The sequence below is a fragment of the Wolffia australiana genome, chromosome 11 (assembly GCF_029677425.1).
Source record: "Wolffia australiana isolate 7733 chromosome 11, ASM2967742v1".
NCBI classification, from domain to species: Eukaryota; Viridiplantae; Streptophyta; class Magnoliopsida; order Alismatales; family Araceae; genus Wolffia; species Wolffia australiana.
In genome coordinates, this window is record NC_135845.1 from 4,416,376 (window position 1) to 4,560,554 (window position 144,179).

A 144,179-nucleotide genomic window follows, 5' to 3' on the forward strand; every position below is an offset into this window, starting at 1 on the left:
ACTAACTCCCCATTGGGGAGTTTCATCTTAGTCAAATACAGAGAATGGGCCCGTCGCGAGTTAGATATTCGGGGCCCGAAGCGATGGTGGACATGGCAGCGCCATTGGCTTGAGATGACTCAAGTCACACGTTGGCACGTCGGACGAGGAGACATGAGCGCGTGGTACGATACTTGGCATGCTGATGAGCCACTCGCTTGCCACCCCCAGTTCGTTCCACACTGTGTGCGACTCACTGTGTCGCAGTTGCTTAGAGGCAACACGCCACACCTATGGGAGCAACATGGCCTCCCCTTAGACACCCTACCTGAGGTCCAGCTTACGCCCCTCGCCTCTAGTCCTGATAGTGCTAGCTGGACACCCACACCTCATGGAGCCTACACATGTCGTTCTTCTTGGGAGCATTTCCGTGTGAAATCTCCTCCCCAACCCTGGGGTCGGCGCATCTGGCATCAGAAGATCCATACGCGAGTCTCATTCTTCCTTTGGAAACTCATACACCGAGGCCTCCCGACTGACGACCGAGTGACTCGGATCAGCTATTCTCTTAGTTCACTCTGCCATTGTTGTCCCAATCTCCCGCACACGGAGACGATCGACCACCTCTTCTTCCACAGCGAGACAACAGTGGACTGCTGGCACCTCATCACCGACTATCTTCGCCCTCTTACCCCGGCTGAGTGTTTTGGCAAATTTATCATCTCGCCAACTCGCTCCGCCTGGAGCCCCATCCTCCCCATCACCATAGCTTATCTTCTATGGGAGATTTGGAAGGGGCGAAATTCTTCTCATTTTGCAGGTACACCCATGCGCGCAGTGGACATCATGCGTCAAGTTCAGCTGTGGCTTTGGTGCATCCATCCTCTACTCCCCTCTCGAGTCGGCCGATCAGCACTCGCGTGCGCCCTCCTCCGCTCTATTGGCATCCCGGTGACCCCGCTGCCACCCGCATCCAGTATCGAGTTGTTTATTGACTCCTGCCACCAATAGGCTATCTCAAACTGAATGTGGATGGGGCGGCGAAAGGGAATCCGGGCCAGCAGGGGGAGGAGGTATCCTCAGAGACCACACAGGGAGTTTACTTTTTGCCTTTTCTTCTTTTTATGGCATACAAACTAACACACGATGGCGAGGCCATGGCGTCTGCGACGGTCTACTCCTCTGTGAGGAACGAAACCTTCACAATATCGTCGTGGAATCGGACTCACAAATATTGGTTGATATGCTTCATTCAGGCACATGCTCCCAGTGGCGGCTACATCACGTGTGGAAAGACATCGTGCGGTGTCGCTCGCACATAGCGTGCTATCGTCACCAGCTGCGAGAGGGCAACCAGACAGCCGATGCCCTTGCCAACCACGCGGTACATGTCCGCACCCCCTCCTCTCTTTTCCATTCTTGGCAGGTGTCCCGACCACGGCCCGAGGATGCCATCGGCTCGATCCTCTTGGCATGCCCTCCCTCCGCACACGCCGCCTCCTCGCGAAGCCAAACCCGCGAGATTGGAGGATTGCGTGGAGTGCTGGCATTCGAGGCGTGGACAGTGGTCGCCTCGGCTAGAGCGTCACTGGGCACTACCTTGAGCACACTTGACGACGGAGAAGACACACCCCGAATGGAGCGTCACCAGCTACTACATCGACATCGCGGAGCAGCTCTGGAGGGACGGAGGCGCACACACTTCCTCGCGCGACTGCGAGGTATCACTCATGTATCTTTTCTTTCCCTTAAATATGGGCGTGGACGAGTGGGATCCGAGTGTAATTGGGATATATATACTCATTCCACGCCTATAAACATTGAAAAACACTACATCTTATAAATAAAAACCTCCTGGGTGGCGTCCAGGGCACGGCTGGATCGGACTACGGGCACAGCCCTTGGGTTGGCCGTACCCAGCACTGTGTTTTTTGCCAAAAAAAAAAATATTGAGAGTGCAACAAAAAAATCCAAATCATATAGAATTTGAATGATGAAAAAAACAAACTAAGTTTGAAAAACTTCAAAGAACTAGCATTGTAAATTCGCATAGAAGGCCAGATGTGATGCTTGTTCTTTGTAGTGAGATTTTTTACCGAGAGAGAGAGAGAAAGAGAAGAGGTGATTCGAGTTCAGGGTTATTTCTGCCTTTATGCACTTCAAAAATGAAAGGCCAATTCTGATATCTTCGTAATCAATTAGTATGTGTTTTAATTTCGAATAGGTATAATCACGTATTTGTCATTCACTTCATAACCCATAAAACACGAGACCAATAGTTTCATTTCATTGATGAATATAAAATAAAAAATTCCTACAACTTTTTTATATATATCTGAAATCATCATCTTCAAAACTTTAAAAATATATGTTTTCATTCATTTATATTTAAGCTCTTCTAAGAATGATTCATTAATTTACGTATCGATATATAAGGAATACAGAGAAATCGACGATAGCCATCACGTTTCTCTAGGAAAATGGTGTCTGATTAATATGCATGATTCCTTGGTGGCGACTCTGTCAATGCACCAACCTCGGACGCGCCACCAACGTCATCTGACATGCCTCGCATGCAGACTCGTCATCGACATCAACTAAAGAACCGCCAGAATGACGAGCAAATCAGCACACCGACGACGAACACACCATCTTCGGATGTGCCACCATCGCCTCCCGAGATGTCCCGCATCATGACACGTCGCCTACGATAGATCCAGAACTGCTCTTTGACGTGACATGATTACACGTCGTCCACTTTTATTTTATGTCATTTCTTGTATTTTCTCTTTCCTCCAATGCCTATATGAAGGCCAATGTTGCAAGAAACACTTAGCGAGTTTATTTCAAGAATTGAAGTTTTTCTTCTTAGAAGACTCGCCCCATCCTCCCCGTCCCATTCTGGTCATCGCCGCCGCTGATCGCTGCCGCGCATTGCGCCCTAGGCCACCGCCCTGCGCCCCAGCCGCCCACGCCCATCACTCTGGCCTTGGCGCCCCTGTTCCTTGGCCGCGTGTGCCCTTGGCCACTGCCCCACGCCCAAGCCGCCGCGTGCCCTAGGTCGCTACCCAGCGCCAGCCAGCCGTACGCATGTTGCCGCCGCAGCGCCGTCCACAAAGCATTGGCCTGCGCAGGACGCCGCGCCACGCGCCAGGCGCCAGCGCCGCCCGCGCGCCGCGACCGCCTGTGCCCGCTGCTCACCCGGCCGCCCACGCCGACCGTGCCTCGTTTGCTTGTGCCCGCCGTGCCCTCGGACGCCCTCGCCGCCACAGGTCGCCGCACATACCATTTAGGTGTCAAGGGGGCGACTCCCCCCTTGACCCCTCGCCAACTGACCGCGCAGTTGGATCCGCGACACCCTGTCGAAGCGCACGTCAATCGTCCCCCAAACGACGCCTCAAGAATTCCCCGCAACCTCTTCACGCACTATTAAGTGCTGAGGTACTCCTACACTCTTTGGTGCCGTGTTCTTCGTCCAGTATTCTTCGAGTGTTCATCCGCCGCCATCGGATTAGATTTGGATTTTGAGTCTTCTATGCGAATCGCCCGTTCGAAGTTATTGATTTTGGTGCTTTGCATCACCACGGTGGTTGTAAGACAGTACTTCCGGCCTCAACGAGGAAAGGGGCTGCACCATCAGTATTTTCACCTGACTTAATTTTCGAACTCGACCGTGTGATTTGTGGTTTGTTCTATCCGACCCTTTCCTTAGTCGCCCAACATCCCATATCCATCATATCCCATCCCGTTCCCTCTAGTCATCCTACATCATTCCATCTAGTCATCCTGCATCATTCCTGATTAGAACAAACTTGTCTAATCTGTTGTAAACCGACTAATTGATGCTTGACTCAGCATAACCCACTTTGAGCATTCATCAAAATACAAACTCCAGCATTTTACGACAAATATAGTTAGCCTTGGTCTTCTATTATGATCAATCAGTCACGCCTAATCATACTCCTTGAATGATTATATCGAAATGTTTAACCAATCCCCAAGCCCTAAGTCATGAGTATGAAGAAACTCATTTTGTTTCTAGAGACTACATTTTTATTATAGCCGTAAGAGAAATAAAATAATGATTAACTCGATTATTTGTAATTATATATTTTTGGTAAAAAAGCGGAGAAAAAACCAGAAAATGAAGGGAGCTCGGAACCCGGTTTTTTCCTTCGATACGCGTGGGGCCCTCTAGGAAAGCGGATTCAACACTGCTCGGTCAACGTTGGCCGTCCTCTAGCGCCCACACTTGCCTCCCTATAAATAGCGTCTCCCCACCAAATTTTCGAACTAGATCGAAAAATCGAGAAATCGTTCCTCTCTTCTTCTTAGGGTTTCAGGGGTCAACGACTAAGGTGAGCAATCGATCTGATCAGCTTCTCTCCGTTGAATTTCTCGTCGGACGACGACGATTATCGATGCTTTTCGGTTGATCTTCTCGCCGCTGCAAGTGTTTGTCAATTATTCAGTGCGGTGTAGTGCCGTTTGAGTTGTTTTGTCGGTCGATCGGACTTTATTTTCCTCCGATTTTGATAGTTCGTCTGGTTATCTCTCGATCCCCTCTGCTGGTACAAGATTTCGTTGGAAATTTCCTTGATCGGCTATTATTCCTGAGGATTTGATAACTTGTTCAACTATTACTTTTAGGGAACTGACATGGAATAGAAAATTTTGCAATTCTTGTCCATTTTGAGGCGATCTATCTGTTTAGACGCAGAATTATGTTTTTGAAGAATATTTTTGATAAGAACTGTGTAATTTTGGCGGACGCTTTTGGCTGTTTAATTTCTTCCCAGATCTTCCATTTTTTCCTGTCTTTGGATGCGCAGTCATGGGAATTTCCGCGTTTGATGTGACCTTCCGATGATTTGTCTGTGCAGGTGGGAAAATTAGGGATCTGGAAAGATGTTGGAGGAGCTTTTGATCTTCACTCGCGGGGGCCTGATTCTTTGGACATGCAAAGAATTGGGGAACGCGCTCAAGGGATCTCCCATTGACACTCTGATCAGATCTTGTCTTCTTGAGGAGAGATCCGCCAACGTTTCTTATGATTATGATGCGCCAAGCGCTGGCGCCGCGTACACCCTCAAGTGGACGTTCCACAACGAGCTTAACCTCGTCTTCGTCGCCGTGTACCAACGGATCCTCCGCCTTCTCTACGTTGATGATCTCCTCGCCGCCGTGAAGCGCGATTTCGCAGCCATATACAATCCCAAGAGGGTTGATTATCATGACTTTGATGAGATATTCAGGCAGCTTCAGAAGGAGGCAGAGGCACGGGCCAAGGAATTGAGGAAGGTGAAGCAAGTGACTGTCAGAAATTCTGGAAATTCTACAATTAAGAAGCAAGGACAAGCTGCTGGTCAGAAGAATGAACAGCGGACTAGCAGTGATAGCGGTTCTGGGAAGGAAGACGCAGATGGCAATTCTGTAAAATCAAATGGAACGATGAATGGGATCAAGAAGCCACTCTTTCCTCGCAATGTTATTGAGGAGGATGCCAACTCCAATGGGGGAGCATTTGATGTAAATAAGTTACAGAAATTGCGTTCCAAAGGAGGCAAGAAAACAAGTACAGCTGTAGGTAAGGTGTCGAAGACGGAGCCGAAGAAGGCGACGAAGAAGAACAGGGTCTGGGATGATTCACCTGTCGAGTCACAGCTGGATTTCACTGATCCAGCAAAAGAAAGAGAGGATGGAGAAGAGGTTATCGAGGCAGTTCGAGGCGAAAGCTTGATGGACAAAGAGGAAGTGGTGAGCAGTGATAGCGATGACGAGGTCGACGAGGCTCCGAAAAACGCCCAGCAGAGCTCCAAAAAAGGCTGGTTCACGTCTGTTATACAGAGGTTGGGGACTTTCTTTCTCTTCTCTCGTGGATTTCAATGAATTAGAATTACCCATTCATTCAAATTATTCTATTTTCTAGCATTTCTGGAAACACAGTTTTGGAGAAGTCAGATTTGCAGCCGGCATTAAAAGTTCTAAAGGATCGGCTCATGACCAAGAACGTGGCCGAAGAGATTGCCGAAAAGCTTTGCGAATCAGTGGCCGCGAGTCTTGAGGGTAAAAAGCTTGGATCTTTCACCAGGATATCATCAACAGTTCATGTAAATCCTTCACTTCTCCCCTCAAAAACAATTCCTTTTATTTTACTTACTCCGAACTTACTCTGTTAATTCATGGGGGCAGACGGCGATGGAGGAAGCGCTCCTCCGGATTCTAACTCCCAAACGGTCCATCGACATTCTCCGGGACGTCCACGTGTCCAAGGAGCACGGAAAGCCCTACGTCATCGTCTTCGTCGGTGTGAATGGTGTTGGCAAATCCACCAATCTTGCTAAGGTACGCCTCATATTAATGAATAATTTTCTTGTATTTTAATTGGAATCGCTTTTGGCAGATTTTTTGTTTTCAAAAAATGTGTTTAATTTGGGGTTTTTTCTAGGTGGCATACTGGCTTCAGCAGCATGATCTCAAGGTAATGATGGCTGCATGCGACACATTTCGATCTGGAGCGGTCGAGCAACTCCGCACTCATGCCCGTAGGCTCCAGGTGGGCTCCATCCTCCATCTATCATATTATTATCGAAATATTATGTTCCATTCGAATTGTTTAATTTTTACTTTTCCAACTAGAGCGTCATACTATTGACAAATTATTATGTTCCTTTGAAAGTTCTAGTTAAATTTCAAACTGGGCAGTCTTGTTATTGACCAAATTTGTGCTCCTTTAGAATTTTTTTATTTAATATTCCTGCAGGACAATCATATTATTAACCCAAAGCATTCTTCGTTCTTTCTTTAATCTGATAATCTAATATTATGCTTCTTTCGACCTTTTAATCTAATGTTTCCAACTGAAGTGTTCTTCCTAGCGAATTTTCGTTTCATTTTTCCGACAACATATTCATATTATTGACTGATTATTTCATTCCTTTCGGTATTACAAGTTCCTGGATGACTTATTCCTCTCTGAAGTCCGTAATTTCGGTTTAATTGGTTATTTCTCTCCAAGATGCATGTGAAATTACTATGAATAATGTGTTATTTATTTCTCTTCGTTATTTTGTGTATTTCAGGTGCCGATATTTGAGAAAGGTTATGAGAAGGACCCGGCCATTGTGGCAAAGGAGGCTATTCAAGAGGCCATCCACAACCGTTCTGACGTGGTCCTCGTTGACACCGCCGGTCGAATGCAGGTCAACGCTCGTCTCTTTGACCTCAAGTGTAGACTAATTCAACGGTCAAAGTTTGTGGCTGACTTTAGGTTGATTTTCAGGACAATGAGCCTCTGATGAGGGCGCTGTCAAAGCTCATCAACCTGAACAAGCCGGATCTCGTCCTCTTCGTCGGCGAGGCCCTCGTGGGCAACGACGCGGTTGACCAGCTGACCAAGTTTGACCAGGTAAGATGCATGTTTAGTGACACGTGGCATCTTGTGGCACTGACACGTGGCTATGTTATCGTATCTCAGAAACTGGCAGATCTCGCGATGACTCCCAGCGCGAGGCTGATTGACGGAATCCTGCTGACCAAATTCGACACCATCGACGACAAGGTGATCTTTTATTAAGACTTGGCTCTACGTGTGTCGCTCGGCGGGTGCTGACGTGTCTATACAGGTCGGGGCTGCGCTCTCAATGGTCTACATCTCCGGTTCTCCGGTCATGTTCGTCGGCTGCGGGCAGTCTTACGCCGACTTGAAGAAGCTCAACGTTAAGTCAATCGTCAAGACCCTCCTCAAGTAATCTGCCCATTGACCTCTTTGTTCATCTCTGTGATTATCTTTGACTTTGACTTTTGACTCAGGAAGTGAATCGTCTACTTTGACTTTGACTGTGACTTTTGAGTTAGATATGTTTCAGTTCATGACTTTTACCATCATCTAAGTATTGTTTAACGCGCATATTTGCCCAACTTGGTTTAGTCGTGATTTCAGAAAATAAAATGTTTGTGTAGCCAAAAAATATTTATTCGTGGAGGTAATTATTTGTGCAATGAAAAATTATCTTCCTACTCAAAATGAGCTCATGACCACACAAAAGGCACAAAATATTGGAAATGTCTCTCAAGTGGCCCAAGAATAATCTTCAAAATAATTGAATTAAAAAAACAAGATAAGAAAATTATGGAATACAAAATTAATGAGACATGATTGAGGCCCCCAACATCAGAGTTGGATAACATCGAAATAAGAATTCTACTCCAAAAGTCAAGGTAGAATGCATTTACCCTGTTGACCCACATTTTAATTGACTTTACGTAGTAACTGTTGCTTTACCACCATAAGAGAGCATATACTCGAGAACTACTTAGTGTTTTAATATAATTGACATTACTGACATGGTGCATTGGCATCACAGTTTGGACATCAATTAACAATCATGAATCACTCGATATGATGAGCTTTAATGGTGATTTAGGGCTAACTTCGAGTGGATGCCATGTGTCATCACATACATGGTGACTAACAAGATAACATATAGCGAAAAGCAGGGCATTGATGGTGTGTAAAACTGATAAATCAGATAGAATAGGCATATCGGTGTTGTGTATATGACGATGTGGAAGAGGTGCTAGCATGCCAAAGATGATGATGTTGCAAATACACTAATATTTTTAAGACTCCGTTCTGAGATACATTTTGCGAAACTTCAACTGAAGTTAGAAGCTCTGATGGAAATGAAGATCATAACAGATATAAATTTACTGTAATTATAGTTAAAGAGTTATGCCACCAAAGTTATTTTCCAAAACTACAAAGACCCAATGAGCTGATTGTTAAATTTCTAGTTAACATCACCACAAAATTAATTTAGTACCTTTCGATATACGGATCCTAGGGAATTTTATAACAAGATCCTTAACTTAAGCAATTTTCATTTCTACAATATGATTGGTATATTAATTGATATCATACGTTTATGGGAGCCCTATAGTGGGCCTTACCAACCAACCACCAGGTCTGGGGTTTGAATGCAATGAATAAAAGTATTTTATTGTAAAAAAAAAAATGTACATGCGAACCCTTGGAATTTTGGGGTTCATTATTATAATATGATGTGTTTCTTATTATATAATTTATTGTGCTATAAAAAAAGGTAAAGTAGAAACTAGTATATTGTTGGACCTAGTCACTGTAAATCATCATTACAATTTGGGCAAAAGCAAACAACTGTGTGTCAGTTATACATCACGGCTAATATATGGTTGATACACTGCGTTGATAATATTTGCTTGTGCTTTGGGGTGCATCCTCTCTAGAAATTTTTTTTACCTATTTTTGATATAAATGTGTGTCTGACAAGTGAATCATGTATTATGTGTGTCATTAAATATTCATCCATATACAATGTGCATGTAATACAAGTTCAATACTTATTATGAAATCAATGAATACATGTGATGACTGTGTGAATTACGATGGGATAATGATACGAGGGTCACTTGTCTTTAAACATGTGTTCCAAAAATATTCATATTAAAATGAAAGTTGGGAAGGACCTAAAAACATATGCGTCAAATTACGCCTAGTCCCACTCATTCGATGAGTAAATCCAGTCATATAAGCACTAATGTGGACACATAAAGGATATACATCAAGTGCTATTTGGGGAAAGAGTTCACTGAATTGATCCATATGAATCCTTGAATGGTATTTTACATAAATTTCAATGAGATTAATTCATGTAAGACTTCGTTTAAGTGTTCTATGGACTTGAGACACTATAGATATATCATCGATGGATATTTGTGTTTTGGCTCTAACCTATGAATCCTTAATCACAATATTCAAAACAACCTTAGCTAATTTTTACTAACAAGTCAAAAAGGTGATTGAGTGGTCAACATGCAACCGTCCCATGTCACTATTTTAAAGGAAAATGATTAAAGGAAAATGGTACAGTTAAATCCCTTGCAATATTATTGGGAGTACTGGAGAAGGGGTTTCTGATTATTTCCTCAACACATCAGTATTAACTTGGATACTCGTTTGGGTTTTGATGAATAACCAAAAACTTAAATCATTTAAGAGTCTCGCACTGATAAATGATTATACATGCCCGATAATCAATGATGGTGTTATGTTTCGCGGCAGAGTTGACAACTCTTTTATACCTTTTAGAGCACGCAATGTAACGGGTCACCCCACAATATGACAACTTAATATAATAGATTGAGTTAAATATAATATAATTCGTCAATCTATACATTGATATAGTTACTTAAAAAGGTTTACCAACAAATGTTATTGCATCATTAGATTTATTAACTAGATTGATTGATGAGCGAGACAGTCACATTCATAAATTTTTTTAACATTTGTGAATGTAATAAAATTTTGGAGATTTATACGAGAAGTAATCAAACAGAATAAACAAGGGAGGACAGTCTTTTTAGGTGCCCATGCAAGCCAAATCTGGGTACTCCCTTTATTCATGAACTATTGTGAAAGAGTGGCTTTTAGTGTGCCAAGACCATGGAGAAATAACATATAGAATAAATGTTGTTTGAGGGAATGAAGAGGGTATCTGATATTTTAAACTTAAATGGATAAATTAAAAGTTCACACACTAGAATGCTTGAAAATACCTGTCCAAGGAGCTGAATGACAGTGGAAGTTGTTATGTGGATGGCAATACAATTGTCTAATGACTTGGTTTTAATGGGACGTGTTTTGTTTTCTATTTAATTATTAATAATCAAACTTATATCATCCATACAGCCTAATAAAACTAACAACAATAAGGATAGAATGATATGAAAAACTAATTAAATCCCTTCTTGCCACTCAATGGATCAAAATAACCAAAGACTATTTCTATCACTTCTTGTCAGTCAAGGAGGTATCTTACTGTCAGTGTGGATTGGATAATTAGCTGAAACCTGAATTTTATTTCAGTAAAATTTATATTTTGTGCTGTTTGTTGTATTTTATAATGAGACAATAAATATACTTGTCTAATACCTTAAAATATATATGTAAATGGGTTTCACATTCAAGTGAGATGTATTCTTTATTTTTTGAGACTAAGATGATCCAGTCATACTTAATTTTTGTGCCAGTAAATAGATTCACATCAGTTACCTTAGTCACTATTATACCATGTAACATTGTCTGAAATTTTTATGTTGTAATGATGTATCTGGTTATGTTTCAAATACAAGCCGAGATGCACACTGTACAATTCAGAAAGAATGTGGTCGCTCACGAAATTCTGTCGACTTCTTATTATGTAATCAGAAACTCAACTAAAAACACTATGCAGATGTATTTGATAATGTCAATTTACGGTTCAGTTTTTTTATTTATATCATTCAACACGGAAGACTAGCTCAACACATTGGCATATGCAATCTTATACACAGACCTTACATGTCACAGTCCCTCTATAATGTGTTTTAGGTCTATTTCCTTCCCTCTCTTCGTATTTTTATATGATATATTAAAACTAAATTTGTCCTTGAATTAATAACCTACTTTTGTCCATTTACAACTAATAATCAAATAACTAGCATCAGTCATCTCTCAAATTAATGACTATCTTCCTTGGTCCCTTCAGAAGCATGATACTATTCATCACCATCCCATCTACAATCGTCAATTCTAACCAAGGTATGTTTCAAAGAGGAGCATAGTTTAGGTTATGACTTACCAAAGAAAATTATAAAAACATTTAATATTAAAGAATGCATTAAAATACATAAATTATGAAACTGAAGTTCTCAACTCAAGCAGGAAACTATGAAATCACGAAACAATTTTTCGAAACACTTTTATTTATTGAAACTTATTTTTTGTGTAATTTTTGTCAATTCTAACCAAGGTATGTTTCAAGAGGAGCATAATTTAGGCCATGACTTACCATAGAAAATTTATAAATCTATTTAAATTTAAAGAATGCATTAAAATACATAAATTATGAAACTAAAGTTCTCAACTAAAGCAGGAAACTATGAAATTATGAAACAATATTTCGAAACCCTTTTATTTATTAAAAAATATTTTTTGTGGAATTTTTGATTGTCGGGGTTTTATTTACAAAAATAAATTAACGAATAAATGGGACTCTTAATCTGTTGTTTCTGGAACATTCGATTCCGTCTTCCCCAAGAAAGCATGACGATCACGAGTACAACGAAACGCGGTGAGCTTACGATATATCTCACCGCAAAGATGATGTAAAATGGACGGCCCGATCAAGATTTAACGGCGAAGATTAATCTTTAAGATCTACCGGAGCCGATGAAGAGGTGACCGTACTTGGTTTCGAAAGTCAAAGAAAAAGAAGAGATGAAATGGTATAAATAGTTCTGTTCGGGTCAACAAGTTTTTTTTTGCCGCGCGATTGTCAGGTTTGCTTCAAATTCTCTCCACGGATTCTCTTTGAAGACAAGAATTGAGGTTTGAAAGAAAGATCTCTCTTTTTTGTTGTCTTTTGTTGCTTGATAGGATCTTCTCGCCGATGGAAGATCGTTTTTTGTTTAAATTTATTTTGTCAGTGTTTGGCAATGATCTGAGGTTGACGGGGTTTAATTTATTTCCTACTGTGACTACAAATGGGGATAATTTTCGTCCCCCGCTGTCGGTTGGACGGTTGGTTATGTGTTTATTATGCGAGATCAAGATTTCGGGCGGATAATTAAGGCCGATTTTGAAGTAAATCAACCATTGAAGAAATTGCTTGTTTGATTTTACGAGTCGAACGAAACCATCGATAAAATTTTGCAGTTATTGCCCATTTTTTATTTTTTTAATTTTGCCTTTATTATTTTGGTCCATGCTAGTTTTTTTATACTATTAGACCATAAAATTGTCGCTTACATGTGGGAATCGAAATGAACCAACAAGTAAAATTTTGTAATGAAGGCCGATTTTGGCTTTTTTTGGGCCTTCATTTTCTCTAGTCTAGGACCTTGGTAATTTTTATTCAACCAGTAGAACATTAAGTTTGTTATTCTTTGTCATTCTGTAGCGCCATGCCTGGATAGACGTATTATTCAGTTTTTTTGGAAGATATTCGATACAAAGTTGACATAGTTTTATTGAATTCTTCGGAATTTTGAAGATATTTACATATATGAGTTAAGAGTTATTTAAATGCGCAATTTTTTCGATGCAGACCAATCTGCCAGATTTCTTCAGGATGGAGGGTCAAAATACTATCACATTGTGCGCTATTTGGAGAGATAAGCGCATGGAATTGGACTTGGAGGAAAACATTTCAGTCAGAGAGCTTGGGCAGAAACTCCAAAATTTAACGAAAGTCAAAGCTGATACCATGAGATTGCTATTTCCGCAACCCAGTGGAAGAGGCTTCAAGCTACTCATTCCTTTTTCTGAGGAACATTCCAATATAAGTTTGAAGGAAATATCTATTCCGAAGGTACTTAAAAATATAATTTTCATATTTTATTCGTCATTAAAAAATCTCACTGCCAACCTGTTAATAGAATTAAAATATTCAGTTGGTAAATGATTTAGGCCCCCACAGGAGTCTACTGCAATAGATTCTGATCAAGATGATCGTGATCCAGTTAGAGGATTGACTAGACCATCCAGGATTCTCCATGAAGAAATCCTGACCAAGAAGAGCCAGAGACAGCTCAACCTCCAAGAACTCCAATCTAATTTCTCAATCCTGATGCCCAGATGTTTGACAACTCTGACCCATATTGTGACTTCAAATGAGGATCTACTGTGCTCCTTCCCGCTTCCCGAGCGCGCTGGTCCATGACAGCATCCCAGGGTTGCAGACTATTCCGTTTCAGTGCAACCCGCTCGCATTAATGTCCCATTGGGATCGTTTTCCCCTCTTGTTTTGATAGGTCTGATCAAGGATCCTATCAGTATACTTTCAAAGGACCTTTCATTCAGTGATTTTGGTATTGAGTTTCTTTTGAATACTTCACCACCTTTTGGGTTGCCTCTTGGCTTGACTACATTTCTTTCCATTTTTTCTCCTTATTAGGCACTTGTTTTTAAAATCGAGGATAAATTTAGGACTAAAAATCTCATAAAGGGATGGAGATACTCTTCTCAGATCAAGAAGTGAACATCATTCTCTTGATTAGGTAAACGATATAATTTTTATTTTAATTGTACTTAGGGAAAACAACCCAGAGTGTCTAAGTCAGGAGAAAAGGGAATAGTGTTAAAGGAGAATAACTCAAATTCATATAACCAATATTTGTCATTTTCTTTCTCGATTGAACTATTTCCTTGTTTGCATGACAGGGAAAGCCAATCAGAATGTTGGGAGTATTTGAGCATGAGATTGAGGAAATTTCTCAAAGTAGATCAAAGTCAGATTCCAGAATTCGTGGTTTTGAAGAGGAAGAAGAAAGGCTGAGGCATCGATTGTTGACCGCAGCCCAACCCTCCTTGAAACTCCCTCAAGGGCCTTATATATTCTGTGAATTCCGCACTCTGACCGTTCCAGGGATGGAGGTACTTTTTCTCCCTTGAGTAGTTTCTGCAGGCTATGACAAAAATCTTCATCTTCATCCAAAATTCCATCATTGTCATCGTCACCAGCTTGAGTTATGATGAGAAATTGGGCAGGCTCATTCTCATCCTGGCGTCACACTAGTGTTGATGACAATGATAATTTATTCATCATCTCTTGTCATCTGGGTGAGGTTAAAAGATGTAGAATGATGAGAGATGAGACAAAGTGGTCATCATCATGATTATTATTGTTATCCTACTTGAGGATAAGAGACGAAGTTTAAGATGATTTTTTCTTCTTCGTTGTCATTCTGGTGGGAAGAATGATACTTATGATGAGGAATATAAGAACCTGAGAGTTCTTATCGGGGAAGAGAAGGAGACCATTGGTAAGATCCTCTCCAGGAACTACGAGGGAGGGACGAGAATGCCGGAAAGATCATCGGTATTTCTAGAGGGAGAATGAAAGTAGGAAGAAAATGGCCGGAGGAGGATATATGAAAACTAAACAAATTTGATATTTCTTGGATGCCTTATTGGGTTGACCAAAATTACATGTATGATGGGAAATGACCCAAATGCCCTACCGGGTTGAAATGGTGAAAATGCCCTAGATATAATGGGGATCATATCAGATGACTCGTCATGGTACTCACAAAATCGTCATCGGTGATGACGAAGCATAACTCTTAAATCAATTCCCACAGATTTCCTTCCAAACCTGAAACTTTATTTGTTCTGTTGAAATTAAACCAACCAGAAACCATGAATTGTCTTTGAATTTCAGTTGACCCCACCACCCTCTGAAGCCCTTAAAAGAATGCACATGCTGGCCTGTGATCCGGGCATCATCGCCATCATGAACAAGGTGATGCAACCGTCCATCTTCCAATTACATCCATCCACCTGTCCCCCCTCAAATCTGCCCCTCTTGCAGCACCGTTGGCGCGTGGGGATCATGTCCGAGATGGCACCCGTGGGATATGTGGGTATCAGCCCTAGTTGCCTCCTTGGTCTCAACAAGGTCAGCAGTTGATATTTACTTTATATTTTTTTAAAATAAAAAATATTTCGTTTTTACAATGATTATCAATCCTAGTGTTACCACATGCAAAGCCTGCTTAACTTGGAAGTTCTTGTATCTCTGTAAAGCTCAAGATTGATGAGAGAAATATGGTTTATCAGTATGATTGTATTGGCTGGTTTGACATCAACGATAGATGGAACATCCTTAGTTGATCAATCGATTTGTCTTGATTAAGATCGGACTGATTTGTCCAATCTTATCAAGAGGGCTCTTCTGTTCAGCAGTCGACTAGTCCAATTGGCCCATTAAGTGTAATGAGCTGATGGATTAGAGACGAGTTATCCCATATCAGCAGTTCTTCCATCCATATCAGTCAAGTTGATCGGTCAGCAGTGCTGATCGATGGCGGGATAAACCCTTGATCAATCGGTGATTGGATCAAATATGGATCTGGATGATCAACGATCGGATCAGATCGTCAATCTGATTGATCATTCAATTTGATCATAATTGAGATGATCCCTAGAGAGAGAAGAATCAGGGGAAGAGAGACCAGGAGCATGGCGACGGGAGAATGACAATATTGTTACCCAAACTCACTTAGGTTGATACAACCCCGGTACAAATACAACAAAAGATTAAAGAGTAAAACACTTACCCTTAGTTCAAATAGTCTCCTAATAAACGGTTTATTTACTGCGCAGAATCAAGGGAAAGAAATATCTCTCCGGCTCCGAACCGACGATCTTAAGGGCTTCAGAAAGTACGAGATTATTAAGAAAACTCTGCTCCATGAGCTCGTATGTTCTTCCTCCCTTATCTTCTACTCCGTCATTAAGCAATTATTTTGACCTGTTCTTATTTCAGGCTCACATGGTCCACTCTGATCACAATGCTGATTTCTATGCCCTCGACAAACAGGTAATTAAAGTAGAGAAAATAAAAATTTCGAATTTTATTTATTTTATTATTATCTCTCCCTAGAGACCATGAATTACCAGTTGACTCATCTTGTTAATTATTTATGTGAATTGTCCATTCTGTCCACAATGCTTGTTTCCTCTCTCTCAACAAACGTAAATGATATTGCCAAAAATAAAGGACTTTTATCACGACTTATTTATTTAATAGTAATCACCGATTGTCATTATTGGGAGTTGGTGGTCAATGCAGCTGAACGAGGAGGCGGTTAGTCTGGACTGGACGAGGTCCAGAGGGAGGACGTTGACTGGACGTGCACAGACAGAGACTTTTGGTGACATGGCAAGCTCTGCCGCAGTCAATAGTGGTCCCCACAAGCTTGGAGGCGGTTTGGTCAATGGGTCAAACACTGATCCTCGGTCAACCTCTGCTGCCGCTGCCATTCGCCGCCATCTCTCAACTGTCAATGGGCTGGACCGTGTAGGCCCAGAACCTGACCTAGACTCCACCCAGTTGCTCACCAATCTACGCCCAGTTGAGGAATTCGGCCCAGTGAATGAGCCGATCACGAACTCTAGTCTCCGGTCAACCTCCACCTCCCTCGCAAATGGCGTGGACCAGGCCAAATTGAACACAGACCGGGCTGAACTCAACATAGACCGATCCGAACTCAACATGGACCGTGCCGAAGAGAACACAGACCGGTCCGAACCAGACTCAGACCGGGTTGAACCAGATTCCGAGCCGGGCGTCTCCCCTTTGACCATAGAGTCAGAATTGGTCCAGGGGGATGGGCCTGCCATTGTGGCCCATCGCAGAATTAACGATGCCATCGAGTTGCTGCGCCGCCAAGCATCCCCAGCCGAGGCTGCTTCCTCTCTCCACACCCTCCTCAAGATCGTCAGGTCCATAATTTCCTAAAATTCCTTTTTTAAAAAATAAAAAATAAGCATTTTAGTATTTACTAGTTCCAACCAAAATTCCTCAGGAACATCATCGACAATCCGGGAGAGAGCAAGTTCCGGCGGCTCCGAAAGGTGACATTCTCTCCCCTCCATACAAAATTCATCATCATAATTCCCACAAAACTTTGCACTAATCCTCATTTTTTTTTCTTTGTTCTCTAATCTCCGCAGGCCAATCCTGTGATACAGCGCCACGTCGTCAGCCGCCCAGGTATAAAAAAAAATCAAACCCATTGTAAATAATATGAAAAAATAATGCCTGAGGAAATTGATTTGTTGGGTGGTCAAGATGGAGATTATGGAATTAAATTGAGGATATTTTGGGCAGGAGCCATGGAGGTGCTGGCGGTGATGGGATTCTATGAGGATGCTGACGCAGTTCTCGTTATGAAGAGGAACGACCCGGGCCTTCTTTGGCTTGCCAAGTCCTCACTCGAGGTAATTGTACCCTCTACTGAGGGTACCTTCTAGAAACTGGGCCTAATGGGTCTTGGCCGAAAAATTGAATGGGTCTTGTAAACTAAACTTGGACCAACATTAAATTACTATCGTCCGGGATGGGACGATGGACGTCCCGTCCCGAAGAATTTCGTCCACGTCCCGTCCCATCCGAGATGTTCTCGTCCCGTCTGACGTCCGGGATGGAAGAAATAGGTCACCCCTATGAATGGTCGGCTCGCGCCCGACATCCCCTGGTCGCTCCCAAGCGGCTCTCGCGCGGCTTTCCCTCTCGTCTCCTGCTCGGCAGGCGATTATAAATCGCGTCATGTCGGGGGCGACTTTACGTCCTCTCATTCGATAGATCTCCCTGACTGAACAATTTTCTCGTTCATGGAAGAAATAACCGTCGTGTCCGCGTCTGTGCACTATAGTCCTCACCTGAGGTAAGCTTACTTTTATAGCTCCGGATCGTCCCGGACGTGGACGATGGACGGGATGCGACAAATTTTGTCCCACCCGACGTCCGGATTCAGTGCAGGGACGAAAGGCGGTATGAAAACCCTCCCGTCCAGTCCTCCTGGGACGAATTTTCGTCCTGTCTGACGTTCGGATTCAGTGCAGGGACGAAGGACGGGACGAATTTTTCATCCGACGGTACAAAAACTGTCCAGTCCGGGGAAAAAACCGTCCCGTCCCTCTACCCGGACGAAAAAAACCCGTTTAATATTTTTAATATATTGATATACATTTCTCTAAGTTCTTTAGGGAAGTACGGAGGAGAGAGAATGCAAAGGGACATATGTACGATTATTTTTGAGCGGCGTGAGTTTGCACGCGCGTAAAAATACAGGGACTTTGATGCAAATTGTCATCGCGAGGCCACGTGGCTATATCTCAACTGTCAGATGTGAATCCGGCGGTGGTTTATCGTTCAGATTTGTCTGTTGATCGTCGGAGACCTTCAGACAAACGATTTTTTCGTCCCACGGGGCGAATTTTACTCCCCAATTTCGTCCAAACCCTTGGACGGGACGATTTTTTTGTCCCGGAACCAAAAAATCGTCCCTGCACTATACTTGCTTTGCGGTGACGTTACCCCCAAGAAAGTGGGCCTAATGGGCCTGGATTGGAAAAGTCAACGGGCCTTTTACAGCTAAGCTTGGACCGACGTTCGATGCATCTGAACCGCTGGATCATCATCCAACGGCCGGGAAGCCGTTGTCGTTTCCGCACGTGATCCGCAACTGGCGTGGGGCCCACGTCATGGGCGCGGAAGACGGCGCACGTTAAAGGCCACGATCCCCACTGTCGGTCAACGTTGACTGTCTCTGACGTCATGCCACGTGGGAGGTGACCGTACGGGCGGTGACCCGACCCCGCCGCTCCTCGAGGTGAGAGCGGGAAGGACAAATTTCAAAGCGTTAATTTATTCCAAAACTGCGGTTAAAAACACTAAAAAAAGGCGTGGTTTTTTATTTTTCTCACAGATTTAATCTTTTTATACGTTTTTACAACTGCTATTTGTGAATTTTCTGGAGTTTTTTTTCTAGAATCGGAAATGGGGATTAAGATAGTAAGAAGAAGAAGAAGAAGAAGAAGAAGAAGAGAAAATTACTTAAGTTTCTCTGCGTTGGGCCTACTTTCCTCTGCTCTACTCGTTCCCACTCTTCTCTGCCGAGGTTGGTCTGAGCAACTCTCTCTCTCTCTCTCTCTCTCTCTCTCTTTCTTTCTCTCTCTTTCTTTCTCTTTCTCTCTCTTTCTCTCTTTCTCTTTCTCTCTCTCTCTTTCTCTCTCTCTCTCTTTCTCTTTCTCTCTCTCTCTCTCTCTCTCTCTCTCTTTCTAGCTCTTTCTTTCTCTTTCTGTCTCTCTTTCTAGCTCTTTCTCTCTCTATTGTTTAGTCGCTTTCTAGTCAGCTCAGAGTCAGTTTCGCCCGGTTCTTCAGGGGGGAAGAACAGGAGAGGGCGAGTAAGGCGATTCAAGATTGGCATTTGCTTTTCTCTCTCTCTCTATCCATCTTTTTTTCTGGGTTCTTGCTCTTCTAAGATTTGGGTGAAGAAAAAGGCGTGGTCTTTGCTGTGTTGGGTTCTCGTTTGGTTTCTATTTGTGAGTTTTTTGGTGGGTCGTCTTCGTCTTTGGATTTTATTGAACAATGTGGGTTTCCCCCCTTAGTTTTGTCCTCTATTTTGCGTTCTTATCTTGCAAAACGAACCCGGATGGCGCGTTTTGAGGTTTTTTTATTTCCTATTGGATTGAGTTTTTGGGCCTGTTCTTGTCTCGTTGATTATTTTCTAGATGTTATGTTTTCTGGGTTTCTGACCTTTTTTTATGTTTTTTTTCTAAATGGAAGATCTTCGAATAGAGTCTTGGATTCCTTCGGCAGAAATCAAGATCGTTCGGCAGAATGAAGTCTCTCTGTTTTATTCCTCCTCTAGTTGTCGCGTTCGTGGGTATTAAATGCCCAATCGGTTTTCACTAATTTTTTATTTGCTTTCTTGATTCCAGTGATTATTCGAATATTTCTTTTTCTAGATGGGAGATCTTCTAATCGAATCGTTGATATTTCCACATTTTTATATACATGCTTTCATGATTCGAGTAATTATTCGGTTGATTTTTTTAATTCCGTGGTAAAAATTTTCGGGTTTTTTTTAATTTCAGGCCTTTGTTAACTGCAATGGCTTCTGCCATTTCTGACGGTGATATCTTCAATGAGACCACATGCGGATCTTTGTTGCATCAGCTTCAGGTATACCATCTTTCTAAAAAAATCAACTTTGCTCAATTCTAGAGAGAGAAACTTGGAAATTCCAAGTTGGGATGGGCTGATTTTTTTTTTTTGATTTTTTTAGAAAATATGGGATGACGTGGGAGAGAGTGATGAGGAGAGAGATAGGATGCTCATGCAATTAGAACAAGAATGTTTGGACGTGTACAAGAGGAAAGTTGACCAGGCATCCAAGAACAGGGCTCTTCTCCTACAATCCCTCGCTGACTCTCGGTCAACTCTGGTCAACCTTTACTCAGCTCTGGGAGAGAGTAGCGACTTTAGCACGGTAAATAATTTCACGCAATACATTTTCTTTTGATTTTTTCTTAGTTTTTTTGATGATTATAATTTAACCCGGATAATTACTAGATTGAGAAATCGCATGCCACAATCAAAGAACAACTAGCAGCAGTGACGCCGGTTCTGGAAGAGCTGAAGAAGCTGAAAGAGGAGCGGGCCAAGAAATTTTCTGACGTCATTTCGGAAATCCAGAAGATAAAAATTGAGATTAATGGTGGTTTGAATTCCAACAAGCCACCCGTATTTGATGACGGCGACCTTTCTTTGAAGAAGTTGGATCAGTTCCACTCTCATCTTCAAGAACTTCAGAAGGAGAAGGTCACAATCATTATTCAAATATGATATTTTCTTTCTTATTCATTTTAAAGTTCATTTGATTATACTAATTTATTACTTCCTTGTCAAATTCGTTTTAAAATTTAATATTCGAATTTCTTAGACGACAAGATACGAAATTCAGAATGAACAGAAAAAGACCGAACAAGATTCGAAATCTAGAGTGTAAAATGACTGGAATTTTCTCAACTGCAATGGAAACTCCGATATCCATAATTTAAAAAATGAGTATAGGGAGTCAGCTTTCTGTAATTTAGGAAATTAATACGGGAATAGATAGATAGTTCCTTAAAATCCAGAATTTAGCAAGTCAATAGAAGCAGTCAGCTTTATGTTTCTTTTGATTGATGTTCTGAAATCCAAAAGTTGGGAAATAATAATTCCTTTGGACTTCATTTTAAAATTCAAATATAATAATTTCTTTTCAAATTCGTTTGAAAGTTCTTTGATGGTTGAATTTTTCCTCTGTTTACAGAGCGAACGACTCCACAAGGTTTTAGATTTTGTGAACATGATACACAATCTTTGTGGAGTATTGGGCATGGATTTCTATGCCACTGTGACTGAGGTTCATCCCAGTTTGACAGACTCTGCTGGTGTCCGATCGAAGAGCATCAGTGATGACACATTGTCCAAGCTGGCTATGATGGTTCTCTCACTTCAGGAAGAGAAAGCGTCTAGGCTGCGCAAGGTGAATTTTTGACCCTCTTCCTCTCTCTAGAGATTTGATTAAAATTCAACTCTTTAATTTTCAATGGAAAATATCTATTTACTTCTCTATCTATTTATCTATTTTATCTATCCGTCCATGTATCCATTTAAATTCCTAATAGATAGATAGATAAATAGAAACTTTGGTTCTCTCTCTACAAGAAGTGAAAGCGTCCAGATAGATGGATAGTCAGCCATGATGGTTCTCTCTCAATTAGAACAGAAAGCGTCCAGGCTGTACAAGGTGAAACCAAAACCCTCTTTTTCTCTCTATGGATTTGATTCATGGTTCAACTCTTCTGTCCTTGATGAAAAATAACTATCGATTTATGTATGTATCTATCTACATATCCTTTAATCTGTCTCCTTGATAGATAGATAAATAGACAGAAATCTTGGATAGTTGTACACATTTACCTCCAATGCTGAGATAGGTGGATTGTGGCCCTTATTCCATTCTAAAGATTTGATTCCATTCCAGCAATTATTCTTAAATTTTGACGTCTATCGAAAGGAAATGAAGCTAACCTTGGTTACTGGAACACTTTTAGCTGCAAGCCTTGTCGGCCCAGTTGATTGATCTATGGAACCTAATGGATACTCCCGAGAACGAGCGGGGCCTGTTCAACCACGTCACCTGTAACATCTCAGCTGAGGTCAACAAGGTCAACGATCCCAAGGCTCTTGCACTCGATATCGTGGAACAGGTTTGGATTAATTTTAATACTGTAGTATCAATTCCCTTTCAGTAACTTCACTATTTTTATTATCTCTATTAAAAGGCCCAGATGGAAGTTGAGAGGCTCGACCAACTAAAGACTAGCAGGATGAAGGAGATTGCATTTAAGAAGCAGGCCGAGCTTGAAGAGATATACGGCCGGGCCCACATTGAAGTTGACTCTGTTGAAGCCCAGGAGAGGATAATGTCTATGATTAATGCTGGAAATGTGGAGCCTTCAGAACTTTTTGCTGACATGGACAACCAAATCTCCACGGCTAGAGAGGAGGCTCTTGGCAGGAAAGAAATTCTTGAAAAGGTTGACCGGTGGATGTCGGCGTGTGAGGAGGAGAGCTGGCTTGAGGATTATAATCGGGTGGGTGACGTTTTACTCTAATTTTCTTGGAATTAATTTGAAAATTTTAGTGGGTTTAGGATTTTAGATGTTGGGGTGGCTTTTCTGCTAACAGTCTTGGGTTTAGATGTGGGGTTTAGTGGTTTAGAATTCAGGGGTTTGGCTTAAGATACTATCGTTAGGGGTTTAGGATTTAAGGATTAGGGCTTTAGGATATGAGGTTTAGAAGTTTGGGGTTTAGGGTTTGCATTGAGTATAATGTTGATTAATCAATACCACTGGGTTGATTTGTGCAGGATGAGAATCGGTACAGTTCTAGCAGAGGAGCACACTTGAACCTTAAACGGGCCGAGAAAGCCCGCGTGCTGGTCAACAAAATTCCTGGTATTTCTGTACTTACGATTAATTATTTTTGATATTCATAGTATTATCTAAAGCCTAAGTTAGAAAAGATTCATTCTTCGAACCTCAAACAGACTGAGAAAGGTCGTGTGCTGGTCAACAAAGTTCCTAGTATGCATGAGCGTTATATCTAAATGTGTGTTATGTTCTTAACGTAATCTAAAACCTAGTCTAGAAAAGATTCATTCTTTGAACCCTAAACGGGCCTAGAAATCCCTCGTGCTGGTCAAGCAAACTCCTTGGTATGCATGGGTTTTATCTTTATTGAAATAAATTTGATGTTCTTATTATATTCGAAAACATAAGCTAGAAAAGATCCATTCATGGACAATCTAGTAATTTCTTGGGTTATTTCCGGCAACTTAGTTTTTCATGTTTTAATGTTCATCAGGTCCATTCCGGTATCTTAATGTTCATATTTTTTGTGTCACTCAGCTCTTGTTGATAATCTCGTGGCGAAGACACGGACGTGGGAGGAGGAGCATGGCATGGCCTTTGTCTATGATGGCGTTCCTCTATTGGCCATGCTGGACGAATACATCATGCTCAGGCAGGATAGAGAGGAAGAAAAGAAGAGATTAAGGGTGACCTCTCTTTCTCTCTCACTTTCCATCTCTCTCTCTCTCTTTCCATCTCTCATTCTCTTTCCATCTCTCTCTCCCTCCTTTTCCATCTCTCTTTCTCTTTCCATCTCTCTCTCTCTCTCTTTTTCCATCTCTCTTTCTCTTTCCATCTCTTTATCTGGATCTCTACTGAAGTTCATCATCACTGGGAATGAGAACAGTAGGATGAGGACTCGTCGTAGTTCTCTCGTCACTTTCTCTAGTTTTACACTTTCAGATGATGAGGTTGACGAGATGTCCTCTCTGTCATCCCTCGTAGATGTCGAATTTGTCATCCTTGATGAACATTAATCTCTATCTCTTACTCAAACTCTTGTCTGTTGCTATCTACATCTTCCCATCTCTCTCTCTCTCTCTCTCCCTATCTCACTCAATCTCTACTTCCTTATTATTCTGTATCTATCAATCACTTTCTACTCTTGTTAATATCTCAATGTTGTTTATTCTGTATATATGTAGCTCATTCTTTTTCTACCCATCTCTCTCTCTCTCTCCGTGTCTCTTTCTTTCCAAATTTTATCTCTTGGTCTCTGTCCGTATCTCTCTTTAGGATCTATACCTTCCATGTCATTATCTCATTATCTCCCATCGCTTTTCCCATCTCTCTCTCTCACTCTCACTAAACCTCTATCTTTATATCCATTTGTGTCTATCCTTTTCTTTCTACTTTTATTTGTCCTCAATAGTATCACTATATCTATCAATCTCTTTCTCTTCATCTCTCGCTCTCACAACAACTGTATCTCTTTATTCATCTGTATCTATCCATCTCTTTCTTTTATTTTGTTTGAAAAAATCATTCTTTTATTTACATCTCTATCTCGTCATCTCTCTGGCTCTAAAGTCTTTCACCGTCTCTATTTATCCATCTCTCTCATTACACCTCTATCTCTTTATGCACCTGCATCTACCCATCTCTCTCTGCTTTTATTTATATCTCAATAACATCTTTACATCTATCAATATCTTTCTCTTTATATCTCTCTCTCTCTCTCTCTCTCTTTCTCTCGCACTACACCCCTATCTCTATATCCGTCTGCATCTATCCATCTCTCGCAACTTTTATTTATATTTCAATACCATCTTTACATCTATCAATCCCTCTCTCTTCATCTCTCCCTCTCTCTCCTCACACCGTTATCTCTATATCCATCCGTATCTACCCATCTCTCTCTACATTCTTTTCTATCTCAATAATGACACTATCTATCAATCTCTTTCTCTTCATCTCTCTCTCACTCTCATAACACCTCTATCTCTACATTCATCTGCATCTACCCATCTCTCTCTACTTCTATTTATATCTCAATTGCATCTTGACATCTTTCATATCTCTCTCTTCATCTCCCAACTCAAAATCTATCTCACTATCTCTCTCTATCTCTTCTTTCAGGATCAGAAGAAGTACAACGAGCAGCTAAACGCTGAGCAAGAATCCATCTTTGGGTCACGGCCCAGTCCGAGTCCGGGCCGCCCATTGGGCCCAAAAAAGATAATGGGGCCACGGGCCAACGGGACGCCGACTAAGCGCCTCTCGCTTCACAACGGCGGCCCCCGCTCCGCCGCCAAAGACTCCAAGAGAGACAACGGCAGCCGCCTCTCGGCCCCCGCTAATTACGTGGCCATTTCTAAGGACGACTCTCTTCCTGACACGCCCTGAGGTGAGTAAATCCACTGTTAACTATGCCTAAATATGTTGTTTAACTTCTGTAATGATCATCATTAGTGGATAGACCTGCCTTCAAGTGTTAATTGATTGGCTTCCCTGTTATTAAGTGCCCATTTCTCTCATATTTAATCCGTAAATACGGATAAGTTGAGAGCTAATGAAGCCTACATATGTTGTTTAACTTCTGTAATGATTATGATTAGTGGATGGACCCCACCCTCAAGTAATAATTGATTGGCTTCCCTGTTCCTAAGTGCCCATTTATCTCATTTCTAATCCCTAAATTTCGATAAGCTGAGTGTTAATTCTCCCTAAATATGTTGTTTAACTTCTGTAATGATTATGACTAGTGGATGGAACCCACCCTAAAGTGATATTTGATTGGCTTCCTTGTTCTTAAGTCCCCATTCATCTCATTTCTAATCCCTAAATTTCGATAAGTTGAGTGTTAATTCTCCCTAAATATGTTGTTTAACTTCTGAAATGATCATGATTAGTGCATTGACCCCCCATCAAGTGTTAAGTGATTGGCTTCCCTGTTCCTAAGTGCCGATTTATCTCATTTCTAATCCCTGAGATGGATAATTTGTTTAGTGAAGCTTAAATATGATGTTTAACTTCTTTAGTGATCATGGTTAGTGGGTGGACCCCTTTTGACTCCTTGTTCTCAACTTATTCATCTTGTTTCTAATCCTTGAGATGGATAAGTTGAGTGTTAATTAAGCCTGAATATGTTGTTTTAACTTATGTAATGATCAGCATTAGGGGATTGACCCCGTCAAGTGTTAATTGATTGGCTTCCCTGTTCTTAAGCGCCTGAAAGTTGCGTGAATTTTAATGTCATTTCCAATCCCTGAGATGGATAAGTTGTGTTAATTAAGCCTAAATATGTTTAATTTCTTTAATGATCATTATTAGCGGATGGACCCTCTCAAGTGTTAATTGATTGGGTTCCCTCTTTTCTCTAGGGCCTGCAAATTACGTAGCCATTTATCTCATTTCTTGTCCCTGAGATGGATAAGTCGAGTGTTGATTAAGCCTTAATATGTTGATTATCTTCTTTAATGATCATGATTGGCGTATTCTCAGGTGTTAATTGATCGGCTTCCCTGTCGTCAAGCCAATGCAAATTACGTTGCCACTTACCACATTTCTGAACCCTGAGATGGATAATTTTAGAGTTAATTAGGCAAAAAAAGGTTTAAAACTTTTTTGATAATCATGATTAGTGTATGGATCCTCTCAAGTATTAATTGATTGGGTTCCCTGTTCTCGAGCGAATGCAAATTACGTTGCCATGTACCTCATTTTTAAGACCTGAGACGGCTAATCAAGTGTTAATTGATCTTAAATATGTTGTTTGACTTCTGTAATGACCATGATTAGTGGACGCACTCTGGGGTAAGGCTAAATCTCTAGCGTTAATTAACTTCTGTGCACTCTAAATCCTCTTGCAACCCTACGATATATAGATATCATCTAAATTAAGATTAATTATTGGTTCTATGTGGTGATATTGATAATTCATGGCAAAAAAAATAAAATTATTTTTGTTTTTAGGTGTCAAAATCAACTCGTCTGGGTGGTGTAGTCGGTTATCACGCTAGTCTCACACACTAGAGGTCCCCGGTTCGAACCCGGGCCCAGACATGTTTATATATGTTTTAGGTATAATAATAATGCTAATAAATTAGTTTTCATTTAACTGAATGGTAAATTAGTAAAAAAATCACGCATATAATTTATTGGGTTCATATGAGTTAAACACTTGAGCCATGAATGAGTATTAAAATCAATAAATATAATTTGGATTCCATTTCAATTAATTATCCAGATATGAGTTGAATCTTGAATCTAAATTGGATGATATTTTTAAGTGGATAACATCACCATTATATATGTTTTAGGTATAATAATAATGCTAATAAATTAGTTTTTATTTAACTGAATGGTAAATTATTAAAAAAATCACTCATATAATTTATTGGGTTCATATGAGTTAAACACTTGAGCCATGAATGAGTATTAAAATCAATAAATATAATTTGGATTCCATTTCAATTAATTATCCAGATATGAGTTGAATCTTGAATCTAAATTGGATGATATTTTTAAGTGGATAACATCACCATAATGGAGGTTTGATGGGTCATAGTGACACTTCTTTTTCTTTTGATAAAATAATGCTAATAAATTAGTTTTTATCTAACTGAATGATCAATTATTAAAAAAAATCAACGCTTATAATTTATTGGGTTCATACGAGCTAAACATTCAGCCATGAGATGCGAAGATCAAATAGATATAACTAGGATTCTACATCAATTAGTTATCGAGATATAAGTTGGATCTTGAATCTATATTGGATAACATTTTTAGGTGGATAACAGCACGATAATGGAGGTTGGATGGGTCATAGTGCTACTGGATATCGATATCGTCAAGCAGATAGGGATGACAATTATGAGTACAATAATTATAACAGAACAGATAAGGGATGACATGCGAAAAATTATTAGAATATTTTTCTAATTTAATTTTAACATAAAGTTGATAAAGCTGATTGGCTATAAATAAGCGTTATCTAGATTTCTTGTAGGATTACAAAAAATCGCTTTATTTATGAAAGATATATTGGAAGGATTAAAGAGTTTCATACAAGTAGGGGTTGGAAAATAATAATATGTTTTGAATATATATTAATAGAGTGAATTAATTTCGACAAGTCTGGGTGGTGTAGTCGGTTATCACGCTAGTCTCACACACTAGAGGTCCCCGGTTCGAACCCGGGCTCAGACATTATATTTTGCATGTAAAAAAAAATCTGCTTTTTCAATAATTTTATTTAATGATTAACCGCACTGCTAACTGCTAAGGTAATTTTTTTTTAATTTAATGCACATCAAAAATCGTTTCTATTTTATTCCCATCCATTCTCAATCCTCAGAACCCCATCCAAGTGTCCACCACTCTGATAGTTTATTAGGTTTATATGAGTGAGCGTCAAACATACAAAGATCAGTTGATATAAATTAGCTACCATTTTCAATTAATTACACAGCTTCAATCCTTTCCCAAAATTCAGAAATCCAGATGGGGTATTCTGCCAAATTTGTTAGGTGTAAATGGGTCCACGGTATTCTTCGTATTAAATCCTTAAAAAAAGTTGTTTAAGAAAATTTACTAGATAGTCAATTAATTGATACTTGTCCATCCTCCATCCATTGAGTAAGAGGCTGGAAATATATACGGATAAAATGGGTTTAAATGAGCCAGCCATACTAGACAAACGTTTGACAATCAATTTAATTAGTGGGAACTTATGTCTTCTTCAATTCCACATCCAAGCAGCCATTGATTCCACAAAATGAATTATGTTTACGCGTCTAACCACAAATAATTTATCTGCATTTCATGATTAGTTAGTTGGAGAAACTAGACCTATTGATAGGGTTAAATCAATCATTGCGTAATTAATATATATGTTGATATTACTAATTAATAAGGTTGGCCAATAAGGATTTTTGGGCCATTAAAGTTGTTAAAAAGAATAATACATGGGGCTAGAGAGCCTCACACTTTATTTTTAGACGTGTGAATACATACTTAAGCTTAGAGCTTATGAAAAATTCACATAAAATCTAAATAGATGAAAGCCTTGGACGAAATACTCATGCAAGAGTTCTTCATGTGCGCATCCCTCTCCTCTTGACATGATAGAAAAGTGAAACACTAATGATGAATAATAAACCATAAATTAAAGTTAAATACATTAATTAAGGCTTTAAATTTATATACAATTTATAGTTTATCTTAGGAGTACAAAGCGAGTAAGGGTCAAATACACATGGGGAAAGTATGGAATAAGTGGATGAAAAATTTGTTTTCTATTTTACAACTATTTTTTTTCTTACTCATTAAATAAATATAATTGAAAGATTAAAAATCAATGCAAAATAATACTAAGATGCTGGGACAAAAAATTTCCCATCGAAACTAATTAATTTCCTTAGATGGAATTTTATTTTTTTTTATAGTTTATAATACAATTTCAGGAATATGATTAATTTTTTAAGTAATTGATACTAATTAGTTCTTATTAAATACCCTCGAAGGAACTTTCACAATGCTGAATGATGATTGATAGAGGTGGCATGAATGGATTGGAGTAGGCAAACAAAAACTAAAACTGATTATGACAGAGATGGTGGGGGATGCACATGAGTGAATTTCAAATCAGGGCCAAGTGATGCAGAGTAACAGTTTGTGGTGGCGACATGGACGGAGGCGGATAAAAGTGGGTCAGAGGTGGATCCAATTTTGGCTTTCAGGAAGGAAAAACCTAGGATATCCTCCATGAAAATAATATCATATAAAAGATGAAGAGGTTAGTCCGAAAAAAGACAAATATTACACTAACTTTGTTGAGTCCACATGCCCAACTGGTTGAGTGGTACTTGCTTTTCACAAGCCTTGATTAGTATATCACTCTTTCAGATAATTTTATTTAAAGATTCAAGAACATACCCAAATGAAATTTTGAATGAAAAAATCACTCTACTAATTGTAGTTAGGAAGAAATTCCAAGAACAGATGGGGGTTTCTTATTTTTTGACCAAAGTCCATGGATGGATTGAGAAGGTTGATGAAACATAAATTATTGGGTTATTTCTCTAAACTTTATATATTTTTATGCATTAAAAAAATTTTATATGCATTTTATTAAGCTTAAAATGATTAAATTGATTTTAGAATGATATTCTGATTTTGATTGATTTTTTTGGACATCATATTCTTAAAGACGTTAATTTCTGATTCAGAATATATTCTTTTATGAACTATTTGACCTTATATTCATGGAGATATGAATTTTGTAAGTCAATATATATATTTATTACTTTTTTGGACTTAGTGTATATTTTTAATTATTTATTAATGTATTTTTTCCTTAAAAATGCACCATGCCATGTTCATCATTCGATTCCATCGAGTGGTGACCAATAAAAAGCATTCACAATGATTAGATGCATAAAAAATGAGAATAAATGTGATGCAATAATCGAGAGAGAAAATAATAAAACAAATAGCTTTTAAAAGTCAATATTTGCAGTGGTACACGTGGTGCCCACGTGTAAATCCATTATTGGTTTAAAACATATGTGATGCTGATGTGGTGCACGGAAATACGTCTCCACATTGTTGGGTTTTATTGGCCTTGGCATGGAGGAAGGCGAAGATTCCCCGCAGCGGTAGACACCTACATAATCAATAAAGACATCGATAAAACCATTGAAACAAAGTACCTTGGGACGGATCACATCTGCGATGCCTTTGATCCTTGAACGAGTCATGTGGAGCTGCTCATGTGCATAGCCTCTAGAAGTATCCAAGTGGTCCTCGACACATTGGATCTCCTCCTCATTGATGAGCCCCGTTCATGCTCCGTCATCATTGTTACGACGTCCCAATCACATCGGGAGTGGAGAGGAGGTGTGGGGGAAGGGAGAAGAAGGGGAAGGTCTCTGAACAATTCTGGCCTGGGTGAATTTTGTTCAGGGCCTTTCCCTATTTATACTAAGTGGGTATTTTTCATAAAAACCCTAAAACTTAAGTATATCTTCCGACATCCAAAATACTATTTGCGTGTGACCCCCCCCTAGGCCCTTGTATCAGTCTAGTTAACAACTCGAGCAACCCAATAACCTTGATTGGCCTTCCAAGTTAATTAACGATATCATCATATAGATTAATTAATCTCCGATCAATTTAACTCAATCGATAGTTTGAGTCTCCAATCAATGAAGTGTCAAGCTACACCTCATGCTCTAGAAGATACAAAAGAGTGTGTGTCAGCTCACTCATGGAACGTGTTCGTCATTGATTACCAGGTACATATAATCCCACATCCACTTAATGCTCCTAGGACGACTTAAGGTATGGTCCATTGTCAAACCCTAATCAGTCATCCCAGTTAGTATTGATCTGTTTGGAAATCATCGGAGTACTCTTCTCTGATATTTTACTACCTTGGCCAAGGACTTTCACATCATCTTCCTTGATATATATCCGCTTATATCGAGGGTGGATGATCCGATCTTGACCACTCAGTCATCTTCATGAACTTCTTGATGCACCTGAACTAAAACCATTTAGAATCTTATGATTAAAAATGTGTAAGCCATATTCAAAGTACAACTATTTGTCCACAAGATGTCTTTGGTGTCTCATGTCTAAGGTCCATTTATACAACTGTGACATGAATCAACCTGACTAATAGTTTGGTATAACACTATCTTGGGATTCATACAAATTAATTCAGTGAACTCTTTCCACTTTAGAGCACCCACTATCTATCCTTAGTATATCTACACCTATGGCTACGTGAATGACCCTACTCATCATATGAGTGAGGCTAAATAGTGTTATTCTATCCGGATACTTTGATGTCCTTCTCGCGTATCCTTCTAATATGAATATCTAAAACACATGCTTGAAGGCTAGTGATTTTTCATATTATGATATCATCATAATTCACTAAGTCAGATCATGGATTCATGGACTTCATTATGAGCATCACTTATGCACTATAATGAATATGTCATATTAATGAACATAGAGCAAGATATGGAATGTGTGATTGGTTTACCGATCACATATAATTCTATCACACGTTACACAATCATAAATGATTATTTTTCTTTTCTGTCGAGAGTGCCACATCAGAATTTTATTTGAAGGAAGACAGTTAAAAAAGAGATAAAAGAGAGAAGACTTGTTATGCGGTGCGTGACGACACATTTTTGGATCACACAATTATTGCTTAATAAAATGCATTTTATTTTGACTTTTCGTCTACATAGCGACACATGACATTCTCAGAGAGGGCAATCATGAAAGATGAGGTGATCAGTCTAATAACTAATAGTTGATAATTTGACTTCTCAACCATCAATAGTGAACAAGGAATCGTTAGGGCCGATGACGAGGAAAAAGAAAAAAATGGATGACTATCTACTAGCCACTATTAACATGTTAATTATAGTACCAATTCTCATTATCTCTACCCGCGTTTTCTTGTCATTCCACTTCATATTTTACATGTATTTCAGCTCATCAAAATAATCACTATTTGAATAATATCAAATCCTTGTCACCTTCCTCATGGAGACGATCTGTACATGTTTACTTTTTATTGATTAATCTTAATACCAATGGAAAATTATAACCCTAACTTTTGAGCTTATTTGAGGTGATACAGAACCATCTAAAATTTTGTGCCCTAAAAATCCCTCTGGATTGTGAGATATCACCATTTGAAGTTGGATCAAGCTGGAATGATTTTTTTCTCTCCCTTCATTCGGATTGCTAGTGTGTCCAAGAATCCTTGAATTTCCCAAAGATTCTGCATTGTAATCTGCATTGAAATTTCCTAATGCAAAAAATCAACATTCCTTGATCTACCTTAAAGTATCTTTGAAACCTATATATCCTCTTCACCCATTTTCTCTACCATGAAGATGTCAATTCAATGCATTTTAATCAATGGAAGCATCAATGGGACTCATGGAGATGACTAATGCAACATCAAATCAACAAAGAGCTGATAGTTCATTTCCAATAGAGACCTCAACACCACAACTTCAAAAATAAACCATACTAACCTTCATACTTTAGCCATTTTTAGCAAGTAAAGTGTCCTAATTCAAATGATTTGATTTTGTAAATGATACAAAATCAGAAGAAGATGATGCGGAAAGCAATGAAGAGGCTTGATAAAGCAGAAAATATGAATACTGGGCAAAAATTCTAAAATCAAGATAGAGATAATGAATTGAAATAAACTCCCAAATAGTTCGTAAACAACTCAAGCAATTAAATCCTAATAACTTATGCATTAACGTGTCTGAACCATCCGCTGTTTGTGTTGATTGTGAATAAAATCATGAAGACATCCCTGCCATTTCTATATCATGAAGTGGCACGGAACTCCATTTTATTTATGAGAAAGTAGAAGATGAAGAGATTAAGAGAAGGAAGAAGATAGAGATGAAGAGTTGTGGTTCAACCAAAGGCACCCCAACCCACGTATAAATTACCAGCCTCCCATTACGTTCTCAACTACTTTCAAAATCTCTAAGGCTTTAAATAACCATGAGAAAATAACTGCATGATAGCACTAAGGGAGTCATGGTTATCATCAAATTATATACATGTAACCCTAAAACAGGTAAAAAAAATTGAAATTATCTGAAAAGATTAGCTCTTTTCTCCTGAAAAAAGATCACTTATGAAATAGGCGGGATGTTGTTCACTCAGTCCTTGTATACATGAGTGACAACACACAAATTATTCGGTTATTTCTTGGGAATTTTCATATATTTATACGTTAAAATATTTACAGTTGCGTTTTATCAAGCTTAAAATGATTAAATCTATTTTTAGGCTGTCATTCTAATTCTTGTGCATTTACTGGTATTTTAAGGATTTTTCTGACATCATATTCGTAAAGAAATTAATTTTCTGATTTGAAATATATTTTTATGCATTAAAAGATGTCATGATGACACCTTTTGCATTGATTAGAATTTAGAATACCTGCAAAATAATAAACACCATAAAATAAATATAACTTAGCATATTTATGTTTTTAAATACTCGGAAAGTCAATAAGAATGAATAACTTACAATAATTAATTGTTATCATTCTTTAATGTTTGAGAAATAAATGCACTAAATTTAGTGGGTTTACAAGAATCAACCGTATTATTGAGACATTAGAAGATCAATGTCCGATATAATTTGAATGCATTTCAATTAGTTGGAGAGTATATTAACGTCAATGCTCATCCATAATTCCAAAATCCAGGCGGCCATTGATTATTCCTATTTTATAGGGTTTATTTGAGTCAACGCCATTCTTCATCCTCGTCCGCTGATTCCAACGTTGGTCAACATCTTTCTCCATCGTCCGTGTCCCCGAAATCCCCTATCACCTCTCCCATGCATTCCCATGCAATCCCTTCTATCTCCTTCTTCCTTCTAGAGAGAGAAAGAGAGAGAACGAGATATAGAGAGATAGAGATAGAGAGGAAGAGAGAAATAGAGAGAGAAAGAGAGAAATAGATAAAGAGAGCATTAAGAGATAGAGAGAGAAAGAGAGAAATAGATAAAGAGAGAGCATTAAGAGATAGAGAGAGAAAGAGAGAAATAGATAGAGAGAGAGCATTAAGAGATAGAGAGAGAAAGAGAGAGCAATAGAGAGGGAGAAAGAGAGAGAAAGAGAGAGCAATAGAGAGGGAGAAAGAGAGAGAGAGAGAGCCATTGAGAGCGAGAAATGAGAGAGAAAGAGCGAGAGGAAGAGAGAAATAGAGATAAATAGAGAGAGTGGGAGCGAGATATGGAAAGAGATGGAGAGGTAGAGATAGAGGGAGAGAGAAACAGAGAGATAGAAAGAGAGTCATAGAGAGAAAGAGGGAGCGAGATATGGAAAGAGAGGGAGAGGTAGAGATAGAGGGAGAGAGAAACAGAGAGATAGAAAGAGAGACATAGAGAGAAAGAGGGAGCGAGATATGGAAAGAGAGGGAGAGGTAGAGATAGAGGGAGAGAGAAACAGAGATATAGAAAGAGAGACATAGAGAGAAAGAGGGAGCGAGATATGGAAAGAGAGAGAGATAGAGAGAGAGAGGGAGAGAGAAACAGAGAGCTAGAAAGAGAGAGAAATATAGCGAAAGAGGAATCAAGATATAGGTAGAGAGAAGGAGCGAGATAGAGATAGAGAGAGCGGGAGAGAGAAAAAGAAAAATAGAACGAAAGAGGGAGCTAGATATAGATAGAGAGAGGGAGCGAGAGAGAGATAGAAAGAGGGAGAGAGATAGAGAGAGAGGGAGAGAAAAAGAGAGACATAGAGAGAGAAATAGAGCGAAAGAGGGAGCGAGATATAGATAGAGAGAGGGAGCGAGATATGGATAGATAGAATCATAAAAGAGGGAGAGAAAAAGAGAGACATAGAGAGAGAAATAGAGCGAAAGAGGGAGCGCGATAGAGATAGAAAGAGAGAGAAATAGAGAGAGGGAGAGAAAAAGAGAGACATAGAGAGAGAAATAGAGCGAAAGAGGGAGCGCGATAGAGATAGAAAGAGAGAGAAATAGAGAGAGGGAGAGAAAAAGAGAGACATAGAGAGAGAAATAGAGCGAAAGAGGGAGCGAGATAGAGATAGAAAGAGATAGAGATAGAGAGAGAGGGAGAGAAAAAGAGAGACATTGAGAGAGAAATAGAGCGAAAGAGGGAGCGAGAAAGAGATAGAAAGAGAGAGATAGAGAGAGAGGGAGAGAGAGGGAGAGAGAAGCTGGGAGAGATATACATAGAGAGAGGGAGCGAGATACAGATAGAGATAGGAAGCGAGACAGAGATAGAAAGAGGGAGACAGATATGGAAAGAGAGAGAGAGAGAGGGAGAGAGATAGAGAGAGGCAGAGAGAGGCAGAGAGATAGAAAGAGAGAGAAATAGACAGAGAGAGGGAGCGAGATATAGATATTAGATAGAGAGAGGAAGCGAGACAGAGATAAAAAGAGGGAGAGAGATAGAGAGAATGAGAGAAAAAGAGAGACATAGAGAGAGAAACAAAGAAAGAGTGAGGGAGAGAGATATATAGTGAGAGAAAAAGAGAAATAGAGAGAGAGGGAGAGAGAAAGAAAGGGAGAGAGAGAGATTGAGAGAGAGGAAGAGAGAGAAAGAAAGAGAAATAGAGGAAAGGAGTGAGAGAGAGATAGAGAGAGAGAGACATACCGCGAGAGAGAAGAAGAGAGAGAATGCTGTTGGGAAGGGAAGACCCGGCCATGGAGAGGCCCCAGTGCGGGAGATCGGCCGCGGCGACGACGAAGAAGTCGAGCTTCTCAGTGAAGTTTCAGGACCTCTACAACTTCTCCGTGGAGGGCAGTCTCGAGGACGTCAACGTCCTCAACGAGGTTAGAGAGAGAATGAGGCGCCACGGCAGGGCGTGGAGGGCCATGGAGACCGCCAAGGGCCCCCACTGGTTCGACGGCCTCTCCCTTTCTCTCTCTATCTCTTCCTCTCTTTCTCTCTCTATCTCCTCTTCTCTTTCTCTCTCCGTCTCGCGCCGGCTCAAGCTCTCCGCCATGGCCGACGTCTTCTCTCTCCGGGCGATGATCAGAAAGGGCGTTCCGATGAGCCTACGGCCCAGGGTTTGGCTAACCGTTTCCGGCGCCGGGAAGAAGCGGTCGACTGTTCCGGAGAGTTACTACGGGGAACTGCTCCGGGCCATTGCCGGGAAGGTCACCCCCGCCACTCTGCAGATCGATCGCGTAAGTCGAGCTCTTTAATGGTGAAATCTGATGATCATGATGATAAATATGATGATGATGATGTTGGTGGTTGTGGTCATGGTGATGATATCATTCGTTGATTTAATTTTTGTAGTCAATTGTTTTGACGGCGAACATGATGGAAACGATGATGATGATGATGGTGGTAGTGGTGATGGTGATGATGCTATCATTCGTTGATTTAATCTTTGTAGTCAATTTTTTAATGGGGAACTCTTGGACCATGATGGAAACGATGATATGATGATGATGATGATGGTGATGCTATCATTCGTTGATTTAATTTTGTAGTCAATTGTTAGCGGAGAACTCGTGGAACATGATGGAAACGATGATATGATGATGATGGTGGTGGTGGTGGTAATGCTATCATTCTTTGCTTTAATTTTTGTTGTCAATTGTTTAATGGAGAACTCGTGGAACATGATGGAAACGATGATGATGATGATGATGATGATGTTAATCAGCCAGTTAATTTTTCTTGAGGAGCTCTATTTCTTGTTGAAGCTAATCCACGAAGGGCCTGCGTGCTCCAGACGTGGTATTTTGCAAGAGAAAAAAATACGGCAAAAGCGGAGCATGCTATTTTCTCGTCCATTCGCTGGTGCACGATCTGCGCGACGTGCGACCAGTTCTTTTTTCTTCTGTCTTCCTCCAAACGTGCCAAGTGCACGAAGTCAGGAACGTGGGTTCCTGACTTCTCTATTTAAGTGTCACAGAACGAAATGAAAAATGTTGTATGTTTTCCCTTCCATTGGTCTGCGACCCTCCTCAGGCGAGAGAGGAATTTGAGAAAGAAGAGAGATCCTCTGCTGAAGGCCAACATTTGGTATCAGAGCATAGGTTGCCAGTCTCAAATCCTCTCATGGTGAAGACGTCGTTGATCCCGTCGGCAAGCAGTAGCAGCAGCGGTGGCGGTGGCGGAAGCATGAGCTCGTATCAGTACCCGCAACTCTCGGCGGCGCACTACACCAGCTGGGCGATACGGGTCCAGGCGATCATGGAGGATCAGGGCGTCTGGACAGCAGTTCAACCGGCGCCCGATGCTGCCATCGACATCAAGCTGGACCGGAAGGCGAAGGCGCACCTACTCCAAGCACTTCCGGAGGACATTCTGATGCAGGTGGCACAGAAGAAGATGTCGAAGGAAATCTGGGAGGCTCTGAGCACGAGGTTCGTGGGAGCCGATCGCGTCAAGAATGCACGACTGCGAGCATTGAAGAGCGACTTCGACGCCATGCGGATGATCGATGGCGAATCTCTTGATGATTATGCAGGGAGGCTGTCGACGATGTCGGTCCGATACACCAACGTTGGAGGAACGTTGGACGACACGGCTCTGGTGAAGAAGCTCTTCGACACTGTGCCGGATCGATATCTACCTGTCATCGCCGGCATCGAGCAATTCTGCGACATCGACATGATGCTGTTCGAGGAAGCGTTGTCTCGGCTGAAGGAGTTCGATGAACGCACACGCCTACGTCAAGCCGGTGGTGGTGTTAATGTCGGTGGACAACTTCTCTTCACTCAGGCCGAGTGGGAGGCGCGACAGAAGAAAAATGGAGGTGACTCATCATCAAGCCAGAAGGGCAAAGCATCCGCAGGAGGCGGGAACCGTGGTCGAGACGGCCGTGGTCGTAGCCGGGGTCACGGCATAAGTGTCCGTGGAGAGCAGCAGAATGCTCAAGGCTCAGGTGGCCCTGGAGGTGGTGCGCGTGACAAGAGTCACATACGCTTTTTTAATTGCAGCAAAATGGGACACTACTCCACGCAGTGCAAAGCCCCCAAGAAGACAGAGGAAGTCCACCTCACGCAGACCGGCGACATCGAACCGGCACTGCTCCTCGCAGTGTCAGAGGAGGTACCTCAAGTGGTTCCCTTGCCGCATGACGAATTATCACTGCCTCGGCAGATGGAGCAGGCGGTGGTGTTGCTGAACGAGGAGAAGATGCCACCGGAGCTGCACCAGGCCGACTGCAGCAGATTACCGACGTCTAGTTGGTTCCTCGACAATGGTGCAAGCAACCACATGACGGGGGATAGGAACAAGTTCCGGGAGCTCGACGAGGCCGTCACGGGGAAGGTGAGATTTGGAGATGGCCGATCGGTGGAGATCAAGGGGAAGGGATCCATACTCTTTGCTTGAAAGAATGGAGACCAATGGCTACTTGAGGAGGTATACTACATTCCCAGCTTGTGCAGCAATATGGTCAGTCTTGGCCAACTCACCGAAGCAGGCCACAAGGTGATCATGGACGAGGATCGAATTGAAGTCTATGGGAAAAATCCGATGCGGTTGATTATGAAGGTGAGGCGCACTCCAAACCGGCTCTATAGGATCGAGCTCACCTTGGCATACCTAGTATCCTTGATGGCGAGCTTGGATGATCCGGCGTGGCTGTGGCATGCACGCCTGGGTCATGTGAATTTCCAAGCGCTGAAGATGCTTGCCGACAAGTCGATGGCGGGAGGATTGCCACCGATATCTCATCCACAGCAGCTTTGCCAAGGCTGCCTCGTGGCCAAGCAGGCGAGGCATATGTTCCCGGCAGCAGCAAATTTTCGGGCAGAGAAGCCGCTCGAGCTGATCCACGGGGATCTCTGTGGGCCAATCACGCCAGCGACAAATGGTGGTAACCAGTATTTTTTGCTTCTTGTGGATGATTTCACTTGCTGGATGTGGGTGTATGTGATTAGAACGAAGGACCATGCACTTCCGGCATTCACAAAGTTCAAGGCGCTGGTTGAGAATGCACGGGGACTCAAGATCAAGATTCTTCGTACAGATCGTGGGGGAGAATTTCTCTCGGCCGAATTCACACGGATGTGCGAAGACTCCGGCATCAATCGCCAATTCACCGCCCCGTACACACCTCAGCAGAACGGGGTGGTGGAGAGGAGGAACCGCACGGTGATGGATATGGCGAGAGCCTTGTTGAAGAGCATGTCTGTTCCAGGAAGGTTTTGGGGGGAGGCGGTGAGGCACGCCGTCTATCTCCTCAATCGACTACCGACGAAGGCCATGGGTAGCTGCACTCCATATGAAGCCTGGAACGGAAGGAAGCCATATCTTGCCCATCTCCGCGTGTTCGGGTGCAAGGCGCATGTGAAGGTGACAAGCCCACACTTGAAGAAGCTAGACGATAGAAGTCAACCGATGGTGTATCTTGGCGTCGAGGATGGGAGCAAGGCACATCGGCTATTCGATCCACATCGCAACAAGGTACATGTTAGTCGAGATGTTCACTTTGAGGAGAATGTGGAATGGAGTTGGAGTGCAGGAACATCAGCAGCCCAATCAACGGAGTTTGTTGTTGAAGAACCAACTGCTGGGGCAAGTCCGTCATCTTGGGCTGTCATATCGGCAGGAGCAAGTCTGCCATCGGCTGAGGCAGGTGCGCCAACGGCCGAGGGAGTCTCATCGGCTAGGACAGAGACACCTGATCACAACATTGAGATGTCACCTCCGGAAAGGGCCTCTCCTCTTCTACAAGGCGGGGATGAATCACCCGACGGTCCTGTCCGATACAAGCTCATCGCCGACATCATGAAGGAGACGCGTCGTATTGACCTAGACGATGCGGAAGAAGCCGATGGAGAAGCATTGTTGATGGAGATGGAGGATCCGTCATGCTATCGTGAAGCGGCTGGCCAACAAGAGTGGGAAGATGCAATGAGCAAGGAGATCGAGTCAATCGAAAGGAATGAAACGTGGTCCTTGGCAAAGCTTCCAAATGGGCATAAGGCAATCGGCCTCAAGTGGGTCTTCAAGCTCAAGAAGAACTCAGATGGGGAGGTGATCAAGCACAAGGCACGACTCGTAGCAAAGGGGTATGTGCAACGTCAGGGTTTCGACTTTGAAGAAGTGTTTGTGCCGGTCGCCCGCCTTGATACAGTACGTGTCATCCTTGCGGTTGCGGCAAACCGAGGGTGGCAGGTGCATCACTTAGACGTCAAGTCAGCTTTCCTCAACGGTGAGCTGAAGGAGGAAGTGTATGTTGCACAACCAGAAGGCTTCATGGTGAAAGGCAAGGAGCATATGGTGTATCGGCTGCACAAAGCTTTGTACGGTCTTCGACAGGCGCCACGAGCTTGGAACGCACGCCTCGACCAGAGCTTGAAGGACTTTGGTTTTACAAGGTGTGTGCAGGAGCAAGCAGTGTACACCCGAGGAGAAGACAGCACTGGTATTATCATCGGAGTATATGTTGATGATATCATTGTGACGGATCAAGATCCATGCGCCATAGCACAATTCAAGGAGCAGATGATGGCCGAATTCGAGATGAGTGATCTCGGCTTGCTGCACTACTACCTCGGCATTGAAGTGGCGCAAGGCGAAAGTGGAATCTCCATCAAGCAAGCTGCATATGCCAAGAAGATTCTGGAGCAATTTGGCATGAGTGAATGTAATTCTACCAAGTATCCCATGGAGCCAAGGATGCAACTGCATAAGGATGGTGAGGGACACCCAGTGGACGCCACAGAGTATCGCCGTATCATCGGGTGTCTCCGGTATCTTCTCCACACACGACCAGACCTGTCCTATGCAGTTGGTGTAGCAAGCAGATTTATGGAGCGGCCTACTGTCATGCATCACAAGGTAGTCAAACAGATCCTGAGATATCTGAAGGAACAATGCACTTGCCTGGTGTACAATAGAGGCGTAGAAGAAATCACTGGATTCACCGATAGTGATCTGGCCGACGACATGGATGATCGCAAAAGCACAGGAGGTATGGCGTTCTATATTAATGAAAGCCTTGTTGCTTGGAACTCCCAGAAGCAGAAGACAGTGGCGCTCTCGTCATGTGAAGCCGAGTTCATGGCTGCAACAGCGGCAGCGTGTCACGCACTGTGGCTACGAAGTTTATTGTGCGAGCTGATCGGAGGACAACCAAAGTCCGTGAAGATGTTAGTCGACAACAAATCAGCGATTGCACTGATGAAGAATCCGGTGTTCCATGGACGCAGTAAGCACATTGACACCAAGTTCCACTTCATCTGTGAGTGTGTCGAGGGTGGTCAGATTATTATTGAGTTCATTCGAACCGAGGAGCAAAGAGCTGATCCCTTGACAAAGGCATTGCCGGCGGCAAAGCTGGCGACGATGCGGCATCTACTCGGTGTCCGAAACCTTGGGCCACTCCAGGATTAGGGGGGAGAATGTTGAAGCTAATCCACGAAGGGCCTGCGTGCTCCAGACGTGGTATTTTGCAAGAGAAAAAAATACGGCAAAAGCGGAGCATGCTATTTTCTCGTCCATTCGCTGGTGCACGATCTGCGCGACGTGCGACCAGTTCTTTTTTCTTCTCTGTCTTCCTCCAAACGTGCCAAGTGCACGAAGTCAGGAACGTGGGTTCCTGACTTCTCTATTTAAGTGTCACAGAACGAAATGAAAAATGTTGTATGTTTTCCCTTCCATTGGTCTGCGACCCTCCTCAGGCGAGAGAGGAATTTGAGAAAGAAGAGAGATCCTCTGCTGAAGGCCAACATTTCTATCTCTACGAGCAAGATGATAGGAAAGATGATGATGATGATGGGGACGGACGAAAAGATGATAGGAGAGATTGGGCGAATCTCTCTTATCGGACTCTTTAATGTGGAAATCGGATAACAAGACGATGGCGAAGGAGGTGATGATGATAATACACCATCAGGAGATGGTATTTAAGTTTTGAGGTTTTTTTCTCCTATGTCGAGATCTTTAATGGTGCAACCAGATGAACAACACAATTCAGAAGAAGATACAGAATTAGTCGATTAGATTCTTCGTTAAATTTTTAATTCTACTCGACCTCATTTATTGTGGAATCTCATGAAGAAGAAGATGATGATGATGACCAAGAAGATGAAGTTCACCGTAGAGACTTTTGAAATGAGGAGTATGGTGATACTTATGTTTGTTGTTAATCGAGTTTTGATGCTGCGTTGTTGTTCTACACACTTTTTTTTCGTATTCTATAAAGTTGTATAAGAGAAAATTGTGGTATTGGCAGGACCTACCCAGGACATTTCCGGGGCATCCATGGATTAATTCAGCAGAAGGTCAAGCTTCGCTGAGACGAGTTCTCGTCGCTTATTCTTTCCGGGATTCCAATGTCGGATATTGCCAGGTAAATGCCATATCTCTATCTCTATCTCTATCTCTGTCTCTATCTCTATCTCTATCTCTATCTCTATCTCTATCTCTATCTCTATCTCTATCTCTATCTCTATCTCTATCTCTATCTCTATCTCTATCTCTATCTCTATCTCTATCTCTATCTCTATCTCTATCTCTATCTCTATCTCTATCTCTATCTCTATCTCTATCTCTATCTCTATATCTATCTCTAAATATATCTCTGTCTCTATCTCTAAATATATCTCTGTCTCTATCTCTAAATATATCTCTATCTCTATCTCTCTCTATCTCTCTCTCCGTTTTCCGCAGGATCACAACCTTTCTAAATATCTATTTCGTCGAGTTCCCGTTCTCCTTCTATCTTTCCGTCTCCAAAACCATAAATGGCTCTCTTTCCTTAGTCTCTCTCACCCATCTTTGGCTCTATTTCCTTTCTCTCTCTCTCTCTCTCTCTCTCTATATATATATATATATATATGTCTCCTTGGCCATCCACTGGACTGCAACCTTCTATATCTTTCTTTCATCGATTTCTCTCTCTCTCTCTCTCTCTCTCTCTCTCTATATATATATATATATATATATATATGTCTCCTTGGCCATCCACTGGACTGCAACCTTCTATATCTTTCTTTCATCGATTTCTCTCTCTCTCTCTCTCTCTCCTCCTCTAGTTCTTTCTCTCGTATAGTTCTAAGACTCTCTTTTCTTGGTTTGTCTTCGCTTTTCTTGGCTCCGTTGCCTTCGTTTTCTCTTCCTCTCTCTTGTCTGTCTCAGCCTTCTGGGGCTAATTTCTTCTCACTCTCTCTCTCTCTCTTACACACACACGTACACACATACACTATCTCTCTCTCTCTCTCTAACATTTACACCTCTGGGCCTTCAAAGGCTTGATTGCCTTCGTTTATCGCTCTTTCTTCTCTCAGCCTTCTTGAGCTCAATTTCCTTCTCTCTTCATCTTTCTTGGGTTCTATAAGACCTTTTCTCCACCTTCCTTCCCTCTGTATTTCTATGTCGTCGTCTTAGAAATCCACGGATAGACAAACACACGCCAACTACGAGATATATATATATATAAAAGATAGATTAAGAAATAGATAGATTTCTCCTCTATGCGGTATACCCAGCGTGCTGTGAGATAGATAAATAGATAGAGTCCGAAATAGAGATCATAAAGGAAAATAGGTTGATATGTGTATAAATATTTATAAATATATAAACATGTATTGATGGATAGGTTAAATATTCATAGGCAGATGTAGATAGATGGATTGACAGATAGAGGGGTAGCAGAGTATATTACAGAGAACGAGACGAGAGAGAGGAGAGGGGAAGTGTGTGTGAGAGAGAGAGACAAGAGAAAGAGGAGAGGGAAAATGAGAGAGAGAGATAAGAGAAAGAGGAGAGGGAAAATGAGAGAGAGAGATAAGAGAAAGAGAGATAAGAGAAAGAGGAGAGGGAAAGTGAGAGAGAGATAAGAGAGAGAGGAGGAAGTGAGAGAGAGAGATAAGAGAGAGAGGAGAGTCAAAGAGAGAGAGAGAAGGGGGAAAGTGAGAGAGAGGAGAGTCGAAGAGAGAGAGAGGAGAAGGAGAAGGAGAGGGAGAGAGGAGAGAGAGAGAAGAGAAGAGAGTGAGAGATAGAGAAGAGAAGAAAGGGATAGAGAGAGAAGAGAGGGAAAGAGAAAGAGGGGGAGAAAGGAGAGAGAGAGGACGAGAGAGAGGGAGAGAGGAAGAGAGAAACAGAGAAGAAAGGAGAGAGGAAACGAGAGAGAGGGTAAACGAGAGAGAGAGGAGAAAGAGGAAGAGAGAGACAGGGAAGAAAGGAGAGAGGGAGATGGAGAGAGGAAGAGAGAGAGAAGGGAAAAAGAAGAGAGAAGAGAGAGGAGAAAGAGGAGGAGAGAGACAGGGAAGAAAGGCGAGAGGGAGATGGAGAGAGGAAGAGAGAGGAAGAGAGACACAGGGAAGAAATGAGAGAGGGAGAGGGAGAGAGGAAGAGAGAGAGAGGGGAAAAAGGAGAGAGAGGGGGAGATAGGAAGAGAGAGACAGGGAAGAAAGAAGGGAGAGGAAGGGAAGAAAGGAGAGAGAGAAAGAGGAGGAGAGGAAGAGAGAGAGAGAAGAGAGGAAGAGAGAGAGAACGCGGAAGAGAGTAGAGAGAGAGCCATGCATGGAAAACATGCAGAATTTAATGCATTTTAGCTAATTTCTCTTCAGGGATTGAATTACGTGGCGGGCATGCTGCTCCTCGTGATGACGTCAGAAGAGGACGCCTTCTGGATGCTCGCCGTCCTCGTCGAAGACCTCTTGGTCAACGACTGCTACGCGGACAACCTCTACGGCTGCCACGTGGAGCAGCGCGTCTTCAAAGCCCTCCTCGCCAAGAAGTCTCGAAGGTTCTTTTTCTTTTCCAAAAAACTAAAAAGAAACACATTCTTTTCTATTTTCTTCCAAATTAAAACCCATTATTTCTTCCGAATAGATATACTATAAAACAGCTTTTGAAAAATTTTCTGAATTAAAAATCCTTGTTTTTTTCTCCTCAAAGTCGGCGTTTGCCAAATTCCTGATTCAAATTCAACCTCTTATTTTTTTTTAATTGAGAAACTGCAGATTTTTTATATAACTTGACAGGATATCATCTCACTTAGAAGACGGGGGATTCGATGACTCACGGGTTGCTACTGTGAAATTTTTTCAGAATAAAAAAAACCCTTTTTATCCTCAAAATTGACATTTTCCGATTTCCAGATTCAAATTCAACCTTTTAATTTTTTTTGAAAATTTAAAAACAGCAGATTTTTTATTGTTACTATTGGAGACATAAAATTACATAATTTGACAGGATAGCATCTCACTTAGAAGACATGGGATTCCATGTCTCATGGGTTGTTATTGTCTAATTTTTTCAGAATTGCAAAAAAACTTTTTTATCCTCAAAACTGGCATTTTCCGACTTGCTGATTCAGACTCAACTTCTTAATTTCTTTTCCAATTCAGAAACTGAAGATTTTTTATATTTACTTTTGAAGAAATAAATTACAAAATTTGACAGGATAGCATCTTACTAGAAACCACGGGATTCTATATCTCATGGATTGCTACTGCGTAATTTTTCAGAATAAATAAACTTTTTTATCCTCAAAATTTGCATTTTCCAATTTAAAATTTCAAAATCAACCTCTTAATTTTTTTTCAAATTTAGAAACTGCAGATTTTTTATATTTCCTATTGAAGAAATAAAATTACAAATTTGACAGGATAGCATCTCACTTAGAAACCTTGGGATTCGATGTCTCATGGGTTGCTACTGAGTGGTTCCTCTGCCTCTTCTCCAAGAGCTTGCCATCAGAGGTCTGGATAAACATTAAAATAAAAATTATTATTGTATTTATTCTTTTTTCTCTTGTGCATCAAAAATATTACTGAGCGAAATAATTATTTAAATGATGGAATTTCAAAATCATAGACGACAATGCGCGTGTGGGATGTGCTTTTTTACGAAGGGGCCAAGGTTCTTTTCCACGTGGCACTTGCCCTGATTAAGGTGCGCTAATATTTTATTATCCATAGTTTAATCTAAACATTATTATTATTCTAATCTTAATTATTTGAAATTACAGATGGAGGAGAAGAGGCTCCTGGGGGCCAATCAGATCTGTGATGTGATTGTCATCTTACAAAAGTCAACGCACCGATTGTACGACCCAGATGAGTTGATAACGGTACGCACTTAAAGCTTGAAAATACTGTTTTTTGTTCTTTTTCATAGAAAATTTCTTTTTTTGGTGTTAAATTAGTTAAATGGGCAAATGACTTGCCATCAAATTTGGAAAAAAAATTATTCTTCCATAAATTTGAAATTTATTTTCTGCTTTGTTCTTGCTTCATCTCTCTCTTCCGGTGGGTGAGAATACCCAGATCCTCTAATTGATAGGAATAAACAAAAATTTAAGCCACGTGATTTCCATTTATTAGTAGGCAAGTGGGTCGCTATCAAACTCAGAAAGCTGATCTTTTTCCATCACTGATTAAGCTGCTTCCTTCCTGGATCATCTCTTTCTCAAGATTGTTCATAATAACCAGAGCCTGGAATCCCTAACAAGAAAACAAAATTCAAACCTTTCGCGATTTTCATGAACTCGGAGGCCAGTAGATCACCATCAGGATATGCAAAAATATTTTATTTATCCGTCCTAGTTTCATCTATTTTTTCAGGTGGCTTTTGATAAGATCGGTTCCATGACAACCCATGCAATCACTAAGCAGAGGAGGAAGCAGAAGCCGGCGGTCATGGCAGAGCTCAACCAGCGGCTGAGGCGGCTCAGTTCCCTTAAGTTAGCTGACCAATAGCTTGGCGTTAAAATTCCATCCATGGCATTTTCTTGAATGTCTTCTTTGGAGATGCGGCTTCTAACTTTGATTGTTTCCCAAAGGGACAAACTAGGAAAAATCCCTTTTTCACTTCAAGTATTTTTGATATAAATAGAGCAAAATAGCTCCATACATCATGGATTGCTTTTGAGAAAATACTGCTCTTCTAAGAAAGGAAAAAAGAGGTAACACAGTTGAGTTCAATCGTGCAAAGGAAGAACATTATAATCACTCCCTGCAGTAGAGAGACAAAGAGGAGAGAGAGGAGAGAGAGAAAATAAAGAGAGGAGTGAGAAAACTCTCAAGTGAGAGATAAGAGTGAGAAGAGTGAGAAGCAAGATAACTTTGAGAAGAAAGAGAAAGAGAAGAGTGAGATAAGAGTGAGAAGAGTGAAATAAGATTGAGAAGAGTAAAATCAGAGTGAGAAGAGAGAGGTAAGAGTGAGAAGAGAGAGATAAGAGAGAGGCGACAGATAAGAGTGAGAAGAGAGAAATAAGATTGAGAAGAGTGAGATAAGAGAGAGGCGAGAGATAAGCGTGAGAAGAGAGAGGAAGAAGAGCAAGAGAAGAGTAAGAAGAGAGAGAGAAGAGTGAGAGAAGAGTGACAAGAGAGGAGAGAGCGATTATTTCTCTCTGCCGATAATTTATTTATTTTGCCCCAGAATAGAAAAAAATACAGAATAAAGCATTCTACAGAAACTACACTTCTCAACGAAAATCCTCATAAATATGGGTGATGGTTGGCGTCGAACATACCTCTACGCCGTCCCCCCAGCGGTCTGGATCCAGACCTGTGCAACGCACGCGGCGAACTGGCTTGCTCCGGCATCTCCCACATCCTTCTCTCATACATCACTCGGGCTTGGTCAACTGCCGGGTCAACCCAGTGGGTGGGCCCAAAGTTACCGGCATGATAGCCCGGCCCGGCAGGCAATCCACCATTAAACCCATAAGTAGGGGATACATAAGAAGAACCCATAATTGGCCTCTCACTAGGGCTGACCCAAGTCTGAGACTCTCTCTCTCTAGGGCTGTCCATCATGTGTCCGTCATAGATTCGCACGGTGTTCTCGTTTGGTTGATCTGGGAAGCTGGGGGAGATCCAGGGCCGTCGATCCGATGGTCCAGGATACACTGTAGGTTGATGATTTGGTAGGAGATGAGGTCCAATTTCAGAAGACCTACTGGTTTCTCTCTCGTCTTGGCCATACGGGTCGGCCCACTGGTACCTTATCCCTTTTCTTTCTCCTGGACTTGGGTCTCTGCTAATGGGTTGGGGTGCGACCGGCTGGGAACTCGGCTCGGACAGGCCAGAGCTTTTAATGGGCTCTGGATGGTCATCCAGCCCATATAAGCATGACCAGTGGTACTTCATCTGGGTTACTCCAGAGCTTTGGCTGGGCTTGGGACTACCCTCATCCCCAGCTTGATGATGATGATGATAATCAGCAGGAAGAGATGTGTCCAACGATCTTGGACTTGTTTTTGCCTTTTCGTATGTCTCTGAACTCAGGAATCTGTCCTTGGGCCTTTGTTCTCGTTGTTCTCTATCACTGCTCTCGCGGCCGTCGGTATACTCCATTGTTTTCTTGTGTTCCTCAGCTTCGGAGTATATTTCTCTCTCCTCTATATCTGTATGCCCACTCCAATCTTCATCTTCTATGTTTTGTTTGGTGGGTTCATGCGAGTTGTGGCCATGTTTCATGGCTATTTCCCTGTGCTTGGCAGTCCAATCAGGCCGGCTCCACAGGTAAAGAGAAAATGGCTTTGCTGGAGATCTTGGCGACTGAGCCTGCACAGTGTAGTTTAGGATTCAGGTTTTAGGGTTCAGGTGTAAGCCTGTATGGAGAGATCTCTCACCGGCCCGGCTGGTTTCTGCTCATCCTCCCAAATTAGATCATATGCTTCAGGCTGTGCTCCAAGCCTAATTAACAGAGAAAAATGTATAAAAGAGAGATTAAATGTCATTTTCTTGTTTTATAAAAAGAGATTAAAAAAATTCACCTTTCTATCGATTTTGGAGAATTAAGAAACAAAAGCTTCGGCTTGCAAGCTACCACCTTAGAGATCAACCTGCGGGCATGAGCTGCATTGACACCGCCTGGAAGAACGAGCCGAATCACCTGTATTGAGGAATGCTTTGTAAGATGTGTGATTATTGTCAGACGACAGGGGCAAAGTCGTCATTCTTATTTCTCTAAAGGGGTTCTGTGTAAAATTTAAACCTCCTATCTCCCACTTAAGGCAGATATAGAGTGAAGTGAATCGAGCCTTTCTAGTAGACTTATCGTGCTAATTTGTCGGCTCTAAATGGCCTGCCTCCACTTCTCTCTCTGCCAGCCTCTCGAGATGCGACAATCAAAAGCATTTTTCTAAAATATGTAGCACGCAATGATGATTTTTCATACCGCTTGAGATCGAAGCTGAAGCTCCTTAGGATGAACCGCCATCCAATCCCTCTTCTGAAAATTCGCATCGTTCTGTGAAAAAAATCTCATGACATCAAATTTGACAACTATAATTAGTGTCTTAGATTTTGCCAAGCTTCTCAGAAGACCAAGCTTACCTTTGAAGCAAAAATATCAAAACTTTTGAATGAACACTTTTTCCCGGTCAATTCCAGCTTTTTACTCATGAGATTATTAAAATTCTTTGCTCCGCAGCAAACATCAACTATCTGTTTCAAAAAAAGAATCAACAATTCCTGAAAACAAATGAATTACAAAAAGGCATATTTACTTGGACGACCAACCGACCGTATCATCATTTTCCACGTACCAATGGAGCCTCTCAACGATCTGCACCAATAAATTGCGGAAATTTTAATAAAAAACATACACATACATATAATCCAGGGGAATCTTGGTTTCATAATAATACCCCTTCCGTTTTACTCATTTCTTTTGCATCCAATCCATATGATGAACCGCGTACTCCACGGAGAAAAGGTCCAAGATAGGACCTTAATCTTTCCTGTTGATAATAGAAATTTCATTGTTAAAAGATCAGTAAATTACACTGCGATGACTGAGCGAACTGAAAACTCTACAAACAAAGATAAAACGCAACACCAATGATCAATGGCAGACAGAAAAAAATAAATTTAGAAAAAAACCTTCCAGATGATCATCTGATTAACAGTATCAGGTCCACAAACAGCTTTGATGTCGTCAATGCTGCCACCATTCTTGAATATCTGTACAGCCGCTCGAATGGCCTACAAGAAGGGGCAGATATGCGATTGAAATGCCTACAAACCTGATAACAAATGATCCAAGAAGTGAAATAATTGATAAATCCGCTATGCAGCATATTTCGGGGTATTTATATTCATATTAAACTGTTACTCTCTGATCCTGACCCTGATTGGAGAGTATTAAAATTTTTTGACTGTATTTAAAAAAAGAAAACGTTTAATTGCATGGAACAACACTTACACGAACATAACCCTCGACCTTGCCCTGGGGAATCGTACTCACTGTACTATTCATATGGTAATGATTTCCCGCAGAAAACCGCTTCTTCATCAACAAATCTTTGTCTTTAAAAGATGACAAAGGTGAATTCCTGACAAAAAATGAAATCCTGCGAGTAAAACAAACAGACGCGTTAGAATAGGAATTGATAAATATAACCTTCGGTTGAGCAAGCCAAAAAAAACAGTTGACCGAGACAACTTTGAGAACCCTAGTTTTTGGCAGATATACTAATCGACAAGTTGGGAACTGAAAACCAGAGCTGTATCACAGACTCAGAGGTCTGCCAAAAACCATAGGTTCAATAATCCTATAGCCAGGCACAACAACTTGAATATAAACCAGAATAAACCCATGAGATGCATAAATGAAACTATAGAGTCGAACCTCTTTCTAGCTTCATCATCGATCAAAGAAATTGGGGGATCAGGTTCCTTCGCAGAGAAAGCAACACTTTCCCTAGATATTTCCATCCAGTCTCCAGGGGCTGAATTCACAACATTTTCATCTTTAGAAAATAGTCTCTTCGCCAATGAGGTCGAATCCTTAAGACCTTTTGAGGGACGGGGTGATTTTATAGAGGTTGTGTCGTCGCTTGTCTCTGAATTCAATTGCGTTTTCATAAGATTTTTGGGTCTCTTCTTCGCTGTCTCAATCACAGGGATTTCAGCTTTCCGTGTGATTTCTGGTGCGGGCCTGCTGCTATCCACTTTCTGCTTCTTCCTGTTAATTATTTGTGATCAAGAAGAATGACAAACCAAATATTCAAATTTAAGTTGATCAGAGCTCATAAAAAATTGCTGTACAATTATGCATAAATTCTAAGCTTTGTGAGAAAATTCTCAGAGTCTATTAGCCGGAAACTTTTGAGAGGCAGATATCAGTGTTCGTCGCATCATCCAGGAGTTGTCATTATCATTGTCATCATCACAAGTTCATGAGACAATGATGATGGTGATTTTATTATCATCATTCCAACTGCAGACAATTGAAGAGGTGATGGCGATCTTGTTCTCATCATCATCATCATCATCTAGGCTCGGGTGAATGAACAATGTCAACAATTTATTATCATCATCTTGTCAACTTATACAAGAATGAGAAGCTCATGGTGGGGGCAGAGGAGGGAATTCATCCTTTTATTGCCATTATCATTATCCTTGACATCATCCATCGTGAAACTGACGATGGCGATTTCCTCATTTATCATCCTGGTCGCAGACACGTGATTGATGACAACTCGGTCATCACCAGCGTATTCTGGCACAGACAAGTGGCATGGACAATGATGACAATCAGCCGTCTTCTTGTAATTGTCGTTAAGGATGGCAGACACTAGTAGCCATACACATCTGTGAATTCATGAAATATTATTCACATACAGAGAAAAAAATGCATGCGCACAGACGCATGTGCATGACATCATCAAAACGGCATGTAATAACTGTACCTTTTTTCTGTATCTTCATTCATTAATGAAACTTGCCTATTGAGTTTCTTTTTCTCTTCAGAGGGCACAACATCTGATGTTTCATCCCCAAGCTTATTGGCATTAATCGTGGGTTCCAACAAATCTTCATCTTTTGCTAAATGTTTCTCAGTTGAATCTTTTATGATCTTTCGGAGTGAAGATGTTGGTTGCTGAGTCTTGGAAAGCTTGTCTCTCTCCTTAGTGGGCCAGCTTATCTTATTTGGCTTTCCTTTCTCAGCGGGAGAGACCTCTGCTTTCCTCTTCGCCTGGGCCTTCTTCTTTCTTAAGTCAGCTGACATGACTGTTTTCTCCTCCACCGTTTCTGGAAATACAATGTGATTCCTCTTTGGCGTGCCAATGTTCCTATCAATCTTATGTTTCCTGAGAAAAAAAATCAGTTATCAGTAACCAAGTCTAACAGGAACTAGTGAGAGAAAGGACCAAAAATTTACAGGCAGTAAATCAAAATTCTGTTTGGGATTAGGTCGTCCCAAGCTCTCTGTTCTCCATCCTCATCATCTGAATCCTCCAAAGCAATCTTACTGCAACCAGAAGAAAGATGAATTGAGGGATTTATGTGGTGAAGAAAAAATGACTAAGAAAAGAATACCTAGGCAGGCATTTTCTATGGTAAGTCTTTGGGCACCGCCGGCAAATAGCAAATTGTAATTCCTCCACTTTCTTGTCTTCCAATCCATTGCAAACTGTACATCTATGAACAGGACACATGAATGACCCTCCAGCAACAATCTTCTCCTCAAGCGCAGCTGCCTCAATTTCATTTTCCAGATTAAGCAACTTTGCCATACAGGAGGGATGATAGAAGTGGCCGCAGGTAGCAGACATACAACGGAAAACCTGTTCAGAGGCATTAATTGTGATTAATTATCTTTTCCGAAGATGGTAACCGGAACTTAGGTTTCTAAGGGAATTAAATAACATAGTGCATGCTAATAAACTTGATGGAAGTAGGATATTTCATGTAGTTTTCTGATACGATCCTCTACCCCCGAAGGGTATCATAGGAATTTAGCCCACTAGGGGCATTTTAGTAATTTCATGTTTAGATTGCATACTTTCCTTATAAATAGGTGTAACCCTCCATTGAGGAGGCCAGTCAAGAATGAAGGTAAGTTTGGCCTCTTGGCTCACTATCTCAATCTTCTTCGTCTCAGTCCCGTCCCCTTGACCGTCTAACGATCCCCTACCCCCGTGATCGTCTCACCAGATCTTCAGCCGGCTCCCCTCCAATCCGATCCCTACCCCTGCCGTTCGGTTCCCTTCTAGTCTTCGGCGATCCCCGTCCCCGCGATTGTCAACACTTCACAGCGTCATCAGGCGGCTCGTCCCTGGTCGATCCCTGCCCATCTGTTTGACCCTGACGAACAACATACGAGGTTCAAGAAGACTTACTTTGCTTCATTATTCTCTGTTGGAGTTCCTTGGCTTATATATATGCCAGGGGTGTACATCCACGTGGGCTAAAAATAGAAGGCCCAATACAAGAGGGTATCCAGAAAATGGAACATGAATTAAAAGGAAATGAATAAAAGAACGGACTCATATTTCGGCTGACACTCCCCCTCAAGCGGTAGGTAGATATTCTTCATTCCCAGATTGGAATAAAGCCGATGAAATAAACTGCCTGGAATGCCCTTAGTAAGCATATCTGCAACTTGCTGATTTGAGGGAATGTACTCCATAGCAATCACTTTAGAATCAATCTTCTCTCGTATGAAGTGTCGATCAATTTCAACATGTCTTGTTCTATCATGTTGAACTGGGTTATGCGCTATAACAATTGCAGATCTACTGTCATAATAGAGTATTGTAGGACAATCTTGAGTTATATGGAGATCAAGGAGAATATTTCGGATCCATATAATTTCACATATTCCCTTTGCTACGGCTCTGAATTCTGCTTCTGCACTCGACCTTGATACTACCTTTTGCTTCTTGCTGCGCCAAGTAATCAAGCTACCACCAAGGAACATACAGTATCCAGTTGTTGACCTTCGATCCAACACTGACCCACCATAGTCTGCATCAGTGTATGCTTCCAATATTAATTTTTTTCCTTTCTGAAACATTAGCCCATGTCCAGCTGTTCCTTTTAGGTAGGCAAGTACTTTAAATGCTGCCTGCAAATGTGGTTCCCACGGACTGTGCATGTACTGACTGAGAAGTCCCACTGCAAATGCAATATCTGGACGAGAATGATTAAGATATATAAGCTTACCAATCAACCTCTGATACTGTCCCCGATCAACAGGCGCTGCTTCTTCACATGGTCCAAGTTTCAAATTTGGATCCATAGGTACTAGCGATGGTTTACAGTTGCTCATACCTATCTCCTTCAATATGACCAAAATGATATCAGAAGAATAAGCCATCTCTATTCCCAGAAAATATCTCGACAATCCATAGATTTGATATAAAAAATCTGAGCAAGTTTCTGGCTTAAGATAGAAATTTTTTTATCATCATTTCCAGTAACAATAATATCATCCACGTAGACAAGTAATACAGCCACCTTCCCGTTCAAACCTGTCTTGACAAACAGAGTGTGATCTCCATTACTCGGGTGATAACCCATGTCTTTCATCGCATGAGAGAATTTCCCAAACTATGCTCTTGGAGATTGCTTCAATCCATATAAGGCCTTTCTTAATTTGCACACTTGATTCTTGCGCATGTGTGGGTAATATCCAGGAGGAATTTCCATATAAATTTCTTCATCTAGATCTCCATGTAAAAATGCATTTTTTACGCCATACTGAAATAATTTCCAATTCAGATTTGCTGCTATTGCAAGTAGAATTTGAACTGAATTCAATTTTGCCACAGGGGCAAATGTTTCCCCATAATCTATTCCGTACGACTGAGTATACATACCCCTTTGCGACCAGACGGGCTTTGTATCTTTCCAACGTACCATCAGACTTATACTTTATGGTATACACCCATCTACATCCTACTATCTTCTTACCCGAGGGTAATGCAACAATTTCCCATGTATCATTTTTGAGTAGTGCATTCATTTCGTCATCCATGGCTTGTTTCCAATTTTTATCCTTCATAGCTTCCTGCACTGTCTTGGGCAGTAGTATTGGGTTAATTTTACCAATAAGTGCTTGATATTCAGTGGAGAGATGTGAATATCCAATAAAGTTCGATATAGGGTATCTAGGAAATTGAGTGCAACTCCTTTTTCCTTTTCTTAATGCAATTGGCCAGCCTGAGTCATCTTCAGAAGATGCTTGCTGTGGTTGTACTGCAGTTATTTCTCTCGATTCCTGTTCTTCTTCTGCATCCTCACAATTATATTCAATAGATTCATCGTTTTCATTCTGCCGTACTGAATTTGGACTCCCATTTTCAAACATAGATGGTAAGTTGGTTGACGCCTCTAAATGAGTTATATCTGTATTCTCTGGTGATGATAGCATAGTAGGCAATTCAACTTCTCTTCCAATTTGAACTAGTTGTTCTGCTCTACCACATGGAGATGAGAAATATCTTTCAGATTCATTGAAGGTTACGTCTAATGACACAAACATCCTCTTGGTTGGAGGGTGATAACATTTATACCCTTTTTGAGTTGACGTATATCCAACAAATATGCATTTTAGAGCCTTTGGGCTGAGTTTGTCAGTAGGATGATGTATATGAACAAAAACTGTGCAGCCAAATAATCTGGGTTTCAGCCCAGTTTTCAATCTCACGGAAGGAAAAAATTTGATCATAAGATCGATAGGACTCTGGTATCCAAGTACTTTGGTTGGTAGACGGTTGATCAAATGAACAGCTGTCAATAATGCTTCTCCCCAAAGATACTTGGGTACTCCCTGATGAATAAGTAATACTCGGGTTGTCTCTACAACATGACCAATCTTTCTTTCAGCTACACCATTCTGTTGCGGTGTATATACACATGAGGACTCTTGAACAATACCCTACGTTTGAAAATAAGATCTCAATGTTACATTAAAGTAATCTCGAGCATTATCTGATCTAATTCTCTTGACTTGCACACCAAACTGGGTCTGTATCATGGTAATAAAATGTTCGATAATGTCTGTTATCTCTGACTTATTCTTAAGGAGATATGTCCATGTCAATCGAGTACAGTCATCAATGATTATAATAAACCATCGAGCACCACTCAACGATGATATAGAACACGGACCCCACACATTAGTATGTATAAGATCAAATGGATTGACACTTCGCTCACCCTTTCCCTTAAACGACGATCTCTTGTGTTTAGCACACTGGCATGCATCACATATAAGTTTGGAAAGATCCACATCATGAGTAAGAACAGGGAACATCCGTCCCAAGAGTTCAAACGATGGATGACCCAAACGGGAATGAAAAAGTTTAATTTGTTCAACTATTGGGAGATTATCTTCCTCTGACAGACTTCTGCCATTTGCCATCAGCACCTCAGCTGCTCCATCATGTACTGTCAGCAAGCCGTGTCTCTCCTCAATTGGTCCACTCGTTCGGCTCAGCTTCTTATCATATAAAAAACAACCAGAAGAATCCATTGTTAGCGTAAGTAACGTGTCTTTAACCAATCTCTGAGGAGAAATCAATTGTAGTTAGCGTAAGCTTAGGAACATGAAGGACATTTTTCAACAATCCCAGATCTTTTATTTTAACGGTTCCAAAGCCAGAGACAGGAAGCATTTCCCCCCCTGCAGTCTGTACTCGCCGACTGCTAGAACAGACAGAGTATTCAATAAAATTTGAACGATATGATGTCATGTGATCTGTTGCTCCAGAATCAATAATCCAGTTGGATGAACTATATGTATTATGAATGCTAGAAAAATTAAAATTTTTACCATCATGATGCTCTCCCTTGCAGACCATAGATGTGTTTACTGGATGAATCATATTCTTCAGTTTCTCTAACTCCTCCTTGATAGAGAGGAAATCACTGAGTGTAGGATGTGCTGTATCATCTTCACTTGTAGAATCTTGAATATTCACAACATTAGCATGGGCTTGTCTCGGTGGTTGACCATGTAGGTCCCAACAACTTTCTTTCCTGTGTCCCTTCCGTTTACAGTATGAGCAGACATTTGACTCTCTAGCCTGCCATGTAGATTTTCCTCTTTGATTTTTGTGATACTCACTTTGGTGAGATTTTGATTGCTTTTTTGCTACAAAACCAGTACCTGTCTCACCAGCTGGCGCATTAGATGGGTGTTGTATACAACTTTCTTCTTCGAGTACAAGTTGTATGGCTTGCTCTAGAGTGGGTGCTATCTCCCTGTTGAGAATCTGACGTCTCAATGAGTCATACTCAGGATTAAGACCCATAAGAAATTTATAAATCCGGTCTTTCATAGTATAATGTCGACAGAGGCAATCTGTCTCAGCAATCGGCCTGTAATGGCCTATCTCATCCCATAGGCTTTGAAGTTCACATATGTAAACTTGGTCTGTTTTTTCGCCTTGGTGAAGAAGTGTTGCCTTGGTAACTAACTCATAAATCTGCCAGTCATTATTTGTCTTTAAGTAGCTCTTATGAATTTTATCCCAGATCTGTTTTGCAGTATCGATCAGAAGATATTTTGGAATTAAATCTCCTCACAAGCTACTGAGCAACCAGGTTTTGACTGTAGCGTCTTCAGCCTTCCACATTGCATAACGTGGATTTGATGGCTTCATTTCTTCACTCAAGTGATGACCCAATCTTTTTCCTTCAAGAATCATCTCAACAAATTTGCTCCACTGTAATAAATTTAGCCCCGTATATTTCATGGATTCAGGAATTCCATGATGTAGAATAGAAGACAATCCTTGCTCTTGTTGAGTAATTTGAAGGTCATTGTTCCCCAGTGGAGTCGCCATGTCAGCTGATATTATAGTTTTTGCAACTTCTTGAATCCAACACTACACAGTCGTTGGATCTAATGATCTCATGGATCTGGATCAACGCCACCAGAGACAGAAAAGTAGATAAGCGTCTGGAACACGTAATGATCTTGAAAAAATAGTATGGACGGCAAGCTCAGGTCTCCTCTGCCGAGAATGATAATAGTCTTGAGAACGGCAATGAAGACAGGATCAGATCTCCTTTGCCACGAGCGACAGTAAAATTGGAATACGCAATTCGCACATCAAGCGATTGCAACCACCAATGCGGAAGAAGACAGACAATCTTGAGACGGCGAGGCTCCAATCAAGAACAGCAATAATTCGTTACTTACAAAAGAAACGACAGCCAATTTGAAGCGTAATCACCGATCCGGAAGAAGTGAACAGCCACCAACGAGAACAGCCGCCCGACGCTAATACGAGATGGAGATCCGATTGAGGATCTCAGAACTTTGGATCGGTGTACACCAGTAACCTTCCTTCACGTAGTTTGTGGATCTAGAAGAAGAGGACGACGACGATTCAAAGAAGACGACGATCTCTGCACCGCAGATAGTCTCTTCACGAACGCTCTGATACCATGACGAACAACATACGAGGTTCAAGAAGACTTACTTTGCTTCATTATTCTTTCTGTTGGAGTTCCTTGGCTTATATATATGCCAGGGGTGTACATCCACGTGGGCTAAAAATAGAAGGCCCAATACAAGAAGGTATCCAGAAAATGGAACATGAATTAAAAGGAAATGAATAAAAGAACGGACTTATATTTCGGCTGAGAATTTCCGTTTCGACTCTCCTACCCCGGGAACTTCTACCTCGCCTCATCCTCCAAGCTCCTCCCGATACGAACCTAGATCAAGGTTTGTATCATTTTCCAATACCTACATAAGGCTAGGAGACCTCTAGAGTAATTAAGTCTGTTTCTCAGAGTTGTTTAGTCCTCTCCATTTGCTTTGCTCCCAAGACGGCAGGGTTTGTATGGTATTAATCTCGTTAAAAATAGGGTCTTCCATGTAATATTCCTATCTTTAGTAAAGGCTAGGAAACTGATATGACTGATTGTAATATACTCCCCAGAGAAATTCAAGAAATGTACCAATATCACACACTACCGATCCTGTGATTCAAATATGAAAATTCCTTCACAGAATGTAAGCAGCAAATGGAAAGGAAAGACAAACGAATGGATAATACGTTTGGATTCTCCCCTTCCTCTGGTCAGCAATTTTTCTTTTTTTTGAATGAATTCCTCAGGTCAACATGATCGTCCCTGTTTCTCCAGTCCATGGTTGCTCCGGAGCCACAATTCTCGGGACTCTTGAAGAAAATAGCCAACGTCCTTCTCACTTCCACTACATCTTCTTTTACAGGTTTTTCACCATGTTCCTTGGGCGCATATCTCTGTAACTGAATCATCTTGTTTTTTTGAAAGTACAGACTCATCTTGTGTTTTTGCCTTCTTTCATAGTGCCTTGTGTGGAATGTATCAGAAACTTTAAGCATGATTGAATCTGTTTCACACAGTTGTATAATTCTCTCCCGCCGGCCAGCTCTTTCACCTACTCTCCTTCCCTCTTTCTCTTTCTCGATAAAACATGTAAGAAAAAATCTAGGCAGGAGACATAAATCTTAGCAACAGTCTCAAGGAAAAGAAAAAAAAAAGAATAGTAAGAGAAAAAGGTAATCATTTGATGAACAAACCTCAGGTCCAGATTCTTTATCAGAATTTCCTAATTGGCCGCAGGCAAAACACTGGTGCTTCTTGAGCAAACAATTAGGACAAAAGAAATTCTTGATGGCCTGCAAGATCCGAAGGCAAGTGAGATGAAGAAACGAGAGTTATAATTAATGTGAGAAATTCCTAGAGAGAAAAAAAATATGAGTCCTCACTTTAACTTGAGCTCTGGTGTAACCCAGAGTTTTGCACTGGGAATCAGCACCCGAGCCCTTTGTGGCATGGAAGGATCTTAGACATTCCCCTTCACAACTGGACGAGAAGATGGAAATAATATAAACTAAAGCAGCATAAACAGACAAATATCGCTTTCGTTAAAATCAAAAACCATATATCAGCAAGATATAATACAGTATTCGCACTTAAGGGAACAAGTGTCAGAGGAAAGAAAGGGCACAAACCAAAGAAGATCACCACCATTGTCACATATGACACAAACGTGATCATAACCATCATCATGGTCAAGCTCAGACTCATCATCATCATCACCATCATCATCATCGCCATCATCATCATCATCTGCATCATTCATGACAACCCCATTTCCCTTTTGAGTGTTCTTTTCGTCTTGTTTTTCATCCGTAGAAGAATCTTCAGCTGCATTCTGGTAGGAGATAAAAAAATTAAAAAATTCCGCTCTCCTGAAAATACCCGATCAAACGCAGAGAATTACAAACCATTAGTGAAGAGTTCCTCTTAAATGCTCTCCCTCCAAGCTTTGGAAACACCTAAAAATATATACCCAAACAAAGATTATAGCTACCAAAATTTTTAATAAAAACGCCGATTCAATGTCCAGCTCGGACGCACCTCTGCCTTTGAAAGCGCTTCATCCCTCTTAACAATACACTGAATAAAAGGTTGGTGAAACATGAAATCATCTTTGCGAGGACTCACCTCAAAGTGACTGAAAAACACGCACAATAATCACATAACATCACAGTGGAGGAATCGAATTTCAGAAATTCCTAAGCAAATTCAAAACCCACCTGAACTTTCTCCTTAAATGATCCCAAAGGCGACTCTCCTTAGACGATGGATTCATCTTCAAGTAAGATAAACACTCCAAACTAACGAATATCCTTCTAAAACTCTCTTGATATGCAATCCGGGGTTTAAAAATCTTGAACCAATTTCCATCTTTCGAAAGAACCCACAAATCTACATCCCCACCGACAAATTCCACTTTCCAAGCGATCACACGCTTGTAGATCTTCTGCAGGCCATCATCAAACTCGCCATGAAGGAACACCTCTTCAACAGATTCATCAACGATTTCATCCTCGTCGCTCCATTTCAGAGGCAGACTGGAGAAGCAAACTGGGTCGTCGTTCTCATCTACAAAGCGGTATTCAGAGATCGCTTCAGGCACTGGTGAAACTCCGTCATCGCCGTCCTCGTACGTCATCCTGGGTCTCGATAAACGCAATTCCTGAGAAGAATGAGGGAAAACGATCAAGTATTGCTAATGGGTAGCCTGAAAAAGAGCTGAAACAATCAAAGAATTCACCTTCGCGCGAAACCCTAGAATGCATCACTATTCAAGAACCATTGATGCGACCCTCGTGTCATTATCCGTTTCTGGGATGACCCATCGATCAATCTATACTGTTGGTTGAATCTGCCCCCTTCAGAATCGCCCGCGAAGATCGTATTTCCTTCGTAAACAATCAGAAGAAGCGCCTCATGTCATGCGTTCATAGTTTATTACAGAAAATCCCAAGTTTTAAGATGACTTTAGATTGCATGTTATTAGCAAAAAAAGTATTTTCTTGAACAAATGAGAGAAAATTTTCAGAAAATGGGTTCTTTATAATAGGATAATGGGGATCATAAGAATATATTTGATGTAAAGTAAGTTACTACTGGTTTCATGTAAAGTAAGGTTAGTAGATTCTTATAGGATATTGTAAGATAGGCAATCCCAATTCTCAAGTTTTGCACCATGAGCAACCAGATGACTTTAATAGTGCATGTCATATAGCTCATTTGCAGAAATGTGTATACTTGAACCAATGAGAGGTTCCTTATTGCAGTTAAGCTGGTCAAGGACTGAATACACTCCGATGCTTCGCCCCTCATAACTACTTAACCACTTTCTTTTGGAAGGATGGCTATTCAGTAGAAATGGTGGTGTAGCGTGGCTGTATTCTTTCGACTTAAATGTTTCGACAGAAGTGGATCAGAGGTAGGTCCACTTTCATCGGCCAAGACAAATGGCCTAAGGAGTTAAAACTTTGCATTACCTGAACTGAACTTATCAGCACATCTTTTGGCTAGTTGATAACCAAAACTGTGCCGTCGTTCCTACCGAACAGTGATTGTCACTGATGAAGAACGATGGACAAAGAAAGGGAAGCAAATAATATAGGTGGCTTCGATCATGTTCTTGCAGAACCTGCTACGAGTCAAATAATTTATAGAATCTCCATGGTCAAATAGAAATCGAGGCGCGACTTCGGGTGAAGGGATAGGAAGACATGACTTTAGATGCTATGTTAGGAGCGTTTACGAGCATGAGCAAAAGTTCTTGAAGAACGTTCTTCAAGAGGCTTGTTGGATAGGAAATACCAATTATTGGACTGTGCATAATGAGATGAATTTAAAAATCATGTTATATGGTTCATCATATAATTGAAAAGTGGGGGAATAAATTTGAAGAAAGATGTTACTTATCATAACTAAAGGGCTTAGAAGTGTTCACAGTTTCATAGAGGATGTTGTGGAATAGGAAATCTCAAGTATTGGACCATTTGCGACGAGATGACATTAAAAGTGCATGTTATATAGCTCATTGGCAGAAACATATTTACTTGAAGAGTTGACAGTTAATTTTGAATAAAGAATTTCCGTTGAATAAATTGAAGGGTTCATAATTTCTTATAGGATATTATTGGATTTTTTAGGATATAATCCAAAATAATCAGACATTGCATAATGAGATGACTTAAAAAGTGCATGTTCTATATGTAGCTCATTAACAGAACAATAAATATAAAAAAATTGAGACATAATGTAGAAAAAGCAGTTCCTTATCATAGGAAACGAGGAGTTGATCATCTAAAGGGACATGAAAGAGATTATGAACCACAATTTTTTTTAAGCTGGCAATTCTAAAAATTTCAGGCTCTTGTCGATTACTCTTGTCTAAATAAGAATCCCAATATATGAGCATATACTGACATATCTTATGCTTATCTTAAGATATGATTGTGTAACATGCATACTGATCCATTGATTTGTTATCATTGATCATCTAGTGCAAACAAGTTAGATGATGACTCAAACCAAATGAGGGATGGGGTGAGACTTCTTTAGTTAAATTGACAATTCAGATGATTGAAAGTTATCATAGGTATATCTAGGTCAAATTCACCATGTATACTAGGTTAAATTTCTTTAAAAATATGAACAATAATATGATATGTACTACAACAAAATCTGTCTAATTATATGATATTTGAATTATATGATATCTATCTTAATTCTATCTAATTATATGATATTTTTTAATCCCAAGTTCCATGGGATGAGATCCTGCACTATTTAATATGCTACCTATTTTTTTTCTTCTTAATTCTATTTTTTTTAAAAGAATGAATATTAAGGCCTAGTGCATTTTAATAAAATTCCTAATTTGTGATTTAATAATATTTAGGCTTTGGGCCTAGCCAACCTTCAGTCAATGGTTTACATAGTTGACACGTTTATTATACATATGAAGATAACTGACTTCATATTGCTCAAACTATGCAACTAACATGTACACTGGATGACTACCTTCATGTATTTAAAGACATGATTGACCATGTGGTTAACGAGCCAAATCATTGAATTAGGCCTTGAGCTTTTTATTACATGTTGATAATCATTTCACTAGTAAAAAATGATGGCCAACCTGAACTTATCTACCTACCTAAGATATTTGTATCTGAATTAAAATATTAATTTATAAAAGCTTAAATATACATGAATAAACTTCAATATCTATAATGTTTTGAAGAAGATGGTTTCATATATTTATGCAAAATCACACTATAAAATAAAAGGCATCTGACATTCTGCAGAAATTAACATGTTGTTTTGATAAAAATTTCAACACCAAGATTGTTTCTAACATCGTTAAAAATCAATAGGTTTTAAAATGGTGGTTATGGGTGCAGGTTTAAAGAAGATTAAAGGAGAATAAGATTGGGTCATTGATTTCATGCTGCTAGTGATCTTGATCTGAAGATGATCATTTGGAGATTCCTTCTCCTAGTTTTTGAAATTTCATTGTATATAAAGCGCACTACTAACACCTATAAAGATCCATATGCCATATAGTTGTACCATTTGATGTAGAATTTAAGAAGTTACAACGCCGACAGTACTTTAACCCTAGATTCACACTGTCAATAACTTTATTTTAGATTACTCTGGAGATTTTTGTTAATGCTTTTTGAATTTTAATTTAAAATAAGAGTTATTGCTAACATTTGTTAAGTTTCATATCATCTTTCCATTTGATATGTAATCGAAGAATTTATACGAAAATAAAAGAGAGCATTGTGAAATTTCGGAGAAAAGGAAATAACCAACGTGTAGGAAAAATTTAATAAAGCTTCGTTCAAATAATCATCATGAAATCAACTTATGCTTATTATTTAGGATGTACTAGTTCTCTGTATATTTTATCCATAATTTCTTATTCATTTTTATTTTTATTTTGAAAAATGGAAGAAACATCCAAAAGTGTTCCAACTAGATTTCAAATGAAGAATCTTGATTGCCACACAGATTATACTGGTGGTGATTTTTTTGAAAGATATTAAATCTAAATTAAATTTAAAGAGGAGATAGAGATAATAAGTAGGGAAGATGAAAACCAAGAGAGGTAAAATCCAGGTCTACTGAACCATATTTGACTAGATTGAATATTCAAAGTGTTTTCCGTTCAAAGATTATTTCTTTTTTGAATATCGTTGAAAATATACTTGGTCTAAATTATCTGCATGTCTGTAAGTATTTGAAGGACTAAATATGGGGACTGTATGTGGATCCTAGTGTACTTCAGGGGTCAGTTAGGTGAAGGCTTAGGGGCTAGGGGCTGAGTTAAAGGAGGTCAAGGATGTTAAAAAATTTAAAGAACATAATTTATCTTACTCTTAGCTTGTACCTTAGCCAGTGAAACTAAAAAATTAGTATGACCTTTCTATTTTTGAATCTCTAAATTTCAATTTCTTTAATTCTTAGTATAAATATGTAAGGTAGTTAGCTTTTCTAATTCACATACTATGAATTAAAATTTGTTTTCTTCTTATTATTTAATTAATTATTTCAAGTAGTTGATCCTTCTACTTAAAAAAATGAGCATTATAATTTATTTCCTTAGAAGAAAGCAAGGGATACTCAAAGATAGGGATATTCATCCAAATCTTTAATCATGATTGATTAGAGAGGGTGGTTGGCTACATGGAGATGAATTAATCCTAAAGTACAATAAACAACTTATTTTCTTGAAGCAACAATGTATCATTATTTTATAATCAACATTCATAATCTTTCTCTATTACAAAGATTCTATTGACATCTTTTTCTTTCATTATATATCTCTATAATTACTAAGACATATTATTATTTATTTATATCTGTGCTTTTATTTGGTCCAAGATCCATATTTGGAAAGGTTTGTCAAAGTAGATAATAATTTGAGGTAACAAATACAAATTCCATTACTTTGGAGTGCCCTCAATATTAGCAAGGAGAAACAGATTAACTGAGATCTTTTTAGATGAATTTTAATCAGGCAGAATTTGAGTTAATTCTGATGTCAAAAATTTGAAGAAGAGACATCGGACATCTGAAAATTTGTTATGCATACTGTCTGAACCTGACATTTATCATTATCCAAAGTGGTTGACGAATGGATATTTGGAAACATTTAGTATTTACGTGATTATTCATCATTCATCTGTAAAAAATGTCAGATGACTCATGGTGGAATTGAAAGATGGATGAAAAGGAATAACATTTGACATAATGAAGGATGGAAAAGAGGGGGAAATCAATATTTGAACAATTTTCTAGAACATATTATCTATATTAGATGTGCTAAAATCTATTTTTTGTGTTTTAAAACTAACTTATTTAATAAAAAATTAATACCTCTTATGATGCAGGACAATTAGGGGAAAGACGACTGTGGGGATAGGTTGGGTATCGACGGGGGAGGATACAAGACAGGTTTGGATGGATTGGATAAAACAGACCATAGAATCCACACGTTTGAATGCGAAACTTAAAACCGATGAAATACTGGTGGTGCAGCCCCATTCCTCGTTGAGGGCGGGAGTACTGTCTTCAACCACCACGACGATGCCGGAGCACCAAATCCAATACTCGAATTCACGTCCGCAAGAAATCTCACGAAAGGGGAATTTTGAGGAAAAAAAAGAGATATTCAAAATCAAATCTGACGGCGGTGGACGAATTCTCGAGGAATACTGGACGAAGAACACTCAACACCAAAGAGTTTAGGCATACCTCGTCACCGGGGTGCGTGATGAGGCTACGAGAAATTCGGGTCGTGACGTGAATGGGCGATCCAGGTGTTGTAAGGCCCACTGGACGAAATATCTAGATGTTTCGGGCATTGAGCGGCCCTGGCAATGAGACGGTCGGATTAAGCCTGGTTGCTCAATGGCCGGAGTGCTTGGGCGTGGGGTGTCGTTGGCGTGACGATTGATGTGCGCTTCAATAGGGTGTCGTGGATCCAACTGCGCGGCCAGTTGGCGGGGGGTCAAGGGGGGAGTCGCCCCCTTGCGGGGTTCAAGGCAACGCCACGAAACCTAAACGGTATGCACCGCGGTAAGAAGCTTTGAGGGCGTTCAGAAGTGCGACAAGTTGCTTTGAGGGTGTTCGGGCGGCTAGGCGTGCGGCGTGCGCGGGCACTTGCGTGCGCGGGCACTTGCGTGCGCGGGCGCTGGCGTGCGCTGGCACCGATGAGCGCTGGCCTGTGCTGGCGCTGGCGTTGGCGGTTGCGAGTGGTCGGCGCTAGGGTGCGGGCGCAGGCGGCCCAGAGCTGGCAGCCTGCGCAGGCGCTGGCGCTGGTGACCTGTGCGGTGGCGGGACTAGGCTCGGCGCGGGCGGCCTTGAGAGGGCCGCCTACTCTGGCGCTGGCGCTGGCAGTTGTGGGTGGGGCGGCTACTGGATGCCCTTGGGCGGGCGGCTGGAGCCACGTGGCCGAACCCTAGGGCAGACGGACCAAGAGGAAGAGGGGATGGCGAGAGAGAGAGAGAGAGAGAGAGAGAGAGAGAGAGAGAGAGAGAGAGGGGGGATGAAGGAAGAAGAGAGGGAAGAGCAGGAGGGAGGTCGGCGACAACGACGATGGCGGCGGCGGCGGCGGTTGGGAGGAGACGGGATAGGGGAGGCTGGCAATCCTCCAAGAAGAGTTAAAACAAACTCAATTCTTGAATAATGACTGCCTAACTGTTTCTTGAAACAATGGCCTATACATATAGGCCTTGGAGGAAAGAGAAAATACAGTTAAAAGAAATAAAAATAAAGACGAGTGACGTGATGAGCAGCGTGGTTTCGTGTCACATCAAGGGGCAGTTCTGGATCTGCCTTTGGCGACGTGTCAGGATGCGCGAAGGGGTGTGCGTGGGTGGAGAGGTGCCTGATGCTGGCTCGTTGACTTGATCCGGTGATGATGGCGGCATGTCTTCAACGGTTGTGTTGACTTCAGATGACGGTGGTGACGCGTTCGGTGTCGCTGCGTTGACGTCGTCGCCACCATCTTACCATGATGACGACTGACACTTCAATAACGATAAATGATGAAAAGCAGAAAATTTTTCTTGATGTTTTAAAAAAAATATGATGACTATTATTTTTTAATGATGACATATGACTTTGATGGAAGTGTCATAGATAAGAATGATGATTACCATCAACAAGGATGTCAAATGTCAATTAAATGGGAAACAACTATCCTTGATGCTAATTTTTTTGTGAGAATTACAATAACTACTGTTTTTATGATGACACTGGACACCATCAATGGAAGGATTGTTGACAGGGATGTTGTCAGTCCTGGAGGAGGATGATTACCATTGTTGACGATAAAAACTGTCGTCGATGCTTATTTATTTCTCAGGACGATGATGATTATTATGAATAATTCTGGAATGATAGTGCATGCAGTTGATGGAAGAATCAAGAATGATGACTTTCATGGTGAGGATGACACCATTCATCAACGAGAACAACTATCATTGATCCTGATTAATACATCATTGTTGAATAGGACAGAACCTGTCATTCACGATGATGAGTTCTTGTCAAATATGATAATGATGACTCCTTAGACGACGATGTTGATTAAAACATCGTACACCGGGAGAACCTTTATCATCAATGAGGGAAAAATAGTGATGTATTTTTATCATTGAAAACCATATTTTTTGTCATTGACAAGGATGATTATTGTTCGATGAAAATGATGATGATTATTTCTATGATTATGGTGTTAATGATGGCAGAATCAATGAGGAATCATCATCAAACAATAATAATCAACAAGGATAAAAATTCTAATTGATGGTGAATTTTTTGGATGATCATGATGAGGAAGATAATCATCATGGACAATGCATTTTTGTCATCAATGTCAATTTTTTGATAGTTTTACCAATGATGAAATTTTGTCAATGACAATGATGATGGAAAATTTGTAAATTACAATTTTATCAATTTCATATTACAAGCCAAATGATGTATGATAACTAGAAATATTGTACCATCAACATTGAACATTGTGATAAATATGCCACACAAAAATAAAGTTATACTATGATTTGAGCCATTTAAAACATGGTCAAACATCAGATCTCTTCATATACATGGACTTCATCATCCAATGCTTGTGTGAGTAACATTACTAAATTTATTTAAAGTTGATTCTTCTTAGATGAGTGCTTAATTATATGAATAAACTGATGGAAATATTTGTGTTCAACAAGCCAATCTCACATTCCATATCTCATTCCATGTTCATTAATATAACATATTCATTATAGTGCACAAGTGATGCTTGTAATGAAGTCCATGAATACATGATCATACTTAGTGAATTATGATGAGATTGTAATACTACGATCACTATTATTTAAGCATGTGTTCCAAATATTCATATTCAAAGGATACTCGAGAAGTACATCTAAGTATTTAGATAGAATAACACTATGTATCCTCACTCATATGATGAATATGACCATTCTCGTAGCCATCAATGTGGAGACACTAATGATAGATAGTGGGTGCACTTTAGTGGAAAGAGTTCACTAAATTGATCCGTATGAATCTCTGAATGGTATTATACCAAACTGCCTATAAGGTGGATTCACGTCACGGTTGTGTAAGTGGTCCTTAGACCTTAGACACCAAAGACGTCTTGTGGATGGACAATTGTACTTTGAATATGACCTACGAGTCCCTAATCATGGGTTTCTAAATAGTCTTAGTTCAGGTGTATCAAAAAGTTTACGAAGATGATTGAGTGGTTAAGATCAGATTGTCCACCCTCGATATAAGAAGATATATATCAAGGAAGATGATGTTAAAGTCCTTGGCCAAGGTAGTGAAATATCTGAGAAGAGTTCTCCGATGATTTCCGAACACATCAGTTCTAACTTGAATGACCGATTAGGATTTGGCAGTGGACCATACCCTAAGTCATCCTAGGAGCGTCAAGTGGATGAGGGACTATATGTACATTGTAATTGATGACGAACATGTTCCATGAGTGTGCCGATGCACACTCCTTTGTATCTTCTAGAGCACGAGGTGTAGCTTGGCACCCCACATGTTGGAGACTCCCCCCACCAAGGTCCGCGTGGATACTTCTAGATACTGCACACATGAGCAGCTCCAATGTGACTTATTAGAGAATCAAAGGAATCACTAATGTGATATGTGTTAAGATGATTCATTTTATGGTTTTGTTGATGCCGTTATGATTTGATAAAGTCTTCCACTGCGGATCATTTTGAGTTGTTTATCTCAATCAAGGCCTCTAGAACCCAACAAGAAGTTTGTTTGGAATTTCTATGATTGAGAAAGTCTTTGGCTACCCACACTATTACATTCATATTTTACTTAATGTACATGTAGATGAATTAATATTATAAAATAAAGTAAAAATATTTATGTTGGCCTACATTTTGTCCAAGGTATAATAATATATTATTAGTATATTCATATTTATTTTATTATTATAATAAGATTGATTAAATATTCAAGAGAATCTTTAGTGCCAATCTTACCATTTATCAATTCATTATTCAGTCAACCATGGCCAAATTTACTCTCATGGAAGACATTTGATATATTTTTCACAATTATATTGTAATTATGAACTAAAACATAATTAATTGGATATGCCAAAAACCTAAGAGAGTCCATTAACCTGTTATTAAAAGTTTTTGCAAACATATTTCATATACTAACCATACCTCATTACCCTAAAAATACCACTAAAATACCATCAAAATATTTTAAGCATAACTTCTAGTAACTTTAGTGTTTCTTTTGGTATTTGTGCCTTGGGACTCTTTGGTCTCCTTTTTGGGATTTCTTGGGCTTAGTTTGTGTTTGTGCGTGATTTCTGGACACAATTACTTGGTGTCAGCTGCTCGCTGGTTTTGGGTAAGCTCGAGTGCCATGTGCTCACCTACTTGTGGTTGGCTTGCGAGCTGATGCACGCTTGGTGCAATTACCTCTAGTGCTTCATAAAACAAGCCTTTTATTTGTTCTTCTCCTTTTTTATTAAAAAATTTGCTTTGTCCCTGGAATTAAAATACTTGGCAAAAGGATTAAACGCATTGAATCTAATAATATTTTAAGCATATTTTGAATAAGAATTAGTGGGCTGTAAATTAAGTAGAGATTACCTTAAAAAGTGTTGTTTTAATGAAATGAAGACCCTTATAAAGATGTAGATAATATAAATGAAATGATCCCATAGTTTCCTGGTTTACTATACTGGTAACATACTTTAGATAGATGGCTAAATATTTTTAGGCTCCTTAGAAATCTTGATATCGTTTTGGATACCATGGTCATTTCATTGTCCTCCTCAGACAATGATTCATGGGGTCGAAAGGTAATGAACTTCTCGTTCTTTATTTTTCCTTTCTTTCTTCTTGCTTCATTCATCTAATGTGGGAGAAGTGATCCTAAATATTTTTCTAATGGATTGGTTGTCAGGTTATGATACTCCTCTACGGTATTAACTTGGTCTTCTTCTCACTCTAAAGTGATTTTAGAAGTTTCCTAGTCAATTATAGTGTTGAATAGACTTTTCCCATGTTCTTCAATTCATTTATTAGTGCATTCATTGTTTCCACATGGTTATGAATTCACTCTCCATATAAAAAGTTCAAGGTAAATCACATGGATGGACAGCTGATCATCCTTCCGCTGTTGAGTTCTCTCCTAGATAATCTCAAGTTTGCCCCAAATCTATTTGACTGTGATGAACTAGAGACTTGATGAAAAATATTGTCACTTATGGACGCATATTTAATCTTCTTCCCACTTTCATTCAATTCCATTTACTCCGTGCTGAATTTTTCATCAGCTTTGTTCTGGACCTTTGACCACCATGCTCCAAATTTCATACTTCTCTTCGATGGTAAAGGTTGATTTCCTTACGTTCTACAGAGCTTAGTTAATATTACTGATAGGAGGAAATGGCTGAAAATCACCATACAACTTAAATTAACTTACATATTAGTTAGAATCAATATTGCAGGTGTATATCTGATTCCAATTGAAAGTCCCAAGTAGGTTGTGACGTAATTAAGAGCTGAAAAGGTCAAGTAGTTTCACAATTCTTCTTCATAGTTTCATAGAACATGTATAATACTTCCTTTAATGTAGCAAAGTGATTAACTATAAATTTAGATTAAAATCTTATTTCAAGGTTCTGATGGGTACAACAACTTCATAATAATTTCCTTACTAAGCATAGAGTGAGTGAGGGTCATATCAAGAGATAGTAGGTATTGAAAAAACTAATTTTATGCTAAAATTTATTCTGCATTTTTAGAATGGGTTTTTTTTGTGAGTTATATGAAATACTTCCAATAAAAAAATAAAAAATCGCCTCGATAAGTTAAAATCTATTTTAGTTTTAATGATTTCAATGAGATTTATCACATTTTTATTTTTGAGAACTTTGAGTATAAGAATTGAATTAGAAAAAAATAATTTACCTTTAGGAACTATTTGCAGGCAGTTCTTTGGGTGCCTAAGCATTAACTTTGAGTATAAGAATTGAATTAGAAAAAAATAATTTACCTTTAGGAACTATTTGCAGGCAGTTCTTTGGGTGCCTAAGCATTAAGCGTGCAGACGTTGAGCATGGAAACGAGGGCAAGTGGTGGAATTGGTACTACGTTAGGAGGGAAACAAAAATGCTATAACTTATGTTAGAACAAGAATTTTTTAAGCCGTATCATTCATTAACAAGATATGGATCTAAAGTATCTTCGTATGTGTAGAAACATAGACAATATAAAGAGGTTGAGAAGTAAAAAGAACACAAATATTTTTAGTACAATGGTGAAGGCCCATGATGGTGTTCTTTCTTATTCTTCTCTAAGTCATTATATTTGGATTGGTGCTCACTCATTCAGATACCCTTAAGAAATAGTAGAGCCAATAAATCTAATGCACTAAGGTTGCCACAAATGTAATGCACTAAGGTTGCCACAAATGTATTGGTACAGAGTTCAAGGATTGGATAACAAGAGGGAGATAGAGGAGGCAAATGTTCTCAGCCCTTGGATATAATTCTCTATATTCAGGACTCAATTATATCTTGAAATCCAGCCTTTGCCCATGTCTTCTTTGATCCTCCAATAGGAAAGCACAAAATTCACAAAATTTTGGAGTTAATCACAAAATTCACAACTCATTTTGGCATAGTATATGAAGATGCTTAAGTTGTGCCTTCTCTCCTCCTCAAATATTGTGCCTCATCTTCTCATACAGTTGATGGCTTGATTTTATTATTGTCACCATTTGGAATCCATAATTTAATCTTTTTTCCTAATTCCTTCATTTTAATAAAAAAAGTAACAAAATAATATGAATAATTCACTTGATTCAACAGACTCAAGTGGGGCAAGTCTACAAAAAACCAATTCTATAAATCTGGTCTCAATAAGTAATTTCATTTTTTATGAGAAGTAACTTATAATAAGCGTGTATAAATAAAAGTAAATTATTAAATAAAGCATAGTTTTATTAAATCATTCATATCTATTTGATGTTATCACAAATAAAATGCTTCAATGCTATCCAATCATCAGAATTTGGGTTATGCATTTTTTGGCATGATTTATTAACGATGAATGCAATATGGTATTTTGTAACTATTGTGCATTTAAGGGCGTTAATAATTTTTTCTATAAAAAAGTAGTCCCCTAATAATCTAAAATTTAGGATATTAATTTGTCATCAGTAAATGAGATTATTCAATGAAAATATATTTAACCATACTTACTTAGGAATATTTAGCTAGTGATGAGTGCGAATCGTCTCCATAGGGAAAGGTGATTATGAATTTAATTTTCTTACTATGTTGATTATCAATACGAGAAAAGATAAAGGCGAGAATATAATAAGCGAGATAGTGAAATCGGGTAAAAAGTTGTAATAGTTATAATTAAAACTTAAAATTAGCAAAGAGAAGAAGTAAAAGTAGAATTACGGGCCATGTTACGAGAATAAGGTAGATGACATGACAGATACAATAGTGATCGAGTGCGAGAACAATGTGATGGAAGAGTGAGAGACAAGATATGGGAGCAAAATGATAGTGAAAAGATAATAATAAACCCTAATTAAGCTAACGACAATGTCACAAAAAGAGCAACGTAAGGCGAAGACAATTACCTTAGATCTTTATGTTCTGCCAAGATCACGGCAATTTACAAGTACCGGTAAGGTCCCTAATGCTTCTTCCCACACACCTAGGACACCAATAACACACTTGATGGATCTCAAAACTCACTATCTTTCAATCAGCCCACCCAATTAGGATGCAAGTTCAAGATGAATTTCACAGTGATCCAATCCTCTATTTATAGATCAGAGGGCATGGATGGAAAGAGGAGGGGGAGATGACGCAGTGCTGAAAATTTCAGCACAATTGGAGCTGTAGATCATCAGATATCACTGTTTGTAGTTGGAGCAATCCTAGCCCTTGATTTCTTCCTCTCTCCTCGTCAGCGTTGCTGACGCTTCCTCTTTTTCCATTTCCATTGAACTATCACGTCATAAAAATTCTGTGCCACTTCATCTTCCTCGCTCACATTTTTTGGAAAAAGACAAAAGAGAGTAATTAACTATGTTATTTAAATATATTTTACTTTAATATTCTACAACTGACGTGGCGTCGTGTTAGCACGTGCTATGTCAGCAACTTGCCTTTTTGGTCCAATAAAAAGCCAACATGTGTGCACCACGTGCACATGGCGCCATGTCGAGATGCCACATCGCCCGACTGACATTATTGACTTTCAGAGAGAGAGAGAGAGGAGAAGAAGTAAGTTATTGTCTTTTTGCACCTTGGTCCACACAAGCATTTATTGTGAAAAAACTGTCCTTTTCTCTGATTGGTCCACGTATCCCTTCACCTGAAAAATTCAAGAATCGAGTCATTAATCATAACTCCAATCATGGCTTCCCTAATCGCGATGCCATGACCACTCAGCTAAATGATTGGCTGACACCGATCATTACCGCTAGCTGTGATTCATCTCAGCTAAATGAATCTAACGATGGCACGCGGAGACGCTAAATTAGATATTCAAAATGAGTTCTACAATCCATACTTAATAAAATAAAGGTCCACAAAATACATATAAATATATATTTCGACTTAGAAAAATCATATCTTTCCCAATTTAATATCGAAAAATTCCAAAAAAAATCATATTCTGTCTCAGAAAATTATATTCTTTCAGAATGCGTTGTCATAAAAATCCCCAAAAATACAAAATGCAGAAAATTCAGAACATTATTATAAAAATATATTTAATCATTTTAAGCTTGATAACATACAAGTATAGGTAATTTAATGTAAATAAACATGTAAATATGAACAAATTAAGGTACTAAAAATGCACGTTATCTGGGTAAAATTCACTAGTAGACCAACATGATAACGAACAAGGAGTAGACATCAGATTACGTATGTCCCTATAAAGGCATCAGTTTATGACTAAGAAAATATAAAACCTTGGGCATGTTTTATCAATCCTATTACGAGAAAGTAATGAGTGGGCTCAATATAATGAATTGACAAACGACCTTGAAAATGTTGTACTGGATGTTTGATTTCTGCTAGCACCATGTCATATGATCAAAATTACATTGACATAGAGTAAAATGAAAGATGATGTGGTTTGTTAAAGTTTTAGAAGTAAAGTTTTATATGTTTTGGACCCTATGAAACATAGCACAGGAATGCAATAAATCACTTTTGTAAACTAGGCTCTAGGCAAATTTTTACATCCATAGATTGATTTCTGCAAATGATAAATGTAAACGGGATATTGGGATTGTAGAAAATGCTCAAACCCCTCCTTGTTGATTAAAACATCTTCCTACAGGTCTAGCGGTATATCTTTTCAATACTTTTAGGATATATTTTAACTTATAAACCCACTTAAAACCTGTAACGCAATAATTTGGATTCCCACAAACTAATGACCAGCAGTTATTGTGCATTAGAGTATGGAGATGAACTAAGATAGCTTGCATCAATTTGGCATTTTTTCATGAATACTAAATGAGGCAGGTTCAGATGGAGATTACAATACTGTGGGAGGAAAAGTTGGTATTGGATTCTTAGCTGAGGAGTATATCTATGACTTGGGAAATTATTCTAAGAGTTCTGAACAAGTGCCAAAATTAACTCCTTAGAATTAAGCCTTTTGAAGATTTTGACTTTTGAAAGGCACTCCAGGGTCTGGAGTTGTCTCAAATGCATTGAAAATATTTTCATTGTCGTGGTCTAAATGTGTAATAGAAAAGCCATATCATTACGAGGTATTGATAATGCACCAGGATCATGATGAAAATCATTTGCTCCTACGGTGACTATCATTCTAGATATGCTTATGAGAGATTATGTATGCAACCTAGTACATGCAAAACAGTTTGAGTATTATCAGATATGACATTGGCATGTGATTCAAGTATGCATAAGGTATTTTTGGCTTTTTAAGCTGAAAGTAGAAATTTAATTTCATAAAAAATAACATGGTGAGAAATATTAAATGTACCTGATTAAAGTGAAATACATCTATACCTAGTGTGCGTGGAGCTGTATCACATGAATTCACATTTTATTTATCTGGTTTCTAGTTTTCTGTGAATTGAGCCTCATGTGTGGGAAGCATACAAATCCAAATTTTATTAATAATCAGGAGTCACTTTTGCTTTTAAATATAATTTAGAATGGATGTTTTTTTTTGAAGACAGGTGAAGACATTCTATTGATTCTGTATGCAACTTTAGCTACCACCTCATCCCAGAATTTTCTTGGCATACTAGCTTCACCCCAATCAGACTTGTGTCTTAAAACATTAGTGGAGAGACTGATACTTGATAAGCCTAAAAATGATGGGTAAATATGTCGTTGATTGAACGTTTAGACTTTTACAATAAAATTTATAAATACCCTTAATTACTAAATACATAATATAGAGCAGGCAAGGGGTCGAACCACAGGGAGGCAGCAAGCAAGAACTTTATTCAATTTATAATAAATTAATTCAAGAATGAATTAATTTTGCAATTAATAGACCGTAATTATACTTAATTATGTTTTTAATTAATCAAAATTAAGTAAAAAATTAATTTTGATTATAAATATTTTCGGTCAAAAATCTCAATATAAGATAATTTTAATTATAAGATCATATTAATTCGAATTATTAATTTCCCAATTATTATAAAATGTTAAGACAATTTTTATGAAGTAAAATTGGGAATTTAATAATCAAGAAAGGGGTTTGGAAATTGGACTTCGAGATGGATGAATTTTCAGATGAAATTTTATATTTATGGTTTTTATCTATTGAATGATATTTCCAAATAATCAATTTTGAAATATATAGAGAGAAACTAGACGAATTAACCTAGAGAGAGAAAGTGAAGAATTTAGGGAAAAGGTAAAATCCGACCCTAAATTAAAAATCTAAAAATGCAGAATTGTTCCAAATCTATTTGAAACTAAAGATTAAAAATCAGATCTCGAATCAGACTCAAAATGCAATGCTAATTTCATTCAAAATAACTTCTAGGGCATATACATTTCGCCCATGCCAAGGTGTTTTAGAATCTCTCAAGAAGAAGTTCAAAATACAAACCAGAAACTTACAACTTTGAACGCAGAACCAAGATCTGTCGACTTCCATAGCAACTCCTGTGTCCTTCCTGGCCAAATCGTTAGGGAGAGCTTCAAAAAGTGAAATTTTCCCTTTTTCAGACGTTTCTTTAAAGTTCCAACCGTCTCGATTGTAGAGGGAGAAAAAACAAAACACCCTCAAAATTGTAGCCCAATCGGACGTCTAGATCTCAAGATATCAAGGTTTTACTGAGGATTAATCATGGCCGTTGGATCGTTTATCTCTCTTCAAAATATCTCAAAAAATGCCCTTTTCTGATTGGTTGCCGCTTTTATTTTCATTTTCCCCCCTTCTCGGATCACGTACTGACACGTATTGTGCGCTTCCACAGGCAAAAAATGATTGAAGAATAATTCCCGTGTTTAAATGGCTAGAAAATGCCACGTCACCTGTCAGCGCTGCTAAAAAATAATAATAAAAAAGAACACAATCAGCTTACCGCATTTTTAATGCATACAACTTTGATTACCACGTGCATTTAATGCATGCAGCGAATCCACGGCTGCGTGCGTTAAGTAATATGCATGTGGTGTCGGTTGTCGCGTGCATTAAATGCACGCAGCTAACTGAATGAACGTACGAGGGATTTTTTAATTTTTTAATTTTTTTCTTTAATGCACGCGGTGTCGGTGGCTGCGTGTAATCAATGCACGCGGCAAATCGACAGGACACAAATCATTGGAGCCAATGATTTGTTCGTTATGCACTTCCAATAATTTGCTCGAATTTTCGCGCAAATGACGTGGACTCCATAATTAAATAAAAAAACAGATTTTAAATATTATATAAATAAAATATATTCTTTAAATTCATAAAAAAATCATTTCTTGGCTATAGAATGGTGAGAAATTATATAAAAATATGGAAAAATTCCAGAAAAAATAGGAAAACCCTTACCAACCTTTAGCCAAGTATTTAAGGCCCTGTAAAAAATATTTCTTCAATGAAATAAGGTTAAATACCATGAAAAAAATGATAAAAATTAGAAATAATAATAAAATCAAAGTGTAAGTCATTTATATTCATTTTAATATATAACATGCAAATATGGTCATTAAAACACATAAATATAATGTAAAATTCATCAATTAATCATGTTAATTTGCAAGTTATCAATGCTCCACCCCAATCAAAGTGAAAATATTTGATCTTGGTAGGAAAGAGGTTTCTGCTCATTTTTGAAATTGAAGAAATATGGTTAGTAAATCACTTTCCTTTTGAAGAGGGTAAACCGAGTACATTTTTTCAAATCATAAATAAAAATGATATAACATGAAAAAGTTGAATGTAATAGACAAGTGAAGGGCTACCATAAATTGGACTGAACTATCAAGGTTAGATCAAAATGGATTTCTACTAGACTTTGAGGTACTAAATAACTCCCATAAGTATTTTCTTTTGAGGTGGTAAAATGGAAGACCAAGATGATCGATGATATGCTGTATTGTTCGTAATTGTGTATATCAAATTTTCAAATGCCACAATTCTGATGAAGCATTTTCTCCAATGTATGCCTTGGGTTGGGTTTAGTTTGTCTTCTAGTAGTAAATCCCATCTCTAATTCCCCCTTGGAGTAGAGCTACATGGGCCTGCCTTCTTCCATTTCTTCGTAACCTCAGAACTTCTTCTAATCCGTTTCATCTTCGCTCGTCCGCTCACTCGCGCCTGAAGTCGCGCCTTCGGATAACCTCTTCGTGACCTCAGAACCTGCTTCTAATTTGAGTTTAAATAAATAAGCGAATGAGAATGTAAGTAGTCACTCTCTCGTTTCATTGCATCCTGCGCAGGTGTCACTCGGGATCCGTGGTGCCTTTGTATTTAGATAACTTATAGGTTGGGGTAAGGTACTGAAAATAAGACGCAATGGGTTTTGTCTGTCCCCCCGCCTCTGATCCTTCTGGTCTGGTTCTTTCTTCTTTTCATCGTTTATCCGCTGGATAACGTTTTCTTCTTCAGATTCATCTGAATTGACTTCGTAACATGAATCTTAATCTTCACTTCGTAACCCGCTCACTCGCCCCTCAGAACCTCTACTCAAACCGAGCGAACTAAAGCGAGTGAGTTTACGAACGACGATTATTGAACGTTCTAAGTGCATCCAGCAGGAATCGAACCTACTCAGCCAGCCAATGTTGTAACCATTAAGCACCATGGATGCAACAGCGAGTGAACTAGGTTTATTACAGAATCTGACGTCAGAACCTTCTCGAGCTTCTCTTTCTTCCGTTAAGGGAGATTCGGGAAAAGATGAAATAGGAAGACGTGTTTCCAGAACGAACAAGATACGGGTTGAGAAGGGGGAGTTAGCAAAGTTGGACAAGATTGGAATGAGCATAGGAACATGTATTATTGTCCTTCATAAGGCAGGAAGCCAAATCAAATATAACATAAAATTTATACCTCTAGTTAATATGTGATAAAAGAGTAATTTATTAGTTATTTTATGGACATACATGACATCTCTTAGATAAGGTTTCTTATCAGGTGTAGAAAATTTTTAGGAACCAATATGTAAAATTCTCAAACCTATGTTGTTATCCAGTTCCGTTATATTTTACAGGCTGAGTTATCATGCCTTGTTTAGGGGTAACATGATGTGTTTCTTTGCTTTCTCGATACCATGCACTATTCTCAGAACTGTTCACGATTAAGGTTTGAGGAGTTGGTCTACATGATAGAGCATTCTTATGATTATTTTTCCAAGCTGTTTCCCAATTTTTAAATATTTATGGCAAATTCATAGCGCTCTCTATCTCTACGTCCAAAATTTGAACATATCTAGAATCTAATTGATAATGTTGAATGAAGGTGGAAAGATGCCTGAACTTAATTTTTGTTGGACGGATAAGAATGCACCATGAGCCTTCAGATTGGTCTATATGTCTTCGAACTTCAAGTAGTTCACATTAGCATTATTGCTACCTAAAAATTGAGAATAATCTGTCACAAGATCTTTCAGAAAATAAAATATGACAACTTTCCCTACTTGCTGCCCGGATGACTCTAGAGACTCCACAACTAATCAAAAATATTTTATGTACTCATCTGTAGCAATCATACCTTTCCTCATTTCGTGAAATTATCTTTTGGAGATCCATAACTCTTTCCTGATTCCTGTAGGATAATATATTTTATTGTCGATCTCAACCTTCTTTTGTAGATTTGGCATTGCTGATTCATGGAATAACTGTCTTAGACTGATTTGCATGAAGAACACCAAGAATATATTGGTCAGTCCTACACCAAGGCTTGAATCTTGAGTTTTCTATCATTATTTATTGAAGACCTATCACAGAAATAGGAGGTGTCTCTTCAAAAAGATTATTAAATCATTCCTTTTAAGGATAGGTATGATTGAGATTCTCAATGATTGGTAATCATCATTGGTAAGCTTCAGAGACATAATCATTTCCGATGGAACAATCATAGGGACTTTTCCTGTGGTTTTCATGATGGTGCCCATTCACGAAGCTGTTGCAGAGGCCGGAGATTTATTCTGTGTTTCTGATTGATTTTTCTGATAACGTTTTAAGAACTGACAGTGTCCCACAACAATAAAGAAGGAGAAGGATGATATGGAAGATGAAGAAGAAGAAAAGAAGAGAGAGAAAGGAGAGAGCGAGAGAACACAGCGTCAGTTAAGAATGTTATTGAATCCACAGTGGCAGTTAATAATGTTATTGAATCCACAGTGGCAGCTAAGAATGTTATTGAATCTCCAAGAATTATCCTACAATGTTGACTCAAAGATTGTAATGACTTGTTGCCATATTACATATATAGCCATTGAATCCATTCCATTATAGCATCATATCTAGATTAAATAATAGTCATTAATCTAGTCCTATCTATGTTTGATCATTGCCCTCTATCTATGATCCTATATTGAAGCCTTACCATGTATTCTCATAATGCGTATAAGATGGTTGAACGATTATTACTCGTCTACTATTATGATAAAATCTAGTGGTAGATGCCAAGGTTGAAATGTCTGATGCTGCGAGTGAAACATCAAAATATGCCAACTATCCATCATTGTCAAATTTGTGTCACATATCATTGGTATTTCAACATGTCAAACCTTAAGCCCAAAGAGTAAGAACCAAAGGGATTAAAACATTTTGACACAAGGTTTCTGGGTACCTAAATGTCCCTCTTTTCTGAAATTTTATGTTTATGGACATGGCATACTAGCCATGAAATTGAGTATACCAAGGGCATTATTTTATGATGTATTGTTGTCTTATTTCTTTATATTGGGGTCTTAGAAACTAACATCATTTTTTTGTCCTCAAGGTACCAGAAAGAAATATCATTTCTCAACTTACAATACAAAATACCTATGAACTGAATCTTTATAAAACTTGAACTGAAATTTCAGAAATTTCAATTCAAGGCAAGAGGTTCGCACTTGCAACCTCTAGGATTTTTCAGTCAGCCTATTACACAAACAACATGAAAAAGCATTAACTTCAACTAAATTTATACTTATCAAAATCCAGAGTCCTCAGTTCAAAGCCAAATTTATACCCTATTTGAATCAAAAAAATAGGAAATAGTAAAATAATTTTAAATATCCAATTATAGAATCCAAGAGTTAATACTCACCATTTTCATGTGCATAAAATGATGTGTAAAATTGTATAATGGTGATTTATCAGTCTATTAGTCGATAAAAGGTTTTCTAGTCATGAAATAAAACCTATTCAACTATAAATTCAATTACTAATATGAATAAACAGTCGTCTAATCATTTGGTACAGAGATGAAAGGGAAACATCCTCTATTATTGCGACTATTACTGTCATCAATACTTCATATCATATCTATTAGGTTATTCTAGGAGTTCAACATTATTAATTTGATAATGATCTTAATCAGCAGTAAATATATTACGTGCTTCTTCTTCTTCTTCTGCTTCTGCTTCTTATTCTTCTTCTGCTTCTGCTTCTTATTCTTCTTCTGCTTCTGCTTCTTATTCTTCTTCTGCTTCTGCTTCTTATTCTTCTTCTTCTTCTGCTTCTTCTGCTTCTTATTCTTCTTCTTCTTCTGCTTCTTCTGCTTCTTCTTCTTCTTCTTCTTCTTCTTCTGCTTCTGCTTCTTCTTCTTCTTCTTCTTCTTACGTATCTAGAAGTCCAAACACAGCTAGATACATCGCCAAAAACCAGCCACAAGCACATACCTGATAACTCCCAAAGGCAGCTATTATCGTCTGAAAAGTTGTGGAAAGCTCCAACTACGAATAATTATTTTGAGATTCCTTTGGTGCATAGAGTAATATATTTGCCGTTGGTAGAGCTCTGTGAACCGAAAAGCATCTTACTATTTATCCATGTTTCTTGGTGGCGCATAAAACATTTACCTTATTTTTTATTCCCGCGGCCAGACTTCTCTTCTCAAGTTGTACTTTCCACGTTCCAAACACATGTATACGGGAAGCACTGTCGTATGGACATGTGATGTCACGGAAAGATGACGCCCACATGAAATACGAGGGCATGACATAACGTTGAATCATGGGGTCCCATATGACTAACCCGAAAGGATAGATACTCGAATGCCGGAAGAAATAAAATTGTGGAAATGTTCTCATGAACAGTATTTGGAGGATACTCTTTGGTGTACTGATTTGAGAACACGCAAGTTTCCATGGAATTTCTGGGTTTCATAAAACGGCATAACTGAGATCCTCCAGCAACATCTTAATCAGTTCGTTAGTGAGTCATAATTTACATCTTTTAATTATAATGGATAAAATGGTGTAGAGTTGCGAGAGACTGAGCGAGAGACTGAGAGAGAGCGACAGCGAGAGACAGAGAAAGAAAGCGGGAGTCAGGGAGAGAGCGACAGCGAGGTGAAGACACTGAGACCGAGAGAAGTAGACAGAGGATATTAGTTCTGAACGTAATTGAAGAATTAATATCCCCCGGTAACATACTAATCAGCGTGTTGGTGAGTAATTATTTGCTTATTTTCTCTTTGATGGCGGAAATAGTTTAGAATGGCAAGAAACAATAAGATAGAGCGGGAGACAGCAAGAGAAAGAGATTGATAGGGAGATGAAGAAACTGGGAGCGAGAGAAAGAGACCGAGCAGACGGTGAATGAGAGAGGCGGATGTGGTGAAACAGTAGACGTTCCATGGGTTAAAACTTCTCCGAGAGATGTTCTTCGGCAGAAGTGAAGAGTAGTATAGAAGGAAGAAGAGAGAAAGGTAGAGGTCTAGAAACACCAGAAACTGAGATTCCGAACAGCAGTTCCCTATTTTGTTTACATGGGTTTTTGTCATATTTTGATAAGATCCCGTCGATGTAGATGATAGAAAACCAAGAATTCTCAAGAAATTGAAACAGCGTTCTGGGAATAACAATAGCAACAAGCGATTCACCGTGGATCAATTGTACGAGAGTGGGGGAAAATGAGGGGAGTAGTGCTAGATCAGAGAAGAAGGAGAGGGAAATGCAAAAGAACAGGTAGCTCGGAACAATACCGGATCGAATCGTGCTCCTCTGGTCAGGATGATCTCCCGCCAGCCTTCTCGTCCAGGCGATACAACTTCAGCTGCCTCTTCATCAACTCAAAGTCCTTATTTATTGGCTCTTGAATTCCCGCCTATGCGTTATGATACGAGACGTGTCTTCACTGGTTGGCATGTGCGATCTCCCTTCTATGACGCCTTCTTTGATGTCTTCGTGAAGTCCTTATCATATTTATACTGTGGTGTTGTATCGTAGTGAGAGAAGTTCTAGATGTTTTAATTTAGCTGTTGGGGCAGATTGTAATGGCTAGATTTGATTAGACCCCGTTGTCTTGCTTATCGAATGTGGGAAATTGATCTTTACAGGATGGGAATGCCAGTAAGAGAAATTTGAAATTTTGCAAAAGGAGAGATTGAAGCCAGAGGACTTTGATGGCGGCATTAGTTAAGGCTTTGTATTTGGCCTCGGTACTGGATATGTGACCGTCGATTGTTTCTTAGAGCTCCCCAAGATCAGATTTTTGCAAAGATAGAGGAGGAAGGCACTAGCGGACCATTGGTCAAGCGGATCCCCCACCCAATCTGCATTAGTGAACACATGAAAAGAAAGGTCAGATCGATTGTGAAGGAATAAAACATGCAGAATTGTCCCCTTTAAGTAGCGATGAAGATGCTGCAAAGACTTCCAGTTAATGGAGGAGAGAGAGTGCACGTTTTGACAAGCTCTGTTGACAGGAAAGGCAATATCAGTGCGTGTCAGGGTTAAATATTGGAGAGAACTTACGAGTTTAAGAAATAGAATAGGGTCAATAGGCGCTGAGGGACTAGTGAACAGTGCTGTAGAGCTACATGGTATAGAGATCGGTTTACTGAGTACCATGTTGGCCTGATGCAAAATTTGCAAAGTCTATTTAGACTAAAACAAAACATAACCGCTAGCGTGTTTAAGAAATTCAATGCTGAGAAAATAATGAGCGTTCCCAAGATCTTTGACAGCAAATTCAAGCCCAGAAATAGCAGAGTAACATAAGCAACCTATTGTTTTAAGAGCCAAATCATCAAGAGAAGTTTTAAAGAGAATTTGATAAGGAAATTTGGTAGCTAATAATGGTGAGGGTAGTCAATTGATGATATAAACACATTCTCAGAGGTTATATTATGAATAGATAGCAGATGTTTAGTAATTTAATGAACATGAAGTATGCTTTTAAGATGAAGTATTTGATCAGAAGTGGTGATCTTGGAGGATCCAATAGTGAGATTATTCAAACCTGTGCTATGACCTATTTGAAGATGGTCATGGCGTTGATACGGCAGTGTTATTGCATAACATTCTGATTCGTTGTGATGTTGTGAGTTACATCGCTACCAGGAAACCATCCTTGATGATCAGCTGAGTATGCTCGAGGAGTTTTGGTGGTGGTGTTTTGATGGTAACTCTGTGAACCATGAGTGTTTTGTCTTGAGAATTGGAGGGATTCTTGGCATTCTCTAGGTTGATGAGAAAATTGAAAACAAATTTGGCATCGCGGCTGAAACATTGATTTCATCCCCGACCTCGCTTGTAGCCCCAATTTGGCATCGCGGCTGAAACATTAACAGGCAAGTAAGCACCATAATTCATGCTTAATTTATGGATTATAGAGCATAATTAAACTATTTTATACATGTTATCGTAAACTCTTAAGTAATTTTCACCAAAAAATGATAATTCACTAAATAACCATTCTTTACATTAAAATGAATATATTTGGAGCTTTTTATGACTTTACTAAATAATTGATTTAAAAATATTGAACTTGGTGAAATTTCAAGTAAAAATAAGTTTTAAATCGATAGATATTTAAGTTTTACTTTTCAGAATTTTTCTAGATTTTATTGAATATTTTTCAAGTATTTTAAAATTAAAAAATTAAAAAATAGGGCCCATATCTACTAGGGGAGGTGGCATGCCTACGGGGCATGCGCCCCCACGTGCTGTGCCAAGGAGGAGTGATAATCTCAAATTTATGGGTTTTATTTGTCATTGATAATTGAGATTATTCAATAAAAATATATTTAACCTTACTTACTTCAGAATATTTATTTAGTGATGAGTAAAGATCGTCTCCACAGGGAACGATGATTAAGGATTTAATTCTTACTATAATGATTCTTGGTTCAAGAAGCGATAACTTCGAGAATAGAACATACGAGATAGTGATATCGAGGAAATATAAGTAGAATTACGCGAAGTGTTACGATAATAAGGTGGAGGGTGTGATCGAATGCACGAATGGTATGATGGTAAAGATAGAGACGAGATAACATGAACTTAAGTAAGTAAAATGATAAATGAAAAGATGATAACAACTATAGTTATGATAACGATGATGTCAGGAGAGAAACAATGTAAGGCGAGGACACTTACCTTAGATCGTTATGTTCTGACAAGATCATGGCAATTTGCGAGTGCCGGTAAGCTCCCCCTCTTCTCTAATGCTTCTTCCCACACACCCGGGACACCAAAACACACTTGATGGATCTCAAAGCTCACTATCTTTCAAACAGCCCACACAAGTAGGGAGCAAGTTTAAGATGAATTTCATAGTGATCCAGGCCACTATTTATAGATTAGAGGGTATGGATGAAAAGAGGAGGGGGAGACAAAGCATTACTGAAAATTTCAGCTCAACCAGAGTTGTAGATAAAAATATATGGCCATTTGAAGTTGAGCCAATCCAAATCCTTGATTTCTTTCTCCCTCCTCGTCAGCCTCACTAACGGTTCCTTGTTTTTCATTTCTTTTAAACGGTCAAATTACTTGGAATTTTATGTCTTCTCGTCTTCCCTGCTTGCGCTTTTCAAAGGCACCACGTGTACCTGTAGAGGAGAAAGAGAAAAAAAGTGGTGATATGGATTATTTAAATATATTTCTTGAAATATTCTTTGCAGCTGATGTTGCTCCGTGTCAGCGTGCGCTATGGCAGTAATTTGCCCTTTTTCATCCAATGAAAAATTGACATGTGTGCGCCACGTGTGCACTGCGTGTACACGTGCCGTCATGCCATTGCGCCACGTCGCCCGGTTGCCATTTTTTTGATTTTCAAAGAGAGAGAAGAAAAAGCATAATTTTTTCTCTTTGCCCCTCGGTCCACATGCGCATTTATTATAAAAAAGCCTCCTTTTTTTTTCGTCCACATCAGCCCTGCGTAGAAAAAGTCAAAATCGATAGTTGAATGCCATTATGGCATCTCTTTTCGTCATCCGATGGCTAAGATGTACTCCACACTTATAAAGGGAAATTGGATGATCAGAATTTAATCTGATCATCAAGTTGATTATTTAACAAATCAAAGCTCGATCCAATCATCGCGTGATCAATCCGATGGTCAGCTATGAATCTGCACTTGATAAGGACCAGTTGGACAGCTGAGGAGCTTCTCAATCATGAGAAAATGATCAAACAATCATAAAAAGTTCAGAAAAATTTCCTGAAAAATAGGAAAAACCCTAAAAGGGCATTTTTAAAAGGGCCATAACTTTCAATCCTGATGGAGTTTTGACTTGAAAAAATTTTGGCATCTTTTTGTCATCAGCACCCATTTTCTGACTCACCCAATAAATGGGCCCTGAAAGTTTGTGTAATAAATGAGTTTTCCGAGCATCCATTTGTTGTTTCTCTTCGTGTGGCTTCTAGAAATTGGCTAGCTAGACTGAAATAAAGTCCAAGGGGATGTCAAGAGGTGTGTTTTCATCAAAAAGTGAATTTCTTCTCTTCTCCTTTGTTTATTCATATTGGAGTAAGACGCGAAGGTGATAACTTGAAAATTAACATGATTAATTAATTAATATTACATTATATTTATGTGTTTTAATGGCTATATTTGCATGTTATCATATTAAAATAAAGATAAATCACTGACACTTTCATTTTACTATTATTTCTGATTTTTATCATTTTTTACATGGAATTTAACCTCATTTAAGTGGATAAATATTTTTTGCAGGACCTTAAATATTTGGCTAAAGGTTGGTAAGGGCTATAAAAATTTTTATGGATTTTTTTCCATATTTTTATGTAATTTTTCGACCTCTATAAGCCAAGAAATGATTTTTATATATTTAAATAATATATATTTAATTTATTGGGCATTTTTATATATACTTAAGGGCATCCACGTCATTCGCCTGAAATTCGGGCGAATGATTGGATGATTATTGTCAAATAATAAGGAGAGAGAGAGATTATTATTTTTTAAAATACGCCACCGACATGCATGCGCGCAGCGCGTGCATGCGGCGTCGAGTTGCCGCGTGCATTTAACGCATGTGGCAATCGACAAGCACGTGCAATTTTTATTTATTTATGCGGCGTCGATTCGCCGTGTGCATTTTAATGCACGCGGAAATCAACGTTTTTAAAAACGCCGCCGCATTTTTTTTTAATTTAAAGAAAACAGCGTCGTTAAGCTTACCTCCATAATTTTTTATTATTTTTTTAGAGGACGCGGTCAAAAATTACGCCGGGAAGAATTAAAAAAAAATTATATAAAAAGGAACCTTTTGTCCTTTTCTTTTGTTTATTATTTTAGGTAAAGTGGCGTCCTCTCAACCATTCAAAATGACCTCCGATCTCCATTCATTGCGGGCGGCTAACGCGGACAACGAAGTGTCGACACGCGATCCGAGAATGCAAAAAACAAGAAATACCGATGCCGACCAATAGAAAAAGAGCATTTCCAAAATTCTTGGAGGAGAGATAAATAATCCAACGGCTAGGATTAATCCTCAATAAAACTACGATATCTTGAGATCTAACCGTCAGATTGGGCTGAAATTTTGAGGGCATGTTCGTCTTTTCTCCCTCTACAATCCAGACGGTTGGATCTTTAAATGGAGGTCTGGAAATGGGCAAAAATTACTTTTGGAGGCTCTCCCCAAGCAATTGGCCAGGAAGGACACAGGAGGGGTTCTTGAAGTCGACAGATCTTGCTTCTTCACTCAAAATTGTAACTTTCTGATTTGTATTTCAATCATCTTCTTGAACGATTCTAAAATGCCAAGGCATGGGCGAAATGTACATGCCCTAGAAGTTTGTTTTGAATGAAATTAGAACTTCGTTTTGATTCTGATTCAAGATCTGGTTTTTGATCCTTAATTCTAAATTAATTTAGAACATTTCTGCATCATTAGATTTTTTATTTAGGGTCGGATTTTATCTTTTCCCCAAATTCTTCACTTTCTCTCTCTAGGTTATTTTGTCTAGTTTCTCTCTCTAGATTTCGATTTTTATTGTTTAGGAATTTAATTTAATATATAAAAAACCTAAAAATAAAATTTGAATTTAAAATTCATCTATCTTGAAGTCCAATTTAAAAATACCTTTCTTGATTATTTAATTCCCAATTTTAATTCATAAAATTGTTTTAAAATTTATCATAATTGGGAAAATTAATAATCTGAATTAATCTGAACTTAAAATTAAAACATTCCTATTTTGAATTTTCTGACCGAAATATTAAAAATCAAAATTAAGTCTTACTTAATTTTGATTAATTAAAGAATATTATTAAGGATAATTAAGATTTATTAATTGAAAAATTAATTCATCTTTGAATAATTTGTTGAAATTGGATAAAAATTCTCATTTGTTGCCTCCCTGTGGTTCGACCCCTTGCTCTATATTCCATATTTAGTGATTAAGGGAAATTATAAATTTTATTGTATAAGTCTAAATCCAAAATCAACGACATCTTTACGTGCATTTTTAGGCTTATCAGAAGGCACTGGGCAAAAGGTAAGGGCTCATGATTGATATGAACGTCAAAAGAGCATCACTAGAATAGAGGTGAAAGAAACATCTAATTAGGAGTAGATTTCGTTTCCATAATTTTTTAGAAGTCAATTTAGGTATAAAGGAACACCCTTATTTACATATATCACTTAGATCTTTGTTTTTTGGATATTTGTAAGGAGATAAACACACAACGATCATCTAATCATCCTTCTCATCTTTTTGCATTCTTAAAGAAAGCCTAATTAAAATCTTGATATCTATCCTCTCTTTGGTTCAACCCTTGCTCACTCTGTATTAGGTTATTTAGTGATTAAGGAATTATAAATTTATTGCATAAGTTTATTTACCTTAAAAAACACATTACAAATACCTAAAAATTTAGTTGTCAAAGCCAATTTGGTAGTGTTTTCCTTTTTGGCCATAGGTCTGGTAGAGGAGGATGGTTGATGCACCTACTGTTGAGCAGAGTTAGCTGCGAAGGGGAATCCACTTACATTCTTCCTTTGACGATGCATCAAACATGCATCATGATCCTTTAGATTGGCTATGATTTGCGCAAATTTTTTATTATCCATATTCACTTTTATGCTAATCACTAATTGAGAGTATTCCATATTGAGTCCTCTTAGGAATGTAAAGACAATAGAGATTTCAGAGTGACCCACATCCACTTAGGCAATTGTGCCTTTGCATATGTTATGAAATCGCCATTGAAACTCCACAATTCATGATTGATTTTAGCTTGCAGAGATATTTTCCAACTTCTCCCATTCTTCTCTTGAAAGTGTCACTTTGGTTACACTTGTAATAATCAATTTTGAAAGAGTTGAGGGGAGGAATCACAGGAGCTGTTGGTTAATCCTTCACTGGCTCTTGAAAGTAGTGGTAATCTCAAAATTTGAGTTTTAATTTGTGATTGGTAAGTGAGCTTACTCAATAAATAGATAGAGCAGTCCTCAGTAATTTTTTTCTGGTGATGAGTGCAGATCATCTCCATAGGGAATGATGACTAAGGACTTAATATTCTTAATAAGGTGATTATTGAGATTAGAAGAGATAATTCTTAATATGAAGTGTAATGATCAGAAAATAGTAGATGAGGTAGTGATATCGAGTCATGGATCGTAGATAATGATAATTCAAACTTTAAATGAACAAAAAAGCAGAAATGGAAATAGAATTACAAGAGGCGTGACGTGAGTAGGCTAGAGAATGAGTTGATATGATAATAAGTGAACGGTATGATGATGAAAAAACAAGATTATGTGAATGTATGGAGATGGTGTGATGGTGAGAGATCCTAACATTTTTCCAGCATCACGGAGACTTGCGAGTCCGGTAAGCTTCCCCTCTTATCTAATGCGTATTCATACACTCCCAAGGCACATAGAATACACTTAATGTATCTCAAAAACTCACTATCTTTCCATTAGCCCTCATGAGTAGGCAAGTATAAGGATGACTTTGACAGTGATTCAGGCCTTTATTTATATATCAAAGGGACCGATGGAAAGACGAGGGAGAGATGAAAATTTAAGATCAATCAGATGTGTGGATCGTCAGATATTGCAATTTGAATTCAAAGCAATCCTAGACCTTGATTTTTTTCTCTCTTTGTCAATACGCTGACATGTCTGCTTTTTCCGCTTTGGTTGAGATGTCAAATTGTGAAATATTCCACATCACTTCATCTTCCATGTTTGCATGATTCAAAGCCCCAACATGTACCTACACGTGAAAAAGAAAACTTTTTGATTAATCATTTATCACATGATGTGGTATCGCGTCACCATGCGCCATGTCATGGAATATTCTTATTTTTCTCTCTTTCTAGGTGAATGATGCGCTGACACATGTCATTCATGTTATAAAAAGGTGTCTTACACAGCACATGCTTCAACATGCCGTGTCAACATTTTTTTCATTTTTTAGTGATTTGTTGTGGTACACATGTGGGTCATGTGTGACGTGACAACTTTTGTCTTTTCTTTTTCTTCTTTTTTTATTATTTTTTTCTCGATTCTTGATTGCATTTATTGAAATTTAAATGACTTCTTTTTTCATTGGTTCATGCCACCTGCAAAAAGGTACATTGAATGTCAGCTAATGATTGGTGTATTATAACATTGCGATCTGTGATGTCATAATTGTATTTTTTGCAATGATTAGCTGCACGGATAATGGCAGAGGAGCATGACTGATCACCATTCAACAAATCAAAGGGGACACGTGGAAATCGTATTTTAAGGCCAAAACATTGATTAATAAATTATTAGAAAATAATTACTGAGTCATAAAAATATAATAAATAATATTTGGATTTATAAAATTAAAATCCCGTTAAATATAAGTGCAAAAAATTTGTAAAAAAAATATTGTGAAACATCAAATTAAGATCTTGAAGGATATGATGTTGGAAGAAATCATAAAAAATTTAGTTAAATAAAAAAAAGCAGGATATCAATCTGAAATTAGATTTAATCCTCCTAAGTTTGATACCACACATGTTTAATTATTATAATGAATAAAAGTGTGTAAATATCATAGAACTAAACCATTGATTTCTGCGGTGTTGTATCATTTTAAGAGAAGTTATAGCTATTTATATTTATCTGTTGGGGTAGGTTATAACAGGTAGATTTGATTAGAGCATAGCCGTCATCTTGCTTATCGAACGTGGGGTATGTAGCCAGTTGGTACTCATGCATCCGTTATGTTTGCTTTGATTGGTTGGCGCAATTGCTGACTTGGTGTGGCTGATGTGTCTTCCTTAACACCATGAAGATCAAGAGGGAGAAAGATGATATAGAAAAAGAAGAGGAAGAAGATGAAAGAGAGAGAAACTATAGAGCAAGACAGTGGGCGTTACAATTGTTACTAATTCCGCAAAACTATCTTGCAAAATTGGTTGGTAATTGTTAAATCATGTAGTAAGTCGTAATGGCCTCTTGTCGTATTTATTGACTCATATTATAGGTGATGTAATCCCATTTTGTATAACACCCTATCTTCATTAATTTCAAGCCACTGCTCTTATCCTATCTATGTTTGATCCTAGCCTCCATCTCTGATTTGATATTGAACCCGCTGAAAACCACACAAGATTATCTTGGTAGGTAATCGTTATTCACATCTTCAAATAGGTGAGGCACAGGACACCAGAGGTTATTGGGTATTGGGCCCCAATATGACTTGACTAGCACGGATGCCTTGTTTTACTATGGACTACAAAAATTATATAAGTTTAATTTTACATTCATAAACTTGCTTTTAGACATGGAAATAGGATTATATTTATATTTATTATCCTTTAATAATGGAGAAGCTTGACCCCCTAATCGTACGAGATACAAAATTTTGACTTATTAATAAGAAGAGTTAACTCTCAAATATTTAGGTATATGTGTACCAATAAGAAGTTGTACAATATCTTCATGAACCATGGACAATGAAGCTAAATCATAGCTATTTGGTCGAGGCAAATAATGACTAATGACGTCACATTTTGCAGCCTATATTTTGAGGTCATAATGACTACTGACCAATGGCTACCATGAAAGGTACCCTTGTCATACTTATACTTACTAGGATTTGTTCATATAAATCCTTACTAATTAATTATATAATTCAACTTCCTTTAATCTGACGAGTGTGACCTTCAAGGCCAATGTACCAATCTAGTTAATAAATTTATAGGGCCAATAACATTTATTGACAAACCTTGTAAATTAACTATATCAACAGATAGATTTATTCGTAAAGAGGCAATTTGACCAAATCAATAGTGGTTTCAAGATAAAGCGTACTCTTTTAACTCTCTTATATGATCAGTAACTATATATGTATATTCCCTCATCTGCATGAAACTCCCGATTGGCTTACGGTATGGGTAATCATCAAAAGCTAAATCATCATTTACTTAGTACTGATGGGTAACATGGGTCATTTCAGAATGCCATCTCCAATATCCTTACTAGCTTGGTAATGAAGGACAACTCTGGTGTTGATTTAAATGTCATTTTAAGGTAATATTATTTGTACTTAATTTAAATGTCATTGTAAACTATTATTTTTTCTAAATTGATCAAATATTCTGTAATTACATAAACTTAATTACATTAAGTCATTCACATACTATTTATAAATCATATAAAGTTTATCAAATACTATTTGTAAATTAATGAAATAGTATTTGTAATCAAATACTCCCGAAAGACTTAAGGTATGGATAATTTCAGAATGTCTCCATATGGAATTACCTTAAAGAGATATATCTAATAGTAGAATTAATGATATGGAAAATTATGTGATAATAATGATAATAAAGGAAACTAGCCATATAGTTTAGCAACATGAGGGATAGTGTAATAGGAGAAGATGGTGAAGAGTAACAGGTTTAGTATGTGGAAACAGGTTGTAAGCCATATAAACAATGGAAGATAATGAGGAAATTCGTATAACATATAAAAATAAGTAATTATAAGTAGTGATAAAGATTAGGGAAACGAATGGGTAACGTAGTTATAAGATAATAATGGACAGAAAAGACAGTAAGTAGGATAATGAAATTAATATGTGGTTTCAAAATAAAGGATGATATTAATATATCAAGTAAAATGATTATATTTAGATTTTAATTATAAGGTAAGAGAAATAAGGGAGATATATTAATATTCATATGATTCTTAGTAGAAGATGCTTATTACGGTATTATTTATTTTAATTGATATTGAAATAATATCTAAGACACAAGATAGATGTATTGATGAGGGATACTAAGAATAAGGTAGGTAATGAATAGGGAATTTATTGTAGTGAGATATAAGATCAAGAAGAGAATAAGAACGGGGCTAACAATTAACATGGATAGGAGAAATATTTTATTTTATTATTGTGGATTAATGAGGCAGAGAAATATATAAATATATGATAAGAGTTTAATGTAAATAGAGATAGGGAGTGCATATATTTTATTTTATTTAGAGGAATTTGATTAATAGATTGTGAGGGAGACGATAATAGAAGATAATAGGAATAACATGAGTAATTAATAGCATATTAGATATATTATTGTTGCATCAAAGACACCTTGTAATAATATAATATTCCTTATATATTTATGTTCATTCAATAAGTAAGTTTCTTTTATTTTAATAATAAGATAAAATCAAAAGAAAATTAGATAGAATTGGGAAACTGTACCTTGGTATATGTTTAACATAGGGAATTACAAATATCATCCATCACGTCACTGGTTTTGATGACGAAAGCATGACAGATGACATGACGGTGATGAGATTGTTGTCTTGTGATGGTGATGATGACGGTGACAGTGATGAAATATCCGTCACAGGTGACGTGATGGTGACGTGACGGTGACGTGACAGTGATGGAGGTCCTCAGACGAGTGACATGACAGGATGGACATCATGGATGACATTGGTAACAGATTTGAAAAGCATTTGAAAAGGGCAAAAGGATGCTGCCTGGTCGCCACCAAGCGAGAAGGACTCATGCCAGAGAGCATTGACAGCAGAAAGCTGACCTCGCCGGAGTCTCCCTCACTCAGAGATGAGCTTCATCGTCAGAACCTACCCTCTCCCAGATTCAGATTGAGAACGCTGAGGTCTGGTTTTGCTCGCGTTGATTCCCTCCACCTATTAAAATCATATTTGTACAAATTTGACTTTGAGTTCAAGTTCTTCGATCCGAAAGCAGATCTCAGGCTGGGGAGTGCCATTTGCATGAGAATGATCCCGCGGAATACATGTCAAAGAGATCGGGGCTGTTGAGCTGCGATTTCCAATTCCAGATTAATCAAAAAAATGCAATTATGCTCGAAGGAGAAGATCAAATAAGCTATGAACCTGCCATAGAATGGGGGAAAGGATGATGGCAATGGGCTCCGGGGGGGTTGGAGGATCTTCTCGAGGAGGATGTAGAGCTCTAGTAGGGCATAGTCTGGGTGGAGCAGGCCGCAGTCAGGCTCATAGTTCTTTCTGACGCGAAGATTTGTGGCAGCCCCTTAGTCGATCAGCTTGATCTGGCCCTTGCTGGTCACGAAGGCAATCAACTGAATTCCAAAATTTGGAATTGTCACTTGTGACAGTGACGTCATCCGGGGACGGGATGGTGACAGGACGACACATATGGTGATGCGTGATTGGAATGAGATAGAAATATTCAAATTAATGGGATTTGTAACGAGACGGGGATGTGATGAACTACTCATCACGTCCCTATCCGTAACTACTCGTCATCTGTCCTGCCATGTCCGGCACGCCACATCTCAAACTTGCTGTTCCCTAGTTTGATAGAATGTTTCAATCTGGCTGCGCTATACAAACTTAATGAATTGAACCTCCACAAGTGATTTCAACTAAATCAATTAATCAATGACACTTATAAACTAAATATCTACCATGTGTGATTAAAAAATCAACGTAGATTCCCTTGATTAAAATGCCATGGGTAGGAGAACATATTGCCTTCCCCTAACTTCAGTATGCATCCATGCTCATCTTCCTTTGTGCTGGTGTAGATCTGGGGCACCCATTGGCCCCATAGTCCACTGCTATTGAATTGCATTCGTACCTCACTATTAAGTGGTGCACCCACTGGTCCATGTCAGCTAAGTCATCATTCACCCAATACACACTTTTGTACTTGATTTGTATCTCGAGGGGCCTTGCTCTCGTCAGCTATCAAACCAAATAGGGGCCTAAAAAAACAATACATATGATTAAAATTGTGTCTTTTAATATCACCATCCAATCTTCCATTAGAAGATTGACCTGCTATTACATGAGCTTTGGGGCAGTCTGGCGTGAGGCCTATAAATATTTTCTTTTTTAAGTCCTTGAGATGTGGCCTGTTGGCTATGATCCATGTGCTTGCTTGTTAGTTGCCCGCGCGAACGTGAACAAAACATCTTAGATAGATGATATCATATCAAAAAATTTAAAAATTATTTTTTCTATACAAACATTGAATCCAGACATGTGATGAATAAAAAATCTTCTCTTACCCGTGTGTGGGGGCTATCCTGAACGTTGGATCTTTACCATGGGCCTCTCAATTGTGGGATTGATGGACCCCAGTATAGTTTATGTATGGTGTGTGGCTAGTACTTCTACAATGATGGTCCCCTGTTGTGGGCATGCTTGAGCCTTTATACATTCATCTGAGGAGTTGGCTTGTGTGATATGATGCATATAGCTATTACTCGCCTGGTCATACTACCTTTTTTAACTTATACTTCTCTCTTTTCTATACTAAAATATGTCCATAAATAAAATAACTAAAAAATGAGTGCTGGGTTCTATGCCTTGGTTCAATCATGGAAAATAATTTTTCATGAATGCAGAAGTAGTTTTGATTCCAGATTCATCTTTAAAGAAGTACCGCATATGTACCTCTTGGGGAACCTATTCTGAAGTTGTTCACGTGGCCAACCTCTAGTAGTATCTACGCGGCCATATTTCTCTTGGATCTCCACTTCTTCTTCTCCAGCTCTTCTTCAAAATCTTGAAGATCTTCTCATTATGAAGACTCTCTCCTTGGCTGAGTGGAAAAGAGACTAGAGTGGAGAAAGGGGGTGGGCTCCCACTTGTGGCTGGCCTAGGTGCTTAAAATGGGTCCCCCTTTCCCTACCTATATTTTACTTAAGTTTTCTTTAAACCCTATAAAGTAAAATATATTCAATAATGCCTCTAGGATGATTCTAGTTAATAACATTAATGGCCCAATAATAATTATTTACCAACCCCATTAATTAACTATATCAACATATAGATTAATTAACTAAGGATCAATTTAACCCAATTGATAGGTTAAGTTTTCAGCCCGTGGGGTGCCAAGCTACAACTCCCCCTCTAGAAGATACCGAGTGGTATCCAAACTCTCCCATAGTACCTTTAATTTCATCGGTTACTATATATGTATAATCCATCATCCACGTGAGACTCTTGAATGACTGAAAACATATGGTTGATCGTCAAAACCTAATCCTTCAATGGATTAGCACTGATGTGTAATGGGGATCATCAGAGAATGCCTTCTCCAATATCCTCACTACCCTGGCCTGGGATTTCTAGCGTAGTCTTCCTTGATTCAATCTCCTCTTACACTGAAGATGGATGATCATGTCTTGACCACTCAATCTTTTTCATGAGCCTCTTACTACATCTAATCTATGACTTGTTTGAATCCCATGATTAGAAGGTTTTAAGTCATAGTCAAATTGTAGTCATTCATACACGAGATGTCCTTGGTGTCTCAGGTCAATGGATCACTTATACAACAATGACATAAATCAACTTGACTGAGTTTAAGTATAATACCATTAAGGGATTCTTTAAATCAATTTAGTAAACTCTTTCTCCAAAGAGCACCCACTATTTGTCGTTAGTGTTGCCACTCTTATAGCCCCATGATCAGCTATACTTATTGTATACGTAGGATAAATATAGGAATTCAGATGCATCGTCTTCCTTGAGTCAATCTCCTTTCGTACTATGGGACGATGGTCCTTTCTTCACCACTCAGTTACCTCCGCGGACTTGTTACTATATTGAAACTAAGGCTTATTTAAATCCCGTGGTTAGTGATTAGAAAGCCATAGTCAAAACATAGTCGCCCATCCAAGAAATGTTCTTGGCATTTAAGGCTAATGGATCACTTATACTTATACTATCATAACATGAATCTACTTGGTTGATGTTTAGACATTATACCATTTGGGAATTCATATGGATCAATTCAATGAACTCTTTCCCCAAAGAGCACCATGTATCCTTAGTATCTCCAGACTAGCAGCCATATGATCAACCATACTTATCACATAAGTACAATCAAGGAGTGCTATTATATCTGGATAATTTGATGTTCGCTCAGAATATCCATCCAGTCCGAATATTCTGAATACATATTCCAAGATTAATGCTCTTACAGTTCACTTGGTCATTGGATACTAATGAATAAACATTTGTTTCAATGAACTTAAAAAACATGCTGGTGAAATTGGCTTGACAACCACATAATATCCCTCAACTTTTTACCTTTTCATAGGTCTTTTTATTGAAAATCCTCAGGTTATTATCCATAAAATTGTGGATATTAATAATTTTCAAAAAATATATTTTATGTTCTGATTTTAATTTTAATGATGACAAGTGCATCTCACTAAAGTGTACAATTAGTTACCACAACTATAGCATAAAGTTATTATTTTTCCCGACATTAGGATATTGTAACATACATATATGAAAATAATTTCATAAATAAAAAATTATGTGAAAATATTAAATTCAATTAGAGAGAATTTTGAAATCTGTTGAAAGAATGAGCCTTTGTTTTGATAAGGATATTGCAAGTCTTAAACAACCTTCACCTTTATATTTCTCACTATGTGGGGGAAACCAATAGGGATGATAGCTTCTTGCCCAAGATTCTGCTCGAATGATGAGGATCTAATCCGTGGAATTTTTGTTGGGAGTTCACAAGATGGAGTTGTGTGAAGATGACTATCTAGGAAGCGAACATACTCAAGAAATATGTTAACCAAATTCATCTTTGAGCATCTTCTTGTGTTCCATTTTTATATAAAATGTCTCATCATGAATTTGGTTGGAAATATGAATGGGCATATGAAGCCAAAAATCAGAGATGAAAAGATGCGTCATAATGATGATGCATATCATCATCATCATGGTTATATTTTCAAGTTATGCTTTAATTTCTTGTTGGTTGTGAATTTTCCAAATAAACTCTCAAAAACTGCTCCCATGGTGGCTGACAGTGCCATCCAATCCTTATTTTGTGAAACCTCATGTCCGTCGAAGGCCTCCCTCAAGTAGAGCTCTTCCAGGTACAACTCCAATCTCCTCATCCAAAGAAAGTTGTCTTGGTGAGAACAAGAAATGGAGATGTAAATGCCAGTTCACCCACCCTGATTTTCCTTTCAAAATTTTCATTGGATTCCTTACTCAATGGTTGGTTTGGGTTCACCAACTCTTTGGAAAACAAATATCTCTCCTTGTTTTTCATATTACCACACAAGGCAACAGAGTGATGGGGACTAGATAAAGGGAAGAACTTCACGTGCATTCATCATGTACATGAAATGCAGATTTATAGTGCACAAATACAACTTTTCATATCAACTTTACAATCCAAATAGTACCAAAAATTCTAAAGACATGTAAGAAGTAACTATTGGAACCGTTGGATAGTTGCTTTTATTCATGAATAATGATCCATGTAAACTCTCCTATTTAAAAAATAAAATTTAAGATCAATTTAATAGTCATTAACTCTTTAATAAGTATAATGATCAGAGCATTCCATCACTGGCCTCCTGTGTTTTCATCCCTCACTATGCTCCACCAATGCCTAGTTCAATCTTTGAATTCCTAAATCTGTGACATCAATATCTCTTTTTCTGCTCTTTATTTTTCTCCTTATCCCTCTTCTTTTCCCTCTGCTTATGCTGTCTATTCTTCATGATATCTCTCTCTCCTGCTCTCTCCTTCGTATTCCTCTTATTGTAATTTGTCTTCTTCTTCTCCTCCCTCTTATTTTGATCCTCAATTTATTTTTCTATATCTTCATTGTGTCTCTTTTCATCCAATCACTCTTCATAGGATCCCCCTTATAACTGAGATTTTGGGTTCTATTTGTGATAAAATAATCACTCATTATAGTCAATTAGGCAATCAGAATTAAAACAATATTTATAAACCTTACTATCATAGGAAATGGGTCAATCCTTAGAGAGAAAAGTAATAGTTAGAGAATTTTCAGTTTAAAATATTTTTGGTAGATTTTTAGTTATAATTTATAACCTATAAAGAAAAGTAACTAGATTTACTAAAATTATAGTAAAGGAATTTTATCTCTATTAAAACTAATTCGAAAAGGAAATATTAGATAAAGTATGATTTTTGCAAAGTTTTTAGAATTTTTAAGAATTTTTTAAATTTAAAATAAAATAAAATAAAATAAATAATTTTAACCTTCTAGATGTTGGAGGCATTGGAACTGTCGGGATGTTTGCTAGCTGATCCAAGACTAACCTGCATACAAAGATGAACAGATAGGGATGAGCGCAATAAATAGTGATCGAACCTCTTTTTTACACTCCTAGCTTCACACACGACTACTCTGAGTGAGGATCTACTCGATTCCATCCCCCACGTGGTGACAGACCAGGAAAAAGCCCTACTTACGGCCCTTCCTACGAGAGCAGAGATCAAGGAGGTGGTCTTCTCCTTTTGTCAGAACAAGGGCCAGACACCACATGGGTTTCCTACGGAGTTCTACATAACATGTTGGGATATAGTAGGCACGGACTTGATGCTTGGTATCACGGAGATCTTTACGCTTAAAGTCCTACCTAGAAGTTGGAAATACAATTTCCCGGCGCTTATTCTAAAAGTGGACACTCTAGCTTCTTTTATAGACTTTTGCCCTATTAGTCTTTGTAATGTATGCTATAAAGTTCCATCAAAGATCATTACATATCGACTAGGGGCCTTCCATGATAGATTTATCTTGCCCGAATAGTGTGGTTTTGTCAAGGGTCGACAGATACATGATAATATCATGCTAGTTCACGAGTTAGCCCAGTCACTAGACACTCATATCTGGGGCTCAAAGGTCATCATCAATCTGGACATGGACAAGGCCTTTGATCGAGTTAAGTGGAATTTCCTTACCAAAGTGTTATGTCGCTTTGGGTTTATCGATGCATTCATTGCTCTAGTGGATGCATGCATTAGAGAGAATCATTTCTCTCTCTTGGTGGATGAAAACTCCACAGGCTTCTTCATGGCCATGAGAGGTCTAGGAGAAGGTGATCTCATCTCACCCACCTTTTTCATATTGATGGAGGAGGCCTTTAGTTGATCGCTCACACGAGTGATCGCTCGCGGCCTCATCTAACCATAGTTTATGAAAAGGGGATGCCTGACCCTCTCGCACTCTGTATTTGCAGATGATGCCATCCTCTTCCTCAATGGATCTAAAAAATCCATTAAGGAACTTATGAGTGTCCTCATTGCGTACGAGCGGGCTTCTGGCCAGCTCTTCAATGTCTCAAAGAACAGCTTTATGGGCAGTCTGTCCACCACTGCATTGCGGTCAGAGATTATCCAACAATATATCTGATACTCGCGAGGATACCTCCCTTTTGATTACCTGGGATGCCCTATCTTTCGGGGACCCGCGAGACATCATTAGTTTGATGCCTTGGTGGCCAAGTTGAGAAAGAAACTAAACAGATGGAAACTTCATTTTTAATCCTCTAGCAGTCACATCCAGCTTATTCGACATGTCCTCATGAGCATCCCGCTGCACAACCTATCAGTCCACTCATTATCACTCACAATCCTCCACTTTGTGAAATGACTATGCGCACGATTCTTATGGTTTGGTCACCTTGTAGGAGATCGTCGTCGCCACTAGATTTCTTGGGAGAAAGTTTTTCGGCCGATCGACGAGGGGATTCTAGGGATCAGACACCTTCAGGACGTCCAAGACATGCTTTAAAAGAAGCTTGTGTGGCGTAAGCATACCACAAACTCCCCGTTGAAGAGTTTCATCTCAGCAAAGTATGGCCAGTGGGCTCATAGAGAGTTGGACATTCGACGCCCTCGTAGGTGGCAGGCTTGGCAGCGCCACTCGATAGAAATAGCCAATGTCACCCATTGGCATATCAGTCAGGGTGCGATTAGTGCTTGGTATGATACATGGCTTGTTGATGAGCCTTTAGCCCGCTAGCCCCAATTTGCACCCCATTCAATGTGATTGACTGTGGAACAACTGCTCGGGGGCAACACACGCCACCTTTGGGAACATCATGACCTCCCCTTAGACATGTTATCCCAAACCCGGAGTACTCTCATTTGTAACACTCATGACCGTCACCTTGTAGGAGATCGTCGTCGCCACTAGATTTCTTGGGAGAAAGTTTTTTGGCCGATCGACGAGGGGATTCTAGGGATCAGACACCTTCAGGACATCCAAGACATGCTTTAGAAGAAGCTTGTGTGGCGTAAGCATACCACAAACTCCCCGTTGAAGAGTTTCATCTCAGCCAAGTATGGCCAGTGGGCTCATAGAGAGTTGGACATTCGACGCCCTCGTAGGTGGCAGGCTTGGCAGCGCCACTCGATAGAAATAGCCAATGTCACCCATTGGCATATCAGTCAGGGTGCGATTAGTGCTTGGTATGATACATGGCTTGTTGATGAGCCTTTAGCCCGCTAGCCCCAATTTGCACCCCATTCAATGTGATTGACTGTGGAACAACTGCTCGGGGGCAACACACGCCACCTTTGGGAACATCATGACCTCCCCTTAGACATGTTATCCCAAACCTGGAGTACTCTCATTTGTAACACTCATGACCGTCTCATTAAGATGCTTACCCTCGATGGGTCCTTCTCCTCGCGATCCCCTTGGGAGCATTTTCGTGAGAAATCCCCCATGCCTCACTAGGGTCGTGGCATCTGGCATCCGGCGATCATCACACAAGTCTCCTTATTCTTTCGGAGACTCATGCATCGTGGTCTCCCGATTGATGATCCGATAACTTGTATCCGTCACTTCCTCAATTTGCGTTGCAAGGGTTTTCCCGCATCTCCATAGGATGAAAATATGGAGCACCTTTTCTTCCATAGTGAGACAATCCAAGACTTTTGGAACCAAATTACACATCATTTGTGCTCATTACTCGTACCCCTTCTACTCTAGAAGTGTTAGAGTGTTTTGGCAAGATTTTTCTCTCGCCAACACACTATAAGTGGAGCCCATTGCTTTACATTACCATAGCTTGCTTATTATAGAAGATTCAGAAATGGCAAAACTCTTCTCGTTCTGTAGGGACCCCTATGCGAGCGCTGGATATCATGTGACGAGTCCAACGGTGGATATGACACACTCACCATCATATATCTTCCCTCGCCCGTAGCTCAGTCCTCACATGCAATATTCTTTGCACTTGGGGCATATCGGTGACCCTCACCCCCATCACCATCTGGCTACAACTTGTCCATTAGCACCCACCGCCAATTGGCATCCTCAAGTTGAATATCGATGGTCCGGCTAAAGGGAACCGGGGATTAATAGGAGGGGGCGGTATCCTTCGTGACCACACATGGAATATTCTTTTCAGCTTTTTGTCCTTTAATGGTATCCAAACTAATACAATAGTGAGGCTATGGCGATTCGTGATGGTTTGCTCCTCTACAAGGTGCAAAACCTTAACAATGTCGTTGTAGAATTGGACTCACAGGTATTAGTAAACATGCACCGTGCAGCTACCTGCTCCTAGTGGCACCTATAGCAAGTATAGCAGGACATCATACGGTGCCACACCCACTTGATTAGCATCTGACACTAGTTGCGGGAGGGCAACCAGACTGCGGATGCCCTTGCTAACCATGGAATATGCACTCAAGTCCCTTCGACTCTTTACTCTACGTTGGAACTCCCTCACGCAGCTTGTGTTTGCCACCGCCTGGAGCTCCTCGGCTCTCACACACGTTGTACTCTGTTAAAGGATGGACCCCGCAACTGGCGTATTGCATGGACCACTAGAGGTGGGAGCACTCGCCCTCTTGCTTGACAGATGTCCTGCCACTTGGCTCAACGATGCCACATGTTGATGGCAGGAGAGCTCCACACACTCCTTGCATCATCACTGTTAGGGGGGATCCCGTGAGACGTCGACACGAGCCCCCTTCTCCAAGCACCTACCAGGTATCACTCATGTAACTTTTCCCTTTCCTTCACATGGCGTGGACGAGTAGGATCCGAGTGTAATTGGCATACTTATGCTCACTCCCCGCCTATAAACGTTGATAAACAATCTACTTCATATATAAAATCCCCTAGGTGGCCTCCAGGGCACGGCTGGATCAGTCTAAGGGCACAACCGCAGGGTTGGACATACCCGACACCATGTATTTTGCCAATTTTTTTATAAAACAAAACACACGCCAGGGCGCAGGGTGATCAAGACTCTTCCACTTCTCAAGCAGCTCTTGCTCTAGAACGCCCCTACTCTACCCAACTCTCACTAAAGGTAAGAGGACTCAAGAAAAATTGCACACATGCCACTAAATCTTGGATTTAGATTGAAACAAGAGGGAGTATTACATTAGATTGTGAGGGGTTTATATAGGGAAGAGAGGGAAATGGTGATCGTTGGATCTCCCGAGGTCTTGAATGGTCTGGATCTTTTATGCGGCCTCAATCCTAGTGAAGAGGTGTCCTCTAGTCAGATTTGAGTCCTGTGATTGCTCATTATGGTCTCTCATTTGGCTTGCTTTTTTGTGACCATTTGGCCTTAATGAGATTAAAGGCTCATTAAAGTCATGAGACCTGTAACTCTGGGCCACTACTAGAGCTCTGAACGTGGTTGGGTTTTCTTGAACCTCTTTTCCTTAGCCCAATAACCCTCAAATGAGACCTAAACCTGAAAGTGTCAAAAACTCTAAAAGAGAAGTGAGATTCATTCCACTTGACTTTATGAGTAAAAAAATACTTATAAATACTCAATTACTAATTTAGGCCAAATTCATGAATTAAGTGCTAAATGATGTTTAAATGATAAATTTAAATAGTAATAGTCATTAAACAGTTTACTCAAGTATGTTATTTAGCACCTAATATTTGATTCATCACCCCACCTTTTTCTTCTGATTTTTACTTCAGTTTTCCTTTTTCTTCTTCTCCCTCTTCTTCTCATTTCTATTGGATGATGATCTTATTGATTGGCCACATGGATCCATTCATGAGAAGCACATAAAAAATCCAATTTAGGATCAAATTATGTTGTTGTGGATCTGATTTTAATCAATAAAATATATAAAGTAATACTCACTTGATTGTACTTCATAGTGGACGAGTATGGATCATCTCCACAAGGAACGTGACTTAGGGTAACTCTCTTAATAGGTGATTTTCAGAGCATGAGAATGTATGCATGGTGTTACCACAAGTATGGATCATCTCCACAAGGAACAGAACTTAGGGTAACTCTTTTAATAGGTGATTTTAAAAGCATGAGAATGGATATAAGAGGAAGGAATATGATGAAAATTGTAACTATAGATATTGATAGTAACTATTTAATATGAGTAAGACGACTAAGACGAGTATTACCATGAGTAGAGATAGCGGATCATGAACGAAGAGAGTCAAAACACGAGATTAGGATGGAGAAAGATGTGATGAGGTGATAATAAGATAAGATGATTAATATGGGGAGATGATATGAAGAAATCTGTTGGTTACTGTTTGGTGAATCGAACAGCAACAAGTGGAATGTGGAAATAAAATCCAAAATTGCACTAATAAATTTTATAAAACTAAATATACAACCCAAATCTATAATTAAATATATATTCTGACTTAGAAGGATCATGGATTTACAAAAACAATGTCAACAAAATTATGAAAAATTAAATTAAGATTAAAAAAATTATTATCTTTCAGAATATGTTGTCCCAAAAATCACTAGAAATACCTAAAAATTTCCAAATTCAATACATCATTCTAAAAATGGATTTAATCATTATAGGCATGAGAACACACACACACACACATAATACCAATTAAATGTACATAAATATGTAAATATCATCAATTAAGTTAGCCGATTGTGTATTATAGAGCACTGCGATCATGTTTTTTCAAAAATATTGTTGGAGAAAGTAATTGGAGAGACTTCTCCACATTACATATGTATGATGTCTCATGTTGGCTATTCCATTGAGGGTGCCCATAGGTTTTTCCTTAGCCGTAGCCACAACTGAGGGGATGTTCTCTCTCTCTCTCTATTTCCTGCTCTTGTAGATGAGTAAAAAATTCTGCATTCCATCATCAGCCACGTCTTCAAGGAGGTCAATGTGAAGCAGCCTGATTTAACTTTCAGATTAGCTAGTTAAAAGTGAACACGTAACCCTTATACTCATAATGAGATTAAATTTCTAGGATTCAATAAAAGATTACACATCGATTAGATCCACATAGTCAGGATTACACATAGGTTAGAATTTGGCGGTCAGGGTTACACATACATAGAGACTCATATAACAGCTCTCTTTGATCTCTCTCTCATCTCTCTGTCCTGTTCATCTTTCCTGCTTCTTATTCTAAGAAGTCTATTGTCTTCCCCTTGATGCGCATAGTTATTTACATGGTATCAGAGCTAGGAAGGAGCTCAAGGTCACTGAAGGAAGTTTGTTCGTTGCCACATCAACTGGTCTGCTCAGATATCCTAGTCACATGTACATGGGGCTGTCTGTGCAATGGCCAATCGTTATACCTATGAGAGCTTTGGTGTGTGTAAAGCTCACTAATAAAAATCATCAGTAATGGAAAAGTGCCACCGTACTGATCTTCAATGGGTATGATTTAATTAGATTTATTGAAGATATTCCTCCTCCAATTTCAATTTCAGATGGACAAGGGAACATAATACAGAATCCAAAAGTCAAGGTTTTGGGTTTTCTTCACTCTACACTATTGGAGGACATCATACCCACCATAAGCAAAGTTATATCAATAAGAGAAGCATGGGAATAACTTGATCGCACATGTTTTTGATGGAATCTGGTACGAGTAGTGCAACTGTATCCCCAATATCACAACATGAAGAAAGCTACGATGTTCACTGATCTAGACGTGAATCATTCTAGATCTTTGGTTGAATCCTTTCAGTCTTCCAGGCAAACAGTTAGCGAATCAACTATAGTCTACACTTTCTTGAGACGACTTGGAACTAACGTTTAGGATTCAATATAAGATAAAATTTAGACGGCCAGGATTACACATAGATAGGATTAAATCTAGACGGTCAGGATTACACATAGATAGGATTATCGAGTGGTAGACATTCATCTTGGTATCCGTTATGGTTGTTATAATGCCTAGGATTAAAACATAGATAACTAACTACTATATGGTAATATAAATGCAAACACACATGTATTGGTCAGGCTATGGGTTAATGAAACGATCTTAACCATATCTCTTTCTCGCTCTGCTCTCTATCTCCTTTTCCTCTTTCCCCTTCTTGTTCTTGTTCTTCGAAGTCTACTCGTCTTCCCTCGACAAGCACACTCTTTACAGCCTTCTCTCTTAATCACGCTCCCTTTCTCTCGCCTGCTCCCTCTCTCTCTATTGCGTGCTTTCTTTCTCTTCCGGGGTTTCTGTCAAATGTGTTTACCCTTTCATCTCTCGCCCTCTATCTCTCAAACGTGTTCACTCTCTCTCTGTCCCGCTCCCTGTCTCAAACGTGTTCTCTCCATCAATCTCTCTCCAGCTTAATCTTGAAAGAATTTCGCCCTGTCTGCAACACAGAGAGCAGAGAACGAACCAGAGAAAAGACAGAGGTGGAGAGCGAGAGAAGAAGATGAACAATCGTACTAAAAAAGGAATTTCACGTAGATATACATATAGGCATTTCAGTGTGAACTGAGACACATGTAAAGAGAAAAACTTGGATCTTAACTTGCTCAAAGAAAGACTGATTCAAAGAGAGAAAACGAACACTCAGGAATCCACGCTTAGGAATTCACGTCCTTTATTTCATGTAGAACAGGATTAACCCCAACAAATCTCTCCCTTCCGTTTTCTCTTTCAATCGTGCAATCTCTTTCTTCCGCTTCTCCCTCTCTTTTGTTTTTCTCTTTCTCTTTCCATCGAGCTCCCCCACTCTTTCGAGTTCTCTGTACCGCTCTCTCTCTCTCTCTCTCTCTCTCTTTACTGTCCTCTCTCGCTATCTCTCTTTTTCTTGCTCTCTATCGCATTCTCATTCTCTATCATCTCTTTATCGCTACGGCATTCTCCCTCTATTGCGTTCTCTCTCTGTCGCCTGTTCCCTCTCTTCCTGTCGCCTGTTCCCTCTGTCTCTATCGGACGCCTTCTCTCTCAATCGCTGTCTCTTTCTCTTCCGCTTTCTCTCTCAAATCACGCTGTCTTGTGTATCGCGCTCTCTCTCTCGAGAGAGATCTTTCCATCGCTCTGTTTCTCTCTACAGCGCTCTCTCTCTCGATCGAGATCTTTCCATCGCTCTGTTTCTCTCTACAGCGCTCTCTCTCTCTCTCTCTCTGTGCTCTCTCTCTCTCTCCATCTCTTTTTCTTCTTCCTCTCTCTTTCTCGTCTGCTAGTCTCTCTCTTGTCACGCACATCCGCTTCGTGGAGCCAATCAACGGTCAACTCAAAGGCCAGTAAATAGTCCGCTCAAAGATAAGTAAGCAGTCATCCAAATCGCCAGCAACTGACGCACAACAACATCGTCAACCTGCGTCCGCGCGGCCGTCCTGCATCAAAACCATGAATGCTACGGCCACTAGTCTTCATCTCCAGACATCATTAACTTCATACATAGACACCAGGCCCGATGTTGGAGACAATGCTCTTTCCTTGTTTATTCAGTACAAAATAGACACACGAGAGAGATCCTACAAGAAAATTTGAAGGGAAACACTGCATTACATTGATTAAACACATACACTTAACATTTATAGTTCATTGGATAAAACTTTTCAATGCATCTTTACCCTTAAACTTTTCAAAGAAATTATAAGGTCACGGAAGAGGAAACGTCTGGAAGCTCTGGAACTATTTTTTCTCTCCTTTGTTACATATCAAACCTTAACCGCTTCCAGTAACCGCCTCAATAAAAGCACGATGAAACCCAACACTCTATCCTGGCATCAAGAGATGCGGCCATGATTAGAAGGACCTCTCTTCTTCTTGACTATCCCAGTGGAAGAACTCCAAAGAAAGGTCGTCCAACGTAGATAAAGGAAGAAATGTGAGGGGGTAGAAGGTGCTCTCAAGCATCCCTGACTTGGAAGACATAGCGGGTCTTAACAGCGATATCATACATGTGCATGGATTTGAGTTTGGCGAAGTCACTCGGGACAGAAATGAGGTCAAGTGAGGAGGGCTTGTGGAATTGCAGAAGATTGGCAGTACTAAGATAGCGCTCCCAGCCCAACTCCCCCAGCATATTCTCCAAAACCTCGTAGGATGTTATTACCTCGTTGCTCGGTAAATGCACCAGAACCTTCCATCGCTGTCCTCCACTGTCGTCCTCCCTCGCGCTCCTCCACCGCCGCCTCGTTCCATCCTTGTATTCCCAAATCTGTGACATCTCTCTCTCCCTCTCTATCTTCTTCTCCTCCTTTTTCTTCTTGCTCTCCCGCTTATTTTGACAGGGCGTCCCTCGCTGGCTGCTCTTCTTCCAAATTAATAAAATTTTCAAGCACCCATCCCCCGACGTCATCAAGCTGCGGACATGACCAAAAACCCAGCAATAAACACGTTTCGGAAAACACATTCAGGCATCTTCCCTCGTCAGACAGAAATAGAACGCTCCAAATGTGAAAAAAATCTCGAGATTCCATGGAAGGATAGTGCGACTTATGCCACGACAAAATCAGTGAGATGTTTGCCTGGCTGGCGCTTCATTATATAATTATTTAGTTTCTCTTAGTTGGTCGATGTGACCCGAAAAGTATCTTATTATTCGGTACGTTTCTTGTAGAAAGACTTATCTTCTTATAATGTCCTTGTCTAATTTAACGCCCCTCTTCATACGGTCACGTCACAGAAAGATGACACCGACATCTTACCTTTGCAGCGACGAAAGACCATGCAGTAACCTTGCCACAATCCAAAAAAAAATAAAAACCTAGCCACAACGATTGTCAGGCCCAGGACGGGTCCAGGAACACTGGAGGATAAATCAAATGAAGACACATGGATACAGATGAGTAAAGGAGTCGATACAGATGAACCTGTAAAGATTCTGGGAGAGTGGATGAATCTAGAACAGAGAAAGAGGTGGAGAGAGGAGAGAAGGAGAAGAAGAGAGAAGAAGCGCACCAAGATTGGTGGTTGTAAGATTGTTATATTGATCCGCAACTTATGATGTGAACAGTGGGATGTATTTATAATACTGTATAGAAGTGTAACATTAGAAGGTTTTCTGTTTTAATCATAGCCGTTACAACTGATTTCAATGGCTCTATGTGAACAAACCCTGACCGTTGGATATAATGGATATATGTTTCCTATCTACCATTTAATCCTAGCCCTCTATCTTTAGTCCTATCTATGTTTAAACATCCTGACCTCTAATTCTCTTAATAGGGTACGTTTCAGATTATTACTAGCTAATCTTGTTGAGTTCCTATAGATCTGGCTGCCGACTGCTCGGGGAGTTGGCTGGCTCATTAGGCGAGTTGGCTGACTCCTCATTAGACCGTGGAAACCCAAACGCTTATTCTAAGTCCTGTGCTGGAAATCAGACTTCGTTACATTATCTACTTGAAATCTTTCTATCCCCCTAACTTACTGGGTGTTCAATCGAAAACCTGGTTTTAGAAAAATAAAACAACATTGATCCTTTATGAGTATTTTATGCCCCCAAACAAAATATCTTTCTTTGCCCCCAAATAAATATTTTACGTACAACGGTCATTGATCAGTTGGAGTTTTAGATTTTGACCATTTGATCCAACCTAAGATCAATCAAATTCTGGTTGGATATTGGTCAACCGCCTTTGGATCAATCGGGATATCGATCCACGTGAATTCGATTGATCATCTAATCATCTATGCAAGCTGATCGGTTGGATCAATCAAAGGGACTATGGGTTTGGTCTAGCTCGATCAGTCAATCAATCGATCGGAGAGACACACATGATGAAGAGAGATAGTGATGGGGGAGAGACACACACATGATGAAGAGAGATAGTGAGGGGAGAGAGAGACACACACACAAACGCACTAAGAAGATAGATTGTGCCGGGGAGAGGGAGAGATAGTGAGGGAGAGAGAGACACACACTAAGAAGAGAGATATCGAGGGGGAGAGAGGGACACACACACTAAGAAAAGAGATAGCGAGGGGGAGAGAGGGACACACACACTAAGAAGATAGATAAGGAGGGAGAGTGAAAGACACATGGTAAAAATGACAATAACGAGGAATAGAGACACTAAAGAGAGAAAGAGTGAGAGAGAGGAGGGAGAGATTAAGGATAGAGAGCGAGGAAGAGATAGAGTTAGGAGAGAAGGAGAGGGACAAAGAGACACACTGAGAGAGTGACTAAGGATAGAGAGAGAGAGATACTAAGGAGATAATGAAAGAAAGGCACTAAGGAGAGAGTGACTAGTGGTAGAGAGTGAGTGAGAGAGAGACTAAGGAGAGAATGGAGAGAGACAGAGAGACTAAGGAGATAATGAGAGAGAGAGAGATTAAGGAGATAATAAGAGGAAAAAAAAGCAAACTTAGAAGCGAGGAAAACGGAGAGCAAGAGTCAAAGAGAGAGAGAGAGCGGGGAGAGGGAGAGAGAGGTAGAGAGAGATTGAAGGAGAGAATGAGAGAAAGAAACTTAGGAACTAGTGAAAGGGGAGAGAGAGAGACAGAGATGGTATATGGGAGTCAGAAATTAAGTGCCCAGGAAAGTGCCAGATCAGCACCAAAGGACCAAAAGGATCATTAATAAAGATTAGCAAGTAAGAATTAAACACTTACCCCTATACTGGCTAGAATTCAATATAAGTCCCAAGATAGATAGGATAAAAGATAGGCAGTGAGGAGCAAATATGATGGAGGACCATCCGACAGATGGCGGCCCAGCGACGACGACGCCACCCGAGGATGCCACGATGACGCGCCACCAGCCACGCCGAGGCGCTCGAGTTGACGTCCGTCATCCGGGGTTTAAGTACTCCGGGTAAGCAAGGCTTTACCATTTTATTATTTTCATCATCATGTTGTATTTCTTTCCGAATTATGGATTGGGCCATTATCGTAGGGCCCGTCCTCGTCTTTGATTTTATATTTTAGAATTGTATTTGAATTTGTAAGGAGAGACCGAACCACGTTTCACGACGGTTCGATCTCTCCCCACGTTCTCTTGGCACCCCTCCTCCCTATATAAGGGGAGGGCATGCCCAAGGAACATTTGGAAGTTTTTGAATTGAAATTGTTTCAAGAATCTTCCCCCTATCATAGTCGTAGCGTAGGGGGTTTGGCTAGCCCCACCTCTTCCTCGAGACCACTCCGAGGAGTAGAGCCCACGTCCTGTCCGTCGAGATCACTCCGGGCGTGACGTGTTCAACCGTACCGTCGAGATCACTCCGGTACGTTAAAGATTTTCAAGAAGCTGTTGAAATCAAGAATCGAGAGAGCACCCATCAAGATCACTCTGGGCATCCTCGAAGGTTCGCGATGACTACGGCGCCGCGCTGCATTCGGGAAATCATCTCCAACGAGGAGAACCACCCGCGACCCACCAAGAACTCACCACGCCAGGTTCTTGGCTCTACCCGTCCGTCTCCCCATCCTTCATCCCTCCATTGTTTCTTGAATCTTCCTCTTCACCCTCATCGTTCTTGACCATTCCCCTTCTCCTCCCATCGTTTCTTGAATCGTCCTCTTCACCCTCATCGTTCTTGACCATCCTCCACCACTTTCCATCGTTTCTTGAATCTTCCTCTTCACCCTCATCGTTCTTGACCATTCCCCACCATCTTCCATCGTTCTTGACCATAACCACCCCATTCTTGCATCACCCTTGGCTTCCCCCCCCCCCCCCCCCTTCTTGATTCGACTGCCACTTCTCCCATTGCCGCCCCGCCCCGAACCCCGATTCCGACCACCCCGCATCACCGCCCACGTCGGGGACCCGCTCCGTGCCGCGACCCCACGCCCGCGCCATGACCCGTTCAGCGCCGCGACTCGCGCCAGCGCCGCGCTCCGCCAGCGCCGCGGACTCGCCCAGCCGTGATCCGACCGCGCGCCGCGAGTTCGCGCCCCGCCGCGGGTCCGCCAATCGCCACGGTCCTGCTGCACTCTGTGGCTCCACGCCGCGCCGAGGCTTCGCCCCGCGTCATCAACCCGCCCTGCGCCGCCGTTCTGCCCTGTACCGTGGCTCTGCGCCACCGCCACTGCCAGTCGCGACCGGTGCCGCCCCGTCACGTGCGCCAAGCCACGTTGATCCCTCCCGGCATTCCGGCCGACGACAAGACGAATCCGTCCCCGGAACGCTATCTCTACGCCCGTCTTCGATACGCCGTGGACTACATATTTTAAGGTCAGCTCGTCTCCTCTCCATCCTTAACCAGTATTATTACCTGTTCCAGTGCCGTCCTCCGCTATCGCATCCTCTGCCGCCACTCATCACTCGACGACGGATTAGGAACAACCACTGTTGTGGGAGCAAGACTCTCTTGAGGTAAACGGTCTGTCACTTGATCTTTACATTCCAAACTTATCAGGGCCGTTAGACGCCCCTCTCGTCTAGACGTCTAGTGGTCTTGAAGGTCATTGGGAGTCTGACTTTCGGATCAATCTATTTGGTGATCGTCACCGTCCATCGCGTTATCTCCTTGTGTCTTAATTGCTCGATCATAAAATCTCATTGTGTTTGCATCATATCATCATTATTCCTGTGACGCAAAACGCTCCGCTCGATCCCGGCCGTCGGCGTTTCGCATCAAAATATAGATAAGAAATAATCTTGCAACTAGTATAAAATATACATAGGCAATAATTTAACAGCAAGGATTAAATATAGATAAGAAATAATCTAGCAGCTAGTATAAAATATACATACGAAATAATCTAGCGGCGAGGATTAAATATATTTAAGAAATAATCTAGCAGCTAGGATCATTTACATGGAGCAAAATTCAAGATTTGGAAACCAGCTCCACCCAACTTATTTATGTTATCTTAAAAAATATACTATAGACAGTCTTTGAGAGCATGGTTCACAAAAGTCATGTCGTATCTTCTCACTCTTGGCTTTACTGGGTCGAAGACAGATAATTTGTTGTTTCCTAAACTACTAAATGCTTCTATCTTTATTTTAATTTATGTTGATGATATTTTAATGATATGTTTGAAGACATCTGCGATTTCAAAACTAGCGCATCATTTACATTCAGAGTTTTGTATTAAAGATTTCGAACTATTACATTCTTTTTTGAGAATTGAATTTGTAACACATGAAAAGGGCCATGTTATATCGTGATCAAAGTACATTGCCTCAATTTCTCACCCCGCCAGTATGGATCACTGTAAGTCATCCTCTACACCTTGCATCATATCTCCATTTACGGAAAATGAGAAGTCCACCAATGATGCTAGTTGTGATGACAAATAGTTGGGAACGATAGACATAAAGAGATGGGCAATGATTGAGATACAAAAACAAAAGTAAATGAAAGAAAAGAATAAATACAAAACTAAATGATCTTGGTGCAATATCTGTGTAATTATTTAAGACAAAAATAGAAATATATGGCATCGTAACATCAGGAAAATACCCCCACCGCATTTTAAATTTGACTCTGAAATGTTCTCAAGCAACCATGATACAAATAATTTATTTCTTATTAATATTCAATGTGTAATTATCATATTCTTTGAATTAATGGCCAATGACAGGTGAATATTTGTTTCCATTTACTCCTAATATCCATATGTAAATACCCACCTCTCTCATATACGTTAATATTAAACCATAATAGTTGTTTCGCACCAGTTTTATACCAAAAGGAGTGAGCTCATTTCATACAACATTCATATGAAAAAAATATTCTGAAGGAACAAAATGCTAGTGACTAAGATTAGAAACTAAATAAATTTAAATCCTAACATATGAACAATATTGTGAATATTCCATATTTTCGTAGGGACAATATATGTAGAATAAAACAAATGGGAATTCTTAGGTGTCAAGAATAAATACCAGTTTTTGACTGTGATAATGATTTGTTTTTGTAAGAATGATCTCTTATTTATGCATCACTGGACTTACCTTAAATCAAATTAAGTAGAGAATAGATAAAGAAAAATAGGATATTACTTATTCATTATAGAGGAATCTATTCAGATAAAGTTTAAATTTGATGATTTGGAGACTCATTTGTATCAGTGGTTGAGATTTGTTTATTTCCTTATTTTTTAAATTGAGCTTTATTACAAGTAATTTTGACGACATTATTTACTGATTTAAAACACCTATTGAGTTAAAATGTTTAATGTTCTTGATATTTAAACACCATACTGGCTATTAAATATGCTCATTCATATTTGTTTTGTTGAATACATATTGAATTCAGTTGTTTAGATTGCACGAAAGCTGATAGTGAAGGAGTATGTCTAAATAAAAACATATGATTACACTTTGTCATCATAAACATTTAGAATAAGTTTAGGATTATCTTCAATAGCTTTCAGGCTTGACTAGGAGTAAGAGAATTGAACTTTATTTTTTAATGTGTCTCCGATTGAGCCAGGCAAGAGATCCACTTGAGGGTTATTATGTGTATTTTGAACGTTATAATTTTCCTAATTCTTACAAATGAATGTGGGTACCATAGAGTGCTGATATAAGTAGCAACTATGCATTATGAGAATTTTCAAGACATTAGTTTAGGGAATATCACTTACCTATATAAACTTATCCATATCTTTTAAATCTTATAACTTGTAATCTTAATAGGTTTTTACATGTTAGAGATCAGCCTAGCTCCTGGGCTTCCCCTCTAGTCGGCATTTTCACGCGGACCATCAACTCTGAGAATTTCCGTGTGTTATATATGATCAATCCATATCTTTTCATGCTAGAGCTTTCATGTGAGCTCTTTTCTCTTCATTTTTTATATATAAATCAACACTTATGAACTTTCATTTATGAAAAAGATATAAACCCATTCCTTAAATTCTCAGTCTTCTTCACTATGATTTTATACTTTTCTCAGTCACTTGATATATAAAAGACAAGAAGGTACAGTATAACAATTAATCACTGAAATGCTTGACCGGAAAATTAAGCATAACATTCAAAAGCGCTGAGGATCCTAGATATGCATATTTATTTTCTCAGATATATAAATGAAAAGTCATACACATTTTTACATCATTCATATAAAGACAATATTTATGGCAATTAAGAATAATGTAGCTCTCAAATGTGCACAAAAAGTACATCAGCAACTATGAATGCAGGCATGGAATTGGATATGCAAATAAAGTTAATGTTTAAACTGAATTAATTATAAATAATAATGATAATTTTAATGCAAATCATTGTAAGAAAGCACATAATCATTTGTCTCTCGGAGAATTCTGAAATTTATGAAAATCTGTGCTGACCAAGTCATCTCGGATGAGTGTAATGACGTAATTATTGAGTTGCCTTGTCATTTTTTGATTACTAAGTATAAGAATTATAACAATATATGTGCTACGTATAGTTGTGTTAGATGAAAGTTAGTTTTATTTGACTCTTTTTTTTTCTCCCCTTGAATTCTTCCTGAATTTCATTATCTCATCTCAACTATTTTCTAAAAAAATATCCGATTGGTCTTTTACTTGGACAAATATCTCAGCTCTCTAAGTATGATTTTACTTAACTCACTTCGGGTAAATAAAAATAAAAAGTATGATTTTACTTGACTTAGAGACAAGTCCATTATCCGTGACTCTGCGAGCCAATGGGATCAAGACGAACAAATCCGAGATCGGCGATTTGCCCATAACTTTCGCGTCCAACATCGAATTGAGCTGAAATTGGTTCCATTGGATTTTTAAGGCCCGAATCTATTGGAATCGAATCAAAAAGCGCCTCAAACGGACCAGTGTAGCTCATTCTACAGAGATATCAAGTTCGAAGGTGAGTCTTATTTCCCAAATTTTATTTTTTGAAATTTGGAAGCTATACAACGTGAACTCTTGCAAAATCTGAGCTTGGATTGATCGTCTTGGGGAGAAGAACACCAAGGTACACTTAGTTCATCATTTACTTGCCTTTTTAGCATGTAAATTAAACGTTTTATCCTGCCTTCGCCGAAAAAAAAAAACAACAAAAGAAGGAACGCGGCCCGCAATCCCATGCGGGCCGCTGACTCAGCGGTGCCTCCTCGCATGCCGCCCGACGTGTCAAGCACGCCAGGCGACCAGCGGGACCACCTCAGCCTCGTATCTGATGTGTTTAACACGTCAGATATGGGCGCTTTGGGAGACACCCGCCGTGGCTCCATCCAGGCCGTCGGAGGCGACAGCCTAGATGGATCTAACGCTATGAAAAAATCGAAAACAAAAAAAAACAAAAATTACAAAAAAACCCAAAACAAAATGGAATTAGCGCCGCACCCCGTCATTATTACGGCGGAGGTATTTTGCCCACAAATCCGAACCGTCGATGGCGACAGGTGTCGCAACGAGGACGGTTCGGATGGTGGACCATTAGTGGACCACCATCCAATTCAAAAATGCGGACCGTTGGCGGTGGAGTTACCGCCAACGCCCGCTATTTTTGACTCTTCAACTCTAACAGTGGCAGCGGCGGTCATCAATGCGCATACCACGTCACCCACGCCCATCTTTTTTGACCAGTCACACGCCTCACGGCCGTCCGATCAAGCGATGGCGCGCAACCTGATGGTCTCGATGAGGCCACGTCGCCGGGACCATCCGGTTGCGCCATCAAGGATGCCACGTCGGCGGAGTCAATCCCGATCGACTCGTCGGCGGGAATGACTCAGCACGGGGAGTCCACAGCGGCCCAGGCCGAGTCGATCCGATCGACTCGGCCCCTACCGCCCGAGTCCACCGGGTCGCGAACGACTCGGTCGACTCGGTCGATTCGGCGAGTCAGACTCGAGACAACCAGGTCGTTACCGACCTGGTCGACCCGATCGGTCTGCTCACGCCGGATCGAGTCGACCAGGTCGACTCGGTCCAGACCGACCGAGTCAACTCGGTCAAGCCTGACCGAGCTGACGCGGTCAACATTGACCTTACTGACCGGGCTGACTCGGTCAACGTTGACCTAGTCAACCGGTCCACCGACGACAATTCGGTCCATGCCGACCTCCCGGTCAACACGGACCACATGATCCACGTTGACCAAGTGGTCAACGTTGACCATGCGGCTAACGTTGACCAAACGGTCAGCATTGACCGCACGGTCAACGTCGACCATACGGTCAACGGAGCCCAAAAGGCCAACGTTGACCATAGTCAACGTCGGCCAGCCGATCAACGTCGACCAGATGGTCAATATTGACCGAGCCGACTCGGTCAATATTGACCAAGTAGACCATGCTGACTCCGACAGCACGCACCGTGAGGACTTGGTTGCCCCCGTACTCAACCGTGCCCACGTGACTCCCTTGACCGACATTGACCAAGGTGACCCCCTGGTCAAAGTTGACCAAGTTGACCAATTGGTCAACTCTAGACCAGAGTTGACCAATGTCCCCAAGGACAAGTCCCACTCCTCCCAGACTACCCCCGGCGTCAACCTTGTGCACATTGACCACTTGGTCAACACTGCACAGATTGACCCGTTGGAGTCAACTAGAGTCACTTTGACTGACTTGGTCAACTCTGAACAAATAAAAAAAAGTGACTCGAAAGAAATGAACCGACATAACATGGGATCTCGTGACCACCCCACCCCCACTAATGGGGTCCCCCACACGCAGGTCGTAACAACCTCAACGATTACGTGGGCATCGAGAGTGGCGGGCGCCACTACTACACAACCTACTACACTTCCCAAGCCCACCCTCCCCCCTCTTTATGACGATACGATCCCTCCGAGAGGCTACATTGACTCTGATGGTGTATGCTTAGTTACCTTCTCTAAGGAGGAGGTAACGCGAATGGCCGCGCCATTCGCTTATACATTGATCGGGCGGTTCACTACGAAACGCCCGCTCATAGATGATATCATGCGAGTCTATTTAGCCCCAGGGCATTTTCAGGGACAAGTGGTCATTGGAGCACGGAACCACAAGAGTGTCTTTATTCGGTTCCAGCTTGAGGCGGATTTTAGGAAGGCATGGAGCCGCACTACGTGGACAGTCAACGACTCCACGATGCACACCTACAGATGGACAGCAGAGCAGACAGGGCTCTCACGTGAACATTTCCCCCACTCAGTCCCAGTATGGATCGGATTTCCTGGCCTACGTCCTCACTTATTCACACCCTTTGCCTTGGAGTCTCTCGCTAGTGCGGTAGGCACTTTTATACGAGTGGACAAGGACGTCCACCTCTTCAGTCGTCCGGGCTATGCGAGAGTATGCGTTGAGATCGACTTACTCTCCCCCATACATCTCATGATACTCATCCGTAATGGGGACGAAATGATCAGTCAACCTATTGTCTACGAAAACCTCCCGCGATTTTGTACGCACTGCAGCGTATTAGGCCATACTCTTCACACATGCCGCTAGAAGGCGACATAGGCTCCTTCGGCCACAGAGGAGGAATACCTCCCACCTATGGATTATAACGACTACATTGTCGCCACTAGCCCTACCAACCAAGGGCGACGTTCTTACGGGAGACCACCATTAGCCCCACACCCTATAGTGACATCGTCGCATCCCTCCGTAGTATCTCCTCCCCCCCCTCGAGCTACTACGACAGCTCAGCCCCAAGTGGCTAAAGCTGCCGCTCCTACTTCCCAGTGGGTGAAGAAGGGCCCTGCGAAGCACCCCAAAACCCCACAACTGGCTAGAGATGTCCCTTCTCGTAAGGGAAAAGAGGTCAGTTCCACACCACTGACCTCGAACACTTTTGGCCTTCTGGATGTACTCGAGGAGCCTCATACTTGGGACCTTCTGACGGATGGAGGTACCTCTTCCCTTGCCCGTCCTACCACTTCTCCTAGATCTACCACTGACCTTTCCACGTCCCTCCCTAGTATATCCTCCCAGGTTTCTCCTACCGCTTCGCCTCGCCACTCTTCCCCTCGGCCTACCTCTTCGTGTCCCTTGCCCCCTTCTCCACGTCACTCACTCCCCCACGCCACACCCCTCGTCCACTCTACATCTCCCCCCTCTCAGTCCTCTCCACTCGCCCCATCACCTTCTCCACCTCCTCCCTCTCTCCCACCCCCCGATTCACCCCTTCCTTCCCCCCCGCCCCCCCATGCTCCCTCTTCACTACCCCCTATCCACCCCCCCATGATCCTTCAGCACCACCTGATGACCCACCTCCCCCCACTCCCACCCACTCACCCCATCCCCCCGCTCACACACACCCACCTCTTGATTCCATACCCATCCCCACCTCCTCCCACATACCCCCCTCGCATCACCCATCTTTACCCTTAGAACAGATGGAGAGCTTGACAAATTGTCAAGCCACTCTCACTAGTTCGGAGGACAATTACAGCGAGACTAGTGGTCGGGATTCCACCGATGAGGAGGACGGGGAATCCCTCTCGGAGGAATCGGATATGGGTTCACCTCCCTACCCGGCACATCGCTCGGATGCATCATCTCCTTCACGTCGTACGTACAACACCCGCTCTCGGGTGCGTCACGCGAGCCGATAGACTTATGATACCCAGCCTCGTTTGGAATTGTAGAGGGATTGGTAACCCTCTCACCCAAACTCACTTACTCTCTCTTATTCATAGGCACAGCTTAGGCATAGTGGGGCTGCTCGAGCCGATGATTACATCAGACCAGTCCCAATTCATCGCGAGGAAGCTCGGGATGGATCATGTCTATTGCCATCCATCGAATAAGCTTTGGCTTTTCTGGAAGCAAGGCTATTCGATTGCATTCTTGGCTGAAGGGACACGATATGTCACCTTTGACGTGCTGCGTCCCCCAAAGCCCTACCTATTTACCATTGTGTATGCTCCGCATAGACACACCGAGCAGGAGGCCCTCTGGGAGGAACTCACTCACCATATCCACTCTCACTCGCATCTAGTTGATCTACCTTGGCTTATAGCCGGAGATTTCAACTGCATACGGGACGCTAGTGAGCGCCAAGGGGGCTGCCCTCCACGGCTGCGCTCTATGCATGCTTTCAATGACTTTATACACGACACTTCCTTAGTGGAACCGCCGACCATAGGAGAGAAGTGGACGTGGTGCAATGAACGTCAAGCGGATGCGGCGTATACTGACGGCTTGACCGCTGTTTTACTAATAGTACCGCATTGATGCATTGCAACCTCACGGTGGAGATCCTCCCGAGACTTTATTCGGACCATACACCGATCCTCCTTCTTCCAGACTCGAGTCATCGAGTCCGTAGACCACCGTTTCGATTCCAGACTATGTGGTTGGAACATAGTGATTTCTAGAGCTACGTACGTAGTCACTGGCACGGATCGATCTCTACATCTCCTATGGAGAACTTTAGTTATCGGCTCAGGAACCTCAAGCTCCACCTCAAATGGTGGAACCGTCATGTCTTTGGAGACGTCCACTCACCCGTTGAGGAACTTAAAAAGAAACTGGTCGATGTCGACCGACACCTACAGGAGTGCTGGACAGATGACATGGGAGAGTATCAGCTCCGTCTCAGAGAGCAGCTGGAGGATGCCACACGACGTTAGGAGATTTTTTATCTCCAGAAATTGCGTATCCAATGGCTGCGAGAGGGTGATAGGAACACACATTTCTTTCACGCCTCGATGCGACACAGAGCGTGCTCGAACTATACGATCCTCCTAGAGACGCACGGACAGGACCTTGCCCAGCTAGTAGGCGTAGGAGTGGAGTATTATCACTCCCTCCTCTCCTCGCAGCCCATTGTTATGAGCGAGGCCATTCTCTCCTCCATCCCCTCCTTGGTGACAGACCAAGAGAATGCACTTTTGCTAGCCCCCCCCGACGCGACCGGAGATCAAAGAGATAGTCTTTTCCTTGGGCCGTAACAAAGCCCCAGGACCGGATGGATTCACGGCCAAATTCTATATAGCATGCTGGGATGTTGTCGGCACTGACTTGGTACTAGCTATCAAGGAGGCGTTCCAACGAAAAGTCTTTGCAAGGAGTTGGAAATCCACTTTTTTGGCGCTCATTCCAAAAGTGGATACCCCAACTTCCTTCCGTGACTTTCGTCCGATCAGTCTTTGTAATGTGTGCTATAAAGGAGCATCAAAGATCATTACAAACCGACTTGGATGCTTCCTTGATAGACTTATCTCGCCAGAACAATGTGGCTTTGTCAAGGGTCGACAGATCCATGACAGCATCACACTAGTACACGAGCTAGCCCAGTCGATAGACACTCGTATTCCGGGCTCCAATGTGATCATCAAGCTTGATATGGAGAAGGCCTTTGATCGAGTTGAGTGGAAATTCCTCCTCGAAGTGTTACGGTGCTTCGGATTCACGGATGCATTCATCGCACTTGTTGATGCTTGCATTAGGGAGAATCACTTCTCCCTCTTGATGGATGGAAATTCTACTAGCTTTTTCACGGCTACGCGGGGACTCCGGCAAGGTGACCCCATTTCACCTACCCTCTTTATATTGATGGAGGAGGCCTTTAGCCGATCGCTCACACGGGCGATCAATCAAGGCCTCATCCAACCGTACTTCACAAAGAGGGGCTGCCCGATTCTTTCGCACTCCTTATTTGCTGATGATGACATCTTATTTCTTAATGGATCTAAAAAGTCCATTAAGGAATTTATGAGTGTCCTTACAGTGTACGAGCAAGCATCGGGCCAGCTCGTCAATGCTTCAAAGAGCAGCTTCATTGTGGGCCCCTCCACCACTATGAGGCATTTCACACAATACTCACGAGGACAGCTTCCGTTTGACTACCTTGGATGCCCTATCTTTCTCGGCCCTACTTGACATCATTACTTTGATGTCGTGTTAGGCAAACTGAGAAAGAAATTGGAGGGATGGAAACTTCGTTTCCTATCCCCAGGAGGGCGCATCCAACTCATCCGGCACGTCCTAATGAGTATCCCACTACATACCTTGGCGGTACATTCCCTGTCTCTTACGGTTCTCCGCTCTGTGGAACGCCTATGCGCGCGCTTCTTATGGTCTGGACACCTTGAGGGAGAGAGGCGTCATCATTGGGTTTCTTGGGAGAAAGTGTGTCGGCCGACGGATGAGGGGGGTCTAGGGATCAGACGCCTCTCGGACGTCCAAGACATACTTCAAAAGAAACTTGTTTGGCCCATGCGAACCACTCACTCCCCATTGGGGACTTTTATTCTAGCCAAATATGGCGAATGGGCCCGACGCGAGTCTGATATTAAGGGCTCCAAGCGGTGGCGAACGTGGCAACATCACTGGCTCGAGATGATTCATGTGACCCGTTGGCAAATCGGGCGAGGAGACATTAGCGCGTGGTATAATATTTGGCACGCCAACGCGCCACTTGCTTCCCATCCTCAGTTCGTACCACACCACGTGCGCCTCACTGTAGCCCAGTTGCTTAGAAGCAACACACCCCACCTCTGGGAGCAGCACGGTCTCCCCTTGGACACCTTCCTCGAGATCCAGACAACGCCCCTCGACTCTCATTCTGATGATGCTATCTGGACTCTCACACCCCATGGCACCTACACGTGTCGCTCCTCTTGGGAGCATTACCGCGAGAAATTCCCCCCACAGGCCTGGGGTCCGCGCATCTGGCATCCAGCGATTCACACGCGAGTCTCCTTTTTCTTTTGGAGACTCATACACCGAGGCCTCTCGACGGATGATCGCGTGACTCGCATAGGCTATTCCCTTAGTTCACAGTGCCATTGCTGTCCCACCCACCCTCACGCGGAGACGGTTGACCACCTCTTCTTCCACAGTGAGATAGCAGTGGCATGCTGGCGTCTCATTACCGATCGCCTTCGACCTCTTACCCCGTCTGAGTGTTTTGGAAAGTTTATCCTCTCGCCAACTCGCACTGTACGGAGCCCCATCCTCCCCATCACCATAGCTTACCTGCTATGGGAGATTTGGAAAGGGCGAAATTCCTCTCGTTTTGCAGGTACACCCATGCGTGCAACGGACATCATGAGACGAGTTCAGTTGTGGCTTCGGCGGATTCATCCTCTTCTGCCCCCCCCTAGTCGGCCGATCAGAGTTTGCGTGTAGGCTCCTCCGCTCCATTGGGATCTCGGTGACCCCCGCTGTGACCCGCATCCAGTATCGAGTTATCCATTGGCGTCCACCGTCCATAGGCTACCTCAAACTAAATGTAGATGGTGCGGCGAAAGGGAACCCGGGGCCCGCCGGAGGCGGAGGCATCCTCCGAGATCACACAGGGAGTTTCCTTTTTGCCTTCTCTTCCTTTTATGGTGTACAAACTAATACGGTAGCCGAGGCTATGGCGATACGTGACGGTCTCCTCCTCTGTGAGGAACGGAACCTTCATAATATCGTCGTGGAATCGGACTCACAGCTATTAGTTGATATGTTTCGTACAGGCATATGCTCTTAGTGACGACTACATCGAGCGTGGAGAGACATCACGCGGTGCCGCTCGCATATCGCGTGCTTTCGTCATCAGCTGAGAGAGGGCAACCAAACAGCTGATGCCCTCGCCAACCATGCGGTACAAGCTTGCACCCCCACTTCACTTTTCTATTCTTGGCAGGAGCTTCCACCCATGGCCCGAGGATGCCATCGGCTCGATCGTCTTGGCCTGCCCTCCCTCCGCACATGCCGCCTCTACGTGAGGACAGGCCTGCGAGATTGGAGGATTGCCTGGAGCGCTGGCGTATGAGGCGTGGACCGCGCCTGCCCCGACTAGAGCGTCACTGCGCACTACTTCCAGCACACATGACGACGGCAAAGACCCACCCCCACTAGAGCGCTGCCAAGCGCTACAACGACCTCGTGCAACCGCCCTAGAGAGACACCGACGTACACTCTTCCCCGAGCGTCCGTGAGGTACCACCTATGTATCTTTTATTTTCCCTAACTATGGGCGTGGACGAGTGGGATCCGCGTGTAATTGGGATATATATACTCGATCCACGCCCACAAACATTGAAAAACACTACACTTTATAAATAAAATCTCCCTGGGTGGCATCCAGGGCACGGCTGGATCGGACTACGGGCACAACCCTAGGGTTGGCCGTACCCGGCACCGTGATTTTTGCTAAAAAAATTAAAATTAAAAAAAAATTAAAAAACTAAAATGTTCAATGATTAAATATTATTGCAAGCTTGACTGTAAATTTGTAATTTCATTTTCTCATAATGAAAAAAATAAATAAATGAAAGAAAAATTTATATTATTTTATAATATAGTGAATGTTTTTTTTATATTTAGTTTTATCGATATTCCATATGTAAATTTGACTGTTTTATTATTATATCAATATATTTACTTAACCGGCTGAATACTCTGTCTAAAGAAAAATTGTATATGATGAATGATATATTTATTTATTTCATCATTAATAAAAAATAATGGATGAAATCTTCCAATAACAGTAGGGAGAAAGATCCATGGATATTTATTTAGAAAAATATGGCCATTTATTTTTGTATCCAAAATGGATAGATGGAGGAGAGTGACTGAGCTTGCTTCAGAATTTCAGCAGAAACTTCTTATAGAAATGAATTGTTCCTTGGTGGAAAAGAGATGTCTTGAGGAATCAGAGAAGAGCTTTGATATCAAAATTTTATTTTTAAAAAAATTAATCTTTTGCAGTATGTGTTTAATTAATGAACTTCATCCAAATAAGAATGGTACCCCTACATATTATTCTGTGTCACTGATTATTTCTCTCTTCTTTTAGATATGCATTATGGAGTCTGCTGATTAATTTTTCAAACATATGTCACATTAATTAGGTTCTGGTAGGTATCTTTTCAAGAAAAAATTCCCTTTGGAGTCATTAATTCAAATACACTGATTTCTGGACTGGTGCGAAAGTTTAGTCAGAGTCACTTAAATGTGCACCTAAGTATATATCTTATGACTCATGTATTCCAACATCTTTCCCAAACCAGAGGAGCCTGACCTTGGACACAAATCTACAAGTTCGATGAATGAGTTGCGTACAAAGATACTTTAAAATCTTTCGAGTTACTGTTATGTATTGTGCAGTTGAACACTGCAAGAAAAAACCAAAATTTTCAAAAGATATATTGCCAATAGTTTTATTTTAAAAATTACATATTGATGTGTTTCCGTAACAACTGATACCACTTTGGCATGATCAAACACACATGAAAAAAAACTTACCTACTTACCATCTCTAACATACATGGTTGACAACAAAAAACATCTTAATATTTGTATTCCCACACTCAAGAACCTGACCACTCTTCATATCTTCATAATGGTGACAAATTCGTATCCTGTAATGATGAGCCAATTTTGTCAATTTTCCATCGTTGTTAGATAATTTTCATTTTTCATTGACATTTGGAAGTACAAAACATTAGCTCCAAAAATGATGAAGAAAACATATTAAAACATTTTAAAATATGGGGTTTCGGTTCCTCAAATACTGTTCACTTTTCTCATATATTTTGAATTTTTTAGGCAGCTCATAATATCATTGAACTTGAATACTTCCAGGGAACCATTATTTTCATTTTTTTGGGTCCCAAAAGGATTGGAAGTCTGGTGTTCGGCCTCAAACAAACATTATTTGTCAAAAAGTGGAAATTTTAAAAATGGTATTTGTCTTTGTGTTTGGTTTGTTTGTGTTCATTCCCAAATGGTTTACGAATGAAATGCATTTAGAAATACCTTTATTATGGTCAGATGCATTATTTCAATTGTTTCAACTGTTGTATATTTATAATGCAGATTAGATTAAATCATAACATGCATTAGTTTTGGGAAACTTTGGCTTTAGGTATGTAACACGTTGATCGGGATCGAGTGGAGCGTGTTACACCACATGGGAATTAACGCACAATGTGATATGATGATGATAAATGATGGTATGTTTTAAGAGTTAACAAGAAATATATCGTTAGTCGGATTTGAGAAATCGAGTGCAGCACAAGACACCACAGGTTAGCGAGCACAAGACACGAGATGATGAGGTGAATTGATGCGTATGATTGAGAAATAATAACGAGAAGTATGCCAGTCATCGGATGATCCGAGACACAATTCAATTAAATGACATATGACAGGTTTTGATGCAGTCAAGCTCCCCATGATCCACGTGATCAAATCTAAGGGATGACGTAGTGGGGGGTGTTCTTCGTCCAAGAGCATCCACACCATAACCAAGAGCGTCACCGATCGATACCAACAAGAAAGAAATTAATTCGAGCGTGGTGGCTAAACCTATATCAAACAAAGACACCCTCCAAGCATAGGAACAGACGAGGACGACATTGAAAGATGTAATTAAAACCGAATAAATGGAGGGGAGTGAACGGAAATGACCTTCGGGTGCATTCTGGACTGACCAGGCATGATGACGAGGGTCGAGGAGACGAAGATGGTCGAGGAGATGCCACTTCCAAAATGAATTGGGTAAATAATTTACCCGTGACTTGCTGGTGCAATCTGGATCGGCAAGGCGTGGAGATGAGATCTGACGAGACGTGGATAGAATGAACTGAATACTTTAATTCTGGAAAGTCCAAAGTGTCTCAGATTCCCATTGGTCTCTGCTATCGTTGTTTAGGAACAACAGCTGAGTCAAAGCTTTGATGCTTTAGAAGAACGTTTATTCTGATCACACTTTGGAGTTGGTAGATCCATGGTCGATTGCGCGACATCGAGTGCAGAAGAATTCACATTGCCCAGGCAGTCAAGATATCCCCTTTATAAGCGAATAAGACTGGAATAGTCTGATCAATCGCGAATTGTTCAAGAAGAGAATCAGATCATTTGGAGATCCGCCCACCATCAATGAATTTGTCACTATTATTAGGAATGAGGTTCATGGACCCAGAAGCAATAGACAGCAATCAACGACTTCATCAGAAGGAGGAAAAAGAGAAACCACCGTCGTCCCCACGAAGGGGATAATGAGAGAAAAAAATAACATAGTAACCCGAAGAATGATCACAGGCAACAACGGAAGTCACCGACAGTTCAGTCGTCAACGACAATGACTGGTGAACTAGTTCACCTAGTCGTGACAATTTTGGGAAGGGAAGAAATTGACGAGTAATCTGTCGGAACAATAGAAGATGGTGGAATTCCAATCTTGATGAAGGTTTTCCAAACTCAGAATCGACAGCACTAGCTCAGAACTTTCAGGGACATCAGTCTGCTAATTCTTGGGTCAGATGAAGAGGTCAGCCAACCCCTTCGTATTTTGCAATGCCAATAAGATCTAGAATGATTACTCACAAGAACAAGAAAATAACTGCAAGATTGATTCAGCAGCCTTGGATCGTACAATCACCGTCAACTTCCCCAACACAGAAACACAATTGGGAGTCTTCTACTCTTCACAGCAATAGAAGAGATGACTTTTTATCTGATTTTTCAACGATTCACTCTTCATCTTCTACGAAATCTTCCTCTTATTATTTTCACAAACAAAACGTCACAATAACTGACATAAAAAAACAGATCTGATTCTTTCAACAAAGACAAACATGCCTCCACGTTCACCCTCCCCCCTCTTTTTATAGAAGAAGGGGAAGCGGTTGTGGACATCCTAGTGGGCCCTTTTAAGGGAAAAGCTTATTGGGCTTTAACGTAAAAGGGTCCTTTAGGGGGGGGGTAAGAAGTTAAATTGACTAGCCCCCTAAAGGTACAAGTAAATCCATAAGACAACAGATAGACAACATTCATGGGGAGGCCCAAACACATACAGGGGATCCTCCCGAAAGGTAGAAAGAAATAAAACATGTAAATTAGAGCCGTCGGAGAGGAATCCAACATCAGGCTTGATACCAGAAATGCGGATTCTTCATTTCGGCTTGAACTCTGCGAGGTGGCTGGTGACGGGTCGGGGCTCGATCAACTGGATGGTCCTCCATCATTTACATTTCATTTTTTTAGAAAAAACATTGATGGTCAAATACTATTTATATAGTGTTTAGAAATATAATTAATGGCTAAATGTAAAAGTATAAATTTAAAATTATTGATGTAAATAATTAATATCATGAATTTGATCAAGATAAATATAAAATTATAATTTTTTGATCAATTTATGAATAACTATACACTATAAAACATTCAATGTTTGGAAATTTGATGCAGGATGTCATCCCGGTTGTACCAAGTCGATGCTCGGATACCTAGATAGTGGGGTTGGACGTCGTCAACGATGTCGTCCGACGGATAAATCCTAACAGGGGTATGTAGCTACGATGAAATGATGCGTCCTACATGATCGTCCTTGCAGGTCGCGACTCGATGAAGAGTGCTGAATTCGGAGCTCAGAAGGGGTCGCCGGGTGATGGCGACGGTGGCTTCTCGACCCTCGTCGGAGGAACGACGGCATATACAGTGCCGAACGGAATCAATCCGTAGGGGCTTGCCATAATGCTCGGGCTCGACCCGTACTGGTAAGACACTCAGAATCATAGTTTTCTCTCAATTCTTCTCTCGCCTATCTAGCCCGAGCACGATGGAGCCAAATCGACAGTATACTACAAGACGTAATATAACAGGCAAGGGGAGGACGCTGTACCTCGTTGACGGGATGCTCGCTGTCACCGTCTTCGTCGGTACCAGCAGCCGGTGCGGGTTGCAGTGCACAGGAGCTGGAGAGGTGTCGGTGTGGCTCGACTGGCAGTGGCGCACGGGTGGAGTTGAGGGGTGAGTTGTTAAAAGGGCGTTCTGTGGCAGCACGGCTGAAGCAATTGGCTAGGCCCGGTCGTGGGTCATGACCGTGGTTCGATGCAGACAGGAGCGGGCTGCGGAAGCGAGCGAGTGGCTTGCAGCAACACGTCGCCTCATGAGCAGCAGGTAATGCAAGTCGGGAGACAATCGTCCAAGCCGTAAGATGGCGGGTGCTCTGGTCTGCCAACAGGTATCGAGGGGCTCCCGGCATTCGGTATACGCGGGGTGATATGGCAAATGCGGCGGTCGATCACTTCAGTCGACCCCTTTTTCCCCCGCTTGGGTGGGAGTGCGGGACAACGCCACGGTTCGGGCGGAAGCGTTAGGTGAACAATCGCGGCCGCTCCGGGAGACCGGCCGAGAGCCGCGACTGAGTCCTATCGGGCCGTAAGAGACTCCACGTCACGCTGTGCAGGCCAGGAGCACTTCAACTGGCCTCTGTGGCGTGACACGATTGAACCCACCGTGCGGCACGGGAGCGTCCTGGAGCTTGGCCGCTGGTGCAGCAGATCCCGGCGACGACGACCGGGGAGGGCGAAGGGCACGAAAAGGGCCACCAAAGGGGGAATAGAGTATCGTAGAACCTATTCTCTCCTCCGGCACTTTTCCCTCGCCCCCCTTCTCCTCGTTCCTCCTCCTTCCTTCTTGGATTTCTCTCTCGTTCTTACTCTTCCTCTTGTTTCTTCACGGTGAGACCAGATACCACAAAAAAAAGCACTTTACAAAGATAATACCTGGTCTGAGTTCCTAGGGAGCAATTGATGGCGGAGGAGTTTTACTCGTTCTACGCCAACGATCCTGTTAGGATGTTAATCAAGATTAGTTAGTAAAATGGGATAATATTCTATACTCGTTAGAGACTTAGAATATAGGAATCAATGTAAGTTCAAAGATAGATCAAGATCAAACATAGACGGCCAGGATCAAATCGTAGATAGTTATAACGGTAGAGATTAAGTGTTGACATAACTGTTGTAAGAAGATGGGTGCACGACATGATGAACGACAGGGATCGGTGCACCCATCTTATTATAAGAGCTAGGATTAAATGGGAGATATTCGTTATAATCAAAGGGACTACGGCACCGATCAACGGCTGTGATCGGTGCACCCAATCCATTACAACGGATGAGATTGAACTGAGGGATTCTGTTATAACGGATGAGAACACTGATCAAACGGTTAAGATCGGTGTACCCATCTGTTATGACGGTAGAGATTAAATCGTCTTATATCCGTTACATATCTGTTACAACGGATATATGGACGGATGCAACTCAAACTATTTTATATGTACTATAAATAAGAACCGATGTAGAGTTGGAATGATTGCGGAATAAGAATGATCTTCATCTATCTGTTCTTGTCTTCTCTCTTCTCTCTCTCTCTCTCTCTCTCTCTCTCTCTCTCTCTCTCCTCAACTTCTTCTTCATTACCATGAATTCCAACAGCAATCCCTTCCTGTAAATAGGGAAATTGAGATGGGCCCTAAAGGAGGACCATAAGGGGGGGGGAGGGAGGGGAGGGAGGGGAGGGAAGAGTCCATTAAGGGGGATCCTTTTATAATGGGCCCCATTACAACCACATAAAAAAACAAAATAAAAACATAAAAAGGGGTAAGGGAGGGGGCCTAAATAACTAAGGACCCCTTACAAAATAGAATCAAAAACACACATGTAAACTGCGGTCGAAATGATGGACACTTCACGACTAGACGAAAATGACTAGACGAGACCGAAAAGAAAATGCTACCAACGACGAAGGCGAAAGAAACCAAAACGCGATAAAAGATACGAGAGGAGTGGCGCCTTGGCATGCCGGTCGGGCGGAACGCTAGCCGGCAGGCCGTTGGTGACGAGAAGGACGGTGATGACGACGTCTCCAAGGGAGCAAGCTGGCGCGCTCCATCAAAATTTTTATAAAGGATATTTTGGGCCCCAAATGAAAGAGTTAGAATAATTTCTTGATAAATAAATTGAATCTTTATATTCAATATTATGGGTTTTTTGACCAAATGATGTAATTAATTGAAGTGCTGGGTTTGAGAATATTTTAAAGTAAAATTGCAAAGAGTGATTATGCAATGAATAAACCAACCTCTCGGAATTTTTTGTTTGTCAGTTACAGATTATATCAAGAAGGATACATTTCAATAGAAGTTATTTATTAAAATGCACATTCATAAATTCAACGTCCAATTGATATCTCCCGTAAGGTAAAAAATGAATAAGAGAAACTTTGTTATACATATTTCAAAGTATTCATTAAACAATCATTACTTTCATGTGGATGAAAGGACATGTTCAAAGTGTAAGAATGGACAACCTATCGTGATCATGGAAAAAGAAGGGATCTCCCTTTATCTGTGAAAATAATTTGAAATTTTGTTAGTCATCCTGTAAATCTATCTAAGTTGATTATACGAAATTGGGATAAACATAAGTCCCATTAAATTCGTAATAAAATTTCCTTTGTTATTGCTATTACTTTCTTCTGGGCGAACACGGATTGGAAAAGTTGTAGAAGATCAACAAGAATAAAAAATAACAAAAATCTTTTGATCAAATACAACAACATACAGATTATGATACATTAGAGTGCGTGGAGTTGCTAGAAGATCGTAAGAATGATCACTAGTGGACCAAGAGAAGAGAGGGAGAGAAGTGGCGGCGAACAGGAGAAATGACCCCACAGCAGGCCCCATGGGAAAACTTCAAATTCGCAGACCCGTCCACATCAAACAAAAGCACTAATAAACAAAGCGTTTTGTAATCCTTTGAAAAAGCTAATCATAAAAAAAGGGCGAGACTACTCACATAAACAGTAATAATCTACGAGTCCCATGATATCCGCAAGTGATAGAAAGTCACAATACTGGTTTTTAAGTGCAGTGACAGTGAAGTAAATGGAGAAAGGAATAGACGGTCCTCTCAGGCGTCCCGGACCTGGAAGACGTAGCGGGTCTTAACAGCGATATCGTACATGTGCATGGATTTGAGTTTGGCGAAGTCGCTCGGGACAGAGATGAGGTCAACTGAAGAGGGCTTGTGGAATTGCAGAAGATTGGCAGTATGGAGATATCGCTCCCAGCCCAACTCCAACAGCTTCTGCTCGAGAACCTCATACGATGTGATTACCTCGTTAGTCGGTATATCCACTAAAACATTCCATCTCTGTCCTCCACTGTCGTCCTCCTTGGAGCTTCTCCACCGCCACCTCGCTCCATCTTTGTATTCCCAAATCTGTGACATCAATCTGTCTTCTTCTTCTTCTTCTTCTTCTTCTTCTTCTTCTTCTTCTTCTTCTTCTTCTTCTTCTTCCTCTTCCTCTTCTTCTTCTTCTTCTTCTTCTTCTTCCTCTTCTTCTTCTTCTTCTTATTCTTCTTCTTCTTCTTCTTCTTATTCTTCTTCTTCTTCCTCTTCTTCCTCTTTGATGGCGAGGACGCCAATGCATCAGCCCGGGACACGTCACCGCAGGCAGTCGGGGTCAACACAGACGTTACGGATCCAAAGATGAAGTCAACAGAAGTCAACCCACCTCGGTCAACAGGAGTCAACGAAGAAGTCAACACGCCACAACCGTCGTCCGCCACGTCACCACCCGCGCACGTCTCCACGCGCGTCATGACACGACGCCAAAGGCAGATCCACAACTGCCCTTTTAGCGTAACGTGATGCACGTTTTCCCTTGCGTGTCTTATTTTCTAGTTATTTTCTCTTTCCTCCAAGGCCTATATAAGGTCATTTGTTTCAAGAACTCATTAGGCAATCATAATTCAAGAATTGAGTTTTCTTTCTAACTCTTCTTGGAGGATTGCCCTACCCCTTATCTTGCCCTAACCTTCCCTGTTGTCGCCGTCGTCATTGGCATCACCGTCGTCGCCGCCGCCGCCACCGCCGCCGCTGCCGCCGCCGTCGTCATCACCGCCGCGCAGCGCGGCACGCGGTCTGCGCGACCGCCGCCACGCGTGCCATCCCCGCGCGCCGCCCGTGCGCCTCCGCGCTGCGGTCGCGCGGCGCTGCGCGCCGTCGGCGGCGCCTCAAGCAGCGCAGCGCGCGGAGTTCGTCGCGCCCGACCCGGCGTCCCGCTTCCTGCGTCCACCAGGGCGGACAACGCCGGGCGCCCATTCCAGTATCACGCCGCCTTCGTCGCCACGAGCAGAATTACCTGCAGCCTCTACACGCACCACGGTGCTGAGGTATACCTGAACCCTGTGGTGTCGACGTGTTCTCCGCTCAGTATTTTCTCGGGAAGTTTCCACCGCCGTCAGAATTAGACTTGGATTTCCTCTTCTTCTCTCCTTTTCTCGAGTGTTTCTTCGCGACGTGAATTCGAGGTATTGATTTCGGTGCTTAGGCATCGTCGCGGTGGGGGAAGACAGTACTCCCGCCCTCGATAAGGGTCGGAGCTGCACCACCAGATTTCATCGGTTTTAAGTCCGAGAATCGACCGTGATTTCTGTGGATTGTTTTATCCCTTAACCCATTCCTACCCATAGCCTCGTCATCCGCCCTAAATCGTCCATCCCATAGTCGTCCTACGTCACTCTTCTTCCTCTTCTTCCTCTTCTTCTTCTTCTTCTTCTGCTTCTTCTTCTTCTTCTTCTTCTTCTTCTTCTTCTTCTTCTTCTTCTTCTTCTTCTTCTTCTTCTTCTTCTTCTTCTTCTTCTTCTTCTTCTTCTTCTTCTTCTTCTTCTTCTTCTTCTTCTTCTTCTTCTTCTTCTTCTTCTTCTTCTTCTTCTTCTTCTTCTTCTTCTTCTTCTTCTTCTTCTGCTTCTTCTTCTTCTTCTTCTTCTTCTTCTTCTTCTTCTTCTTCTTCTTCTTCTTCTTCTTCTTCTTCTTCTTCTTCTCTTCTTCTTCTTCTTCTTCTTCTTCTTCTTCTTCTTCTTCTTCTTCTTCTTCTTCTTCTTCTTCTTCTTCTTCTTCTTCTTCTTCTTCTTCTTCTGCTCGCTTCTCCGTATGGTATTTGTTACTCTTCTTATTCTTCCTCTTATTCTGTTGTCTTGTTCTTATCCATCGTCTTATGTTCTCTCTTCTCCTCTTATCCCTTTTCTTATTGGATGAAGACCGCATTAATGGCAACTTGACGCACCCATCTCGGGCCTTCCTCCAAAACTGATGGAAGACACTAAGTGGAAAGGATTCCCCCACCCTCCTTACTTGGAGATGCTGTAACACGCTGGCTACGCCTCCAACGTCACCACCTCAGATGACGAAGGGGATGTCCAAAACCCAGTCATAGACATTAACAAAAGCCTGTTGCTATCATCAAAAAATTTCTAGAATGGGCCAACAATGAGATAATAATTTGAGATCCCGTCCAGGGATAGAGTATGGAAAGCTCTGACAAAACTAATGAGATATTTACGTGGCTGGGGCTGCATTATGTATAATAGCCATTTGCCGTTGGTTGGTGGATAAGACAAAATCAATGAGATGTTAAAGTATCTTATTATTCGGTATCTTTCTAGGTCGCCAGTATATGTATAATATGGGACTTATTAATGGATTCACGCTGGCAGACTTGTCTTCTTCTGTTGTACTTATCTCCGTCCCCGATGGTGCATTGTTATAGGTCTCTTGTATTGTTTTATCAAGGACGAACCAATAAGTAACACAAGACAATGGACATAACGTGTTGAAGGGTAGTAAATGATGAAGTTCAGAAAAATTACGTGATTTCACTATTATTTGGTCTTGAAGGTTAACCTTCGGAGGAATCAGATGTCTGAAAAAAGATCACATTTGTGGATCAAGCACCGGTCCCTGCTTGTAGACAATAGGAGCAAGTTGATCCTATTCAACCTATCAGTTGAATTAAACTTTGGACTGTCTCTCGATCCAAACCCGATCAGTACTTGAGCCAATCACACCAGAACACAACCCAACGATCCGGTTGCTGAAAAACTGACTAGCCTACTTGTCTGTTATCAATTCATGCTCGTGCTAGCTTTACCCATCAAGGAAGTCAAAGGAATTATGACCCTCATTGACCCTCTGCTTATTATCCCCGTATTAGTTTTAGGGCTGATGTCCTCTACTTATTAACTAATCCCTCAATCACCGAATATCTAAATCATGTCAGTAAGGGATTATAGAATATCTTCAATCGACAATACTGAATATAATTGTCCATATAGGAAACTATGAGTCAGAAATCTCCCGCTTGGAAAAGAAATATGGAACCTAATATTATCGATTTTAACTTGATTAGAAGATCAATGACGTCCATAATTAAACCAGCATAGAACCAAAAGGGTCTTTCATCATGTAACCCAATAAGTGATTATGTATACATATCCAGTGAATTACATATCGTAAGAGTGGATGTGTAATATGGAAATTACTTGAAAGTGTTTCATAAGAGTACATTTCCCAGTCCATGAATGTATATCAGTTGAAATTTGTTGACAATAGAGGGTACCCAAAACCTTGAGAACATAGAATAAAAAATAGGTATATTTACTAATAAATATACAAACTCCCACTCAAAATATTGATCATCGCAGTGCACTCAAACCCTTTGTGAAAAGTATGTTACTGTAAGGCCTTCGAAGGTGGTTCTTTTGTAAGTGGGTCTGCTACGATGAAATTTATTTCGATGCGCTCTAGAGGTTAAATATTCATTTTGAATTTTTTTTTACAGAACTAAGAACTTCATTTCGTTGTGCTTTTACTTCACCAGGCTTGTGTTGGATAACATAACTACTGATTGACTACCACACTAGTGGTTAAAAAGTCTTTGGATTCCATCAACTGCTTTCAAGCTGATGAAAAAGTTCATCACAAACTTTCCATCAATATCTGCTTCATAGCAAAGTACATACTCCCGTGCCATGCTAAAAGTACTATAAGTACTTGTTTCTCAGTTCTGTATGATAAAGCGCATTCTGTTAATAGATACACATAGCCCAAAGTTGGTCATTTCCTTTCCGCACATCCAGAAAGTAAAAATAGAATACCAAAGGATCTCTAGTAGATCTAGATATATATATATACACTTTATCCTCTAGGTATCTCTTTATGTGTGTGGTCTCTTAAGTATCGCTTGAATTGAAAAGTTATTCTTAAGGCAGTGATTGAGAGTAGTTTGTTTTTCATTTAGAGAATGTCATATCAAAATATCTGCAGTCTTTCATGACATTCCTTATTACCATTATTTTTTCAGCTCTTTTGTGACAAACGGAAAATCTTTTAAGTATGATACCAGAGTATTTGGATGCCTAACATGAGGAATCACATATACTCTTCAGCCCAAAGTCATTTGACAATAATGTTATATTTTCATGTAATAGGTTAATATCATTTTTCACTAGTGAAATACACTCCGTCTATAGTTGTGATGAAGATGTATTTGTTTCTCCATACCTTATGTTACACGGATTAATCTGCTAGAATGCTTCAAAACTGAATGAAATAATGATTCGATGCAATTTTCATATTTCATAAATTGATTGTATAAGCCTATGGTTGGATTTATTTCATTTACAAAACAGTGATTTAAGGACTCCTACAATAAAATTTCATACTCCACCATATAGATTTAAGGTCACTGTCTTCATTTAGGAATGATATATTTACTTCCATCTTATCCAAATTAAGGTTTTATTTAGCTATTAATGGTGTGTGAGTCTAAAAAAGTGATATTTTGGCATTGGGCGAAGTCACATATATAAGCAAAACCATCAATTTGGTAAATCCTTTGCTGGAAGTCATGCTTAATATATTTTTATTTTACCTTTTGTATCCCTCTTGGTTTTCAATAATCATTTGCTGTTAATGATTGAAAATTGGAACAATGGGACGAGCCCAAACATCATTTTCATGCATTTATTTTGTCTCTACATTTGTAGCATTTATGCATTTTTGATGATTAGACAACCACAGGTTTATATTGCGGTAAGAACATAATGGTCCCCTGCCTCAAAATAAGGTCCATGTCCCTAGGGAAGTAGAACATAATTATTTGAAAGTGTACTTCTCCTTTATCTTCATAATAGAAATTGTTATTGAAGTATTAGAACTGTTTTATGCTATGCCGAAGGTAGAAGGTCATTGTCTTGTATGATATATATTTTTGGATGAAATCAGGGGAAGATTCATCTTCTCAGTAAATAATTGAGTGATGAGTTTTTCTTAATAAAAAGACAACAGCTCTATCTTTGTCTTCTCCTGTAAACTCTCAACAACATCAAATCAACGGTCATTTCTCATCTCAAAAATTACTTTACCATTATGATCATAAAGCGTGAAACCTCACGATCATTCAAAGTCTAACAAAATAATCAATCGATGAGGCACATATAGGTTATCCTAGAGCATAAAATATCAGATGTGAAAATGCATCAAATGATATTCTATTTTATTTAAATGGCATGGAGTTGTAATTGTTGGTTTTTTGGAGCACTATTTAATGTATAAGCCAAAATCTTTATTTCTTGAACCAATACTCTAATGGGAAGAATCAAATTTTGTATCATACTCACCATATCTTGAAGTGTTTGGTTATGTATTTCATTTCCATCATTCATGCCCGGATAACCTGGTATTTTTTATAGAGTAATGGTTGCACATTCATCTAGGATTTTGGTTGAAGGTATTAGATGGTTTTTGTCTGATCTGTTACTAATATTTGCCTCCCTGGTTTGGTTTTATGATGTTTATCCATTTTTTATTTTATTCTCAACTAGGATGTAATATTCTTTGAACATATCAAATGATCCTCATTTCTCATGAGTGCAATATAGGTGGCCATATCGAGAATAATCATTTATAACTGAGATATTATATGGTTTTCCATTGCACGAAGCCATTCCAAATGCACAAAAAAGATATGATTAATGTTTTAATTTATTTATGTGATGTTTGAAGCTATATGATCACCTTTCATTTATGTTTTCTGCTTTCCCATTATGTTTAAAAAAAGTGTCAAAATTATGTTGATTAATGCTAAAAAGAATTTGATCCAATAATAGATGGTCAGTTATATTTCAAGAAAAGTGACCTAATCTTATGTGCTATGATGTGCTAGAGTTATGGCCTGTTAACTTTATATTTGTACTCTATACAAATTTATGCAGGGTTATATTTGATGATTCAACTTTATAAGGGATGTATAGGCTGTTATATTAGGATACTAACCAAGTGCCATTTGAATTTGATTCATTTTACCTTTTACAAGAAATAGAAATTTATAACCTGAATTATCCAAATTTGAAACAGAAACCAAGTTTTGTCAAAAAAGATGGTACAATAAAATCTTTCTTCATTATGTTAGATGTCCCCTACAGCTGGATTATTGTCATTTTTCATATAGATATGTATTTCTGTATTATTTGGATTCTACCAATGATATTACCTTACATATATAATGAGGTATATAGTTGCACTAGCAGTTACCCAAATTGTGTCTAATGGTATAGAAGTAATATCAACTTCTGAAAAAAATAGAAATCAACTTAATGATAAGAATTTCTTCATGAAAATCTCTTGAATGAGTTTTTAAAATTAATTTAACACAATGGAGATAACATGGATTCAACATTCGCACATGATGGTGTTAATAAAAATTCAAAATTAACTGGTATTTCTCTTTTTGGGTAGAATTTTGAGTAAAAACTTAGTCGCCATCTCCTTGGAAGTAATGGAGTCTCACTTAAAAAACCTTCATTTTTTACTCCAGGGCAGGACACTATTGATATGCAAGAGAAGAAACATTCTCTTCTTAATCTGATCATGAACTATTTCCATTATTGTTCTGGTGACAAACTTTATCTCCACAAATGTTTTTGGATAAGCGATAGTTTAGATCTGAAATAAACAGCACCAAACACATCGAGTGAGAAAGCCCTGTTGTGTGGACCTGTGACATCACACAACATGATACTGACAGCTTACATATGCATCTGATATCATTCCAAATGTCACAATGAAAGCGAGGTCCTGCCACAAAATTGCCACACTCATTCCTTGGCTTGATATGGGTCCCACATAACTGAATATAATTTATAATATTTTAAAAATAAATTTAAAATGAAAGTGTCGACATCACATTTCCTCCTATTGTGATACACAACACTAATTCTAGAAAATTCGACATTCCATGATTGTTTTCTGAATTTATTTAAATTTCCAGATTTATATTATCAGTTAATACATCCAGTAGTATGCTTCACTTATAATTCCACGATATTTTCTTTTTAATATCTGAACCAGTATACAATCCAGGTTTTTTGATGGTTTGATGTGTTATATTCATATCATACTTGGATTTGAAACCAAAAATAGTATGTTTAGTACTTAATATTATTAAAGCTTTTTCTTTCAAATAATTGACTACGACACAGGTAAGTGGTCCATGAGTTAGATCATAGACATTAATAGTTAATCATTATTTTTTATTTTTAAATATGCTCAATGCCAATCCAGGTTTGAGGTAGATTTCAACTTTTTGTATCTGATAAACTCAAACTTAATTTTTTAATTATATTGTTCGTTCTTTTGCATTTAACTAATAGAAAATATAAGCATATAGTCTCATTGTAAAATTAACTAGTGCTAAATATGAATCGTGAGACTAGTGAATGGTGACTTATGATTTGGTATTTTTTATGTAGTAGTTAATCAGATGAGGAAATCTAGATATAATATAAGGCATTTGGAGAAAACACTTAAGGTGAGAGGTTGATGATTATTACTTAAATTAAGTTTATTATAGTAGGCAGTAATAATGTTGATACTATACAAAAATGTGAGAGTGAGAAGGGAGTGAAAATAGTAAGACAACAGAGTAAATGGAAGGGATCACCCTGATGAAAATAATCATTTGTGTAACAGGGATGACTGGTGACATGGCAAACAATAAATGATTTGAAAGACATAATATGTGATTTCAATGTGTAAAGACATAGTGTGTTGGTAGAATTGGATTGTGTAATGGATCTCAGCTAATTTAATGCTGAAAAAAACCCATATAAGCTGAAGATGTGTACCATCCATCCTTACAATCTGCTAAGATGATGATTATTTTTCAGCATAGCTAAGCTCCTTTTTATCTGTTTCCTTATCACACGCCTAGGACACCAAGAGCGAGCTTGATGGATGTCAGAAATCAACAATTTTTCAATATGCCGCTACATGGGGAAAATAATTTTAGGGGTCAATTTTGGAAAGATCTTCTGTCAAATTTTAGGTCAAACATCATGAATTGATAAAGGGGTCACGCAAGGTTACCCAAAACATTTAAGCTCAATTAGCCTTTTGAATAGTCAGATATTAAGCTATAAAATTTGATAAATTCTCACCGTCTAATGATCTATATTCTCATCAACAACACTTTCACTTTCACAGTTTTCTTTGACGGTTGACAGTCCTAAAATACTCCTTTAATAATTGCTGCAGTCTCCTCCTCCTCCTCTTCCTAGAAATCCAACTCCTAGAGCACAATATGTCTTACATGGAAGAATAAAACAACACAGCACATTCTTCGTTTATTAAATGACACACTGAATAGTGTCATTTTTGTCAAAAAAGTGAATAGAAACTCAATCATTTCCTGACATGGTGATGTGTACTCTATACTATGCCAACAGAGTCTGAGTTTTATATCAATTCGTACCTTGTGGCATTCCCGTGAGTAATTGACACATTTAAAGATTGATGTCGCCACATAAATTCACAATACATATCACATGGTTTCTTCATTACCTGTTATTCAGGTGCTGGAACCAATGCATTTTGTCTTTATAAAATGTATTAAAATAATGATTTCTTTCATAGTCCTTGCAACCATTTATTGCAAATCATGTCACTTCTTTTCTTGCATTGGTTCATGCACCTTCAGATTAAAAAAATGGCAAGGACATTAGAAAAATATTTTTACTTACCTCACAAGATATGATGATGTATTGGTACCTTTATGCAATGTCAAAATCACTGATTGGTTTCCATTTGATGGCACAAATAATGGCTGCTCGCACAATGGTAAATGCAGAGTCCTCAAAATCCTTCGTCAATGAATATAAATTAAACACAAAATGCAAATTTATCATAAAATACACTTTTGCATATCTACATTAAATATATATTCATGAATTTTATCAGCTAAAAGTTCAGGAAATTTTAGAATATGGTTAAAAAAATATTATTTTTCTGAGAATTATGTCTCACAAGTCCAAAAAGCACTACAATATTAGAATATCAATCTATAATTGGATTTTATGATTTTAATCTTGATGCATCCAAAAGTGTATTTAATGTAAAATGTTTTTGATGTAATAAAACGTAACTACATAGAATGAACCTAATAATATGGGTGATGTCAATGTTCAATGCTATTTAATAATTTTTTTGGCTTGAATTTTCTTTATGGGTAAACCTTCGCCATTTCCTAGTAGATATATTAACCCCATCGTCACTCATATGAAAAATGGAATCTATGCTAAACAAGGAACACAATATCCTAATAAAGATGATTTGGTTGTGGGTGGGATCGAATGGCAATGGTGCTGGTCAAAACAGTAATAGAAGTGGCCATAGCCTATAATAATGGTAACATCAATCTATGTCATATTTTAAAAAGATAGAGATTGTGTTTGTGGAAAATAAAGAAGGATAAGATTGAAATACTAAACCCCTTTGTACAAATCATATTTTGTAGTAGGTCCCACCCTAGGAAAGACATTGTTCATGTCTTGAGTTACACAGCTTTGATGGTACAGATCAGGTTTGACTAGATAAATATACGTCGTTGAGATATTGAGAAAAATCGTAACATTCCATCAAACATGACATATTGTCATATTATGTCATCTTAACGACATTCCGCATCATTATATGAGGTTAAATTAATAGAAAACATTATTTTAATATTAAATTTAGGTGTTTTGATACCTAAGCTTGTGTTATTTAATTTAGGTCATTCATGATTTCTGAGATATACCCTTATTATTATCAATTCATTATTTGGTGTGATGGAAATATATGTGGTCAGTATGCTACTCACATATTTCATATCTCATTCTATATTCATAAATATAACATATTCATTATAATGCATGTGTGATGCTTATAATGAAGTACATATATACATGATCAACTTGGCAAATTTATGACAAGATCATAATACAGAGATCACTAGTCTTGAAGCATGTGTTCTCAATATTATTATTCAAAGGATACTCGAGAAGAAAATTGAAGTGCCCAGATAGAATAGCACTATCTAGCATTACTGATATCATGAGTATGGTCAGTCTCCTAGTAATTAGTGTGGAGAAACTAAAGATAGATAGTGGGTATTGTTTGTTAAAAGAGTTTAGTGAATTGATCTTTCTGAATCCGGGAATGCTATTATACCAAACTTTTAATCAAGTTGATTCACATCATGGTTGTGTAAGTGGTCTTAGACATGAGGTACCAAAGATGTTTTGTTGTGGATGGACAGTTGTAATCTGAGTATGACCTAGATGCCTTTAATCATGAAATTCTAAAAAGTCTTGTAGATGGTGCATCAAAAAGGTCGCGAAGATGGCTGAGTGATCAAGATGGGATCATCCACCCTCAGCATAAGAGGTGACAGCTCAAGGAAGATGATGCAATGAAGTCCTTGGCCAAGGCAGTGAAATATCACAAAAGAGTTCTCCGATGATTTCTGAATGCCTCAATACTAACTCAGATGACCGAGTAGGATTTGAGAGTTGACCATACCGTAAATCATCCTAGGATTTTTAAGTGGATGCCAGACTATAGGTACACATTACTAGATGACATTTTTGTATGTACTAGAGCACAAAGAGTAGCTTGGCACCCC

The 144,179-nt window shown here is 40.0% G+C and overlaps 7 protein-coding genes, 1 long non-coding RNA gene and 2 other non-coding genes across 11 annotated transcripts; 7 read left to right on the plus strand and 3 right to left on the minus strand.

Annotated features, from left to right (window-relative positions):
- Nucleotides 1-4,241: 4,241 nt before the first annotated feature.
- LOC144709212 (signal recognition particle receptor alpha subunit family protein) lies at nt 4,242-7,824 on the plus strand. Its single transcript, XM_078582668.1, has 9 exons — nt 4,242-4,337; nt 4,863-5,828; nt 5,909-6,089; nt 6,172-6,324; nt 6,428-6,535; nt 7,062-7,181; nt 7,262-7,387; nt 7,457-7,540; nt 7,605-7,824. The coding sequence occupies exons 2-9, from the start codon at nt 4,888-4,890 to the stop codon at nt 7,728-7,730; spliced, it is 1,839 nt and encodes a 612-aa protein (XP_078438794.1). The 5' UTR covers nt 4,242-4,337; nt 4,863-4,887; the 3' UTR covers nt 7,731-7,824.
- Nucleotides 7,825-12,240: 4,416 nt separating this feature from the next.
- On the plus strand, nt 12,241-17,943 carry LOC144709651 (zinc metalloproteinase-like protein). Its single transcript, XM_078583246.1, has 11 exons — nt 12,241-12,388; nt 13,107-13,370; nt 14,222-14,434; nt 15,222-15,302; nt 15,372-15,458; nt 16,166-16,261; nt 16,329-16,382; nt 16,635-17,287; nt 17,371-17,419; nt 17,519-17,558; nt 17,676-17,943. Exons 2-11 carry the CDS (start codon nt 13,131-13,133, stop codon nt 17,816-17,818), a joined length of 1,656 nt encoding a protein of 551 aa, XP_078439372.1. The 5' UTR covers nt 12,241-12,388; nt 13,107-13,130; the 3' UTR covers nt 17,819-17,943.
- Nucleotides 17,944-19,817: 1,874 nt separating this feature from the next.
- MAP65-1 (microtubule-associated proteins 65-1) lies at nt 19,818-25,899 on the plus strand. Its single transcript, XM_078582941.1, has 10 exons — nt 19,818-19,939; nt 20,447-20,534; nt 20,638-20,841; nt 20,925-21,173; nt 21,667-21,882; nt 22,454-22,609; nt 22,685-22,996; nt 23,272-23,359; nt 23,813-23,961; nt 25,394-25,899. Coding segments are annotated over exons 1-10 (1,731 nt in total). The 5' UTR covers nt 19,818-19,937; the 3' UTR covers nt 25,661-25,899.
- A 1,346-nt stretch (nt 25,900-27,245) lies between these two features.
- On the plus strand, nt 27,246-27,319 carry TRNAV-CAC (transfer RNA valine (anticodon CAC)). Its single transcript has one exon. It is a non-coding gene; the product is annotated as a tRNA-Val (tRNA).
- Nucleotides 27,320-28,394: 1,075 nt separating this feature from the next.
- TRNAV-CAC (transfer RNA valine (anticodon CAC)) lies at nt 28,395-28,468 on the plus strand. Its single transcript has one exon. It is a non-coding gene; the product is annotated as a tRNA-Val (tRNA).
- Nucleotides 28,469-36,313: 7,845 nt separating this feature from the next.
- LOC144709612 (uncharacterized) lies at nt 36,314-47,493 on the plus strand. The gene is made up of 7 exons (XM_078583186.1): nt 36,314-36,990; nt 43,011-43,127; nt 45,349-45,527; nt 46,392-46,485; nt 46,601-46,678; nt 46,755-46,856; nt 47,350-47,493. Exons 1-7 carry the CDS (start codon nt 36,478-36,480, stop codon nt 47,482-47,484), a joined length of 1,218 nt encoding a protein of 405 aa, XP_078439312.1. The 5' UTR covers nt 36,314-36,477; the 3' UTR covers nt 47,485-47,493.
- On the plus strand, nt 37,877-39,157 carry LOC144709528 (uncharacterized). Its single transcript, XM_078583106.1, has one exon. The coding sequence runs from the start codon at nt 37,877-37,879 to the stop codon at nt 39,155-39,157; it is 1,281 nt and encodes a 426-aa protein (XP_078439232.1).
- Nucleotides 47,494-48,106: 613 nt separating the features above from the next.
- LOC144709214 (protein ENHANCED DOWNY MILDEW 2-like) lies at nt 48,107-61,781 on the minus strand. 2 transcript variants are annotated; one of them, XM_078582672.1, is made up of 21 exons: nt 61,595-61,781; nt 61,074-61,516; nt 60,895-60,991; nt 60,762-60,812; nt 60,486-60,688; nt 60,240-60,336; nt 60,051-60,149; nt 53,062-53,309; nt 52,904-52,993; nt 52,431-52,832; nt 51,534-51,703; nt 51,368-51,467; nt 50,942-51,089; nt 50,620-50,721; nt 50,385-50,477; nt 50,261-50,302; nt 50,071-50,181; nt 49,913-49,984; nt 49,509-49,627; nt 49,365-49,428; nt 48,107-49,296 (listed from the first exon to the last, which is right to left on the minus strand). In XM_078582672.1, exons 2-21 carry the CDS (start codon nt 61,490-61,492, stop codon nt 48,226-48,228), a joined length of 3,798 nt encoding a protein of 1,265 aa, XP_078438798.1. In that variant the 5' UTR covers nt 61,493-61,516; nt 61,595-61,781; the 3' UTR covers nt 48,107-48,225. The 2 variants fall into 2 exon arrangements, with proteins under 2 accessions (XP_078438798.1, XP_078438797.1); XM_078582671.1 differs by having other exon boundaries at nt 51,368-51,703.
- Nucleotides 61,782-109,039: 47,258 nt separating this feature from the next.
- On the minus strand, nt 109,040-110,146 carry LOC144709392 (uncharacterized). The gene is made up of 2 exons (XR_013583019.1): nt 109,871-110,146; nt 109,040-109,286 (listed from the first exon to the last, which is right to left on the minus strand). It is a non-coding gene; the product is annotated as an uncharacterized LOC144709392 (long non-coding RNA).
- Nucleotides 110,147-133,303: 23,157 nt separating this feature from the next.
- On the minus strand, nt 133,304-133,624 carry LOC144709591 (flowering-promoting factor 1-like protein 4). The gene has a single exon (XM_078583165.1). The coding sequence runs from the start codon at nt 133,622-133,624 to the stop codon at nt 133,304-133,306; it is 321 nt and encodes a 106-aa protein (XP_078439291.1).
- Between the last annotated feature and the right edge of the window lie 10,555 nt (nt 133,625-144,179).

Bases quoted from the DNA above. Each gene is read 5' to 3' on its own strand.
- LOC144709212 (XM_078582668.1), top strand. From the start codon at position 4,888: ATGTTGGAGGAGCTTTTGATCTTCACTCGCGGGGGCCTGATTCTTTGG. The intron at 6,090-6,171 runs GTAAATCCTTCA...TCATGGGGGCAG, and splicing joins GGATATCATCAACAGTTCAT to ACGGCGATGGAGGAAGCGCT. The intron at 7,388-7,456 runs GTAAGATGCATG...ATCGTATCTCAG, and splicing joins AGCTGACCAAGTTTGACCAG to AAACTGGCAGATCTCGCGAT.
- LOC144709651 (XM_078583246.1), top strand. From the start codon at position 13,131: ATGGAGGGTCAAAATACTATCACATTGTGCGCTATTTGGAGAGATAAG. The intron at 15,459-16,165 runs GTCAGCAGTTGA...TTTACTGCGCAG, and splicing joins GCCTCCTTGGTCTCAACAAG to AATCAAGGGAAAGAAATATC. The intron at 16,262-16,328 runs GTATGTTCTTCC...TTCTTATTTCAG, and splicing joins AAACTCTGCTCCATGAGCTC to GCTCACATGGTCCACTCTGA.
- MAP65-1 (XM_078582941.1), top strand. The intron at 21,174-21,666 runs GTCACAATCATT...CTCTGTTTACAG, and splicing joins AAGAACTTCAGAAGGAGAAG to AGCGAACGACTCCACAAGGT. The intron at 22,997-23,271 runs GTGGGTGACGTT...TGATTTGTGCAG, and splicing joins GGCTTGAGGATTATAATCGG to GATGAGAATCGGTACAGTTC.
- LOC144709612 (XM_078583186.1), top strand. From the start codon at position 36,478: ATGCTGTTGGGAAGGGAAGACCCGGCCATGGAGAGGCCCCAGTGCGGG. The intron at 36,991-43,010 runs GTAAGTCGAGCT...TGGTATTGGCAG, and splicing joins CCACTCTGCAGATCGATCGC to GACCTACCCAGGACATTTCC. The intron at 45,528-46,391 runs GTTCTTTTTCTT...CAAATTTGACAG, and splicing joins CTCGCCAAGAAGTCTCGAAG to GATAGCATCTCACTTAGAAA.
- LOC144709528 (XM_078583106.1), top strand. From the start codon at position 37,877: ATGGTGAAGACGTCGTTGATCCCGTCGGCAAGCAGTAGCAGCAGCGGT.
- LOC144709214 (XM_078582671.1), bottom strand. From the start codon at position 61,492: ATGACGTACGAGGACGGCGATGACGGAGTTTCACCAGTGCCTGAAGCG. The intron at 60,150-60,239 runs GTGAGGACTCAT...CGGATCTTGCAG, and splicing joins ACACCAGAGCTCAAGTTAAA to GCCATCAAGAATTTCTTTTG. The intron at 51,090-51,367 runs GTTCGACTCTAT...TTTTACTCGCAG, and splicing joins GATGATGAAGCTAGAAAGAG to GATTTCATTTTTTGTCAGGA.
- LOC144709591 (XM_078583165.1), bottom strand. From the start codon at position 133,624: ATGTCACAGATTTGGGAATACAAAGATGGAGCGAGGTGGCGGTGGAGA.